Raw genomic sequence first — 108,718 nt, forward strand, 5'->3', positions numbered from 1 at the left:
AATACAAGAGATCTCATGGAATAAATAATCATAGAATCATAGAATGGGCTAGACTGGAAGGGACATTAGAGATCATTTAATCCAACCCCCCTGTCAGGGGCAGGGATGTCTCTCAACTAGATCAGCCAACACATGGGGACCGAAGGGGGATTGAACTTGCAACCTTGATGTTGTCAGCACCATGCTCAACCGACTGAGCTAACCAGCCCCCCTATCCTGCTCCATCCCTGGGAGGTAGTAGCAACACACATCTCCTGTCTCAAGTTGGAGTATGGGTTGGAAACGGCTGCAGGGTTACAGGTGACAGCACTGAGGGCAATGCATATACACGTGGATGCTAGCTACATGTAGCTCTCAAGCTGAGGAGAGGTGCTTCAACAGAACCTTGACTGGGCAAAAAACTTTCTTTTTTGGGTGGCGCAGGAAGGACTAGACTGGTCTGCCAGTGACCACTGACTTTGGAGAAGGTACTACCACCCCTCTGTCTGTTCTCCACACACACCCTCAGACATTGTGAATGTGACACATACACAAACATATATATACACAAGTGAAGAATTAGGACTTTTTAAGCCTAAAAGAACAAAAAAACCCCATCCAAACACCCAGAAAATGTACTTTCACAGGAAAACACATGTGGTTATCCTGTCTGCCTAACTTGAATCTGTATTTCAAGCACCAAATGAAGCTGTCCTTCTAAAGCAAGGCTCTACAGAACCCACCTAGTCAGTGGAGAGGAGAAGACCCTTTGACAATCTCTGGGGACATATCTTCCCACACAGCTGATGTACCTGAGTTTAGGCAAGGTTTGTAGTAAAGAGATTGGTTTAGTGAGTTAGATTAAACAGGCTTCCAAGCGTACAATCCCTTTTTCATGTCTTAAACTTGGGCAGACAAATTTTCCCTCTAGAGGGCTACAGGGGCAAACACCTTCCTCTGCTGACCAGACAGAGGAGTAGGATACCTGTCTTGTGAGGACTGCTTCATCAGCGACCTGAAATTGAGAGGCAAGTTAGGCATCTGTGTTAGACTGGACAGCAGCCAAACTTATCTGTGTAAGAAAAGCAATTCACTTTGTTGGGAACAGGTATAAACTTTGAGTATCAAAAATATATACACTGTAGTTCAGAAGCAGTGCCTTGAAGATAAAGGAGCCTACTTCCTGAATAGTTAGGGTCTGTACACAAGGGCAATTTATGCAAAGTACCTTTGCTGCAGGTGACACTGACCAAGAACTTCCTTCACTAATCAAACCATAGCCAAATATATCTGGCAAATGCCAGTATCCAACCTAGTTTCTTCTTTGAAGCATCTAAGCTGAGCCTGACATTATTCTCCTTGAACACTGGACAGAGATAATGGTTTAAAGTCCTGGCGATGGGATTCAGGATGCAGATATCTTCACCTGAGCAAATCACATTAGATTGGGGTTACTGGAGACAAACAAGGCTTGTGGGTCCCAAATCACTTGTCCTAAAGAGACCATCTCAGATGAGACTGTGAACCATAACCAAAAGCAGCCAGTATCTCTTTTGTGGTTATAATGAAGACCTTGAATAACTAGCTGTGAAGAAGATGTCTATAACATCAGGGGAAACAAATCCCAGTCAAAGCCTTGGTTAGAACAAACGTAACTTTAGTCACATCCTTGTAACCTGTACTGTTAATACAGTAGTCCCTATGCTACAAACACTTCCGTCACAAGAACGCTTTTACCAGCACCTTCTGATCAGAATATAAGGATCAGCTCTGCATTGTGGGAGATATCAATTTCTCATGTTGAAGCAGAAGCAAGATTTACTCCCCCTAGAAATCTTTGGCTTGAACCCATCCCCTCCAGATACAAACACTCAACAGTCCATTTACTCCAAACACTGCAAAGTCCGTGGAGGTGAAGAGGAATGATGATTATGTTTAGCTAAAATATGAATGAGAGTTGAAATTGTCTCTTCTACTCTCCAAAGACCAGAAAGGAAATCTAAGATCACTCAGTAAGTCATTTAGGCCAAGTGAGCAACCCATGGAAATCTTCTCTGTGGTTGCTTTCTTTCACTGTTTCTGCATGAGTAACTGCATGTATGGTTACCGTAGAAGAGACATCTAATGGCAATCTGTTCACACCCACCATTCCTACTTTTTAAGTATGTGGCTATGCTAAAGAGGAATGATGTCCCTTGCAACTGATTCTAAATTTTCAGCTCTTCATCTGTATTTCTTTTGTTCCATGCAAGGCTGAGTCATTGCTGAGACCTGACAGGCATAAACGTGGGGCTCTGGAGAAAGATTAGGGACAGATCAACCAGAAGACCAAGAAGAGGATGTTGAGTGAACTTTGATCTCTTTGACACTACCAGCCTGGCAAGTAGTTATGGCCTGAATCCAGGTCTGTGCACAGGAGGAAAGATTCTGCCCCGTTTCTTGCTGGTGCTAATGACAAACTGCCCTGGCTTCAATGGGATGAAACATCACTATTCTTGGTGATGTGACAAAGCCAAGGTCTTAGATGGAGCAAGATTTGTGTCTCTCTTTTCAACAAATTTTTGAAAGCAAAAGAAGGACAAGTCTTACCCAAAGACTTCATGACCTAAGAAAGTGCAGATGATCCTCTAAAAATGCACAGCTCCTGCGTTCTACGACATTCACCATATAGTCTAGGGACTGCTAGGCTTGTGCAGCGTCATGCACACACCTCTTAGGTCGTCTATGTACTCTCAGGCTGTGAATCTGTCTGCTAATCTTGTAAAAGTAACCACCTAGAGGTGGAAGATTGCTCTGTGTCTTTATGGGACCCCAGAATTGGCCCAACACTCCCTCCAACATGGTGGGCTACCAGATTGAAGTTCTTCTTCCACTGCATAAATCTACTGCCTCTTATTCTTCGTTATTTCTATTGTATGTTTCCTCCTACTCCTCCCTAACCAAGTCTTCGTTGATCATGTCTAAGAGAAGATCAGACTTGTGAGGACCTGAGGAACCTGAACATACATAAGTCTGTGGGATCTGATGAGATACATCCCAGAGTCCTTAGGGAATTGCTTGATGTAGTTGTCAAGCCATTCTCCACAATATTTCAAAAAGCATATCAGTCAGGTGATGTCCCTGGTGACTGGGAAAAGAAAAATATTACACCCATTTTTAAAAAAAGTAGAAAGAAGGACCCTGGGAACAGCCTATTTATCAGCCTCACCTCTGTTCCTGTAAAGATCATGGAACAGATCCTCCTAGAAGCTATGCTGAGATATATGGAGGACAAAGAGGTGATTTGAGACAGCATGGCTTTACAATGGCAAGTCCTGCTTGACCAACCTAGTGGCTTTCTATGACAGAGTGACTACATCAGTGGACAAGAGAAGAACAGTATAAGAGAGATATCAAGGTGTTGGAGCGAGTGCGGAGGAGGGCAACAAAGCTGGTGAAGGGCCTGGAGAACAGACCTTATGAGGAGTGATTGAGGGAGCTGGGTCTGTTCAGTTTGACGAAGAGGAGGCTGAGGGGAGACCCCATCATGCTTTACAGTTACTTGAAAGGACATTATAGAGAGGTTGGTGCTGGTCTCGTCTCACAGGTAATTAGGGACAGAACCAGGGGTAATGGTTTCAAGTTGCAACAAGGCAAGTTTAGGCTGGACATTAGGAAGAAATTCTTCACAGAAAGGGTGATCAGACACTGGAATAGACTGCCTAGGGAGGTGGTTGAGTCGCCATCCCTGGATGTGTTTAAGTGTCGTTTAGATGTGGTGTTGGGTGATACGGTTTAGGGGTGAACTTACAGTGTAGGGTTAATGGTTGGACTCGATGATCCAAAGGGTCTTTTCCAACCTGAATTGTTCTATGATTCTAGGAACTACAGATGTGTCTGTCTGGATTTCTGTAAGGCCTTTGACACAGTCCTCCACAACATCATTCACTCTAAATTAGCCCGATTGGTGGGTGAGGAATTGGTTGGATGTTCACATACAGAGGATAGTGGTCAATGACTCAAAGTCCAGGTGGAGATGGGTGACAAGTGGTGTCCCTCAGGGGTTGGTACTGGAACCAGTGCTGTTTAATATCTTTATCAATGACAGACAGTGACATTGAGTGCACCCTCAGCAAGTTTACAGATGACACCAAGCTGAGTGGGGCAGTTGACATGCCTGAGGGACAGGATACCATCCAAATGGACCTGGACAAGCTTGAGATGTGTGACTATGTGAACCTCATGAGGTTCAACAAGGCCAAGTGAAAGGTCCTGTACCTGGGTGAGGGCAACCGCAAGCACAGATAAAGGTTGGGCAATGAGTGGATTGTGAGCACCCCTGCAGAGAAAGACGTGGGGATACTGGTGGATGAAGAAACATAAGCTGGCAATGTCTGCTTGCAGCCCAGAAGGCCGATCATGTCCAGATTTGCATCAAGAGAGGGATCTGGGGCTGTTCAGTCTAGAGAAGAGGAGATGAAGGGGAGACTTCATCACTGTCTACAACTACCTGAAGGGAGGTTGTAGAGAGACAGGAGTTGGTCTGTTCTCCCTAGTGGAGAGTGATAGGATGAGGGGAAATGGATTTCAATTGCACAAGGGGAGGTTCAGGTTGGAATTAGGAAGAATTTCTTTACTGAAAGGGTCACCGTCCCTCGAGGTGTTTGGGAGACGGGTGGATGTTGCGTTGGGGGTAATTATTTAGTAGATTGATAGGGCTGGGACAAAGGTTGGACTCGATGATCTTCTAGGTCACTTACAGCTGATATGATTCTATGATTCTATGATTCTATGTCGAGTTAGTCAAGGGAGGCGATTTTCCTCCTTTAATCTGCTCTTGTGAGAACCCACCTGCAGTGCTTTGTTCAACTCTGGGGCCCCCAACATAAAAAGGATGAGGATCTATTGTTTCAGAGGAGTGCAGAGTCCAGAGGAGGCCACAAAGATGATCAAGGGGCTGGAGTACCTCTTATATGAGAAAAGACTGAGAGAATTGGGGCTGTTCAGTTTGGAGAAGAGAAAGCTCCAGGGAGACCATATTGCAGCCTTTCAATACTTGAAGGGGCCCTATAAGAAAGATGGGGACAATCTTTTTGTCATTGCCTGTTGCATTAGGACCAGGGACAATGTTTTAAGCTAAAAGTGGGTAGACAGAGTAGACATAAGGAAGACACTTTTTACCATGTGTCTGGTGGAACACTTGAACAGGTTGCCCAGAGAGTTGGTAGAAGCCCCATTCCTGGAAACATTCAAAGTCAGATTGGACAAGTCTCTGGGCAACCTGATCTAGTTAAAGATGTCCCTGCTTATGGAGGGGGGTTGTACCAGATCATCTCTAAATGTTCCTTCAACTCAAAACATTCTATGATTCTGTGACATTCTATGACCTTCTCTATCCCTTTTTCTTTGCTGCCTTGGAGGCAAGAAACATTTCCCTGAAGAGACTCAAAGGCCATCACTTCTTCCAGCACCTAAGCGGAAAACTTCTGTGGCCACACCTAAGCCTCAGATCACTGCTGAGCATTGCTCTTGGGCCCACCACATACATAGATTTCTTTACCTTTATGCAATACATGTTAATCTCTGTTTATGCACACATACGTGTTTGTTTGAGATTCCATCCAGAACTGCAGTCAGGATCCTGCCCTTTCATCTGCCAGAGCCTGGGACCAAGCACACCTACCATAAGGCAGTGGAAATATTCTTCCCAAGGGTGACAGATCTTTACAGCTGTTGCCTCTGAGGCTGATCAATATTATTAAATTTCCAACCTGTGTTTTTCACCCTTGCCTTTCCTCTTGTTCCTATAGCAATTTCTCTCTGTTTTATGCCTCTGCACTGACTTTCTTCCAATGCCCCAAGCCCTCCTCTTCACCACACTCTGCTCTCAACCCACACAGATCTCCTCCCTGGCTTCTGATCAGACTGCCCAGTGGAGGTGGATGAAGGAAGCAAGGCTCTCCAAAATGAGGTCCATCAGTGTGACAACTGCTGCTAAGGCTATCACGGGGAGTTCAAGATGAGGAACCCAAATGTCTTACAGTGGGAAGGGCATTGTAGTTAAGGGGACCTTGCATCCATGCTAGGATTAAATAAAGCCTGATAATTTATACTAGAAATCAATGCATTTACCTGGACTCTTGGGGTGTTAATTTTAGAAAGAAAAAAAAAAAAAGGGGAAAAAAAAGAATGTTTTTGTCAGATGCTTCAGTTCTAACATCTGAAGGTTAAAATGGAGACAGTATATATGAATCTTTATATATATGGATATGCACACATACATATCATACATATGTATACGTACAGAGGTACCATATATACATACATATCAACAGAGACAATTACACATATACAGACAAAGAAGCTAATGTGATCTAACAGGGAGATGGGAGTCCAACATTTCGAATGCTAACATTTTCTATGTTGGGTTTGTTGGTTTTTTTTTAAGATGCTTGATGACCCTGCCTCATTTCTCCCATTTATAAATTAAAGGTGACAATAAAAATTAGCTCTTAAATTGTAATGCCCTTCTTTCAAATAATCGTATGACTCACTTGCTGTGCAGGGTTGTTCCTGGGATTGTTCTCATTTAACTATGCTACATTAGAGCTGGTTGAAAAATGACAATTATTTTCCAGGGGAAAATTGTCATTATTTTGGCTTTCTTTCCAGTGAATATTTTAGTTGAAAAACAAAACAAATCTGGGATGGGGGAGGTGGCCAGAAGAATAGATTATTTTTGTCTTTTTTTAATCAATCTGAAACCCAATCCATTATTAACAGGAATTTAGTGTTTTGAAGGCCAACATTTTTAATCAAGACAATTTTGGTTTTTTGTGCTGTTGGCATTTCTTTTCTAATCTACTAGAATGAAAATTTGCTGTGGAAACATCTAGTTTGGTCAAAATGTCACTTTTTTGGTCAGCCCCCTCCTCCCCCAGCTGGTTTGATGAAAAATGTCAAGCAGCAATAGCTGTGTCACGTCTGATTTATCTATTTTTCTAGAGCCATTAGTCTCAAGCAGCGGATGAAAAAGCACTACAACGGAGCAGCTGCTCTTGGAGAAGACAGCTCGAATGGTCAGAAAATGTCACTGGTTCCCCTGTGCAGTGTTGCCTTTTTCGCACACCGTCCTCAGGCAGTGACAGCAAAGGTGGTCACAGCATGGTGGGGATTAGAGAGTGCTGGAGACACCCCCGAGAAGATGTGGAGGTGTGTGGTAGGGGAAAGAACTGTCCTGGGGTGAGGCAGAGCAGGGATGAAGAGTGGGCTGGTGCAGGAGGGAGCTCTGGTCTACCCAACACTTGGGTTGTGATGGGTGAGGGCTAGGTGATCACAGCCCTGGTCAGCTCCCTCAACAACATCCAGAATTTACTTGCTCATGCAAACATAGCCATGGCTCCCTAGTCCTCTCTCAGCTGTGTTTTACCAACCAAGAGCTTTGCAGGTATGAATCAGTGCAACTGGGAAGCATAGTAGTAGTGATGGTAAAGGCCAAATGTATATTATGTGGTTACTTGATCTCTAAGGTCCCTTCCAGCCGATGCTATTCTATGATTCTATGATACTTTTCCAGCAAAGCCTGTAGCCTATTCTAGTGCTGATGGCCGGCTCAGCGGGTCCTGTAACCCAAGAAGCATTTAACATGCCTTATATAGAGTGTTTGTTTCTTCTTTTGCTGCTGGTGAACATTAGGTGGGAGAAGAAATTAAGCTGTGTGGTAGCTACCTTTCCGCATATAATGAAAGATTCTTTATTGCAAGGGGGCCTCAAGGAGTTTTCTATCTCCTGAGCATTGTACTAACAGTTTAATTAAAAAAATGTACATGGTTGAAAACCAAGTCTAATTGGGAAGATGTGAGTGAGCCTCTGTGCCCAGTCTCTGCTGGTTCTGCTTTTTTCCTTTTGTAGATTGACTAGAGCTTATCAAAATGCTCATGAACCCAATGCTTCACTCTCCTGTTACTACTGCTCAGGGTTATACACAGATGTTATACCCACTCCCCCTTTCCTTCTCCCCACCAGATAATGGCACCTCTTAAGATGATCTCAAGATCCCTAATCAAGCCCATGGATTTCAGAGGACAAGGTTATGCTGCCAGTGACTTCCAGCTAGGTTGCCTGATGCACCCTTCCTAGAACTCAAGTGCTTGCCGTGAGACATGATAGCCCACAACTATCTGCGAGGCTGGGGATGAGCAATTTGGTCTCTAAATGGGGACAGGAAGGACTTGCTGAGGTGGTGCCTGTATGGGGTTTCATCCAGGAGTGGAGGATACCTCAGCTCTCCTCTAAGCCGAAATCACTGGCAGGAGTGCCCAGTGACTCCTCCAAGCCTGGTCCTGTGTCAGTGGCAGGAGACAGGGCTGGACTTGGGATCTACCCGTCCTGCCCATGATTGGAGAGACAGGGGGGCCCTGTGCCTTACAATTACGCAACAATTCCCAGGTACATCAAACATTCATCTATGCACATGACTGCCCTGCATGTCAGGACTTGTATCTTGCAGCATCTCCCACATGAACCCTCACACCTGTGGGTCTGCTTTCCTGTGATATACAACAGGACCATTCCCCAAAGGTGAGACTTCACCCGTATTTTGCCAAGTCTGTTCCGTACGTTGCTTAGATTCTGAACTCCTCTAAATCAGAATGCAGGCATGAACACATACTCCCAGCTTGCAACACTCAATTACGCCTTCTGATATTTTATTTTTTTCGCCTGCAGCTTCAAATTACCTTCAAGGTGCACAGTGCAATTAGCTAAAAATGTTTCCTGCTTCGTTTTAATTGCACTAAAACTCTAATGTACCTCCAGCGAGGAGCAGTAAGGTGGAAATTGGTGCCCCAAATATTTCAAATTGATTAAAGCCCAGGATGACTCAATAAGCTTACATAGTTCTATTAATTATTAAATGTTATTAATTTTTTGTTAAAAAAAGCCACAACACCCTTCCTTCAGCCACTTTCTCTATGACGTTTCTGAAGCAAGACACTTTTGCTAAGGAGATGATAATGCTGAGTTTGAGAAAGATAAGACATGAATTCCTCTAGACAGTTGGAGCGGTTTCCATCTGAAGAATTCACAGCTTTTGGCAAATTTTAGTATCACAGAATTTGATTCTGAAAGCACTTGTGTATATGACTTATATATGTGACTCATTTCACTGCTATAGCTGAGGTATTTATATGGCTCTAATTTAGAGATGGATTACATCTTTGCTCAAAGCCTTTCCTGGTGGAAAATGCAGGTGATCAGTCAAACATTATGATTACTTAAAAAATAATCAAAATTTTTGTCTGAGAATTTAAAAATAAATCCAAAAAAACCGATTTTTTTAAAAGCACTGAAAACCAATGTGCTGATTTCTTCATTCTCATGATGGCTGGTGAATAAGATTACTTCAATATTCTTGGAAAAAAGCATTGAAAATAACCCCCAAATTCCATTTACATAGTGTGAAGAGTATTTTCAGTCTCAATACTCTGGGTTTCTGGTTCATTGTTACCTCAGGCAGCCTGTGCTTATGAAGACTGTCCCCTTGCCCCTGCAGCTGTGCTGGCTGGGAGTGCTATCTTTGCCTGATGACACAGAGCTAAACGCCAACTCTGGAGTCCTAAGGTGCTGAGCTTTGCTTTGTAACCCATTTTACTCTAGATCAACCTGTTCACCTTAAATGACCAAAAGAGCAGGTCAGTACTGGTCTAGCTGGCTTTTATTGTGTCAGGAAGTTATCACACAAGGTGTTCAGCTGGCAGAAGTGAAGTGGAATGGAGACAATGAGAATCTGGAAATGGAAACCCTGTCAGTTAACCTTGCTACAGCCAGAAGTTAAAGTGTGCCCATGAACACAAGCTGTAGAGGGTTGTCTGATGTTCCAGACTCCTATCCTAGACTGGTAGTTTCATTCCTTAATATTAATAGTGCCATTGGTTTGAGATTTAAAAAAATAGTGCAGTCATGTTAGGTCCTGAAAGTTTGTCAAAGGACTTCAAAAGAACTGCAGAAAAGATTAATACCTGTACTCATTATTTCTAAGACTATAATCTACAGATCTATATATCTATACCTGATGCATTTGCCAGCCTGGGCAGCAATCAGGGCTTGCATGTTATAGAGATATGTATAGGAGGAAGCAAGGTGTCACCCAAGAGCTTGTTTCACATGAGACATCAGTGACATGAAGGATGAGGTTTTCTGTGCTGCAATGAGTGCAGCAAGCTTTTCACCAATTTCTTGGAAATGGCAAGCTCGTGTTAACCTAAGCCTTTGTGGTCTTCCCTGTGCTTAAGGGCTAGGGATTTACCTGCGTGAGGAATGGTAGTGGGGTAGAGGTGGAATGGATTTGGTATCTCACCCAAGTCCATGGTTGTTAACAAAGCCTGCCAGTGATGGTGGAGTCCATGGCAAATATCAGAAAGATACTGCCCATCTCTTCAATCGTCTCCCTTTCCTGCAGCCTCTAGGGCAAAAATAACCTCTGACCATCTCTAGAGCAGCTCATCTGCAACTGATTCTTAGGCAATTTTGAAGGAAATTGAAGGTGCTCAGCCTCTTGCCAAAGGGCACACTGATGAGTCTCTGAAAAAAACCCCTCACACAAACCAGCTCCTTGCTGCTGGTGTGCAAGTCCTTTCACTTGCTTCCTCCGAATCTGAACTCCAGGAAGGCAGGTACTGGCGCCTCCTTCCCCATGGGAACACAGGAGGCAGATTAAAGAGAATGGGAAAAAAAAAAATCATTTCACTGCTAGTCTGCCCTGAACAAGAAAAGGCTCCCGACACCAACAAACTAATCAACGCTGAAAGCTTATGAGGTCAAGGTTTCCCTTCTCCTCCATTATTCTTTTGATTTTTTCTGACTGGCTGGAACTTGAGTGCTGCCCTGGCAAGTCTATAAATATAAAAGTCTTTCTTGCCTTCCTCTGGAGCACACCAAAGACTATTTGAATACCTGTGGGGAGAAGTTAAAACTAAACAAAATGAAAGTAACTCACAAAAAACAGCTTGTCCAGTCAGTCTTCGACTGCTGACCGTAAATTGCTCTATGTCAGGCCCAGGAAGCTTGTCTCTACTCAGTGGGAAATGGAAAAGGCAGCTCTCCCTCCTAAGAGCAAAGCCTCTTGGATTCAGTGTTTCATGTGAAGATTTGTGGCCAGGAATGCTAATGCCAAGCAGGAGGCAGCTTGGAAGAGTCAGAGTTGAGCTCTAAAGCTGTTGGCTGTCTGGAGCATCTCAGTGCCTCAGTCTCCTCCCTCATGCCTCACAAAACACCACTGATCTGTCTTAAGTGGCCACCAATGCACAGATGCTAGGAGTTTCTCTGACCCCCACCCTTGTAGAGTGCCCTGATACCTCTAGAGTGTAAAACTCTCCCGAAGCCCAACGAGGAGTATTTATTAACCGCTTTGGTATGGAGGGAAGATGGTAGAGGATCTGGGAGTATCTATGACTGGTGTTGCATTGAAAATATCAAATGTCCCTGTCCTAAAGCACTGTCCACGCTCCATACTGCAGCACAGGGAACTTTACTCAGCAGTCTTTTCATGGCAAAGGTGAGGCTGCTCCCTCCATTTTTCCTGTCGTTGGGCTCTCTCTTGGCCTCTGTGCTCCTTCAGTGCTCTGCTTGATAGAAAAGGGGAGAAGAAAAATGCCCCATTCCCCACCAAGGTCTGACAAACAGGAATCATAGCTGCAGCATAAGCTTCTCTGATAGATTCTGCCTCAGCAAAATGAAATTAAGATTTCTGCAAACAAGCCCCAATTCTGTGGTACTAGAACAAATGACATCTGATAATTGCTAACTCCTTTTGCTTATTCTTTGGTCTGTTCACCCCATCAGTCTCTCTAGATTATATTTTCAGCTGAGTTTAATGAACGCCATTTATTAAACTAACACCAGGGTTCTGCTCTGGCCTCAAACAGATGTGCCTGCTAATATGAATCATTTCATTCAATTGGATTATTCTGATGGAGAGTGGATCCCCGCCACTCTGAGGAGCACAAACAAATGGGGAACAGCTCACCTCCAGTTGTGACCAGCCGCTTGCCTTCATTAGAAGGCAGCTCCAGGCTCTGCAGGCAGCTTGGCCGGGTGGTGTCCCTACCGCTCCCATCAGCCAGCACTTTTTCTCCCTTCCACTTCCCCATCATGTACAGAGGGAGCCCAGATCTCAGTGTGGCCCTGAGGCTGGCTTGTCAGTGGGACGTGAGCATCACTGATACCTTTCCTGTGTTTACCACCTGCATAGGCAACAGGATTCGCCTTCTCCTTTTTGTTTTATGACAAACCTTACATGAGTGCAAAATAGACACCCACTAACTGTGTATTCTTCCTCTCCCAGTGTGCCATGCCTGATCTCCTTTACATTGACACCTGAGAAAATGTAGACTACTTATTTCTTATTGATCCTTCTTTACTCTGATCTTCTCCAATTATTTGGGCAAGGGGATGGGAATGATATGCTTTTAAAGGCTTGTATTAATCAGAGAAAAGAGATAAAATCCATCTGATATCTCCCAGACAGAGATCCCTTCAGTCTATCATTTGGGATTTTAGTGTTGAAAATGTTGGGTCAATCTCTGTAATATGTTGAGTTCAGGCAGCAGACATCCATCTATCTGTCTGTCTCAATACAAATCCTACCTTCTGTGAACCATAAAACTCCTAGCAGAGTGACATTACCACTTCTCACATCGACAGAACACACCGAGCACACATAACTTGGTGAAAAATTACAGAAGCAATTTGAAAGATCAGAAGAGAAAAAGCAGAAGATTTCTGCTCCTTGAGTGTAAGTGGCCAAATCCCATAAGTCTTTAGCTGGTACAAATCATTATTGCTCCATTAAAGCCTATTTTTTCCCAGGTGAAAGGCAGCCTCATCACTTCACCAGCTACCTTGATCCTCAGGACAAGTCATTCTACAGCATTTCTGGAGGAAAAAATTATTTTCATTTTAATCCTAATGATGAAGTTACTTTCAGGAGTCACTGGTGAATATCAGAAGGCAAGCTGTCACAAAGTGGAGCTATGCTGAAAAAGACTCCAAGGCCATCCATGGTGTCTGTCTATTTGCCTTTGCTAACAGCCCTTTATTGTTTTCCTCAAGAAAGCCACCTACTGAGAAGTCAATTCTTATATTCAAGTTTAAGTTTAGGAATACTTCTCCAGGAGTGACGTATTCCTTTCCTCCTGATGAGGATCTGTACACCTTTCTCTAAATTCCGTTATACTGGTCTTCAGGGGGAACAGGAGAAAGACCTACAGAATTTCTTGATGTGATTTTTTCCGACAAGGTCTATATGGTCTACACCAAATAATGCCCTTGTAAGCTAAGAGCAGAAGTCAGAAAACCCTCAAATACATGCCCTTCTGAAAGCACCAAATTTCTTAAGAATTGACATCTAACAGCCAAGTTTCCTAAAATGGTTGTTGGTCTGCCTGCCTGGCTCGCTTTCCCAGCATCCAGTCAACCATAGTGGAGCAATGTCTGCCATGCAAGGAGAATGCATAGAGGAAAATAAAGAACATGGAAAGCATTCAGTTGTCGTGTCACAGGAGACGGGATGCAGCCTCTACTGATGAGTGGAGATGCTTCAAGAGAGGAGAAAAAAAGAGAATCTTATCCAACAAAGATAAGTTTGGAACTGACTGCATAGCCTGTGGGTTTCATGGCTCAATCTTTTCCAAAACCTTAGAAATCAAGGTAATGAAAATTTGTTTTCTTTTGGAACAACCTGCTTTTTAAGACAGACATTGTATTACAGCACTTTACCATGACAACCACGGCCCTGCTTGACAGCACACCCCACTGAACCAAAAGATGTCTGTTGGCTTAAGGGATTGGGCCTCACATAGCCAGAAATCCCAAAGGTTGACATTTTATTGTTGTGAGGATTTTAAAGTGTTACTCTGCTCTGCATGGAATGGGTGCTTCAGAGAGACCCACTCCTAGACTTGTCCTACACAGGGAAAAGGGGTCATCTGAAGATCCGGAGAGGCAGAATTTGTTTCCCAATAATGGAAGAAATCTGCCTTCTAAGGAGGATAATGAGTGTGAAACTGCAACTTTCCAGGGATGCAAAATAATTCTTCCCTTTGGTAAGTCATTGTCATATAAAGGGGTTTTAAATATAAACCATAGGGATGTGTTTGGAGACAGACATGTTAATTCCCTAGTGTGTCTGCTCTAAAACGACCAGAGTGACCAGAATGGCGACATTGCGTCTTCCCCTAGAATTGCAAATATCTGAAACATCTCTGCTAGGAGAACATTTAGAGTTAAATAAGTAACAGTGGCCCTGAATCCTTGGCTGCCATAAATCAGTGTCACTTCATCGACTTCAGAGAAGCTGGTGACTGACGCTGCCTGAGAACTTTGCCTGATCATGGTTGTGGTTAGTACCTTTCCAGACAGAGCATTGAGTTTTCATTTACTGCACTTCTTGGTTGGGAAAAGACTTGACTGCTGTTCTCCTTTCACCTCCAGCTCAGCCTTCTATCCAATATTTCAAAAAGGTTGGATGAAGCTCAGCTAAGTGGAAAAATGAACCATTTGAAATAAAAGCTGTCTTTTCTTTAACTGCTGTCACAGGGGAGGACGACAGACACCTGAGAAACAGGGTTTGTGCTGTAAACCTTCAATTATCTGCCACAGCTGAATTAAACACTTCAGACACCAAAGTTTTGATATTCACTTGTATCTGGCCAAAGTTACCGTACCCATGAATTATTCAAATATGCAATTATTGCATTTGATATATCACTGGATATAACTCTGAGAATGAGAAACAGTGTTCTAGTGCAGCTGATTGTATATGCCTTCCAAACCATAAGGACATCAATTTAAGGTGCTCACATTGATGGAGCACTCTGCAACCCCTTATTAAGATTCTTGCCAACTGCAGTAGCAGTCTTCCCCTGCAGAGTAAATTTCACGGAGTTTTTTAGTCTCCCTTTTCTTTATACCTACAGTGTAAGTGTGAAACGCTACCCCATACAGCTTCAATTCATGGTTCTGCAGTAGCTCTAAAAGGTCAGTGGCAAAAAGATCAGATTATTTTCAGCTTACTGATCAATGCTACACAAGTGACTCAAGTCTTGTGAACCATGTATTGGAGCTGACTTGTGACTTTGACTTTATTGGGAGTTTCCAGTTTCCTGCATTAACCTTCTCTGCTAATTTACTCTTCCTTAAGGCCAGAGGGTTGTGTGCTGCCTTTGGCCTATACTTTCCATATCACCCCTATGAGGTTAGCTGAATCGCTGGAACTGGTTGCCCGGAGAGGTAGTGGAGGCTCCATCCCTGAAGACATTCAAGGTCAGGCTTGATGGGCCTCTGAGCAACCTGATCTGGTTAAAGATGTCCCTGCTCACTCCAGGGAAGTTGGACTGGATGACCTTTAAAGGTCCCTTCCAGCCCAACACGTTCTATGATTCTGTAAAAAAGCACGTTGATGATGTTTATTCTCTCTTTTGACTAAACACACCAAAGACAGACTAATCACCCCTTCAGCATATGAAGCACAGGGCTATCTAAGAACATCTCTTGCTTGAAGTCCTAGATCTTTATGCTCTCATACACTGAGCTTCAAAGAACTTATCCTTTGCTCTCTCACCAAAGCACTTGCATTTACAAATTGATAACTTTCCTTTCCTATCTACTGTCCCCAGTGCTCCGGTATCAAAATATTTTGCTTATTTATTACATATTTGAAAGTCTTGTAGGAAAATTATCACACTTGTTTTTAAGCCTCATCCTGGGTTTTCACAAGCCTCTTTCACTGTGGGTCTTTCTCTCATTCTCTTTGTACCTATTTTATTTAGCAGAGGATTTAGCATTCTGTCAGTGTTTGCTACTGCTGGAACAAACACTGTGACTATGGGTGTCTCCTGTGTTTTTCCATCTCTTTGGTTCTCATTTCCAATCGTGGCTGCTTGAAATATCTACTCTTTCCTTTTCTTGCATTTCCCATTTTTTCTCCAAGCTGCAGTCCCTTGTGCACTCACCCAGCAAATCTCTGTTCTGGATGAACTTAATAAAAACATTCTTTTAAAGGGTACTTTTTTCAGGTTACTGCAGCTGCCCATTAACTGATGCAATCAAAGCTCACACCGTTTAGCTCAGAAAGGCTCTAAATCTGACCTACTTAGGTAATTTGCATGACATGGTCCGTATGAGATCCCATAGTAATCCTGCTGGTCAAGAGGCTGATTATAACACCACCATCCCCCAGTCAACCCTAGGGCTTTGGGGGTTTTGCTCTTGGAAGACTTTGAAGGTGACGCAACCATACTAAGCTCCAGGTCTTTTCAGAGTAGACACAAATCAGCAGGCTCTTTGCTAAGCCAGTCACTGGACAAAAGTTCTCACAAGCCTCCAGAAATTTACTTTAGAGCACCACAACCAACAGCATCAAGATGGGATGAGAGAGGACTGCTTTCATGCTATTATCTCATTCTGAAATAATTGTATTGTCTAGAATCATAGAATCATAGAATCATGGAACGGAATAGGCTGGAAGGGACCTTAGAGATCATCGAGTCCAACCTCCCTGTCATGGGCAGGGACACCACCTCTTGACTAGACCAGGCAACACATGGGGACCGAGGGGGAATCTAGCACTAGAAAAAAGGTGTGTGTGTGGGAGTACACATGTTTTAATGAAGAATTCATGCCTGAAACTGAAGTAAAATGTTATGGTATTACATAGTGCTGCTCTATCACTCCCATGACAAATAGTGAGGAAGTGTTAGTGACCTACATGGACTCATTTAGATGCAAACACAGCAATACTCCTGAAGAGCTGCCTTGCTTTGAGGAAGAGCAAGTTCCAAATATTGCTGAATGGAATTCAGTCTCAGAGCAGTAATTACTGATTGTAATTTTGGAGTAAATGCAGTAATTAATTATTGTCGTTTTCCATCAGTGCATTATATTGTGTGCCAATCTTAGAATAACTACAATAATTAGCAAATGGGATTTTGCACGCTCTGGTGTGGAAACTGTGGTTTATAGAACAGACATGAGAATTTTACTATAATAAAGATACTACTAATATAAATGGGCAGATAGGTTAAAATTGATCAAACAGAAAAGGAAAGGGTTTCTTTGTCAGTTTTGCAAACACCTTCAGTAGTTCTGTTTCAGCCTCTCTCAGTTACATTAACTTCCATTCTCTCATGTACGAGCACAAGAGCACAAAGTTTGGGTTACAGAGTAAAGGACGTTTAATTTAATCACAGTTGTCAGTGGAAATTAAAAGCAAAAGTAATCCAAAGGGAAAAAAAATATACTGGCTGATGTTTTTCCAGTACCTAAACAGACTTTCTCAAATGAAGCTGTGTTGATCTTGTTCACACTTTGTTCACTCATATTAAATCTTGTGCTGGAGTGCTGTTTTGATGTAATTATACCAGCACAAATTTCCATAATGTAAGCAAGTCCTAAATGATCTAAGTGATGACTAAAGGAGGGAAATGACAATAATCTGTGAAGGAGGAAGAGGAATTGGTCAGCATGATCGTAGGAGGCATAACTACAAGAAATTATATTAGATGCTGGTAAAGGATATTTAGTCTGAATCTCAAGATGAACAGCCTAATAGACAACAGTGAGATCAATGTAACTGCAGACTAGTGACTCACTGAAGGTAATACAAGAAATCTGAGAGGCATAAGGAACTGTCCTGTTAAACCTGACAGCAACAAAAAATTCAGTGAAAAATACTTTCATTAGACTTTGCATTGAAGTGATCTGAAATGACAAGAGACAGCCAGAAATCTTCCATTCACATCTTTTTGTTTATGGATGTTTAGAATTTTGCTTGTTTATTTTATTTTGGCTGATAATGTAAGCTTACTTTTAAATGAGGTGTTGTTTTGGTTTTTTTTTTCCTCTTCTCAGAGCACAGAAAAAGAAGAATGCAAATTTTCTACTTTAGTATCTTATATATTCCAAATTTAAACACCCAACAATAACAAAATTTCCTCTATGAAAAAATATCACCTTATTTCAGTCAGCTGCAAACCCAGGCATCTCTCATCTACAATAAAACATACATCAACTCATGCTCAGGAAGGAGGATCCTTCATGTGAAGGAGGATCTGATTTTTTTTTTTTTTTAATTCAAGCTTTGACCTATGTTATTTCCCCTGGCATTCTGGAGAAGCAGGTAGCCTGGACAATGCATTCTTTAATATTTTCCCACTACTCTTAGAAGAAGTAAAAAAAGTACTGTTGACTTTTTTTTTTCTCTTATGCTTCACTTTTGCCTCGCTCAGTTTGTCTCACTCAGTTTCTTGCCAGCCAGTGCTCCAGGTTAGTCCCAGCCAAACTCCTTTCCAACTTTAGCTTTAAATAAAAGTTCAACAGCAGAGTATCTATCTGAGGTGGTGAATAACACTTTGCTAATGATCAGACACTAGAATGAAGCCACAGAAGGGGAAAACAAGATTTTCACTGCTTTTCTGTGTAATGTCTTTTATTGATCTGCCAGTTGGATGCTTCTGTGCTGCTCTGTTACATCCTCAGTATTGAAAGAGCTGTGAAATACGGGGTTTTCTAGGTAATATTGTCCTACCATGGCTACTACTGACTTAGCATGGATGGGGCACTGGTGAACTGGCTTTGAGATACAGCGTGGAGGGCTGTAATCTCACCAATCCCTTCTACTCCCATGAGGAAGATCAGAGGAACTCATCCTTCTGCCTGTCCAAGCAGTCCTCAATGGTTCTGGCTATGCAGAGGGTTCTTACGCACCCCAAGCACCAGATAGTTGTACATGTAACTTTGCCATACCACAGGGTACATAGGGACTCCTAGGAATGACCACCCAACGGGGCTATGGATTTCAGGGAGCTTTTTTTAATTCATTATTTTGTGCATTTTCTATATGAAAGACAAACAAAGTGCCTCCAAACCCTTTCTTTCTATTCCTGAGGGGGTATTTGAAATAAATTTGGAAAATGCCTTAAACGATCTTGCTCTCTTCCTTCTACTTTCTCCCCACACTCTCCCCATTTTTTTATTTTTTTTTATTTTTTTTTTTCCTACAACAACCTCTTTAATTATAAAGAAAAAAGAGAACAGAAGCAGGCATTTTGGAAACATTTTGCCATCCAAATTCTTAAGGGCTCTGCTTGCTGCAGCTGGTGGACTTATCTACCACATCACAGACCCCCCTTCAGTGTTTGACAGCAACTTTACAGCACTTGCAAAAAAACCAAAGGACTTCAAATCACTGTGGCTTAGACTGCTTGTGTCCCAAAAGGGAGATTTATAAGTTTAAAAAAAACGCATCCAGAATTAAATTTGAGTGAAGATCTTTCTTCCTTGGCTAGGAAAAAACACTCTGGGGGATTACATCAAACTGGGTGCTGCCTGTGTTTTCTGTTTGGCAGCTTCTTAGTTTTGGAAAGCAGTTCAATAAAACAAAGCTCTCGCTTAGAAAAATCCCAATTAAAAAGTTTGTTGAGCATCCCCTTGAAGCATATGAGTAATTGCCCTGATGTCAATGTGGTTATGCACATGCTTCAAACTGGAGTTAAGGACCCTGAAGAGCTGTGTCCAAAGTAAAACTAGATAAAAACCACACAGGAGTTATTTTGTTATACCAGTTAGGGGAGCTGCCTGCTCTCAAGATTTGCAATAGTGGTGTGTGCCACAGCCACAGGTCTAGCTGGTTTATGTCCTAGTGTTTTCAGGAAACTTCTTGTTGTAGTAATGGCACTGTCTATTGTGTGGGCAAGTCAGAGGCTTCTAGCGGTATTTTGGAGGCTGACTGGAAGCTGCACATCAAACCAGCCATGGGAGTATCACAACACCGTGCTGAGCCGAAAGCTGCTGACCCACCCTCAAGTGAGGCTTGTTCCTGAGGGCGTAGCCCTGTGCTGATTGCTATTGCACAGGCCTAGTGGGAGGCTGACTTGTGACCATCACGACTGAAAAAACCTCTGGCTGCTTCTAGGACACTGGTGTGGATGTTTCTAAGTGCTGGTAAGTAGATAAGTTGAAGAAAGAGCTGATTTTAAGACCATCTGAGCCGGATAATCTTACTGTCACCACCTCTACTCTCCAATCTAACCTGATGACACTCTCTGTGCCAAATTAGGTCCCTGAGATATGCTCCTTATGTGTTCTCCTGGAGCCACATGAACTTGGGCAATTCTTTTTGTTAGGTACAAAATAATATGCACTCTTTTTTTTTCTTTATTTTTTTTTTTCCCCTGGAGAAATCTCTCCTGCTAGAAGACAGGTACATCTCCAGCTCCTGCTATGGGCTTACCACAGTGGCACCCTACAAGAGAATAACGACCTCTGAGTTGCGTTTACTCCATTTTAGCATGCACTGTCTGTATGTCTAACAGAAGCTCCTATAGAAGCAGAGGATGGAAATGATCTGATGGTAACAACTGAACTGGACAGCAAAGCATTAAAATAAAAGTAAAAGCTAGGAAGGCTAAATTATTTTCTATTTAGAGGCAGCAATTCAAAACTCTTCTGCTTTTCAGAAGCAAAGGAAAGAAAAAATGCTCTAAGAAAGACATGGTGACATTCCTTGCATCAGGACACACAAGAACACCAGCATGTTCTGTGGTCCTTGCTGAGTTGTTACAGAATTCTAGATATTGATCGTATAATCTTGATATTGTATTGCTATTTATCTGTCTGATTCTTTTCTATATAATTTATTGGGGGAAAACAAAACTAAACAACGAACCTTTGTCCTATTACTGGGCAATCTTTTTATAGGAAACAGTCTGAGACCTCAACATCAGCCTGATCATGAAAAGGTAGAGGCAGAGCACTTCATAACGATCCATGATAATGAAAACACCATCAATTTATGTCAGTGATTCTTTAACAACGTAGGTGTCTACAGCCCTGCATTTTCTAACACAACCACAAAAACCAAGCACATCCTAAACCATCACAGCTATGCTACGACATAAAGCTATTGCTTGGTGCCAAACTAGGGAGGCACTTGTGTACCTTAATCTCTTTGCAGGTGTTATTGAAAATCTCCCTGACAAAGACAGTCCCTGCTTTAAGAAAATTGCATGCATGTATCTCCTGCTCTTCCCCAGCAAAACCTGCAGTAGAAAGCCGGTGTGATGAAGCAAAAAAGCATTTGGATATGTAAACGTATTTTGGTTTCAAGCTTTCAGGGAGCCTTGTCATAAACAAGGAAAGAAAAGAGGTATTTGAAGAGGGAGAATGCATTGACAGTTATCTTCATATAGTCACATACAAAGGAGATTCTGAACTATGGATGCTGTATCGTGCACATGCACCTAATATGTTTATTGAAATGTTTCTTATTTCTTTTCATGTTGTTTTCAGTGCAGAACCAGTTTCAAAGATATTTTGATCTCAGTCCTTAATTTTGAGTGGAAAGGATACTGCTCTGAAGACCAGAACAATATATTTTTCAAAGATATTAGAGACAACTGTGAAAAAGTTAGAACACTTCATAGTTCTTTGGGGAGTTTGAAGATAGGGGTTTCCTGCCTGAACCTTAGATGCGTTAAAATAGGCCTGAATCAAAATCACTGAATCTTAGACATCTGATTCTGAAAGGTCACCTAACCCATCTCTCAGTCATTAAACTGAGTACAAACTGCTTGTAGCAGCTTAGGACCACCCTGCATGCTGGGAAATCTTTGGTGTGCAAAAGTTTTAAAAACAGGGAGATTTTCTGTGTCTGTAACAAACACGTACAGTTTTGTATCTGTTTCTCTTTCTCAAAGAATTATCTAATGGAAAAGCCAGCCAGTGGTGGGAAATATTTCCATTTATAGAAATATCTCCATTTTTGTTATTCATGACAGGCTGGGATTCTAAAAAAACAAGCTCCTGCTTCTGGTATTTTTGACACATATATTAGAAGTTCCTTTGAAACATCAATCCGACTCCTTTCCAAGAACACAAAGTACATGATTCTAACAATGAGGCCCTTGTTCAGGCTTGTCTAGGTCCTCACACAGGAAAAGATTCCTTGGCTTTGGTTGAGTTTATCTATACACAGAAGTTAAGAGAAACTGGGGAAGTGATCATGTATCCTATTAATTTCTTGGGAAGAAAGAGATTACAGGTTTTTTAGTTGTCAAGGAGACGTATTTTCATAAAGTTATTATGCTGGGATGAAATTGGATACAGACTATACCGCATGAAGAATGAAGAATGCTTTGAAACATTTGCAAGACAGAGCTTTTGAGACAGACACTGTCCCAGACAGGTAACCTGGGATTAAACAGCAGCCCAGTCCCATCTCTTAACTGCAGGTTTTCTTCAGCCACCAGAAATGGTCTCTTTGGCTGAGAAAGGGGAATCAGGACAGCTGCTGGCTCTCTTCTAGTGACCAGAAAGACTTTCTGGAGATGCAGGATGCTCTTGGGGTGGGGAACTTGTCTCGTCCCTTGTTGAGCATCCTTCCACCTCTTTTTCTAAATTGACACACACACAAACAATTCCTGGTTTACGTGTGAGTATTTGTGCAGTGTGGCTCTAGTCAGAGGCCTAAGTGACAAAAGAAGAAGCCAGAGAGTCACAGAGCTGAGTCTTTTTGAGGGTCTACAACACAAAGAGAGACTACAACCACAGCTGACACCTTGTTCCCCATGCAGTTACCTGTGCTAGTGCTTTGTATCCAGTGATTCCCATAACTCCTCAGTAAGGACGATTAGCATCCTTTGGCCTCTTCAGCTGCACCTTCAGCCTTTTCATGCCAATCTGGAAGCCATTCATAGCCTGGATAGCAGCTTGGGCACTGGCAGGATTGTCAAAACTCACAAAACCTGTCAAAACATGAGGTAAGGCAGGGGGCTTAATGAACAGAAGTGAGCCAAGGCACGTACATGCAACGACCACTGAGAATGAACATGGGGAAGGAGGTGAGGGTGGTGGGAGGGAGGGAGGGAAGGAGTGAGTAGGTGGGAGGGTGGGCAGGAGAGTGAGGAGAGGATGGTTGCCAATGAGGGACAAAGGGTAGGAGGGGGTATTACAGCTGAGCGTCCCAGGACACAGTGCCTGGTCTGAGTGTCAGTCTGAGCAAAAGGTTATGTGAAGCTTGGGGGTCCAAATGTTGGTGCCACAGTAGCAGCACACACAAGGTTTGGGTCACCTTTGAGCTGAGTGTCTGCAGATGTGCTGCATAGTCTCATTTTGTCTTGCTCTTTTTCACTCTGTCGTGACTGAGGCCAATCTCTAGACCCTCCTGCACTCACCAGCGTAACCTTTCCTTTGCCTTCCAGTATTCACTAACAAAACCTGATATACCTACTGCTACTTCCTTATTATGTCAATATAAGTAAAATGTGAATTTAATAAGTTCTCCATTATGGTATTCATTGGCATGAATAGTTTGATTCTTGGCCACTTAAACAATATGAGGAGCTTTATTAATTGGCAATTTCCGCAGACTTTATGTTGACTCTGCAGTTGAGAAAGATGAACACTAGTGCTTTCCTAACATGGTTTCCGTAAGTAGTTTCATACCTTGCCAGCAAATCATCTATTCAGTCATGGAGCACATCCAGAAGTAGAAACACCTACTGTGACTGAATATTGTATCTACAGGACACCTAAAATTACATTCTTTGTCTCAGTGGAAGACTCGTTCTCTGAGGATCGCAAGAGCCAAGATAGGTCAGAACCGTGCAGGATGCAATGTCTCTAACTTATGCAGCTTCTTTGAAGAGGGTTTTTGGTGTTGTGGTTTTTTTCTTTTTTCCTTTCTTAAATGATAATCCAGGAAAAGGATTCATTTTCCCAGACCGTATATGATTTTAGCTGGAGTGACCATGGGCCCAAGATATCAGTGAGGCAGGGGACCATCACGTTGCATGAGAATTGCCTTTGCTACCATTGCCAGGATGTCTGTGTGTTCCAACAACATTTCTGAGCACAAACCTTAGGTAAGACTAGCCTGGACCAGCCTACACTCCAGACAAAGCCATCTGTTTTCCCACCCCTGCAAAGCTCTGGCAGCACAAATCAACCATTGGAACCTAGTGCTTCTCAATAGACAGGCTGAAATGAACAGACAGTTTGAGAGCCCCTCAAAAAGCTAATGCTGAGCATTTGCTGCGAGATATACACCTGTTTCTGACAACAGTACCAGGCAGGGCTCACAGCCTTGGGCTGTACTGTGAATGCATTCAGTAGCACCTCCTCTCTGGCCTAGTTCTTCCCAGAAAGCAACTCTCATAGATGACATGGGGTGGCTTGCACTTGAAAAAGACATGCATACACATGCTTCTTACTCTTGCATTAAAGCTGTACTCCCTGCCTTTGGATAATAACTTTTTTTTAGAGGTTGTAAAAACTATGGTCTTAGCCTCAAAGTGAGACAACCAGTTTTCTTAGTATGGCAGATATGTTTTTAAGAGGGATGCCCATAGAATAAATAGGCATCCTTCTTTGTCCTTCCCCCTTGAAGCCAAGGCTCCAAGTAACTGGTTGTCTAAGCAGTTTTTCTGCCAAAAGCCTGGATGAAGAGGCTCTGAAGATGTGAGCAGAAATGCTGCTCAAGCTTCACAGCAATCTCCAAACACAAAATTGGAGTGTTATCGTGAGTGGTGAGCTAGGGTATTAGTCAATGGCTATGGATCTGCTTTAGCACTTATTAGCTACTAAGCAGCTGGTAATGTTCCAAGATTACATTTGACTAGTTGAGTAATCTATCAGTTGACAAGGTCCTATGATTTGATCTCAGCAAAGGAACAAACTAGACACTTCCTAACTTCACCTGAGTACATTGAGTCTTTAAATACTTCTGGAAGCACCATTCGATGCTTTACTTAGCTTCACCTCCAAATTTGCTGTCTAGCTACCTCACATCTTTGAATATAGGATGTAGTGAAAGCTAATTCTTTTTAAAAATCACCTCTGGGTTGCTAATATCCCTGCCCAAGACCCATCAGCTACTTCTGTATTAAGAAAACTAAAACTGTGCCAGTGAAGTTCAGAGAAACTGGAACCCAATCATCTGTACTGCTGAATTTTTAGAAAGGTCTTTGACATAATTTTGGCTTGTGCCTAACTCCAAACTATTCCTGGACAAAATCTGAGTATTATCACAGAACAGAGGTTGTTTTCAGTAGCTAGCTTGGATGTGACCATAATATTCTGGAAAATTAGATAATGTAATTGTTTAGGTGTGGGCCATTCTGTGCCAGCTGGCCTCAGTGCTAGGGGAAAGTGCCAGATATATTTACTTCACTAATACATACACGGTTACCAAATATCAAAGCTGAGTTGGCTGCAGGTGGATAATTGCTTATATCATGTCTTTAGAGAACCTAGCTTGCCTGGGAACTTTGATTTCTACTCTTGTAACTGATCCTGTTGCAATGTGTCTCTCAGTGACTAAACATGTACATCTAGAATCTACATATGCATCCATTTGTGAGCAAACCACCTTAGGAACTTAAAATAATCGGTGGGAGTCTAGCCAATACAGTCAGTGGAGTGTAGGACATAGTTTCTGTCTTTTATTCAGGACACTTCTAGCCATGCTCAAATTAATCAAGTCCCACTGGCTGTGCATCAAGGATCAGTGCTGAAGGCAGGCACCTAGCTTCAGTCAGGGTACCTCTATTTTGAGATTTACCTGGTTCCATAGCTGGGACTGCCCTCTCAAGTTTAGATGTTGTTAACTGGCTAGTGCATGGATGAGTCACTCCCTAAAGTGATGTTAATTGCCTAATCAAACTGCTAACACATGCAAAACCCACCAGAAATGCTTCCAAGTATGATGGAACTCTAATATTTGTCTACTTTTGCCAAGACTAGCCCTTTAGCTGGGCGACGAGCCCTGTTACTGGGACGCTGATACAGTGGTGCTTCTGCAAGAACCTTGCCTTTAGATAAGCTCACAAAGCTATACTAGTTTTAATCATGACTTTGCTTTTGAGATGTAATTCTAAGGCCATTTCCTCACTCTCTGCAAAGCTGTAAATAATATAGCATTTTAACAGATGGGACTAATAAGAGAGATCAGAAGTGCATTTGCTCACTATATTTCATTTAGACCAGATAATGAAGATGGGAGTTGTACTCTGATACTATTGGTATTAGTTACCTACAGATTCGGACCAGATTTGGATTGTTCATATTTTTTCTCTTCCTTAGATGTCCTGATAGCCACTGCTGCAATATAAAAACTTCCCCTGCCTAACTGCTGAGGGTGTTGGGGCTGGGTTGGGAGGGCTAGAGAGATAAAAGGAGGAAGACGAACACATTTGTGCATTTTTCTTCTAAGTACATCCTAGGGACAGAGCAGCTAATTCTTTTAGCTCCATTTTACTGTTTTGGTTTCAGGGGGCTTGATATGCTCAGAAGTTATTGGGGCATTTGGCTTTCCCCTTTTCTGTTATTGATGCGGAATTGTAGTTCATATTGTTGAAGATATTTGGATAGACTCCAAAAAGAAGAAAAGCTATGGTTTGTCCTCAGAGTTGAGATGTCACAGTGGTAAGGAATGTGGAGATAGGCAATTTGTGCTAACAATATTATCTTCCTTTCTCTTCTTTGGTCAAATACTTACAGGTAGATTATATGATTTTTTGTTGTGTTCCTACTTACACTATGCTCTCTAAGCCTAATGAGTTTTCCAAGAAGCTGTTTGTGTTTTGGATGTGGGTACCATGGAACAATTCCTGCATTGTCATCTACACTCTTGAAGGACAAAAAAGAAAGGGAGAAGTAAAAAAGTTTGAAGCTGTTTCTGTGCATCAGTTAATTAATAATCTGAGAAATGTATGTTCTGGTTTGAAGATGTTTGGTAGGAGGACAGGATTTTGTGATAAATCTATTTTATGGGAGGATGTCATTATCTTTTTCTTTTTCCTAGGGATTATGTAAAAAGACTGTTCTAATAAATCAAAGCAGTAAAGAATGAAGAAGTCTTCTAGGACTTCTAGGACCCTGGTGAGGCTGCATCTGGAGTATTGTACCCAATTCTGGGCCCTTAAGTTCAAGAAGATCACGGAACTGCTTGAGAGAGTCCAGCACAGAGCCACAAAGGTGATGAAGGGAGTGGAACATCTCCCTGATGAGGAAAGGCTGAAGGAGCTGGGTCTCTTTAGCTTGGAGAAGAGGAGGCTGAGGGGTGACCTCATAAATGTTTATAAATATGTCAAGGGGGAGTGTCAGGAGGACAGAGCCAGGCTCTTCTCAGTGATGTCCAATGACAGGACAAAGGGCAATGGATGCAAACTGGAACATAGGAGGTTCCACAAAAACATCAGGAAAAGCTTTTTTACTGTGAGGGTAATGGAGCACTGGAAGAGGTTGCCCAGAGAGACAGTGGAGTCTCCTTCTCTGGAGACATTCAAAACCCGCCTGGACACGTTCCTGTGTGACCTACTGTAGGTGATCCTGCTCTGGCAGGGAGTTGGACTAGATGAGCTTTTGAGGTCCCTTCCAACCCCTAATGTTCTGTGATTCTGTGCCTCTGTGATCTTAGGGCATCTAATCTTCCGGAATCTGCACAGTGTCTTCCAGGAATGTATGTTGGAACCTCTGACTTCTCCTGGCCTGATCTTTTCCTGCATGACTTTGTAAATGATTGGTGGGCAAAAACTGGGACAGCATATTAGAGGATGCTTTGGTTTCTCCCTAGGTCTTGCAGAGGAAGTTTTGGTAATGGGACATGCTGAGGTAGTTTCATGCCCTTCTTATGACACCAGCATGATCACCAATGGCTTCATATAACTGATATTACTTAAGGGCTGTCTTCTGTTTTAATTAGCTGAGATGATAAGGAAGGGAATTAGAATTTTATCTCAGACTGCATTTGAATACTGTTTTGCAACTGTAAACTTTCCATTCACAGTGAATATGTATTAAGTCTTGAATGAGTCTCATGGATCCTTAACCGATCTTTCTGAGTTTTCTGTTTCTTTTTGTGCATTGTAAGGAGAAATAGGAGCTAGTTCTGCTAACTCCGAATGGAGCCCAATGCTTGGTAACTATGCTGAGGATCCCCTAAATCAGAAATCAAGACCATGGTGAACAACAGGTCCGGATGGAAGATTTCAATCCAGACTCCTGAGCTGGGGGCAGATGATCCTACAGTAGGTCCATTCATACAACTAGGCTGGTCTCAGGCAATAGAAAGAAGAGAAACCTCAAAGAAGCAAATATTTAACTTGTCTTAAAACTAAGAAAAGTTATTTGATCTATGTTCCAGATAATTTCTGTGCAAAATTGAGATTTCAGAGATGCACTTCTCTAGAGACAGCAGCAGAAACAGATAGTGTGTCTGTTTGACTGCCATAAGTGGAAGTCACTAGTTATGAAGAGGATCTAATTCTTCTGAACTTTTCCCTCTAGTTATTCAGCCCATGTTCATCTCACTAGAGAAGAATGAGAATAACAGATGTGGAACGGCTTCCTTGTTTTTGTGGCTAACCAGTGAAAGGTGAGATCTAGGAATGTCAGGGAGACATTCTCTGCTGAGAAGGCAACAATAAAGCGTACAAATCACATGAGTCTTCTCTGTGGGAAGGGTGCTAGGAAGGAACTCCCACATTTCTTCCCTCTTCTGGGACCTGACCACCTACCCTGCTGTCCTTGTCCATTTCAGTCTTAAGACTGCTCAGTTTTTCTTCATGTTTATTAGTCTTATCAGAGAATGGAGGTTTTCCTTTAATTGCCTTGCAAAGTCTTTACCTTGCTATGTTCTTTACACGACATCGCAATTTTTTAGTGCTGTAAAGAATTTCAGGAAACAATCTGTATGTAAGTAGCTCCATAATATATGTGTGCATTGGAAGGTATTGTATTGTAAGGTGATTTATGGGTACTGGAATACTCAATAAAGGAGTACGTCTGCAGATCAAGGGCATAGCACTTCAGCTGTTTCCCAGTGTCTAATAGGGTTGGATGACTTTCTGGAATATTTAACCTTCCACTGATGTTTAATCATGTCCAAGTGAGATCTGTCTATTCATTTATCCCTCCCATCCATCTATCTATCCATCCACACATTTTTTTAATATATGAACGGTCAGTAACTCACAACTATGTTAAACAACTACTTTAAATATATCACATTTGCAGGATGACGTAATTGGAACCTCAGAATATTCAAAGAATTGGCTGGGGAATTTGCTGAACCATTAATGTTCGTTTTAGAAATTTATAGAATATTAGAAAACTTCCAAAGTGTTCCAGAAAAAAGTAAATATAATCTTTTTACTAATTTTTAAGGATGTAAACTAGATGATCTTGTAAACTTAGTTAATCTTTCATAAGCCTAGATAAAATTATGAAAATTTTTATATGAGATGATATGTCAAGGAATTAAAAGATCTACAATTAATACCAATCAGCACAGTTTTATGAAAAATAGCATCTATCAAATGAACTTGATTGTATGAAATTGCAAGTTTGGTTAATAAAGTAAGTTTTCATAGCAGATACTTAAACTTTTCTAGAGCATTTGAGAGAGCTCTTCTTTTTAGAAAATGAAAGCAGTCCATACCAAACATTTTAAAAATGTTGACTAGACTGTCAAGAAAATTGGAAATTGTGTCTTACACCTTCAGGAGGGTGGTGAAAGCTTTATACTAATCATTTCTCTAGTATTAACTGAGATGTATCTGAAGTAATTACTGGCAAAATTTGCCAGCCATAAAAAAACAGTGAACTAGTAAACAATGATAGAAGTAAGGCATGGTGACCTGGATCACTGAGTACGCTGCACTCCATTAGAGAGTGTTCAACCAAATGCAAAATGAAGTGTCCACAGCAAAAACCAGGTAAGTCTGTCATTAAAAAGGGGAAATCTTTGCTAAAAAACTGTGCTCTTAAGACATGGTTGGCATGATAACAGCCAAACACATCAGGGTCAGGATTAGGTTGAAATACTAAAAGTCCTAAGAATCAGCACAGTCTTGGGATGAAGCCAGCCTCTGAGGAATATCCTCTAAAGTAGCAAGACTGTGTTACCTCTGATCATTACTCAGGAAGGACTGTTACTAGAATTCTGCATTTAGTTTTGGTAATTCATCTGCAAAGAAAAAAAAATTTAAGAATTATTCAGAACTACAGGAATAATTCTAGATCTGAAAAATAATGAGAGTTGCCATAGTTTATCCAAGAGAAGGATAAACAGTGTTCTGACCATAGTCTAGAAATAATTTCTATTGGAACATGCTTTTTTAACACAGAAAAAAAAAAAACAAAAAAAAAGGAGCTTGATGATTTCTTCTGGATGGAAGCAGACGTTAGACAAATTTAAAATGATAATAAGACACTGAGTCTGCATATTTTAAATAGTAGAGGTAATTAACTATTTTGGAACATCTTGTTTAGCAATAGGGGTGGAGTACCTATCAGATGAAATCTTGATTAAAAGATTTTATAAAAGGGATGCTATGACTCAAGCACAAGGCTTTAATCCATCACATGAGCTGAGTTATCTGGCATTTAGTATTTCAGAGTTCAGTCCAAAGGATCAGAACTGTCCCCTTTCATACTTGATGTCTGTCTGTCTGTCTTGTCTGTCATTCATTTCACATTTCAGATATTTAGAAAACCAGTTCTTGTCTACTAATCTGGCATGGACTGTGGTAACAGTCATGATAGAGGTGACAATTGATGTTTATGCCTTATAATAAATGGCTCCAAAGTGTGGGCTGCAGACCACTGAGACAGCTGACTGGTACTCGTTCTTCATCTTGCTTCCAGCGGGGAGAAACTGAACAGATGGGAAGGGGAGATTAAATGAAGAGTGAAACTAGATGGCATGATTAACTTTCTCTAAAGGTCAGAACACCTAGTGCAGAAGGTAGCTTGAAATACAGAGGCATCTTCCTTATGTCACCTTCCCATCTTCCTATGCATGAAACTATGTCTGTATACTGAGGCAACGTGAACTGGAATGTGCAGAGAAGTTGTCCCTATTATTGTGCATTGTCAATTGGATTCTCTCCAGATGCCTCAAAGAAGAAGTATGTTCTCTGAAGAAGGCTGAGGGCTGTAGATGCAGACCCTGAATATGAAGGTTCAAATCGAGAAGTACTTCTCTTCCTATGAGTCTACTCTTTCACGATCTGCTTGGATTTTTTGGTGATTTTTTTTTTTTTCACACAGAAATTACTGTCATGACTCGCATTGAAACAAGATTAAGACTCAATATTAGATTGGACACAGATCTGTTGAGCGAGTCCAGAGGAGGCCCCAAAGATGATCCAGGGGCTGGAGCACCTCTGCTGTGAGAACAAACTGAGGGTGCTGGGATTGTTCAGCCCTGAAAAGAGGAGACTCCACAGGGACTTTATAACTGCCTTCCAGTACCTGAAGGGAACCTACAGGAAGGCTGGGGAGGGACTTTTTACAAGAGCGTCCACTGACAGGACAAGGGAAAATGGATTTAAATTGAAGGAGAATAGGTTTAGATTGGAACTTAAGAAGAAACTCTTTAGTACAAGGGTGGGAAGATTCCGGACTAAATTGCCCAGAGAGGTTGTGGATGCCCCCTCCCTGGAGATTAAGTCCAGATTGGATGAGACCTTGAGCAACGTGGTCTAGCTAAGGTTACCCCTGCCCATGGCAGGAAGGTTGGGTTATATGAACTCTAAGGTGCCTTCCAACCTAAGACATTCTGTGATTCTCTGATTTAAATATAGTCTAAGATTTTATGATTCTATGATTTAAATTACTGCATGGTCAGATCTTGGGTTTTGACTCATAAGTGTATCTGGAACAAGAACACTTGATGAAGACCAACTTGTTCTAAAAAGAGAGAAAGAGGTAAAAATCTGATACAGGAAACCACAGTAGATTTCTCAACCTAAGAATGGACCTTAACCCTCCTTTTTTTTTTTTTTTTCTCCTGTAAAAATAGCTTGCCTATTGGATAAACAACTATTTGTATGTTGCTGTGGACTCTGATTCTACCCATTCTGCTAAGTAAGAGTTCAGGTGATCCAATGAATGGATGGAAAAAGTGAAGGATTCCGGCTTCAGCCACCCTTCGAAGACACCAGGAATCATATACTGGATCAATATACACACATGTCCATTGTGGATAAGAAGCATAGTGGTTCTTCTAAAAGAAGCATTGTCCTGGTTTGAACTAAACAGAACCAATTCTGCTCAGTGATTTTTGTTTTTCAGCTTAGTCTCTTCTAAGTGGCTGTGCTTTCTGAAGTTAGCAGCATGTTTTTGCTGACACTGTCTGCTACTAGAAGTGATAATGCCTGATGTTTATAGGAATTACTGAGGATTGGTATGCAGAAAGGCTCTTGCTTTTACTTGCCTCTACAGTGACCAAGGTCACTGCTAGATCTTGTGTAATACATTGGGGGTGCTGGGAAGTAAAAGGGGTCACAAGGAAGCAGAAATTGCACCTCCAAGGAGGAATGGACAGTACAGGTGACCAATAAGCATATTCCATTCCATATATGTTATATCTAGTATAAAATTGAGAGATCATGAAGGCTAACTCCTCTTCTTCAATGGCTGGCATCCAAGGAGAACTCTGTCACATCTTTTGCTTTTGATCCCTATCTTGAGTTCCTGAATTCAGCTCCTATATCAATTCCCCTCTGCTGCTAAGCCTGGGACTTCCCTGGTGACACCTGTTCTGTAGCATCAGTGGGGATTGCTAGTGGCGGGGAGAAGTTGGGCTCAATATCAGTTTTGTGTATATTTCATATTTTTATTATTTTTTTCTTAAAGCTCTTTAGTTTTCTTTTCCAATCTGTAAGTCAATCTGCCTTCTTCTCTTTCCCATCCTGTTGAGGAGGGAGAGGACTTAGAGAGCATCTGCTTGTTTAGTGACTGGCCCAGCCCTAAACCTAAACAGCAAAACGGTCCAACCCAGATGATTATGATGATCTTCCTCACAAGGAACAAACTAGCCAGTGAGGAATGACCCACGGATAAGAACTGAAGCAATTTCCTAACTGTTTTCTGAAATGGAAAAAACTCTTCTTGGCTTTCTTTCTGAGCCTTCCTTGTAGATGTTCCAATATAAGGTTTATGGGGAATGTACATGATCGGAAAAAACAGAAGAACTTTTGAGAAGGGAAGTTCTTGTGCCAGTGTAAAACCTGAAGTAAAAAATGAGCTTAGTGTAGGTTTTACAGAAGTTATGAGTGATATCTAAGGAAGTGCTCAGTTAAGGATGCATGGAGAGTGTTGCTGAATCAAGGTTATTTTTGCATTTGGTTTGTTGTAGTTATACAAAATAAACAAGATGAAAACAACTACTGAAGCTCCCATCAGCCATGTTACAATCCATTTCTTATCTTAATTTCTTTGCTCCCAAGTTCTCTCTTGTATCCCACTCAATTTGTGGATTTTGGATAAAGAAGCCATGTATGAACACTGCAGCCACTGAAATCGCCACTAATCCTTCTTGGTCTATAAGAGACAAGCATCATAAAGGGTGACCTTCTCATTGGTAATATTTCATATTGGGGAAGTAAATTCCTTCCTGGGCTAATAAAACCCCCCTAAAACCACAAAACCTCAGGAAAATCAATCAGGAATGTGCACTGCAAATTTTACTAGTGGCTAGTGACTATTTTTTATAAGCACTTTCTTGTCCCAGGAAGTCTCTGAAATACTTCCCTCCTTGATATAGCCATTCACAGAATTTTCCCACCTTGCTCCTGCTGATCATTATTTAGAAGAACAACTAACCATTTCTCTCCTTTATGTCATTGCACGCTTGATACCTCATTATCGATACATTGGGGAAACCCAACAGATATAGAAAGACTTGAAGCTTCTCTTCCAGAATTTTCTGTTCAGAAGTCAGAAGTAGTGATGAATAGTTTTTTTGGTCATGTTTTACTTTCTGTGGAGGCTACAAAATTAAAAGTGACATAAACAAGGAAAAAAATCTTCATACACAGTGAGTCATTGGGGAAAAAAAAAAAAAAAAAAGAGAAAATCTCTAATACCTAGACCAGGAGCTTGTGAACTGGGACTGAACTATGCTGGCTACCAAGAGGAGAAAGGAAAGAGTTATACAAGTACATTTTAAGCTGGAAGACAACATACTGTTCCAGATCCAACCAGCTATTACATCTTCAGTTCTCTCAGTGTCAATATTAAGATCTCTGTGTTTTCTACCACCTACAATGGACAGGGAAATGAGTGTCTGGCTTATTCTGTCATCAACATCAGTTAAAATGAAATACGTTCATATTGTAGGGTAGATGCTGATAAAGTCCTGTGCCTCCCAAAAAGTATCCTGATTCCTGGAGATCTCTGTGAAAGAGGCTTCTGCAGTTCCTCAGAAGAGTTACATTCAGTCTGTGGGACTTGAATCATATAATAGACTAAAACCTGATCTATTGTGGCTTCTGGGGCCCCTGCCGAACAACGTATCTGAACTCCTGAACCACCTTTGATTGGGAGATGGGAAAATAAGCTTGTGCTTTAATTAATGAAGCAAGAGGAGTAGAAATATTGCCAGAAAACACATTTATGAAAATGTCTTTGATTAGAAAAACTGAAGATCTGAGAAAGACAGGATGGTTATTGATAATTTGGACAGAGATCTTAATTTGAAGGGTAAAAACATGAGTCGCTCTTAAAAAAAAGTGGTTTTTGCATTGACTCCTAAAATCAGGTACCAAAACTATTCTCTCATCAGCATTTTTAAAAGCTTAATAATGTAATAATCCTTCTAGAGCCTGTTCAGCCATGTCAGGAATGCACAATGACCAGGGTAAATGCTTTACAACTTCCGGAAACCCTTCTAGAGAAGGATTTTAAGGGGCATTAAAGACCTGTCTGTAAAACAGTTATATAATTTCACCTTAAATGGTCAGAACACATTCAGATTTGTAAGTCTTACTTCCAAAAATGAAGAAAATCTGTTGCTTGTGAAGTAGCCAAAGACAGCGATTGCCCTTAGATATTAGAGGCATCTCCTTCCTTCTATGACAGTAAACATGCCTGGCTAAATATCAAGGGAAGCACTGAAGCTCAGCTGATGAAATGGGCATAATCCCCCTGTCTCTAGGTTTTCCATGGGTTACATCACTGAGGATTTCGTTAGAGATGTGCCCTGGTCTGCAGGAAGACCATCAGCATCCTGAGCTCTGTTAACAAGAGCACAGACAGTCAATTAGAGAAGCAATTATTCTTCTCTACTCAACACTCATTAGATCACATCTTGACATCTAGTTTTGGGTGCCTCTTCCCCTGAATATAGGAAAGACAGTGGCAGTCAATTCATCATATGGTTATCAGGACAGACAAGGCTAGAGCACTTGCCTCGTGAGAGCAGGAAGACAGAGACAGTCTCTTTGTTCCAGAGCGAGTTCAGACTGGACGTTAGGAAAAGATTCTTCACTGAGAAGGCAGTTGATCCGTAGAACAAACTTCCCAGGGGAGTGGTCATGGCACCAAACCAGTCAGAGTTCAAGGAGCATCTGAACCATGCTCTTAGTCATAAGGATTAGTTTTAGGTAGTCCTGCAAGGAGCACTGAGTTGGACTTAATGATGCTTATGGGTCCTTTCCAACTTGAGATATTCTATGACTCTATAATTCACAGTGGTGGGTGGTGGGAGAATGGGAGACAAGAGATATGAATCGAAATAAGAGAGTTCCAGACTGGATATAAGGAAAAGCTTTTTTAGCTTTAAGAGCAGGAAGCATTGGAGGAAGTTGCCCAAATTCAAACCACTTATTCAGTGGTTTTCATTGGCTTTAATAACTTGCTAACATATCTGCTACTGCAGAAATATATATATTACATATATAATGCACATATCCATAGTACGTATATAATGTACATACCTATACATACATAATATATTTCAGATTAAGACTGGAGAGAGTGGAGACGGTGTTGAATTTTGTTGGGAATTTGAGATATACGAAACCAGAAATGGTTAATAAAGATATACCTAATTTTAAGGGGATCTGCAAACTGTTACAGTCTTTGGAGATGTTAATATATACTATCTGAAGATGCTAATCTCATCTGTAGATTTTTTTTATTTTGGTTTGTTTACCTGAAAAAGGAAGCTATCATATGCAGCAATACCTTAAAACAATGATAAAGTTGCAAAATGAAGCACTTGAGTTAGAAATTCAAGAAATTATGTTACCTATAAAATTTTAATTCTGCATTGTTTTGTATATGCATTAAGGCATTGCTTCTAACTACACATTTCTGTATTTTTCTTTTTCATGGCATCCTTGTTTTAATTATTGTAGAGAATGAATAACATAGCAGGGTGAAGAAAATGGCAATGAATCAGACTCATTATTGCAAGTGTTGGAATGTAGACAGTAAATAAGGCAGGGAAAGGATGGTTTTGTAGTTGTACGACCAAATGCTGCCTTGGAGAACTGGAATTGATCCCTATTTCTGTCATGACATCCCAGTTACACTGATTATATCATATATCACAAAATTCCTTTAATAAGATCTTCTAGGCCACTTTTTTTACTAGTAAATAAAATAGGGCAGGCTCTGAGTGAAAATGGTACATCATGGCTTGTATCTACAATACTACACTCTCTTATCTCTCAGAAGAGGGTGTCCTTATCTATACTGTTGTTTAGGGACAGTCCCTGGCCCTTGTCACTGTTGAGCTGTGCCTAAGCAACATCCAGCCAGGAGTTAAAGGTCTTGGTCCAATTAGAGACAACAGCACACAAGCATTAAAAAGATGTGGAAAATTATGGCATGGTGTTTGATCATGTAGCCTCTTCAGTTTGACAGTGAAGATGAAACTCTAGTGTGTGTTCCTCTTCACTTGGTATTCCGTGCCTGACACAAGATTTCACTGGCAGAAGTGAACATAAACACAGCATGCCCTGCATTGTGTTAAATATTTTGAGAAAATAAGCAAACAGATTAATCAGGCTAGTGGCATCTCAGATTAGGAATCCAAGATTAATAAATAGTTTTGAATATCTACCTATGCATCGTCATCCCCTTGGTGAAATTAAGACACCGTGAGCACTGTGAAAATGCTGTTACTTAGCTCTGTGAGCCTCTCAGATCTCTGCTGGGAAGGGTCGTAGGAAAACTGATGAGGTAATAATAATAAATTCGTATTCATAGCGGGGTTTGAATATTGTGCGGGAAGGAAGGCCTGAGGCCAAGCACAGAGCTGTGAGGATCTGTTGAACAGCTGCTCAGTAACTAGCTAGCTAACAGACTTCAAAATGCTGAAAAGCAGTCCTGTGCAGTGAGTGAGACAGGATAGATGGATATAAAAAGGTTGAAGATAGATAGTTACATGAGGGCACAGGTAGATGGTAGGGTGGATTGACAGAGACTCATCCATTCTACAGCTCAGATTCACCTTGCATCGGAGGGATCTTGGGAAAACAAAATTAAAACCAGTTGCAATAAGTAACGAAAATGCTGTGGTGGGTCTACAGTCTAACAAGAGGATATGGACAGTTTGAGCTCTGCAGATCAATCATCTTGGGTTCAGAAATGGGCCTTCCCATTGGAGGAGCCGTTATTTCTGACTTCTGATTAGAAAATTCTGGCCTGAGTGAAAGTAGCGATAGAGATGCTCCTCTGGCATTTCTACACATGGGGGTGCCTGCATTTAAAACTGTAATATCCTTGGAGCGCGTGTAGGACCAGCAGTATACAATTCGAGTTAATCTGTCTAATATCAAAGGGCCTTTAGAGGAGATTGCAGCATAGCACCCTGTGAGGGTATACAAGAACCAGGTCAAGTTCTTTGCCTAGGTCATGATGTTGATAGACTGATTTGAATCCTAGAGCATTAAGTTTTTAATTTCTTTAAAAAATCTTTATTTTATGTTCTTTTCTGTCTTCTGGCATTAATTTTCAACATCGATCATTTCTATTAGTTGCATAAATGGATATTCCCTTCTGAAGGACATTACATGAGTAGCCACAAAGATCCTGCAATATGAGTTTCTCCATATAATTATCCCATGAGTAAAAACAGTTTAAAATTATTAGTAAGTGTGAACGTGAGTAAGTATATAGAAACATATTCATAACATAAAAATACTCTGCATGGACTCTGTCTATCACTTGCTTGGAGAAAGGAATATATCAGTGATAGAAAAATGGATGGACAGACAAATAGAACATATATTCTGCTAACATATTCATGTCTAATAAATTGTTAAGCTACAAAAGAAAGCAGAAGTCCCTATGTACAATGTATAGATTTTCTTTAATGTGAATTATTGGGAAAAGACAGGGCTGTCCCTTTAACTAGAGAGCTGCAAACAGCTGTTCCTTATGCATACATGCTTGCTTGGTCTGAAAGTTTTGGTAAGTCAGTGCATAACTGACAGTTAGATTTATCTCCCCAATAAGCAATCAACATTATAATAAAGGAAAAATGCTTTCAGTGCACCTTTGAGAGTGCATCAGAAATTAATCTAAACATCAAATTAATTATAGTTTGTAAATGAATAGTGGCTCACAGCCCTAATACTTCTCCCGCTCCTCCTCCTCCCCCTAAAGCCTCCCCCAACCAACTGCAGTGGATGAAGGTGCTGTGCAGTGAGTTTGATGAACAGCTCTTTCTCTTTCTTGCCCACATGACTCTTTCATTCTAGTTGGGGAAGAGTCTCTTCCTTACTCTGTGGACCTGAAGTCTCAGAGCCTGGCTGCTTTGGAGTATAACAGAGAGTAGCTAGCAAATGACAAACTTCTCTGCCTCTTTCCCCTTTCCTCTGTGAGCCCTAAGCACCCCTCTAATGTTGTGCTCCTCCCCTTGGCTTATTTTCCAACTAAGCTGGACATCTCAATCTCTCCTTAGCTAGCTGGCTCTGCCAGGTCCTTCAAAGCAGAGAGGATCACAACAAACTAGTGCTAATCTGAACTGAAACATCCCAATGGTCAGGTATGCTTAACGTATCTGGAAACTCATAGAATGGTTTGAGTTGGAAGGGACCTTAAAGATCATCTACTTCCAACCGCTCTGCCATGGCCAGGGACATTTTCCACTAGACCAGGTTGCTCAAAGACTCATCCAACCTGTCCTTGAACCCTTCCAGGGATAGGCCATCCACAATCTCTCTGGGGACCCTATTCCAATGTCTCACCACCCTCACAGTGAAGAATTTCTTCCTTACTTCTAATTCCATATTGTATCAATTGGGGCACTCAAATTAGTGATTTCTTCTATTACACTCTGAGCTTTGGTCTGAAGCTTGTAGCTATATGTGGATGACACTGATATTGTCCAGGGACCTGAAACAATATACTGCCACTAGATCACACAGAGTAAAGGACCTAGCCTAAATCCATGGGCAACAGGGAGAAAGGCTCAGGTAGAGATTTTTCTTAGGAAGTTTGAAATCAGATTGAAAGTAAAATCAAAGAAAACCCTAAATCTTACTATACTACTAGTGGTAGCAGCAAGAAGAGCTCCACCTCTCTCCAAAGTACTTTCTAACAATTCCTCTGTTTGGTGAGTATCTTCCTATTTGCCAAAAGAAGAATCAGAAAAGAAATTCACAAAAACTTTGAGCTGATAAATAACTCTCCTCATCCATGGATCTTAAAGCTCTGTATGAAGGAGCCAGCACCTTGCTAGAGGAAGAGGAATGCAAGACACATATCTAGGTTAACTCATCAACTGTACAGGGTGGGAACGTGCAACTGGAATGCCTTACCCTTACACCACCTTACTCCTGGACCTGTTCATTTCCCTGGATGAACTTCTGTGGAGGTGTGTTTGGTTTTTTTAATTTGCTTTTTTTTTTTTTTAATTAAATGAGGAACTGCCAGATTTGGCAGGGCACATTGGAGGCACATTGTGAGCAGGTGCTAAACAACATTTTTCTGATGTACCTCAGGGTCTGTTGTTCCGCTCCTACGGCTTATGGAGTGCTGCCAATGCACTTTCAACCTGATCTGCAGTGCCCCTTGTCTCAGGGCCCTACAGAGTTTTGCCAGTGCCCTAGTCTCTTGATGTTTCTTTTCTCTTTCTGTTTCAGCTTCCAGGTTGAAATCTGGTAGACTGTCATGACCTGCCTACTGGTCTAACCACTCCCACATTTCTACCACCACACTGCAGTCTTGAACTGCCACAGTATGTTTTTAATAATACGATACAAGCTGTACTCACGCCTCAGCCCTTCTCCTGAGCTTCACCCCCTCCTGTGTCCAGTCTTCATCACAGCTTTTCTCATTTTTAATCTCTCTCATTTGGCTCCCCTGTTTCTTTCCATAAGCTAGGAGCCAGAAAAAGTTTAGTAGCAAAGAGAAGTATTTAACAGCAAAGGTAATTAACTGCCACGACCCTCATGAAGTGATGCATTTTCTCTCTTTTGGCATCTCCAGAGAAGTCTGGATGTTTTTTCAAGTGGGATGGACTGCTAGCAACTTTCAAGTGGACTCACTCAATCTCCATCTTGTGCCAAGAGTCAAACAAGATGTTTCCTTTGGGCCATATAAATCTATGGTCCTAAGAAGCCCTTAGAGTTTGTATTCAAAGCTAGAATCCTCCTTGGTACATTTAATGCAGGACATTTCAAAAAGGAGTGGGATATCCATTCTATCAGTGTGAAAATCCACCTGGAATGCATAGAAAAAGTGAAAAGTATCCATCTGCTGTGGCTGCTCACACCTGGAGTGTCAGACCATGTCATGCTAAGTGGAAAGAAACCATGGTTTCTCTGTAAGTGTAGAACAGGTCCTTTATAGCCTCTTGCAGAGTTTGCCCCATGGTGAGAAAATGAAGCTGCCTTACCTGTGGGTGTGGGGAACAGGTACATGACAAGGTGACACATGTCGGGAAAAAGGAGGGGCTATGGAGTAGAACTGGCCTGACAGTGCTGCTGCTCAGTGGCATGCAAAGAGCCAGCAGATCCAGGTGCTCACAGCTTTCAGAAAGAGGTGACCTGAGGAATGAATTTCCAAGTGCATGAGGAAAGCAATTTCTGCAGCTTTAATTTATCTACATCTTGTTTGACACCTTGGGGTAACCATTTGGCCTCTGATGCTCCATCCACCTCCTCGTTTTTCTAATTTCTGTCATGTCTTCCTAATTAATATTGCCCAAACCTATCTTTTTCTCTCTCTTCTCTGTTAAAACATTTTCCTAGAACATGACTGTCTCTGTATTTCACTAGTTTAACATCTTCAAATGACTCCTTAAAATGTGTCTTGTGAGACAGCAGTGAATGCTTCTGAAATTAGGACTGCATCGTAGCATCACCCTATGGCAGAGATAGAGTCAGCCATGTGAGGGCACCATGAGGAACAGCTCATCTCAACTCCTTGCCTTAGCAGCCTTAATAGTGTCATTTCAATAGAGTTTTCTTTTTGTCTTGTACACAAACCAGTCACATTTATATTATTTATATAACTGGGAAGGAATTATCGCCAGAAACACTGAGACTAGAACATAGAGGTATTTCATGTCCCCTGCCATTTAGCATACCTACACGCAGAACTTACACACATGCAGTGGGATGGTGAGAGACCTCAGTGTACTCTCTGCCTTTCAGACAGACAAGATCCAGGGTCCAGCAGAAGTTGATGTTCAGACTGTGGCACTGTGTATCTCTGTGTAAGACTTCCTAGATTAGTCTACTGTGAGAATAGGGAGTCACTCTCTTCAAGGACTGCCTGACTAAGTGTAATTTTTCCCCAAGTGAGGCAGTGATTCATCATTTCACTGAGAATGGACAGCGTTGCCTAGCAGGAGAAACATGCTGTCTGTAATAGAAGATCATGGGAAGAGGTTACAGGTATCAGCTGGGCATTGGGTGAAGGAATAGTGAAAGAAGAGAGAGGAGAGGAGAGGACTGAAGAGCTGTCAAGATGAAATCAGTAAGTCTGGAGAAGAGAGCGTGGACAAGGAAGTGCCAGAGGAGACACTCAAGAAGATGCTGATATGAGCAGTGTGACGGAGGCTCGGGTCATGGGGATAGACAAGGTGTTGGTGAATAGGAAGGAAAAGTGTAGTCTGCACTGACCATGTTACAGCAGCCACAAGACAGGGGGGAAATAAAAGCCAGACATTAAAAAAATTGTAAGAGAAAATGAAGGATTTGGGTCAAGCCTGGATGTGTGGATCAGAAGGAAAGTTGAAGCCAAAGAAATATCCATTTAAAGTGACTTTTTTCACTGAGAAGTCAGGGTTGGTTCTCAGGCAGCCTTATGTACTACAGCAATTTGTCCTGCTATGGAAAACAACAGACAGAGTTTGAGAACTTTCACATTTTTTACATGAGATTGGTGTCTGCTGTAGCTTGCATTCCTCACTGCTCCACATCAGCCAAGAGACAGTGGCCTCTGCACCAGGAAAGTCAAAGACTTAATGATGACAAGATGGTTTCTTCAGCACGTGCAGGTGCTAGTAGTACTCTGTGGGGTCATGGCCTTCAGAAACCAGGAGAAAGGCTTAAAGTTGATCTTAATTTTTTCTTAACACTCTTGTGTCTGCCCCTACACCACCTTACTGCTAGTGGCCAAAGGAGATAACTTTGTGCTGGACATGCAGCGAAGAATTCAGAGCCAAACAGGAAGGAATAAAAGTCCTATTTTGAGATGATGCTCTACTGACTCACTCAATTTGGACCAGGAGCTTACAGGTATGTCAAGAGTGAGACAAGAAGAGCAAATGAAGTAAATTCTGTTCCTGTGGAAAAAACCATGGTGACATTTTTCTCCATCGAATTTTTTAAGTTTGTCTAAAGTCGGACTTCTTGACAATTTCTCGTCAACCTGGGGCTAGACTCTGTTACAGCAATTTACTTGGGATCTGCATAGCAGATACATTTTAAAAGGTCATATAATGGTGGAATATCTTTCTGGGGCCAGACAGAATTCTGCCCCCAGGCTACCAGTTGGAGAGCGCTAGCTGGGTTAAAAAAAAGTGAAACAGAATGCAAATGCTATGTTTTTACATGTTGAGTTTTGGGAAATGTTTAAGCAGAAAAGTGTTTTCTTACTTTCAAACTCAACAAAATCCCTTCCTTCCCTTTAGGATAAAGTAATTTTATTGTATTTTTAAACTCACTTCCTGAACAAAAAATTATAATCATTACCAACTTCAGTGGACTTAGCAAAACAAATGAAAAGCCTGATTTTCTCTAATACCCTCTACATTTTTACAGTGCTTTAAAGTTGAAGGTCAGCAGGGTAGGAGGTTTCAAAGAGCAGCATGACATACTTGTGATAATTAGCTATCTATACTTCTGCTATTTCTATCCTTCTGGAGGTGGTGCTCGTGGCAGCATAGGCAACATGGTTTTCTGAGACCAATAGTCACAGCAGGCACTCAGCTCTGTGGGAAAGTAAGTTCAAGCCAGAGAGAACCAGGGCTTGTCCCCTGGGATCCGAAACTGACTGGACTTGGATATTTGTGTCTCAAAAGCTAATATTAGGTGACTAAGGTCCACTGGCAAGCTGTAATTCCTGCTTTTGCTTGCCTGTGCACTTGTGTTGACACATTCAAAGGGCACCTTTCTGTTTTCAGGGTGGAATATCCCACCATTAGTTTTGGAGGTTACTTACTCTCATGGATTTGAGTCTGGTTAGGTTTTTTGGTAGTCAGGGGAATGCTGTGGGTAATGGCTCCTTGTGAAACTTTGAGAGCCTCCCCCAGCCGTGGATAAAGTGTCAGACCCTCCTCTGGCCAACACCAGGCCAGTCAGTGCCTCTGAGATCAATGTATTTAAGAGGGGAAACCTGTTGGGCAGGTCTCTCTTTTTCTCTCTTTGTCTTTTGTGTAAGGGAGTTTTCTGTTGAGAGGAAGGGCAAGTGAGAGGAGAGTGAAAAAACATGGCTGGTGAGGAAAGGAGGGGAGAAAGGCACTGGAGCAGAGCATTTCTCTGTAGTCCTGTGGTGAGTGAGGCAACAGGGAGATGATTGCCTGAGAACTGAGGGGATTGAGGATGGTGAAATGTCCAGGGTGTGGTGGCATGTGGAGGACCCCATGCCAGGGGTGAGAGAGACCGAGCAGGAGCAGAGGACGTGCCCAGAAAGATCCCCAGGCCCGAGGTCAGTCCCATGATCTGGGAAGAACTCACGTGGAGGAAGAAGGTTGTCTCCCGTGAGATGGATACCATGTGGCATCAGGGGAAGACCATGAGGAACCCTTTTTTTCCGAGAAGGAAGGACTTCCATGGACAATGAGTAATGGCCAGATGGAATGCACCCCCCACCCACTGCCCACCCTGCACCGATGCGGGGGAGAAGATAGCCAGAAAGAAGGGAGGGGTGGAGGTGGGAGTGTATTTAAGATCGAGTTATATTTATTTATGTATCTTTCACTATCCTACTCTGTTTTAGTTGATGACTTGTGGTGCTAAACTAATGTTTTCTCCCCAAGTCTGCATGGGTTTTTGCCCATAACCATAAGTGGTGAATGAACCCTCCCTGTCCTAATAGTGATCCTTGATCTTCCTTTTTAATTTTACCACTCCTCATTCCCTATGTGGGGAGGATTGAACAAGGTGCTGTGTGGTTCTTTGTTGCTGGCCCAGGCAGTCAGGTCAAACCATGACACTTCCTCAAACAAGCTGATATTTTGTTTTTCCTAGAACGGCTAAATTTTAAGAAAGGCTTCTGCTAAGATCCCTCAATTCCTGTTCAGCTATACACTGCAATTTCATAGTGCTTTGGAAATAGCAGTATACCCAGGCCCACAACTTTGCCCCAAAAGCTAGGTATGTGTTGCTATGCTTGTGAAACTTTGTAGCCAGAAAGACTTTGAACTACAAAGAGACAAGGTGAGTCCCTTACTAGACTTGAGTCTCATCTCATTTCTTCATTTACCTCCCTCTTGCCCATATGTGGAGAACTACACTCAGTAGTCCCCTAAATATTTATGAAAGGTCCATTTCTAACCCATGGATATCATTGAAGCCTTAGTTTTCAATGTCACCTAGACCTAGTCTAGGTCTCCTCATTTTGTTATGAGCTTTTATAGGGTTAAAACTCTAAAAGAAAAGGTGGGCTCTGGAGAGAATGGGGCTCATTCACAATTTCTTATTTAAATTTCCCTACTGCCTTTTAACACCAGGCTTTCTTGTCTACTTTTCCTCTAGTTTTAGAGTGCAGCAACCCAATGTCTATCGGTGAAGGGGGATCCTGTGTGCCTTCACATCAGTGGACAGAGTTCCTTCAATCAAAGGGGAAATAGCCTGTTCAGAACCTCTGTGCATGGACAGGAGGAACTATGCATAGATAAGAGGCATGAAACTCTTGGAAGTGCTGTCTGACATGCACCATAGCAAGGGATGAGGTAACAGTTTTGGAAGGTGGGCTGTGCAGAAGGGAGAAGGGAAAGGCAGCAGGGAAAGGAAGCATAGCGCAGAGGCTGAGAGTGGCTTTAAAATCAGATGAACTCCATTAAGTCTTAACTCTGGTAGTTTGCCTGAGAGACAGAATCCATATCAGCTTCAAGTCACAGGAAAAGAAAAGCAATAGTTTGTCCCATTGCACTTCTCAGTGGAAGTCTGTAAAGAGCGTGAGATGGCAGAGAACCAGAAATTATATATCCCAATGATAGGCACATGGACAGAGGAGATCCCCTGTCTACCAGTTGGGATGGGATCAAATATGGCAGGGTCCTCATGCTGCTGCACTGCCAGAAGGGTTCTATCATGGCAACAACTTTTCAAGCCATGGGATCCCGGTTAGATACCTTGCACACATCACCATGTGGCTGTTGGCTTGATGAGCCCTCCCATTGCAGGTGCAGCTCAGGGTGCCCCTACCTGGTGGCTCACAGGCAGCTGAGGCTGTGTTCTTTCCATGTTCCAGCTGGTGGGGTTGAGCTAGCAACAAGGCAGGAGCTATGTGAGCATGAGGCAGGTTTCAGACTCAGCCTCTTAGCGTGGCCTGTCAGCTGAAGAACATGATTAGCTCGCTATCTGCTGTAGTGCTGGCTTTGGTCCAGGGGGCTCAGAGCATGGCTGCCATCTCCCCAAAAGACCAGGCTTTCAGCTAACGTTCATCTCTTGTCTCTATACAGTTTGATGCATCGCAGATGCTGGAAAGCTGCCCCCATAGCTCTGTCTTCCTTTCAACCCAATGACCTGTTTTTCTTTTCCTTAGGTAAAGAAATTCCCCTCCTGCCACATGCTCCCAATGCTGACCCCATCAGCTTTTCCCCGACCCTCCCAGTCCCTTCCATTTTGCTCCAAGTGTGTTAGTCTTCTCTGTACCCTTCCCAACTCCCCTTCCAAAGGGGGGATATTTTCCATCCCACCACGAGCAGCCGCAGCACCTTGTCGCTGGTGAGATGCCAAACCTTCACTTCTAAGCAGTGCACACAACTCTGAGCATGAGACAATTAGGAGAGAGAAAGAGGGAAGGGGGAAAGTTTTGACAGGAGTAAGTTGAGAGAAATTATAAAGCTTAAGCAGAAAGAAAGCAGTTTGAAAGGTAAAGTATTTAGAGAAAGCCCTTTCCTGGATGAATCTAATTGTTTTGTTATCTTTACCCACCAAAGCATTTACTTTGGTTTGTCGCCCGATCCACAAACACTTTCGAGGAGATGACATTACCGAAAGGCAGGAACATCTGCATCAGCTCAGCATCCCCAAACTCCTGGGGCAGATGGTAGATAAACAGGTTACAGCCCTCTGGTCCTATCAAGAGAAAAAGAAGACCCATGAATGGAGAGAAATAGGATATGAGATTTACTTTGTCACCCCTTTCCTCTCACTGGTGAATGGCCGCCTCTAGGAAGCAGTCTGTAGACTATCAGAGGAAGGAATGAAGCAAAAGACCAGGAACTCAAAATGTCACCTAGAGGCTATGCTGACTTCATTAATCATCTCAGAGCAGACACCAGAAAAAAATCTAAAGACAGAGTAGTGTGGCAGCACACGTGGCCATGGAAAGACTTAATAGAGGAATAAGAACAAAAAGAATGAAAGAATGAGGTTCATAGGTTTTCTTTGCTCCTCATGGTCTCATTTAATCTGTAGGGTTGTGGGTAACCCACACCAACCCTTTCCTCTTTTCCATGTCTGCATGCAGAAGTTTCATTATCCTTCTTGTATCTGTGTGAGTACTGTGATAACAAGCAGAAACATATGCACAAACTCAGAGGCTTATTTTGTTTTGTATGATTTTACATTAAACGCCCCAGAGTGACTCAGCTTGAAGGCTCCTCCAAAGCTAGACAGTTTGGCCATGTCCTTCATTCCAGAGGGTTCCACGTACATATTACAGATGGATTCAGATTTAGATTAATAGACAAGAGGAATTTCTCTTTTTTAATTTTTTTTTTTTTGCCTCAGTACTGTAGCATATACTCTTACAGACTTCAAAGGCTACTTCGACAAATATCCAGAAAGAGAGTCTTTAGTTGGAATATGCAGTTTTATTAAAGGAGAAACCGTTAGAAAATGTTCCATTGAAATTGTATTTTGAGGCAGAAAAGGAACAATGTACCTCTGGTCAAATAGCCTAGAATGAAACTTTTCAGTATGACTTTTACTTTCAAGCATGTATTGGAGAAAAAGTCAAAGGGAAACAATGTGTCTGAGTGGGTCTGGTGAAAAAAAATAAACATTTAATCCCCTTGCAATGCTCACTAGCAGAAAACTAGTTCGACGAGGCAAGGACTGTTTCTTCATGGTCTTATTTTCAAAGGTACTTCCAGCTGCTGCCCAGCTCTTCTCAAACCTCAACAGATAACTCCATCTAAGCTTTGCTCAGAGGGGATGAGATGAAGGGGATACAGTGTGTGTTCTTTGCTGCAAGGGTGAGATGACACAGGGAAGGAGCCTTTCCTCTTTCCTCCAGCTTAGCCAACTTTCCTCCGTTGACCTCTGGGGCACAGTGTGGGGAAGGAAAGGGTTTATTTAACACTCATGTTTTCTTCATCAGAGCATAATTACAGTGTCATAACACAGAAAATTACAACTCTGCCTTTCCTGCTAGGGACAGGAGTTCTCCTAGATGCTCCCACCTTTTATTAGCCATTACTCATCCCTCCGGCTGGCAGGAGAAGTACGTTGAAGTCAGGATTCTGACAGATGCCCATTTAAAGCTCATTAAAATTCCTGGGCCTCAGCGTGATTGAAGTCACAGGCTCTCCACATTTCCTTTTGGATTAATGGAAAATGAAGCCCTAATGAATATTTGCTAAGCAAAATTTTCCCCACTAATTTGCTAAAAGGACTGTCATGAAGGAACATCTGATCCTTTGCATCTTGTGAATTTCCTAGAGGTCATGAGGATGGTAACAGGGTTTCTTCCAAATGGAGGGATAGTGGTATGGTGGGATAATTAACTAATTAAGGACCCGGTCATCTGCTTAGCTAAATTACTTTTGAACCTAGGTGGCCCACAATCAGACTCCCCTATTTCCTGCCAAGCTTTTCCATCTTCCCCCACCTCCCGTCTGCCTCTTCCTTAGTCTCTTCACTGATGAAACTATCCCTTCTCCAGTCCTTGCTGTAGTTCATTTCAGCACAATGTGGAGTTGTTGGCTCTATAAACCAGATATGAAACAGTCTGAAAGTGTTAAACAAACACTGACCCCCTTAGGTGTCTGTTAGAACTGAGAAAATTCTGCCCAGGAGAAGACCATGGTCCAGAATAGCAGGGAAAAAATTCATTCCTTCATCTCAATGTGCCCCAGAGCACTTTTGCTGTGGGATTTGAGATCCACATTATAATAGAATGGGTAAAATCTTGGCGTTGCTGCAATTAGTGGCAAAATTCCCACTGACATCACCAGAGCCAGCAGTTTGCTCTGTAAAACTGGCTAATTCTTCCAAAAATACCAGCTGCATTTCCTGGGGTCTTGGAAGTGTTGTGCATGAGTAGGGATTCTGCCTGCATGTGCTAAGAAACACCTACTAAGCATAAGGCAGACCAGGAGGCACACAACTTCATTTACACCAGGTTTAGATGTTGGGCTCAAGGAGAGAACAACCCTTGATTCACCTTGAAATCAGCTTTGCCTCACAGTGCTCAGAGACCAAGAGGAAGAGACAAGAGAGGATATGAAAAAAAAAAGACCATCCTAAATGCCTGGTCCAGCTCTGAAATGTGTCTGGGAAACCCATGCTGTGGCTTTCCATAACAACTCAGGCATTCAAGGCCAGACTCACTCTGTTCCAAACTACAGAGAATTTTTGCTAATTTCCATTGCTGAAAACTCCACTTACTATAATCACATATGAAAATTCTGCCATTAGAATTTAACAAGCAATTCCTTGTTAAATCCATCCACTTGTAACTAGTCTATCACAGTTAAGACTCCTTGGTAAAGAATTCGCAAAACAAGATCTGTTTGCCTGAGCCCTTCTGCCTTGTTGAGGATCTTCTGGGCACTCGATGGAAGACTTACGGGTTTCTGTATATGACTGCCTCTTCACATATGAAATCAAAGGCATGTGTTGCTCAGCCCAGAGTGTCATGAAGAGCTAAGTTAGTTCTCAGTGTGCATATGTAATGAGTTTTAAAGGACTTGGTCAAGATCACTGGAGCATGAGGAAGATCACAGCTGGTACGGCAAAACCTCCATGAAGACTTCAACTATCTTTGTTGGACAGAAAGGTCTTATTTTGGACTGAGTTAATGGATTATCAGAGATCAGTATACTTGGCAGTTCAGGGTTGAATCCAGTATTAAAATTACTCACCACACGCTTTGGTTTTCCAAAAGGCTGTAAGTCAGCTCATAATCTAGCCCTCATGACCCATTATGAGAAGAGAATAAAGGTTCATTTCTACCCTGAGATCTACCATGGCTCTTGGTTTTATGACTTTAAATAATAGATATTTCTGTTCATTAATACATAAGAAGCACAGACAGCCTTGATTTAGACAAAAAAGAGAAAAATTTTAAGGGAGGGACAATTTGTGAATGGTCTGTACATTATGAGGAAAACATGCTGGATAAGGGAAACACCCATGATTGAGGGCATAGAATCAAATGAGAGAACTCTGTGGCAGGTCCATATTGATTTGGCTTGGTTGGACCTGAGCTGCGAAGCCATTGCCCTGCCCACACTCCACGCCCTCCAGCTCATTGTTAGTCTTTTAGCATAGAGACAGCTACAGACACCACCTGTTCCTGGGAGACCACTGTCAATGCGAGTAAATTCCATATACCTTTGCAGACATTAGTTATCTGTCATTGCATCCCCAACACCAGGAATCAGCATCATAACGAAAGCCTATGACTAGACTGATTTTCTAATAGTAATTAAAAATGGGTTGTCCTGTAAGGTTGTATGAGGCCTGTAGCCTTTTGGTCAGCTTCCCACCTCACCTTTACAGCGAATACTCAGAGGCCTCACTGCATCTTCTACAACTGCTTTCTGTTCAGGCTCCAGCATGTCTGAGCACAGGACAGGGGACAATCACAAACCAGCACTGCTTTATTTTAATATCTAAGTGTACTTCTGAGTTTCAGAAAGTACATCAAGATGAGTAATACCATACAAATTTAAAACGACATCCAAGTTTTGCCTAGTTGACATGGCCTGAATCAAGACTTCATCTCTAGCTTTGTTTGTTTTGGATCTGTTCCCAGCTGCCAGCAGCCTCAGTGCTCATGTTGAAGTGATGACTGATCTCTACAGGAACTTTGTGGCAGCCAAGCAGCTCTGGGCTTGTTACCCAGCCGGGATCTGGGAGTGGAGAGTTAGCGTTGTTGTTAACAAGTGATCACCAATGTTATTGTTGCAGTAGGTGGTTCATTAATGAATCAATGTTTGTGCACTTCCTTGCAAACATAAAGGACTTGTCTTGACACTGAGTGTTATTGTTAGAGTTTCCTCTTACTGTGTTTTCTGTTAAAGGTTAGAGATGCTTAACCATCTTGACCCTCTCTGCTAAAAGGGAGTATTTTGCCTTAGAGATTCTCCCTCTAGCAAGCAGCAGAGAAAGTCAAAGCATCTAAACACTGCAAGAAGATGGAGGACACTGGGAACAGCAACTTGCACTGGATTGGTGGTTCTTCTCATATGTGTGGTCCCCAACCATCCTCAACACCAGCTGCTTAAAGAAGTGAGGAGTTGTGAGATGAGCTATCTGCTGGCTGACACTCACCCTTGACCCTCAGAGACATCCCATGCGTTGTGAACACAGGGGTCTTTGGGCAGTGGGTCTTTCAAGTGTCCCTTGTCTCTGATGGCTCCTGGCACAATGCTATGCTGAGCGATGATCTGCTCGCCATTTTGTCCTGTGCTTAATCTAGCCCCAGTAAGTAATAAAAAGCAAAGTCCTTCAGCATGGGGGAAACATCTCTGTAATGATACCTTAGGTCTGTGCATCTGTTCTCACAGCAGGGACATGTACTAGAGCTAATCAGAATCTGGAAGTTGTGTTCCCCAGGAAATTCAGACATCGGGAAAAAATTAATTCCAAATTAGATCGAAATCTTGACGTTTCTAATTTTCTTACAAAATGAGATTTCTCCCCCATAGTAGTTCTAGGCCATCAGAATGTTTTAGTTTGATAGTGTAATCTTGATTCGTGTCATTCTGACTGTTACACTATATTAAAATATTAAATGTCATTATATATATAAAATAATATAATAACATGTATAACATTGAATATATCTGAATTAGTGATCTAATAGAGGATAAGAGTCAAAATGTAATTATTTAAAATGAGGTTCTCAACACTAATCTGAGGCACCTGACTTAAGGGCCTCACTTAGGCAAGCACTCCCCTTTTCTTATCAAAAAAGAGCAGTGGACTCCCTGGAGGACGATTAGGATTACCTGAGCGGGTTGCCTCTGAGGATACCACTGCTCCCCACTGACTGTAAAGGGAATATTACATAGTATGGTTGCCTCCCAAAACGTTTACCTGCAACAGTAGGAGATTCACCTCTCCTTACTTTCCACGTTTCCAGTGAAGTCATCCAGTCCTGTAGACTGGCTCCTCTCATAGAAAATCTAGAGAAAGGTATTTTTACTACATGATTCATCTCATCCTGATATAGTGAGTGTGCTCCAAAAGGGCTGATTTCTGTTTCCAGATTGTCAAAGGAGGCAGAAAAGACTAGATCAGCTCCTCTAAATAGCAAGTCCTACTTTTCTAAATATCAGGTGTCTGAAGTAACATTACTGTCTTCTAAAGAAGGGCCACCAGTTCTTTGATTCCTATTAAATTTCTTATTCCAATGCAATTGCATTGCTATCCATGTTCTTGTTGCCAGTCTTGAACACAGAGCACCAGTAGATGTTATTGCCTATGGTGCTAGTAGGTCTTTCCAAGGCTCATACACATCAGCATGCTCCTTTCTCTGGAGACTGATGAGACCTCAGCAATGTCCCATGACGACCTTCCTGAATGCTACTGTTAGTGCCAATGATGCCACAACGCATATGGAAATGGAGAAAAACCTCAGAGGACCAGGGATTCAGAGCAACTGAACATTCTATGGGTACTCTGTAGGTGTATGAGGAGGGGTACAAATGTGGTGGTAATGACATGGTGGGGCGACAAATGACAGCTCATTTACTCACCTTCTCTCTGTTGCTGTGGGATCATGGGAGGTGGCTGTGGGAACGCTTGGCTAATCTGGCCATAAGCAGCAGGATAAGCAGCTATAGGGCAGAGAAAGAGAGAGAAGAAAGAGGACAGATTTCAGTGCTAGGAAGCACAGAGCCTTCACTCCAAATCATCATACCAAGCTAGAGGTGGGCTTTTCCCCTGCATTTTGGCTTTGCATCAGGCCATCTTATGCAGTGACATGTGTGGCAGAAGCACCATCTTCATGTTCCGGGAGGTGCCACATGGCTCTGAGCACCCACCTTCCCTTCAGTTCCATCAGCAGTACACTGAGGACAGCAACACTGGTGATCTGTCCCAGCAGAGATGCATAACCATCCCAGATGGTACTGCAAACGCATTCACTCACAAGCTCAGCATGTTGATGCCCATGCTGACAGCCATGCGCAAAACACACGCATGTTTCCCTGTGTGATCTCTCTTGCACCTTGATTAATTCATATGCTCATAAAAACAGTTCACACGTGTTTTCTCACTTACTCCAACCTTAGTATGACTGCTCACTGCATAGGCACAGTTGCACATGCATTCTTGGATATACATTTTCTTTTGTGTCCATAGACTTCCCTTTCTCACACAAACAACAGTAGGAGCAATGTGCAGCAATAAAACAATTTTCCCCACCTCAGCTCCCCCACCAAGCAGACAAGGAGAGCCATTCACTACCACAGATGGTAGATGATGTGCCTTGCTGCTAAAAATACAGAGTATGGGTCATCTGCGAGACCAGAGAGAGGGGGATAGGGGCCACGTGTGTGCAGAGGGGTTAATTAACAGCTCAAAGGGTTGAGCTGCTTCCCATCTATCAAATCTCACAAGAAATAAATGACAATAACTAAAACACCGGCAAATGAAGCCCTACATGGAGAATTAAATTAAGTTTCCAGATACAGTGCTGACATGAGATAATAGCCGCTCCTCAGTGGGAGCCCATGATTGCTCCAGTTACCACAGGAAATAATGACTTTGGGGTGGCAGCTTCCTTGCAACGTTGGCCGTGGACACCTCATGAGGGGAGGCTGAACACGGCAGGGTCGTGGTCTGCATCAGGTCACTTTGGCTGGTGTCAGTCCATCAACTTCAGAGGAGCTGCTCAGCATGCAGTGTGATGTGAGTGGAGGCTGACCCTTTGGGAGCCATGGAGAAAGCTGCTGGGAAGCCAGGTATATGTCTGTGCAGCTCCTAAGCAAATGAACTAGCTGGGGTATGGGCAATGTAGACATACCCTACAATATAGTTATGTGAAGCTATATGTACTCTGCCATGCACAGGAGTAGTGGCTCTGCACGATCTGGCTGTCCATCTCCACTCGTTGTGGAAGCACTCAGGAGACCTCTTGTAGACAGTGGCCTCCAAATCTCTAGCCTGGTTTTGCACTTGTGCACTGTGCTAAGCAGAGCTGACCTGCTCCTGACAGTGAAGTTGTGCTGACGTATGGGTCAGAGGAAGCCTTTCCCAGGGGAAATGGAGGAGGTTTCCTCCTTAGGGAGAGAACACCTTGGACTTTCTCTTTGTTTCCACAAGAAGTGTAAATTTTAATTGAGAGTCTGTGGGTCCTAGGTTGCCCCTGTATCACCAAATGCCTCTTTTATGCCAGCTCCCTCAGGTGTGTTCAGAGATTAAAGCCTTTAGAAAAGAGAAAGGTTTATTGGGAGAAAGTGTTAATACTAACGACCTGCGTACTGCTGCACTCCAGCGTAGGCTTGCTGCAAGGGGTCTGCTGCAGTGGGGCTCTGTGCTGTGGAGACACAAGAAAGAGAAGGAAATAAGGGGTTAAAACATGACAGGCACTCTCCCTTTCTCTTTCCACATCAATACAAGGTGTGAGATAGGCAGATTCAGGGGCTGAAGGTCTCAGATGAGGAGCATCTTGCTCACTCTCAGGACAGAATCACATAAAGCCCCTCACGATGGCCAGGAGGGCTCTGTTCACCCGCTGTCACCCTGTGAGACCTTGGAGCAGAGGGCAAACAAATCTCTCCCCTCCTTTCCAAAGCTTAAAGTATGGACCCCATCTCTGATCACGTGAATTTTTGGCACTGCAGTAATCAACCTCAAAGAGCCTTCATCTTAAGCCAGGACTGACACTGTGCTAGGTGCTGTGCAAACTCAGATCTCAGTGACAGCTACAGACACATGAAACTTTCAATCAGAGCAGAAAACAGCAGGGTCATAGCAGGAGGAAGGAGAAGAGAACAAAGCAGTGGCTCCTGCCATCCCTTCGAAGGACTGAGCTGCTGCCAGGTAGCCTCCTGTGAGAGAGGAGATGCTGCTTGGAGGGGAAGGGAGCACCGTTTGTCTGCTCCAGGGAGGATGCTGTGAATCTCTGCGTAAGGCACGCAGTCACTTGCTGACTTCAAAGTGCATTTTCTCTCTTTACAAGTGTGCATTCCTCCTCCCTAAAACTGTTTATTTTTGTGAAACTTTGAAGTCTATCTCAAATACAACTAAAGCTAGTTAAGTTTTTTTTTTCTCTTTTCCCCTTTGGTTGATAGAGAGAGAAAAAAAAAAAGAGAAACGTGTTGGATAAGCTCTTTCTTTATCTGCAGCAATAAAATATTTAAAGCAAAGCCTGGCTGAACCTCCAGTCCAAGTGTCACCTTGGCTCTAATATTTTGTTTCTTGTTATGAGTTTAATTTGTATTTATTGGTGCCGATGTTTCTACATCTACACAGTCCCTCTGGCTTATTACTTGTAAGACAATCCCTTAGAGAGCCACTTTCCCCCTTTCATACCATCTTCTTCCTACAAGCACAGAGGTGTTGCGGAGGCAAGGCCTTGGAGGGTGCAAATGTGTGGGGCTCTTGGAAGGAAATCTGGTGTCACTGACCTATCCAAGGAGAGATGCTGACTGTACGCCAAAGTGTGTGGGAGGTTGGCAAACGTGAATGTTATGGGCCCAAGGAACATGGGTGAAGTGGACAAAGATCATCATGGATCATGATGGAATCTTGCCAGGTCTCTTTTCTTCCAAAATACAAGAAGGAATGGTGAGAAGACCAAATTTTGAGAGCACAAACCTAAGGCTTGGAGACTCCTGTTCATTATGGACCTTACTGAATGACAAGGGCTTTGAGAATGGAGTAGTCACAGAAAGAAATAAGTGTGATTGCTCATTTAGGTTGATTTTTGTTTAGTTGACTTCCTAGCTGACTTCTGGCAGGTCACTTGATATGTGTGTACATGAAATGGGAATGCACTGCCCTACTATAAGAATTTTCATCTCTTGAAAAGGGGTGTGAGGAGAATACATTAAAACCTGTGGGAAATCAGTGGAAGGCATAGGAGGAAGGCAAAGCTATATGTTTAAAGAGTCAAGGGGGAAATGCCTGGAAAATACAAAAACTGTTTCCACTTATTCCTGTCTTCCTGAAGAAGGAAGGAACTAAATGTCCTGTATCAAAAATAGTGTGTCCAGCAGGAGTAGGGAAGTGACTGTGCCCCAGTACTCAGCAGTGGTGAGGCCACGGCTAGAGTACTGTGTTCAGTTTTGGGTGCCACAGTATAGGGAAGACATTGATGTGCTGGAGTGGGTCCAGACAAGAGCAATGAAGCTTGTAAGAATTTTAGAGAATTTAGAGAATGTTTAGAGAAAGTGTCTTACGAAGAGGATCTGAGAGAGCTGAGATTGTTTACTCTAGAGCAGAGGAGGCTGAGGGGAGACCATGTTACTCTCTGTAGCTATCTGAAAGGAGGTTATAGTGAGGTAGGTATTGGTCTCTTCTCCCAAGTTACTGATGAGAAATTTGCCTAAAGTTGCACCAGGAGAGGTTTAGGTTAGATATTAGGAAAAACTTCTTTACTGAAGGAGTGGTGAAGCATTGGAACAGGCTGCCCAGAGAAGTAGTGGAGTTGCCATCCCTGAAAGTATTCAAAAAACATGTAGATGTAGCACTTTTGAACACAGCTTAGTGGTAATGGTAGTGTTGGGTAGACAATTGGTCTAGATAATGTTAGAGGTCTTTTCCAGCCTTGAAGGTTCTAAGATTCTCTTCTATGATTCCATAGATTTTAACCTCTGTGCAAAACTGAATGTTGAGCATACTGCTCCAGAAGAAAGCTATGAAAAGTTGAGTGATACAGCAGTTCCTGCACACTTTTTGGAGAATGTATCTGAATAAATGCTCTTTTTTAAAAGTTTAGGACAATAGGACTTCAAATGCAGTCTTTTTCCTTCCTACACACTGTTTTCAGAGTTCATTATTTTCCTGAGTTTTAATGACATGTCTAATCATGTGTTTCTGAGAAGGCTGCCTCATGTCCCAGATCATATAGAGAATTCCTCCTGGCCCACAGCACATGCAGTCTAGTCTTTCCTGGTTTCAGTCAGCTTTGCTCCAATCTGGGAATCATTTACTTATAGATAAAGAAGACGTAAGGTGACTGGTCTAACCCACAGGACCCTGACACTGACCCAGCCATTCCTGGACACTTGAAAAGGGCGACCTGGAAGCATCCCTGGACTGTAGGACTTGACATCATGATGAGGCAGCAACCTCTGGCTTGGGATTCTGTGTTTTACTTCTAGTATCGTGCCCTACCTTGTCTGTGTGGGAAAAGCAGTTGTGGTGAATCACCACCTGCAGGAATTTACAGCTCTTAAAATCAAAAGTGATGACCTTTGCTCACTGAAGATCTGATCTTCCTTACCTCAAAGACTATGTTTACTCAGCAAATGAAGATGTGACTTCAGTACAGTGAATGTGTCTATGCTGGTCAACATGACTTATGAAGATGCAGAGACATAGACTCCAGGGTATGCTGGGTATGCCAGCACAAAGCCAAGGTAGCTTGGGCAGCCATGAGCATATCTTCATGCTGCTGCTTACTCTGCCAGGTGAATTAAACCTAGCGAACGGTATAACTGCCTGTGTTCCCAGCTGTGGAGTGGAGGAAGCCAATGGCTGATATCAATCCAGAAATCTCAAGATGCATTTGAGGAAGCTGTGTCCATACTGTACTCAGTAAAGTGACAGTCCTCTTATGTGCTAATGAGCCAGGAGAAGCTCAGCAAGGGCTAATATGTACAAGGGGCCCATGATCCAGAGACAACCCACCCCAGAAGTTACGTGTGGCTGTAGGCTGAAGCCCATCACATACTAAAATTCAACAAGATAGGGAAACATGAATAATTTCTGTGTCTCAGCATGAGAAGATCATGAGGGAAGGTTGCTTTATTCCTCCAAAAGATAGACAAAACATAGTAGATTGTGCGTCCCTGTGGCCTTCACACAGATCATGCTCTACTAAGGTAGGAGAGTCACGCTTTTGGCCACTCTTTCTCCCCATCTAGCTGGTCAGTCTTCTCTGTTACTGCAAATACTAGTTGAACACGGGTATGCCCCCTAGTTGGGAACAGATGTCACCTCCTTTGTGTGCTGTCTGTGCCAAGGTGTAAGCCCTCTGTGGCCCAGAAGGTAAATAGCGGAGTAAGAGCTGATATGAGCTACAGAGATATAGGAGACACTAGATAAGGGACATAACTACATAAAGCACCTTAAAGTGGCTTTTGGACCAGAACTAGCTCCTCTCAAAGTTATAACATCATCAAAAGACCTTGGGTGTGCTGATGACTCTCTGTGTGAATGTGCCCATAGATAACATTTGAAATTGCTTTATTTGTGGTCAGATTCATGGAGATCTTACTCCCAACATATAGACATTTAAGAGATTAAACATGATGCAGTGGACACAGAGGATCAGCTGGTGAAGCGACAGAAGCAGAGAGGCTCCCAAGAGGCCAGAGAACAACTATCAATCACCTCTGCCCCACTGAAATCCATGTAGTCTTGCTGCTTTGCAGAAGCTGAGGATCTGGCCTTGCCAGGGAAAACTAAAGGTGTACTGTGAAAACAAATGCTAATAGTAACTTCATTTAGTGGCTCAGGGCAAGAGCCTTATCTCTGGAAATTGCCTCTATATTAATTTGATCATTTCCATATCTCCACGGGAAAGATCCTGCTCAGGTACAATTCTCTCTTTGCAAGATGATCCTGGCCAAGATGCCACAAGGTGACCATGGCAGATAACCTTCCATAAACCTGGAGACATAAAACAAGCCAATGACCTACTATATGGCCATAAATATAAATTTAACAAAGGCAGCACTTATTCATTAGACAGAAGTCAAGAAATGACTCCCAAGTCCTTCAAAGAAAGTGGATCTGTTAATGTCACTTTCCAAATCCTCTGCCTGATGCCAAAAAATAAGGATGGTTTCCCAAGTCAGCATGAAATATCAGTGTTTTAGAATTAACATCAGGAAGCTTTCTTACTACTGAGATATCTCTAGATTGAAATTCAGATTTTTAAAGGGGCATTTAGCTACTGTTAGTCCCTACATTTAGCTTTTGTCAAAGAATGAGAGTATGGAGGTGTCAGGATGAAGCAGGTTGTTAAAAATAAATAAAATCAATTTAAATGATGTTCTATAAAGAATCCCTCCTGAGATGCCAGTAATCTAACTACAGTATCTGGCTGAGATGAGCTTTTGTATGGGTGCCCCAGGTGAAAATGCTTGTAGGGGACAAAGGTCTGGTGTCTGCTGTAACTGTCAGGGGTGCAAATCAGGAGAAGCTGCACTGAAGTGGGTGGGTGTGTTGAGGAAGAAGGATGATGGTCACTACCTGAGGCATCAAAAGGGGGCCCTCCATCCCCCTCAGTAGGTATGGGACAATGTCCTGGTCCCAGTCTGGTGTAAGACAAAGCCAAGGAAATCTACTCTTTGAAATAAAACCCAGTGCTTCTGAGAGGCAAAAGCAGATTCTGGCATATTTTGGACCCCTAAGGCACCCTCAGATTTCACTTTGGTGGGAGAAGTCAGTGAACCTTACACTTATACAATATCCTCTTAACACCCTGCTTCTGGCTGCCTGTACATTTCCTGACAGACATATTTTATTTCCTCTATTTCATTCAATTTTGCAGTGATATTTCCTTCACAGGAACAATATCTTATCATCCAGATCCACAGATTTGTTCTCCATTCCACCTATTCATTCCTCTCACTGCATTGAGGATATTTTACCCCTCTCCCAGGAGCTCTAGCTTGGCCACCATCACTTCTAGGAGGGTGGATGGGGGATGAGAATCATCAAAGAGAGATAACACTGAAGGGAAATAAAATTATAATAGTCAGAAAAAAAGCTATGTGTAGGCCAGAATCAAACCAAATAAATAAATAACTGAGTGGGAGGGCTCTATTCACCTTCTTCTTAAATCCAATTTAAATCATTCTTTACAGCCCTAATCTATATCCATAATTATATAATTTCGTACAACAAGCTTGTGAGAGGTCTTAAGAAATTTATGTAGATTAAAATTCATGGATGCCATAGTACAGATTCTATATTATTAAGATTGATTAGGACAGCTGATGCTGTGATTAAAGAAGCCAGCGTTTACTGTTGTAATTAATTAGGTATTCAGACACAACAATAACTGCAATAACAGAAAGAATGTGCTGATCTAGCAGAAAACAGAGACTGATCCTGTGTTTTATTGTCTCATTTCACAATTTAGGGGCTAAATCCCACTCAGTCAAAGATGTATTGTCCCAGTTTCTCTTCACCTACATGTCAAATGAGACAAAAAGTCCAGAACATTTGCACCCTCTACTCCATCATGTTAGTTGGAGAAGCCATTTTGGTAACATTCCCAGGTGTTGTAGATGGTTGTATGGGACAACATATTGGCCTACTATAAAAGTTATGTAGTCCATCCCTGGAAATCAGCTTTATCTTTATTGTTTTCTTAACAGTCCCACTCACAAACCCCCTCCCTAATCAAGCCTCTACTGAGATGGGTGCTGTGCAAAAACATGATAGGAGTCATGACTGGCAATGAAGAGCTTCCAATAGGCAAAGCAAGAAAGACACAGAGGCTCGGAATTGCAGAGAGGTGGAGGTGTTGGCTAAGGGGACAAACTAATTCAACAACAGAGTCAGGACTGGATTTCCTTCTCATTGCTAAGGCTATAAACACATAAGTCATGGTCTGGTTTTAAAATCTATTATGGCACTCTAACTCTATATTTTTGGGGAGCTTAGTTTAAGTCACCTTTAAAAATAAAGCTCAAAGTCTTAACTCACTTAGGTACCTCTAAAACATCAGCACAGAGCCTGACATGTATTCACACCTTCTTTGACACCAGTGGAGAAAATACTTTGGCTCTGGAAAGGCTCCTACAACTGCCTTGAAAAACCTCATTCATTATGACTGCAGCATGATCCTTGGAAGTACATGACATCATTAAAGTAGCTTAGACTACAGTTGGAGATGGAAACTAGCTATTATATCTTTAATGAGTGCATTCCTTCATTTATTTATTTTACCAGTAAAGCGTGGTTTATGGCAAGTGGCATATTGTTACAAATGGGTCAAATAAACACTTCCTACTCATAATGATCTTGCAGGTACTCGCTGTTGCAGTTTTGAAACTGCTGATTCAAAATACAAATGGGAAAGCTCTCCCTCAGAGATTTGGGGTGGACAAGCACAATGCAGCCAAAGTTTTCCCCTAGTAAGTCACTTGGCCTCAGGGCCATGGAGCTCGGTGCATTTCTAGGGCATGGTGTGTGACCAAATGCCGTGGGACGTGCTTTTCATCCCAGACCTTCTACAGCTGCAGGGAGCTCACTCTTTTTCTGTTCTTCTGATTCACCTCCTTTCTCAACTCTTCTTGTCTGGCATATTTCAGGACAGGGTGGGCACTGGGGTGGAAGAAGTCCATCCCTTTCTCAGCTTGCGCAAGTGAAGCCCTGATCTTACCCAATGCCAAGGGATGGTGTCTGTCGTGGTCAGGAGGACTGATCCTGGACTGACTGGGCCAGAGCAGCAGCCTGCCCACCAGCACTGCTAATTGACAAGCTATAGATAAGGCTGTCATATTAGCATGCCAGCAACTCCTCCCGTACAAAATTAGCTTGGGTAATGATAATAATTATAGATGGATTTTGAATCCTGTCTCTGCTGGCAGTGGATGAAATTGGTTACTGCCTGATAGCTCTTTGTTGAACCAAGGATAATGAATTGATGATCTCAGTTCAGTTCCTAAGAGAGGAGTTTCTACAGCACAGGAATTCACCTGTGAGGGACACCTTTAGTGTCAGTCTCAGTGACGGCTTGGAAACATGCGGACATAAAGGCTTGGCTACCCATTCGTACTGGCAGCTAGTCCTCATTGGAGAGGGCTTGACCCCAAATAGGGTATCAAGGGGAGCTTGCTGTCTTACTAGCCAGGGCATACCCACCGTGTAAGCAAAGCGAAGTGGGCAGACCTCTACTGTGTCTGCACAGAGGAGAGAGCTAGTTCTGTCAGAAGTGGGCAGTCAGAAACAGAACTCTTGTGTGCCTGAGAACAGTAAATGAGATGACATATTTTTAATGTGTTATGAGCAACTGAAGGAACTTTGCTTTTGTTTTCCTCAGGAATCTAAGGTCAGATCAAATGCCCTGAAGAGCTCAGCATGCTGGAAAGCGCTCCCAATCTGGGGCTCCACAAAGATGCCATACCACTGGATTCATCCCTGGTTCTGGTCAAGGTGGATATCTGTTGGTCCAGGAGAAATAAGTTTGTTTGGGAGATGCTGGAAGCTACAGAGTGTATTTCTGCTTCTTCCTGGGCACATCAGTAAGCAGAAGACCACAGAACGGTCCTTACTCCTTTCTGGTGGCTCTGCTCTGTGACTCTTTCCAATTCCCCTATTCCACTGACCCTTTGACAGCCAGTCCTTTCTCTCTCATCTGCTGTGCTTTGCTTTTCTCATTTTCCTATCTCTCCCTTCCCTTCCCAGGGAGTCTTCATTTTTGGAGTAAGCTTTTAGTCCAGTCCCTCACAATGCAATCCAGTAGAGCAGGACCTGTTACTGGACAGCAGAGTCCTGCTCGTGTGACACAGAGCAGAAACCAGTGCAGATGGTCAAGACATCACACACTGTTACAAAAGAGGCACTGGGCTCTGGGTAGTTAAGTAGCTTTGGCAGAAGAGCACAATCCCTGTTCCTATGGCTAATGTGGAAATGGCAAATTCTCCTGCATTACTGCGAAGTGACTCCCAAGATCATGGTGCAACAGATCAGGCTCCTTGTCCCCACTATATATTGTGACACATTGCCATGTTCAATAGCTCTGCGAGCTGAAAGACTAAAGGGCAGTCATTAATACACAAAAAGGTCAAATCTCCAAAGGGATTCAGACTAGCAGAAGGCGGAATATTTACTCCCTTTTATTCTGTCGATGCCAAGAGTGCCCTATGAGGCACTGTGTATTGGCTGAGCTTGGAGAAGGTGAAAGCACAACTTGCAAAGAGTATGCCTGCAAGAAATGGTTTTCTAGTGTTACTGCATGGATCCATAGCCTGGCCAGAGTCACAGAAAAAGTTAATTCCTGCAGGGACCGACGCGGTGATCAGAGACCAGGTGAGTAGAAATGGTCAACCTACTCTTGCCTTTGCCCCAAAGCCAAGGATGGTTCTGCAGTCTAACTCAAATGATATCATGTGTGTCCCTGCTCTAGCAAAGGTAATCTTAAAAAAAGAGCACAGAAGAAGACAGGAAAAAGAAAATAAAACAGTGAAGCTACAGAGTAAATACAGTTATATGACAAGGACCTGTTTTTATAGTGTAAAGATTATGGGGTTGTGGAGTCCTTTTGATGTGGCATCGAAAATATTATAGCCAGGCACAAAGGTGGACGTGTAGAAAAACTGCAAAATTAATAGGATTTATTTGGGTCTAAATGATGTGGATGTCATGCCTCTACAGATTTTGATTGTCCTGTTTTTCTATTTTCAGGCAACGGAGAACATTCTGCTACAGGATATAATGGCGTGAACCTACATTTGAGGGTTTTGTGAAGTATGAAAGAGCATGTGAGAGGAAAATTCAGGCTTTAAACAATATATGGCAAGACATAATCATATCAAGACTATGGTTATGTACATAATACTACAGCACTCCTAATCTCTTTCAGAATGAGAGATATGCCATAAAATAAAGTTGTCTGGAAGATGCTGACTTTGGATGGGGACCTACATATTATTTTCTTCTCTATAATGTTAGTTCAGTTCCATGCTCAGCTTTAATATTTGATTTCCACTGTTGCATTTAGAAACATAGATATGCAAAACCACAGGGCAGTGTCAGTAACAAACGCTACAGAGGAAAATGCAAAAAATTCCATAATGAACTATGATGGCATAAGGCGCCCAGTAATGAATATTTCTTTCAAACCCAGAGCAATTAATGCCTGTCTTATACTATGAAGCATGAAGATTTGTATCCTTTCTAAATTTTTTTCCAGTCTAATATGGCTGTGAATGTTCTCATTACCCGTATAAATGCCTAATCCTTTTTTTTCCCTTTTTTAATGCTGTTAAGCTCCATTTCTCAATAAAGCCTGTGGCAAGGAGTAAAGTTTTGAAGAGTGTGTAAACGTTCATGAGAAGGAATAGAGTAAGATGAAGCAAACACATGATTTGTCCTACAGCCAAACTGCTACAAAGGATCTTTCTTTCAGGATATTATTGCTAGTGGGGACAGGCAAAAGTAAAACAAGAGGTGAGGGTCTGGCCTGCTACTGTTCTCTTCACACCTCTGCCATAACTTAAAATGTCACTAAGTTATGGGGAAGCTGAGCACTGAGAAAGACTAATATACTGCTGAAGACACATTGAGATAAATCCAGACTTTACACAAAGCAGACTATTTGGATGTCAGCTTTACCATTAGAAAGGAGCCTGTCTGCCTGGAGCAAAGTGGAGAAAGTCACAATCCAGTGTGTTTGGCTGTTGGTGTTTGTGCAGAGACTTGCTGTGTATTACTGGTTGAGCAAGTGTCTCCAAAGCTCAGAGAGAATCATATTTAGGCCACTGACTTTTTTATAATCATGGATGAAATACCTAACTGAAAGCTTTATTTAATTATGAGAGTAGCTAGAGATGGTAACAAAAGCTTAAGTCATTACGATTCATCTAGAAATATTATCTTTTCTTTCGTATCTACAGTAATGGATCATGGAAAAATAGCTAAAAGGAGCTAGATAAACCAGAAAAAAGAAGGATAGACATAGAAATGGATGAATGAACAGAAAGATGATAGACTAGGAAATAGGTAGATAGTTAGATGGATAGTTGAACAGATAGCGGTATTTATATAACATTAAAGGCAGGGTACTTTCTTGCTGCTGTGGCTGAGCTCACTGAGCCTACTAAGGACTCCCTGCAATCTTCTGCTGCCTCCAAGAGCTCTCCATGCCTCTAAGCTGCGACATACAGACATACATACACATACCTAACTTTCCACAGAGTAAGCCCCTTGATTTTAATTCTGCTTAAAGCTGAACTCATAACTAAGTGTTTACAAAGTGTTTGTGGGGAGGATGATAACTGTTTTTTAATACTCTTGGTATTTCTGGACTTTGCTGTGCTGCGTTCACAGGGTGGCTTTTTTTTCAGCAGCATTGTCTGAATTATAACTGTATTTCTAAATTATGTGATATTTTTCCGTATAGCTCGTAAAACTCCTCTGTGATGTTGAATCTTCTGAGTTTTCAAGACTGTCTGAGATTGAAAGAACTTTTCTTCTTAGGCATTTTCTGGGCTTTTTGGCTGAAGCATCTGACTCAGTGTTTGACTTCCTAGCACACTAGATCAATCTATGAGTGCTCCAGGGTAAAACAGTCCTTTGCCAGCTGGTGGCTAGGATCAATTAGTAACATTTACTTAATTTTTTATTGTCATGATTGTTACTATTAGTATGTGTACAGCAATAGTAAGGAACATCTTCCTAACAGAAGTACAGCTTGTAGGAGAGGGTTATTTCAAATCTTGAGGGGGCTGAAAAAACACAGGTGCACATTAAGGACTTTTAAACTCCTGAATTCTTGATGATTACAGCCTCAGAGTGACCATATATGTGTAAGTATATGTGTAAGTATAAAGGAAGATATGTATTGTTTAACCTCTCTCATTCATCCCTGCCTGCTTGCAAAACCACTCCTTCATTTCTGGTATCTTTTGACCTAGTCACAGTCAGAATCTCAGCAATTTTTTCTCATGCCATGCTAGAAAAGGGTGAAGCTGAGCCTGTTCTGTGGCTATATTAAAGGAGCTTCAGTCTCCAGGCCTGGTAAGGCAAGAGAATTTGGAGCATTTTGGAGACCAACACCTGCTGCTTACACACGTGGTCTGAGGCATGGAGCATTTTGAGCCAGCGGCCATGTGAACTGTCTGGACTCCTCCTTCTAAAGCCATCTACTCAAAAGGGAATCCCAGCAGGAGGTGTCAGTAGTGGGTGTTAGGAGATGCAGAGAGGCTTAGCACAGCTCCTTCAAGGCTAACCAGGAGCAAGACCCTTGGGTGTATGACTAGGAGATCACAGAATCATAGAGTCATAGAGTCATAGGTCATAGAATCATAGAATGGTTTAGGCTGGAAGGGACTTTAAAGGTCATCTAGTTCCAAACTCGCCGCCATGGGACGTCTTTCACTATTTCAAGTTGTCAGTGAAAACTGGTCAAACAAATTTTAGCTAAAGCATATATGGTGAGTGTCCTGACTGTGTTCACCCAACAAGTCATCCAGCAAATGAGCACTCAATTCCTCAGGATAAAAATTTTCCACCTCCAACATACCCTTGATGTCTATCATTCAGATTTAAATGTTTACCAGTTGTAGCTGGCTAAGACTGAACTACAGCAATGCTAGAATGAACCTTGATGAAGTGGAGTATAATCTTTCTGAAATGGCTTGTGCAAGCCAGAGCCCTTGGATCTGGACAACCTCCCTATGACTGAAGGAGCAGATTGTGGGCACGGCATTGGTCTGGCTTACCTGGGTAAGGGTGGATGCCATTAGCAAACACGGCTTCTGCAGCGGGCTGCCCATTAGCCTGCGGCGGGAGGCCAGTGAAACCATTCACCCCGATTGGAGATGGGATGCTAGGCACAGCTGGTGCAGTTATGCCAGGAGGCGTGCTTCCACCTGCAAGTGGGGAGGACACAAAGCCGGAGACAGTGAGTACAGGAAGCGAGAACTACACAGAGAAAATTGCTGACACGGCAGTTGTGACTACCACACAGAAACCATCTGACAATTCATGAAGTGAAAAATCTCCTAAGCTGTCGTACAAAGAAAGGGACTACTTGCCATTGCTTTTCTGTCTGGAAAGCACTAAAAAAGGCCTGCAAAATTTTCTTCAACAGAATGAAGCTTTTGTTTGGTGATCATGGTCTCTAGACTAGAACCGCAGCTAACATTAAGCAGTAGAATACTATAGACATATTGCCCTTCCTTCTCAACTTTCTCCCTAGATTATTTCCTGTTTAAATTGCTAAATAAGAAATTCTCAGTCCCACCTTTCTACAGCAGTTCCCTTCCATTTTTCTTTGGAGATGTCAGCTTTGTGGGTGTAGCAATTTCCAGGACTACTCTGTCTGCACTCTTCTACGAACACACATTTCATGTACAAACTCACGCCGAACTTTCTCAGTATGAGGGATCCTTAAAAGGTTTGGCAAGTTGATTTGTAGCCTGAAGGCAGACAGTGATAACTTTTTTTTTAGTGTCACTCTTTGGCCTAGACTTGACTTTGTGGAGTTTGACAGAGATCTTTCATCCAATGAGAAAAATTTGGGCTGGATTTTTTTCTTTCACAGAATCTCCTCCCGTTTTTCCCAGTCACATTCTGTGGGAGACTGTAAAGCTTCTATTTCAGAAGAATAATTTATTCCTTTTGTTTTGAGTGCGTTCCTCTCATCCACTGATAGAGAATTTTTAAATTTCTGAGGGGAGAATTAAATCCCTCTGCTATCTCATTAATCATAGAATCATAGAACAATTCAGGTTGGAAAAGACCCTTGGGATCACTGAGTCCAACCATTAACCCTACACTTCTTCACCCCTAAACCATATCACCCAACACCACATCTAAGCGACACTTGAACACATCCAAGGATGGCGACTCAACCACCTCCCTAGACGGTCTATTCCAGTGTCTGACCACTCTTTCCGTGAAGAATTTCTTCCTAAGGTCCATCCTAAACTTGCACTCTTTCCGTGAAGAATTTCTTCCTAATGTCCATCCTAAACTTGCCCTGTTGCAACTTGAAGCCATTCCCCCTGGTTCTGTCCCTAATTACCTGTGAGAAGAGACTGGCACCAACCTCTCTACAATGTCCTTTCAAGTAATTGCAGAGCATGATGAGATCTCCCCTCAGTCTCCTCTTCATCAAACTGAACAGACCCAGCTCCCTCAATCACTCTTCGTAAGATCTGCTCTCCAGGTCCTGCACCAGCTTTGTTGCCCTCCTCTGTACTCGCTCCAACACCTTGATATCTCTCCTATACTGAGGTGCCCAAAACTGAACACAATACTCAAGGTGCGGCCTCACCAGTGCTGAGTACAGAGGGACAATCACCTCCCTACTTCTGCTGGTCACAAAATTTCTAATACAAGCCAGGATGCCTTTGGCCTTCTTGGCCACCTGGGCACACTGCTGGGCCATATTCAGCCGCTGTCAATTAGAACGCCCAGGTCCTTTTCCGCCAGACAACCTTCCAGCCACCCTTCCCCAAGCCTGTAGCATTGTGTGGGAGTGCTGTAACAAAAATGCAGGACCCTACTCTAGGCTCTATTGAAATGCATTGTCTGCTCCTATGTATGTTTGAAATGACTGGGTAGTCTGTGCTTTTTGCAACATATTCAGCATGTTTTTGGAGACCAAAAACGAGTTTTCAATGAGTATGAAATGGTATTTTTCTCTAGTTATCTGTAAGTGGGAAGTTAAACTGTCTTATCTTCAGCACTATCTTTCTGTGTGAGGGTATACTACTTATTGAAAGGACCATTTCTTCAGTAAGCTCTTTTTTAAACCAATTGCAGGGATTTTCTTCACCATAGCAGCGTTCCATGATGGGTTAGTCCAATAACACCATTTAACGACTGCTTAAATCTGTGTTAGAGCTTTAAGAAAGTCAATACAAATGCATGAGATGTTTTAATATGCTCTGATGTGAGTAGCCCAAACAGCAGACAGTATTTCAGCTCTTCTTATACCCTGAGCAGACAAGCTGCTACTTCCCCTTTGCTTATTTAAATGGTGTTGGCCTTTAAAAAAGTCCTCTGTGTAGGTACAGGGAGCCAGCAGTGGCAACGGAAGTCCAAAGGCAATGCTCTTAACATATGCCATCAGCTTGCAAATCACAAAGGCTAGTTAAAATTTCAGTTGCTTTTCTGGATCTTTCCTTTATTTGCATAGACAATGTAAGTAATTTTTTTCTAAAATTGCAGCAAGGGATTTGGGCTTGCTATTTAGTGCACGTCTAACGAAGTTGAGGCATATTCATTGCAATTCTTTAATTTCCTTCTAACAAAGAACTCCCCTGGAGAGGTCAGAACGGTAGCTGGGGTAAAACTGGCATAATGCCACTGCACAGAAAAAATGGTGGTGGTGCATGTCAGTTGTGGATTTCATCCCCGGTTTGAGATCTCTTGTTGCAGCTACACCAGGTGCAGATTTACAACACGGAAGGAGAGAGGGAGAAGAGAAGGAAGACTAAAGGAAATTTCAGTTCTAGCCCCTCTGTGCAGTTAACAGAACGGCAGACCCACTGCAGACTCACTTTTGAACCAGATTATACCAATGATGGGAGAAATGAAAAATTTGAGTGAAACTCTCAGAGATGTCAATTTAATTGCCTTAAAATTACAGACTGTTACATGAGATTAACCTGTCTTTTGATCAGGAACCATCAAAATGCTGGGAAACAGCATATAATGTTTACAGTCTGAATTAAGCACTGGGACTGTCTGCTACACTCCATTGACTGCAGGCAAGCCAGGTGACTAGTTTTAACTAGATGTCTAACTTTTCCGACCAAATCCAGGTGAAAAGGATCCAATCTCTAGTCCTTTAGATGTGCCTGAATCCAAAATGCTGTAAGTTCCTAAGTTCCATCAGAATCCATGAGCCTGGAATACGCTCTCCTAGAAGTGGGATGCACAGAAAATTATCTGGATTAGGAGGCCTGAAGATACCAGCAGAGATGCTCAGCCAATATCTACAAAGCCTCTAGGACTTCTGGGTTACCAGTATGCTTTTTCTAGCACAATTTTTCTTTTGCTGAGGAAAGATCAAAACACTTCTTTTAACACTTTTTTTTTTTTCAGGGAACTTTGAAATGTTTCATTTTCATTCCACGTCAGAACAATGATATACTTCAATGACTGGAAATCCTGCTATGAAGCAGAATGATCATTTTCCATTTGGCTTTCTGAATGCTAACAAAAGCCAGCAGGAGAATTCACGTTAGGCTTCAGACATCTCCTGGCTACTCAGAAATCACTGCTAGTGTTGTAGGCTTGCTTGCTCAGTTGTTATGTGAAACACTTTCTGTGCATCTTATCACAAGCTTTTGTAGTAATACAAGGGAGTCATTTCAAAGTCTAAACATTTCACCCAAGGAATACTTGTCAGTGGACATTTCCACAACTCATTACAGAGGTTTTTCATGAAGGAAGCCTCCCATTCAAGGCAAATCTGCAATAATGCCAAAGAACATAGACTCCATGATTGAAAATATGTCATAAGCAGAGTGCAAAATCTGCCACCATGAAAGGGATGAAGGAATCATCTGAACCAGCATCTTATTTTCAATAATGACCAGTCATAGGTGCTCTGGGGAGCATGTAAAAAATATGAGGCTTCCTTTCCTGTATTCTGATAATAAGAGTTTAGCAGTCCCCAAAAGGCACCAGGAGGGCTAGGATATTTTTCACCTGCTGGATATTATGGTAGGCACAGAGTTTGGCTGTTGTACTGGTATTTACACACTTATGCCACAGAACGCACTCATTTTTTACTTATTTATATGCAAAAGAACTTGTGCTGTTTTCTGGTGGGGCCATCACAATCCACCACCCAAATTCAGCTTCCCAGGCATTTGAATTCCAGGCAGTCTTTGTTTGACATTCTTTCTGCTCCCACCAACACAAAACAAATCTAGCTAATGCAAATATGATAATCTTTCTGGCAGCAGGTTTAAAGGGTGCACATATAATTAAGTCACTTTTCTATTTGGATTTGCAGCAGCTCCATCGACTTGTTGTTTATACATTTATCGCTGTGTAAACATATATTTCAAAATGTATGGTATAAGGTTTTTTGAGTCAAGTGCTTTTCCTTGGGCCTCCATAAGTTCATATGGAATGAGATCTGTCTTTCTCTGCCTTTCTTTTCCCCCGTCATTTTCTAATACTACCAAAGGAAAAAATACATATCCAATCCAGTAGATGCTGACATAGAATCACAGAATCATAGAATGTCTTGGTTTGCAAGGGATTTTAGAGATCATCTAATCCAACCTCCCTGACATGAGCAGGGATGCTCTTATCTAGACCAGGTTGCTCAAGGCCTCATCCAACCTGGCCTTGAACATTTTCAGGGAGAGGGCGTCCACAACCTCTCTGGGCAATCTATACCAGAGTCTTCCCACCCTGGTATTGAAGAATTTCTTCCTAAGATACAATCTAAACCTATTCTCCTTCAATTTACATCAATTTCTCCTTTTCCTATATATTCCCTTCAGGTATTGGAAGGCAGTTATAAGGTCCTCCTGAAGTCTTGTCTTCTCCAGGCTGAATGCGCCCAGCTGCCTCAGCCTGTTCTTGTAGCAGAGGTTCTCCAGCCCCTGGCTAACTTTTGTGGCCCTGTTCTGAACTCATTCCAGATCCACATCCTTCTTATGGTGGGGACACCAGAAATGGAGCAGTATTCGAGGGGGGACTTCGACACCAAATGGTTCCCATGGTTTTCAACATGGTTCCCAGCTATGGGTTACAAAAAGATGCTAAGCTGCGTGTGAATGGGTTTTCTTTGGCAGACAGGATAGGAGGACTCAGTTCATTAGGAACCATCCCAAATCTGTTCTTCTGTGTTGCCTTATGTCCCTGCCATCCAATGTTTTTTAGCGATGAGGTATCTCACCTGACTGTTTTTTCAGATGTCCTTTTTCTGCTCCAGGGTTGGTACAGACCTGTTCATGCTCGACAGGGAAGCTGTTCCTTTCCTCTCTTATTACTCTGCTCTGAAGTTCCAAGTCCTGCTCTGCCCACAGGTGCTTAGGCATAGCTCACTCCTCCCATATCTCACCCCAAACCTCTCTCAAGCTGGTCATCTCCATGCCAGCTTGATGTTTCAAGGTTCAGCAAAGGCATTGGTATGCCACATGTTTCCAAACATGCTATTTGGAACATTCTCAGAAATAAAGAAAATTTATGTAAGGGATAAGGCTGAGAGGGAAAGGTCATGGCTGAGAGCCTTTTCCAGTGCCATTCCTGATAGAATGTTCCTCCTCCCCAACAAGCCAATTGTGTCCTGACTCTGGTGGGACTCAACCCTATTGATGTCCTCATCCACCAGTGAGTGTCACTCAGCACAGGGCACAGCTAATCCAACAGCCCACTGCTGGCGAGCCCTTTGGCTTTGCCCTTACAACCATTTCACAATACAGAAGCTGACCTCCAGCTGGCCCCAGCCCTGGAAGAAGCAGTAACAGGCTTTCTCTGTCCTTTTCCCCCCTTTCCAGACCACAGAAAGATCGCCACACTTCTGGTGGCCTCCACCAACATGATCAAAAATTTCAGCACCCACTTGGACAGAATCTCTCAGCTAACATGTCCTGCCAGGTCTCCACTAGAATGTGGCCAGATTTTCCTCCCCTTTGCCCTCTCCTTACCTGAGGTTGGAGTCATGGGGGCAGCTGCCAGGCCGTTCATGTTCAGAGCTGCCATCTGCTGCATCTGGGCTGCGGCGAAGGCTGCCATAGGGTTCAGGTAACCGCCCTGGGCCACTGATGCCATGATTGCGGCTTGCTGCTGCATCAGCTGGAACAAAGAAAACAGGGAAAAAATATCATGCGGTCACTGGCAGGGCAGCCTGTGGCACCAGCACCAGGATGGGGACCTGGTGAGAGTGTGAGGCATCCCTCAGTTTTAAGATGTCATCTCATCATGCCTGTGGTTCATCCCAGGCTTGGCCTTCCTTCTCACTATGCAAGCAGGAGGCAAAGAATATCTTTGTGTCTTGGGTTCTTTATGATCTCCATCCTTAAAAAGTGTTCCCCACAGCGTGGAGGACTCTCATGAATCGGACTCAACCCTGGTAAGTCCCTGATGAGAAAGGCAGAGAGAAGATTTTATATGACCCTGAGCAGAGAGGTTTCATTACTGTGTTGCTTGTATCAAAGCTCTGGGAAAGCACTGGTGGCTGCTGATGGAAGATCAGTGTATGTAGAGTGGCGAGGACAGGGGATTCCTTCTCTGGAACAGCAAGCGTAGCTAGTTTTCTGGGGAGAACCTGATGTGTTTCCATCTGTCAGGGACCAAGATAATTTTTTCTTACGCTGCTAGGAGGTGTCCCATGGGCACTGAGAAAAACCATGACCGAGTTTTCTAACCAGATGATAGCACCTATTCCCAACAGAACTAAGTAGACATTCCTGGAAGAGCTGTGCAAGAGAAGGGAGCTCCTGTACTCTAGCAAGATTAGTACTGTGTAGTAGTAAAATCCCTTCCCTGTAATTTTGATCTGGGGTGATATCCTTAATTATTTTTTTTCTGGAAAGGGGTCAGAATGCTGCCTCTTTTATGGCACTTACAAAAGGCAGAAATAAGGAACCCATGCCATATTTTCAGGCATTTGGGAGAAAAGCTTGGAAGCAGAAGGGTAGTGAATAATTATACATGCTGGAAATGCTTCTCACATTAAAGTCAGACATTCCTAGTTTACATGTTGTATCTAGCACGTAGTCAGTGCAGTTCATGTATCTAGTATGACCATAGCGGGCTTGTAAAATGTTCCTGGTGTGAAGGAGTAGACAGCTTGGGCTAAGCTGTCTTTGTCTCTTTACCTGAAGATATATGAATAGCCAGATGAAGTAAGTCTGAGTCCATATCCAACCCCCACCAGTGACCAGCTGCGGATGCTTAGGGAAAGTGGTGGGGAAAGAAGATGATGAGAGACTGAAACCTCACTCTGTTCATTCTCCAGCCTCTGGTAATGCATGACTCGATGTTAATAGTGGAGAAGGAAACTGTTTTCTTTAGTGATTTTAGAAGTGACTCACGTCTTTTCTGTTGCCAGAATTGGAGTACCTCTCTTTTGCTGTCCTCGGTGATTTTACTCTCTCTCCCATCAGGAAATCACCCTCTCTTGCTGTTATTTAAACACCTGGGACATCCTTCTCAGCATTAAAGACCTCAAAAGACATGACAAGGAACAGACTGTTCCCTACTGTTCACTTTAATATTGAGATATCAGTTATATTGGCTGCTCATATACATACGCACTAAAATGAATCCTTGAAATCACTCTGCTCATTTACATGCTGAAACTTGCCTTATCAGCATTGATAAAGAGACCAAGGTAAAGGATGCTTTGCTATTGACCTAGTGTATAACTGTGCACAAGTTGTGTAAACTTGTCTTGGTTTCTCCAGTGAAAAAGTGGGACACAGGCTACTTGCCTCCCCGTGTAGGAGCGCCTTTAGATCTACAGAAGAAAAGTGCTCTACTGGAGTTGGGTGCTATTACTTTTTTGAAGATTAATGCAGATTGGTGGCGAGGTGGTGGCTTTCCCTTTGATTGTTAATTACCCTTTTTTATTATAACCTGCATAAGACACTTTAATATTTTAATTAGCGATATCCTGTTCTTTGTGATTACTGATGCAATGATTAGACAATCTTTTCTACTATAGCACAATGATGATTCTCCTTTAAAGGATACATTTGTTTCTAGGCATCATTTGAGTTTATTCTCCAGAGGAGGCACTGAGCAGGTGATTTTAGTAAGTATGCCAATGAAGTGAATGAGGAAGGGAGAATCCATCCATCTAACACTGCATTTACTCCCAACACTGGGTCTGCTGACTCACAACTCATTTTACGTGGTGGGTATTTTCACCCGGAGACAGATGAGGATATAACTGGCCAGTTGGAGAAATGGTGGTCAAGTCCTGTTCCTGTAAGATCTGCCAAGTGCTGCTGATCAAAGAAGCATCTCTCTGAGATGGATGCAGTCGCAAGGGCTGGGAACTATTCTAGTCCGGCCTTTGCTGACTTTTCTCTGTGTTTTTCCTAAGTTAACCAGAGCTGCATGAAAAAACCCTCAAAACTCAGAGTGACGTATGGCTGTGGTCAATTTGGATGACAGATAACAGCCTGGTGTTTATACCAGAGACCTTCTAGGGCAGGCAGAGGACTCTGTATTTGGCATTTCTTATTGTCAGATTCAGTAAACTAAATACAGATGGGGTTTCCTGTGAGTTGGTCACCTATTATGGTTGACCTGGTAACAGTCAGAGGTTTCCAGGTCAAGATTCATCTCTCCTTTCTGCACCTGAATGCCTCAGGCAGATGAATTGTAATTTTGTGTCTCCCTATTGCCTGTATGTGGAGCCCTGGGTGGTCAGTTCAGCTGCATATACCAGCTCAGTCAGAGGAAATCATCTCCCCTTTCTGAGCCTCAGCAGATATTTTTGGACTTTGGTTCTCAAGCATTTAAAAGGAGACCATTAATAAGTTTTTTTTTCATTTGTATTTCACCTGTGCTGCAAGAGAAAGAGGACTATATCTAAAAGATACTGTGTTGCCAATGGAAGTACAAATGATTGTGCTGCTCCAAAGACAATCTCCATTTTGTACTCAGCAGTGGTAGGCAATCACTTGTGACATTATTTATCGCTTATGCAACTTCTCCTGCTTATGGATGTCTCTAAGCTGTTCAGAGTTAACTCCACAATGGCTGGTGCTCCTCCTGGCTTGCAAACTGGGAAACCTGAACGTGAGACCTCCTGCATATTCAGAGAACTTAAACTTTTCACTGGTAGATGCATATTCGTGGCATATACCTTGGCTACATGCATGCACCTTTTTGCAGTGTAATGTCATTCATACATTTCTGTCACAGACCTTCAGAAAGAAGAAGGTACTTTCTTTCTCCTTATGAGAAAAAACTAGATGATTTTTATCTTCTGATTAGTGCCAAAGGTGGAGGCTCTGCAGCCTAAAGTTGGGCGAGATTCAGTGGAATGGTCCCTTAAAACTGGCCATACACCCACAGAAACTGAATTAGGATCCTGAGGATGGGAGAATGTTAAAAAGGTAATGCGGTAAAAATGCAGTTAAAAAGGTAATGCAGTAAAAATAAGGTCATAACCTGTGGGCTGGAAAACCAGATTGAGCTGCCTCTTCTACAGCAGGTATCCTGCAGGTAGTGGCTGCTGCAATTCTGTTGTTCTGAGTGCTCTGGGGATACTCAAGATGCTCCAGAGACCTGGAAGACCCCTGGCATACTGAAATGAGCTGGAGCCCTGTACTTCAAGACCCAGAGGATCTACATCTCTGAAAGGAGTATAGCATCCCATACCTGAATACAGCCATGTACCTCAGGTAACTGGCTTTGCTTCCTTGGCTAGAGAGGGAAACCCAACCATGTTTGGACATCTCAGCCCTTGACAACACTCCTGGCACACTTCTGCAGTCGTGTTTCCTCTTCCTGCTCTTGCCTCTCCGGACAGAGGTGCTCAAGGGTAAAGATTAAGGGGGAAGCAGAGGGGGATGATTGCCAGCCCAGCAGTTGACGGTCACAGCCCCTCTGAGTGCAGCAGTGTTGCAGGAGTGGGAAGATGAGAGCTCGGTCACCTTGAAAGAAGCTGACAGCATAGACCTACCACATTCCCCGCAGGGTGGCTCCAGGGAAGTAGACAAAAGGAGGGCAAGTCCTGTAAGGGTCACCAGTCTCCCTTACAAAACCTCTGGGACATTCCCGATAAAAGCCACCCCACTCCTTTTCCAGCTCTCCTTGAAGACAAATGTCCCATCCACTCTCCTTTCTCTTTGAAAGAGGCCCAGTGTATGGTCCCAGTTAATAAAGCTGTAGAAAGTGAGGCAGTGACCCCACCAGAGGCAAATCAATAGCAGCAGATCCCCTGGGTATTGTGTACTTTAAAATATGCCATTTGAAATGCAGATTTTTCCCTGCCTGGGCTGGGGCCACAGAGCACTAATCAGAAAGGCAGCAGCCTTATTATCTTGGACTGATCCAAGGGGACAGAGAGGAGCTTTTCCCTTCCTCAGCTGAGAGGACATATTTCCTTTTGCTTCTCTTCCTTAGCATGATCTTTGCCTCAACATTTAGAGATTTTTCCCCACCCAGTTTTAATGATTCATTCCCTCTTTCCTCCAAACTGGCCTTTATTACTGCTCAAATATTTATCTTCTGAGGAGACCATGAGATCCTAACAAACTGGTTCATGCCCATGGACATTACCTGAAGAGCTAAGAGCCAGAAGCTCCCTCTCCAATACTTGAGAATTAATGGGGCAGCAGGAGGTAAGGACATCTAAAGAATGGGAAGGGGTGGTGATGGCTTGTCAACAGAGAGTGATAGGAGGTTTTATCTCCCACACCTTTTTGCAACCTCAGGGTGATCCAGTTAAACTTCAGCCAGCTCTGTAATCAGTGGATAGATAGGCACTTTCACAGGCTTATCTATCCTATCCTAAAATAGGAGATTAAGATAAAAAACAGCAAAGGGATGAAGTTTTGCAGCACACCGAAGCAAAAGCTTGGTTCTTCACAGCTCCCTCTTCACATCTTGCTGCTATCTTTGCACTAGGACAGATGTATGCGCAACACTGCTGAGCACCAGCTCAGCAACACTGAGCAGAGCATTAACCATCGGGCAAAACCACAACATTTATTTCCGATTTTACTTCCGGAAGCAGGTCCCTGTGTCGTCAGTGTCAGTCTAGTGGGGTGAGGATGTGTGGCCAGAGCCGGAGTTGGGAACAGGATGGTCACCTCCAGCATCAGGCGGCAGTTAGATGGCAGGTTCATACAACTCCACTCAAGGAAAGGAAATACTGTCCTTTCCTTACGGGCAGAACAGATGCACGGAGAGATGAAGAAACTTTCTCAAGACCAAAAAATGCTGCTAGAAATAAGATGAAGATACTACAGCCTGCCTTCCCCAGCCTCTGAGAAAAACGCTTGTGAAACTGAAGAAGGAGAAAAGGAAAGAGAAGGATTATTTCTACTGTGCTCTGTTTGAAATAGCATGATCATTGCCCTCGGAGAAGGCTTACTCTGAATGATCTGATGACCTTCTAATTCTTTTCAGAGTTATTTTCTATCCTTGATTGTGAACCACATGAAGTTTTGCTTGACTTTTCACATTATTCATTCAGTAATAGTAATAAAAGTAATAACAACACTCCAAGCTTCCCACTTCTACCAATCTGCACAAACACTTAGCTAATTAATCCTCATGGTATGCCTATGGTAGAATAAGTAAGTGAAGTGATCAATCAATCAGTGAGAAGACTCATATTTGGTAAAATCACAGAACTGACAAAATCACATTTGTTTTATCTAACTGGCCATCAGGAAATAAACCAAAAAAATCCTTCCCAAGTCTTCGAACAAGCTAAAGATGTTCTGTAAAAAAATCAGAATGGTCTTTCAGGCATTTTTTGTGTCTTTTTGGAAACATAAATTTCTACTTTGAAAATAAAATTTAAATTTCAAGATTTTAAGATTTAAGATTTAAGATTTTAAAAAACTAAACAAATGTCCAACACCTGGATTTACTTGTCTTAGCAGCTTTTCAAAGATTGAGACACAATAGCTTGGATTTCTAACTTCCTGAGAACTGCTGAAAAAACCTGAAACCTAAAAAAAATATATATACAGTTGAAATCTGAGTGACCATTATTTCTGAATTACTGGGGAGCTGACAATCAGAAATATGATATTAGGCCTGCTACAAAGTATTATGGCTTCAAAATAATTTCCTTTTCTGGAATGGATCAGAACAAGTGATTTGCATAACAGGTAGTATTTACCAAATATACTGTCCAATTTTGGTATTTTAAATATAATAACTCTTATGTGCAGAAGATAGCCTATATTCAGTAAAGTCTCACAGGTTTCATAGGGCTAGCTGAATATTTTTTGAAGTACCTTTCCAAAATAATTTCACAGTATGAATTGAATAAATATTAGAAGAAGTGAATCTTCCCTTCAGCACTACCTCAGATCATTTAGCAGAAATAGCCTTTCATCTCCACAGGAGCTGGGACAGTGAGGCAGAGGGGGGGGACCTGTGGTTTATGGTCAGCATGGTAGTCACTGCTGCCCTGACTTCTCAAGGTGACCACTTATGACGAAGGCTGAGAGCTTTGCTGTGCTGGACGTTCCCAGATTTGTTGCAGTTATTGTCTGTAGCTGAGAAGCTACAGCCGTTTGTACCTTTTTGGAGTGAGGAGAGCTGGGATTTACTGAAGGGAAAGTACTCACTCCAGGCTGGAGAGCAAATGTTACCATTGCCTGTGTTGCCTCAGTCCCCTTCTGTCTGTTTTTGGTCACTAACTCTATGCCTGTCCCCTGCTGCAGGATGCAATCACTCTCACGGCTGGAATTTGGCCAGGAGACTGTGGCTAACACTCCCACCCTGTTTTTTATGCAAACTTGATTTATGACTTTGATCTTATTTTAAATAATTTAAAAATTAAATAATTTATACAGTATCTGTCACTTTCTAAGTTCTTTCCTTCCTTTGTTCTCTCTTTGCTCTCCTGCATTTTCCCATCTTCCCAGCCTTTTTTGATCTGGGCATGTCTCCTTTCCTGCATGGTTGGGCAGCAGTGGCGTAAGACAGCCGCTCGTTACTTGCCGCTTTCTTCACAGAAAGAAGACCTGCAGCAACTTTTGCGACTTACTTTTTTGGGCCAGGACTATACTACCAACATTCATAGTCTGTTCTGATTTTCACTGATCACGATTTTGGGCTTGGACGCCCCACTTTTTACCAGGTTCTAAGAATGTGTGCTGTGCTGCTCTGAGCTGGAGTGCATGCCTGCAGGTTCATTCTCCACTGGCAGCAAATCAAAGGTAGTGTCACCTAACATCACTCTCCTCTCCAGCCTAAGTTCAGATCTATACCTCAGGCTGGCCTTAACTGAGACTACAGAAATAGCTATCAATACCCAGCTGATGTAGATCCACAGTAACCTGACAATAAAAAGGGCTGATGCCCTTTACCTCTGTGAACTAAAATAAATAATTGCCCCATAAAAGGGCAAGTTAAGTGACTATAGGAAGATATTGCTGAAAAGAAAAACATAAAATCCCCCCCAAAAAATCCTGAAACAAATTAGTATAGGGGCTCTGGGAGCTTTAGGGAGCTATGAAACCTGACTTGCCTTAAGCTGCATACAAAGAAGGTGAGGTGAGTCTGATGTGACTTTCTGTGTCACTGAAAGAGCACAGAGTTAGTGCCAAGCTTTTTTCCATCTGCTTGCAGGTGGCACATGAGGAGGTGAGGCAAAACCACACACAGAGGGGAACTCCCTTTGCTTCCTGATTTTTTTACCGATGGATCTGAGGCCATATGGCTGCTGAGCCCAAGGACTAGTTGCTTAGTTGATGTGAGGCCATCGTTGCTTTCAAGGTTAAAACTGCTTAAGCTGAGGTTGAGTGCATTGCCAGCAAGCAGCAGCAGGCCACGAACTGTGACATGGCCACTTGCTGAACTGCAAATGAGGTATCTTAAAGAGGAGATGGGGCTCAAAGCAGTCCTGGGCGGCAAGACCAATGACTATCAGTCAAACACTGATGGACCGAGACCCTTATGACCTCTCCTCAGTGGTGCTGCCAGGTTTGCAAATCCATGTTTGCCCACTAACCTCTCAAACAGCTGCACTGTGTGGTTTTCTGCTGCGCTGGCCACCTTGAGGCACAGAGACATTTTGTGGGAGCTAATCCAGTCACAGTGATGTGCACAATGCCTCTCCAGGGAAATTCAGCAAGAAACCACTGTCTAGGGGACTTGGCAACCTTGTCCATGGGGACAGGCCATTTTAAACAATTGGTTAATCAGCTCTCATGGGGTTGCTTGGGAACTCTTACACAGAGACGTGAGTACATCTCAGAGAGCCTAGTGTCTCATGCTTGTCCTGACCTTACTACTAAACACAGAGGCAGTTCTTAAACTTATGTTACGGTTGCACCTCTGAGTGAAAACCTATGGGGAGACAGTGTGAGAGAGCTGTGTCCCTGAAGGAGAAGGAAAAATAAATAAATCTGATCACTAGCTTTATTTGTACATGGGAAAATAAACCCAGGGGGTCAAATGATTCACCCAAGGTCACGGGAGCTGCTGGTGGCAGTGACATCAGCTGTCATGGCTGTCCTGCTCTTGAATTTTCATTCTTTCACCTTCTTTTCTCTTGACTTGCCTTAGCTCTTCAACTTCAGTTTGGGTTGAAGAAAACTACCCCCCCTTTGCCTCCCCTACTATCGATCCCTCCATCTCCTGCTGGCATTTGTGAGGTGCCAATCACCCTGATATCTAAGAGCCAGCAGTCCAAGGTGGATTAATCAGGACCGAGGGAACGTCACAGAGCCTCGGCGTTCCCTTCCTTCCCTTTTGTGTGAGACTGTGAGATGAAGCCGACAGGGAGAGACATAGATAGGGAGACTGACTGAGAAACAGCGTCTGAGCACGCTCATGGTGTACAGGCGCCACACAGAAACGTGATCCCATCATTTAGACAGCTCTGAAATCCCCAGGGTAATTGGTGTCAACAGCTTGTCAGAGCCAATGGGTCAAGATCTAAAACTTATTCTTTCCCTCTTATTAGCATATTTACTAGAAAAAAAAAAGAGAATGGGTCTAATTCTGCTTTCACAGAAATCAATAGGAAAATTATTCATTGGTTTCTAGTGGAGTGGGAGCAGACCCAGGAACTGTTTCACTCTTCCTTCAGTGATAAATCCTCGCTTAAGCACCTATCCCCATAATGTCTTTCACTATCTGGTGAGAAATTCATGGAGGGAACTTTTGTGGTGTAAAAGTGCAGATTGCATCTTTTTTTTATGTCGGGATAAACCTAGGCTGGCAATTAGAAGAATTACTCCAAATTAATAATGATGTGAGAAGAGTTTTCAGACCAGAGCATCAGGACAGTGGTGTCTTTGCCACCTCTCCAACTGCCTGAGCAATGACTGTACCGTAACACTGGAGCCACATCTCCTGCCTGAACCTCTGCAGATATTTGTCTCCAGTTGCCCATATGCTGTCTCTTGTTAATTCCTCTGGTACATGGGGGCTCAGATGCTGTGTCCCCTGCAAGGCTGGCGGCCACTGACCTGGGCTCAGCTGTGGTTTACTATCTCTTTTTCTCTTCCTGAAGTTTTCCCTGGCTAGGAGGACAGTTAAACACAGCCAGGCTGAGGAGGAAACAGCTCTTCTATCATGTGAGGAGGGGAGCAGGGGACACAGGAAGAGACAAAGATTGTCTTTGACTGGAAATAAAAATGGAGAGGGTAAAATGGAAGGAAAATTAGAATTTGTCTTGTTGGGACAGAATAAAAAAGTCCAGAATAGCACCAGGAGGCACAGCTGGGAGGGGAAAGTGAACTTCTGTGGAGCTCTATAGCACATCCCCATGACTCTACATGGCTCGTGCAAGGAGCAGGACGGGTTGCACAGAATGTTCAGTGAGGTGCACGACACTCAGTCGAGAACAGAAGTTTCAAGGCCCTCACATTACAAAAAAAACCAGTTGTGTGGATGTCATGGGAAATCCATTGTGTCAATGCATGAAAAGAAATAGGCAAGGAAGAAAGCAGAGCGTTGCAATTGGTGTGTTGAAGGAAGTTTGGGTACGCTGGAGTGTGGTTCCTGAGTTGTCCCTAAGGCAAGGGTTTTGGTCTCTCTCAGTCAGGATGATGTCACCCTGGAAATTGGGTTTAAAGGCACTTCCCTTCTGTACATAAATCTAGCACAGAGTACAAGAGGGCCACATTTTACCACCACATGGATAAAGCATCTAGATGCACTGTCACTACCTGCAAATCTTCTCCAGAGAAGGCAGCCAAAGTCACCTGGCAGAATTGTGTCTGCTTGCTGCAGGGATCTCCTCTACCTTCCTCTGAAATATCTGCCAGGGAGACTGAGTTACCTGAACCTGATCTTGTCTTCCAGGTCCTTGTTAACTGTAGCTTCAGGAAAGGTAGTTTTGCCAGAGGCATCAAGTTCAGAACTTCATCAAGAGTCCATCTCCCTGTACTGTCCCATTTTCTCAGAGGCCCTGAGCCCAGGCTTGGTGTATAAGCAGGATACCTGAAGTTAGTGCAACGCTGATTTACAGAGCTGATGCATTTTCCCAGTGTGCCTAAATCATACTGTTTTGTGGAGCCAGAACTGGCTATGTCTGTGCATATGTCTCCTTGTACCTTTTACTACTTTCTGACATGCTTGCACAAATCTAAATGCACTTTTTTCAACGGCTGCCATTTGATCCTGTTGTTGCTCCAAAAGTACCCACAATGATGCATGGTGCATCAGGGGTCTGGCCAAATGGAGAAGAGACATCTCCCTCACTCAGCTGCCTGTGTGGCCTAGTAGCAGAGGGGGGCCAGAAAGGTATTTGTGACCTCACAAACCTTCTCTGGCAAGAGATCGTGCACATGGGACAGAGAACTAGGGTAAGCTGAATTCAGGCCTTTTTAACCCAAATCGTCAAAAGCTAGCTGTGTTTGGATTTAACAGCAAAGTGTCTTGCATAGGTGCACACATGATCACAGTGTGGCTACTGCTAGAACTGGCTGTTACACCTGCAAGACTTGCCTGGGAGATGCCCCTGTCCATCCTGCGTGGCATGGCTTAGCTTGCTCCTATCATGTAACCAGTTTAATGGAGAAATCACTGCTTCCTTCTCTGCTCAGTCAATCCTCTGCTCATGCGCGCTTTTGTGTAGTTCTAGGTGCTATTCCTGTTCCTGTCAGTGTGAATGGAGCCCGTGTCTATACTTACTGCCTGTGCATAGGCGCCGTATGCTCCAAACTGGATGGCCATGGGGTTGAACATGCCCATTTGTCCTGCCATTTGCTGCATGCGCCTCATTGTACGCTCCTTATCAGTATCCGCAAACTTCACCACCAGGCTTGAAGAGGCTCCCTAAAGGACAGGAAACAAAAGAAGGCATGCAGAGGAATTAAAATGGTACACATTGACTCATGAAATCCATAAGTCTAACACAGATTTGGTAGCATGGGATCCAGCTGATTTTTTTCCCTGCAACCTCTCAAACCATTGGAATTCAACCTTTGCAAGATGCTGAGAGCATCAAGAAGGAAGTAAAGGGCCCTGGAGGGTGGATGACTGAGGCCAGCAGCCTGGTACCTAGTTTCCTCCAAAATTCATACTTCCAGCTGCCATTAATATTCTCACTGCAACTGTTGTTGCTTTATTCTTTCAACATATATAAAACATTCTGTCCAAGCAGGTTGTCCTCATCAGAGGACACAGATCTAATGCGGCAAAATGCAGGAGCTTTTGCTGGATAAATTTGGTAGGACTTGAGCACTGATTTGTTTTGATGGAAGGTGTTAGCTCTGTGCACAATGGACGTCCTGAGCTGGATCATCCTTTCACACCGCCACGTCTTGTAACCCCCATGTCCAATGAGAAACCTGTGCCCAGCCTTGGAGACAGGATTCAGTATGCTGAGCAGTGACTGTTTCATCATGAAGCAGCATCTTTATGTCACAGGTAAACTAGGGGAGAAAAATAGTACCAGATGGACCTGAGTTTCCTCTCCATGAATGGTAGGAAATAGAGGCTATCACAAATGAGGCCCCATTTACTGTTACACTTTTCCAGGAAAGGTTTACAGTATTTGTTTTAAGTTTTCAGTAAACACTGGTGCAGAACTGCAGATGATCATCAGAGCTGGCTGCAGAAGCCTGTGAAAAAATGTAGAGCTTTTGGGAATGAAAGAAATCCCTCTTCTCCCCAAAATGAGATGAAAGGTCAGTAACTGCACATCTTGAACTTCTGATAGGGACGGGAAGAAACAGATCTGCTTAGGAAGGAAGGCAGTGGTATTTTTTTGGCTGGCTCCAAGAATGTCCTGACTTCATGGGTTGGTTGGTTCCCCACAGGAATCCCACAGGTTGATTCCCTGGGGGAAGAGGATTGAAGGAGAGGGAGGATCCAGCAGCAGCCCCGATAGCAGGCAGACAGTTGCCTCGGGAAATGGTCTGCCACTGAGCCTGGGGAGATGGGCAGGTGAGCTGTCAGGAGGCTGACAAAATGCAGCTGAAATCATCATGCTCCCATGGTACACTTCCCTTTTGACACTGGAGTTCACTGATGGAAATACAGTCAGCGGGGAAATTGCCAGCTCAGCCCCTGGCCGAGGGAGTAGAGGAAGACCAACTCTGTGATGGAGGAGCTGGGCTGTTGTGGGGCCCTTTTTTTCTAGCAGAGGTGGGATTGTCTAAGATTTCACAAAGGGAGTGTGGTTAACTGGATTACACATACCCCTACATACCCATAACCAGAAAAAAAAGTCTCAGCAAAAGCAGAGTTGTTCTGCTATGAATTGGGAATAGCGTTGTAAACAACAGCTACGGATGCACATATATCTAAGTCCAAGCTATGCATATTCAATACCATCTCCAGATCCTCAGCTATAAATAAAAACTTGAGCAACTGATTTGCTAAAAAACCCCCACAACGTAACAACATAAGGGCACACAATGAGCCATGTTCCCCTGGGTTAGCAGTGTGTTCTGGGAAGAAGTGATTTTCATTCATAAAGAATCTTTCCTTTTGACTTGTTAGTCTCTCTCTAATAAATCTATAACCCACTCAAACAATGTGGTGAAAACCAAAGGATTGAAAGAAGTGCTTCAGGAAAACAAAGGGATGAAGAGATGAATGCACTATTCAAGGGTGGAGAACAGTCTCCAGAAGTTATTATGAGAGCAAAAGAGAAAGCAGGAGTGGGGAGAAAGAATAAAAAAATCTAGCTCAAATTCTCCCGGATTTCTGCTTAAGGCTGGGTGACTTTTCTTTTCTTTTTCTTTTCTTTTTTTTTTTTTTAAAACACATGATGTAGTTATTGATCCTTCCCCAAATCACACTCTTAATTGCAGCTCATCGACAAATGAATATTTTAATGCATACATTTCCTGCTAATTATCACCTGGACCAGTTCTTAATTAGATTTCAACACTCATTTGATTAACCCTGATCCAAGAGACTGTTTGGTAACCTGAATCTAATGATTTAAACATATTTGCAGCTGTATTGGAGGGGGGAGGCACTGGTCCACAGCAGATTGGGCTATTCAGAGCTGCTGTTGTGATTTGCAGAGCAGAAGCTGCAGCACGGTAGGCACAATGCAACATGAGGGATTTTGAAACTGAGTAAGGTGAGTGAGTATTCATCTCTGTAAATGGGTTTTGAAGATGCCACCTGCTCTAGTTAGCAGGACTGAGAAGTGTAAATAAGTTAGTGTCTTCTTCATTCCCCTTTTCTTTCTATCTCTTGCCTTAGGGCCACAGAACTGCCTCAGGAAATTTCTGATGTCTCACACTGCTGAAAACCAAGATATTATTTTAGATAGCATCATGAAAACATGAGTAACCTCCACATGGAGTTCTTGCCCCTGGAGTGTTCTTCCCTCCTGATGTGAGTCGTAGTGACTGCACAACAGCCATTTGACCCAATGGGCTCTAAGACTGCCTCATATGAGATGTTTTTCTGGGTTGCCTGTCGCAGCAGGTCTTCAGGCCTCTTTGAACATGACTATCATATACACAGGGCAGAAAGGCCATTGGCAAATAGAAGCAAGTTAGAGTACGCACTGCAGAGAAAGAGGAGAAAAGGAGGGTTTTTTGAGGGCTCTGCAATGAGATGTGCATGTAAGCAGTTCAAGATACATAGCAAGTGGAGATGCTGCGTTGCTCTCGATTATGAGAGTTGGCCTTGAGATTGATGCTTTCTGTATATGGCTCCTCCTGTACAGCCCTTTCAAGTGGCCCAAAAGAAATCAGGCAGTAAACTCTGTCACATCACCCAGTGCAGGATTTTAGCAGAGGAGCCAAACAGTGTTCTTCATCTACAACAGAACAAGATTACTTTCTATCCAAGTGACTCCCACTAATCCACTGGATAACATTAGGAATGCTCTGGAATGGATCAGATTTTCCACGGGGTAAAAACTACAGAGTCCTTCATCTGGATTATTTATTGCTTCCACAAGCAGTTAAACCATGGTGCAAATCAGTCATTGTCTGCTGACAAAGGCAATAGGACCTGTCTGCTCAGTCATTTATTAGCAATACATAATCCCTTGCTCTCTCTGGTTGTTGGACTGGACCTTACATTTTGCCAGACCCTAAGAGAGTTAGAGAGAGTAAGTCACTTATGTTTGAAATGTACTTTGAGATCAGCGTGCTAATTTTGTGTTTTACCAAGGGAAGGTAAAACCTGTTTATTCCTCTACACTGCAGATCCACAGTCAAAAGAGACTCATGAAAGTGAGCATTCAAAAAAAACAATAGGCCGCTCAGAACAGGCATTTATCTCTTTTCCCGTCAAACCAACCTTCTTTTTCAAGTGCTTTGATATTTACTGATGAAAAGAATAATATAAGGGCAAAGCATTATTATGCTTTCCCTATTCTCTCTTGGGCCAGTAAGTCTACTTAATATGACTATCTTGTTTCCCATACCCCTCCCATGTGTGGTAATGGATTGGTCCCCTTAGTCAGCAGAGTCAGATCCTCTCTAGTTTGGCGTGGAGAGGGAAAAGATGGAGGAAAAATCACTCTGTGCTACACTCACTTTGTATTCGCTAATCAGAGTCCTCTGTGGGAAAAACTAATTTCCCAGCCTGTCTTGACATGTGAAATAAAGCCATTCTTGAAAACGGGAGTTTGACAGGAGCTTGTGAAATTTCAAATTCAACTAAAAATAAAATATCCATCCATTGATATTTCATTTAAAGGCAAAGGAAAGCAAATCTTTTGCCTGGTTGTTGGAACTGTTTTCCATTAGTTATGGCCATCTAAATAGAGTGTCTTACACAAATTAAGCAAAAGCTTTTCAGGAGACCATGCTGAACTTCATCCGGGAAAGCTGCTTCTCTGGAGAACAATATTCGTAGGAAAAGTTTTGTGAAGATGGTTCCTTGTAGAACACATGACTGAATTTTCTTATCCATTCCATAAGTGTCGTCTGACTCAGTAGGTTACTCATTTCTACAAATGGCTAAACTTTTTTTTTCCCTTGCAAAACTGTTGAATTTGGGCCTAGTTCACCAAAGCCATTAATTCATGTTTCACTTAAGTTTAGTGAATGTCTTATTTGAGATAAGCATACACTTATATACTTTACTGCAAGGGTGTCTCTCTCATAGAGGTGGACTTGTGTGTCTTGGTTAGCTCACACGGAGCCAGTTATAAGTTCTGGACCAAAAATATTTTACATTTTGTAAAATATTAAATTTTTACATACTTGCAAAATATTTGCAGTATTTCCGTTTTACGTATTGTTGCATTAAAATTCCAAAGACTAAAGCTCTTGGACACAACAGGTCTGTGTATGTACCTCCCAAAATGTCAGTTGCACCTACCAGCCAACATCCTTAAATGAATATGTGCTGCTGGATACTTCTTATCTGGGCAACCGAACTACTTTCCTAAGTGTCACCACGTGAATGAGGTTATTTGTGTTGGAAATTTTGCCTTAACACTCCCTTTGTGACTGAAAAGCTGAGCTGGGAGGATGCCAAATTTCAGTAAGCCATTCAGGGTAGTAGTTCCACACAAGGATCCTTGACATTAGGACCTGAAAGTTGGAGGAGGATTTCTTTACTTTGGGCTTTGTCAGAGCAGGCCATTTAGTATGATGCCTCCTAACCTTGAAAACAAACCCAGATTTATTTATTTTTTTAAATGCTTGAGTAACTCAGGGCTGCTGAATTAGGCAGTGGGGGTTTGACCCCAGTTTGGGATTTTAGATGAGCAAGAAATATACTACCGTCCTATTAAAACTGTAGAGAAGAGGGAAATTTAGCTAGGTCATGCTGGAAGATGGCCAGAAGACCAGGGCTAACACCCCTCCCCTCTCAGGAAATATACTGTTTTTCTGTACTGAGGGCTTCAATTTCATGTTTCATCTGAAAGATGAGTAGGATGGCAGTCACTGCACAGTCCTGAGAGCTGGTTTAGACACACTTGAGACTGGAGTGACAGAGATGGAATGGGGAAACGAGGCATTCATCTGGGGCTGGAGTGACAGATCTTTTGATAAAGCTGCTCCCTCGGTGGAGAGGATTCTTCATGCAATGTCTAAGGAGAGAGAGCTGCTGCAGGTACTTCCCTTCACAGGTCTCTGGAGCGGTAATTTATGTGGAGTGGAAGCTTGATTTAAGTTTTCCTTGCTCATACAGTACTTAGGTGGTGTCTCTCTGGGCTGAAGTTATTGCTATCCACAGGGCAACAGGATCATTGACTCCTGGTGGCACTGTACCCAATTCTAATTAGAAAGAACTCAATATAGAACCTGGGTATTAGTATGCCCCTCAGATCAGACTCAGATACCCAAACAACCTAAATTTCAAAGCAGAATTCTTCAAGCAGCTCTGTGTTTTTCAGCTCCGTCTGCGGATGATAAAAGTCCTCACTGAATCATTCACCTTGCTTAATGCATTATGAAGTGGAAAGTGTTGTTATACCAACAGACTGGAAATTCTCAACTGCTATTTAAGAATATGAACGCAATAAATAATTCTTTTTTTGTCTATTTGAAGAAAATCTTAGAATCCAGAATTCAAAAGAAAATGTTACAGACTTCCCTCTCCCAATAAGAGTAACGTGGTTTGGAAGATAAGGTATGCCTAGTTCTGTGTTTACTGAAAAATATGCTTTCCCTGAAAATATTTTTACAGCAACAAATGATGACTTGACTTTTTTTTTAAATAAACTACTATTACTATTAAGAAAATCTTTCGTAACTGCAGCATAGAACCTCATGAAAGTTAGCATTTGAATGATTTCTCACCCTAGCTGAATAGGCAAGGTTGAAAATAAGAGAAGTAGAATAACTCCAGAGCCATAAAGTGAATCATCTATTGTCACAGCAAGGCAGCATCACAACCAGGTTTGGAGCCCCTGATGATTCAGGACTCTGCTCACATGAGCTCCACTCTTCCTTGGCAGTTCAGTATGAGGACTTGAACAGCCTAAGATAGCTTGGAAAGAAACAGATGTTGAGGAAGCTCTGGCAAGCTAGGCAGACACATTTTAGCTACGTATGTGACATAAAAGAATATTTCCGCAGCACTGAGTTGTAAACATGCTGCACATGACTGGGCATCCCAGATCATTGTCATGCTGTATGACTCTAGGCTATCATGGTTGTAATGCATGTTGTTTGACTAGGATAGTAGGAGGTATTTGCATTTTTGCTGCATATTTAAATTTAAGATCTCCAAGCACCCTGCAAACACAGGGTCATTAATTGATAAATGGTTCTACCTACAAGGAGATATCACTCATATTTTAGTATGGTGAAACAGGTGGTCTATTGAATCTATGAGATGGTATAAACTCAGTGAAGCTCTTCTGGTTTTGGTGCAATCAGAAGATGGTTTATGCGGAAGGATGTGCCCTTCTTGCATACCAGACTCAAACACGTCTCCTTTCAACTGGGTGAGACTTCACAACACAACTCCTGTGAGTACCAGGCGGAGCATTAGGAAGTCAAGCATATTCCCCTACCTGATTTCGCTTGCCAGGCAACATCTCAGGAAAAGACATTGACTTCTGATAGGTTGCTTCACATTTGTGAACTTGTGTGGATTTCAATCGAGGCTCATATCTGAAAGTTACTGTTCTAAACATATCTTTGTCCTTTAAAAAATTATTTTGAACTTTGCAAAACCCATGTGAGTAATAGCTATCGAATCACTTCATGCTGGCTGTGTTTTGGGTAGAGATGGAAATCTACCAATCACTAGAGTTTTTCTATTTTCCGCACTGGAAACAGCACTACTGGGAAGGAGTGGATTAAAGTAAAATGAGCAGAAGCATCCAAAGAGGTTTAATGTTGATCCAGAGCTGACTTAGCTTGAAGGGAGGATCCCACTGACCCACTTTTAGTTTTGGAGCAAAAGAAAGAGAAAGGGAAGAGGGAGGATGAAAGAAACCTCTCCAAAGCAAACTGAGAGGTGAAGACTTAACACTGATATCTTTGTTTCTCTCCGTGGTGGGAAGAACACATCCTTATTAGAGGAAGGTAGAGGGAGGTGATTCTGCCCCTCTATTCTGCCCTTGTGAGACCCCACCTGGAATACTGCATCCAGCTCTGGAACTCCCAACAGAAGAAAGACATAGAGCTGTTGGAGCAAGTTCAGAGGAGGGCTACCAAGATGGTCAGAGGGCTGGAGCACCTCTCCTACAAGGAGAGGCTGAGAGAGTTAGGCTTGTTCTGCTTGGAAAAGAGAAGGCTCTGGGGAGACCTTATAGTGGCTTTCCTGTACCTGAAGGGGGCTACAGGAAAGCTGGGGAGGGACTTTTTACAAGGGCCTGTAATGACAGGATGAGGGGTAGTGGGTGGAAGCTGGAAGAGCATAGGTTTAGACTAGGTGTAAGGAGGAAGCGGGGAGGCACTGGCACAAGTTGCCCAGAGCACAGGTTGCCCAGGGAAGCTGTGGATGCTCCATCCTGGAAGTGTTTAAGAACAGGCTGGATGGAGTCTTGAGCAACCTGATCTAGTGGGAGATGTTGCCGCCGTGGCAAAGGGATTGGAACCAGATGATTTTGAGGTCCCTTCCAACCCAAGTCATTCTATGATTCTATGATTCTATGATTCTATGATTCTAAGGTGGTGATGCCTGGCGGAGCTACCTTAACAAGGATGGACCAGTCAGCGAGCCTTTTACATCTCCCAGGCTGAAGGCTTATCAATGACTCTGATGTCCCAGAAAGGTCAGTACTTACGAATTATTTTAGCCCCTGTAAGACATAATCTCATCCAGACGAGACAAGTGTTGAGCACTGTGAGGCTTGCAGTGGCTGCTCCCAGCACAGAGGCTTGGACAGCACTTGAAAGTGGCATGGTCCTGTTCCTGTTTACCCTGTCCGCCTCCACATCTATTGATTTAGTTCTCAACTCCCCTTGGATCCATAAAGAGATGTAATGGTGCCAATTAAGTCCTTTTGTCTAGAGTGGGGCTGTGTGGCTCATGAGCTGTTATCCCTCTTATCCCATTTGGAGACAATGAACGCTGCAGTTTAGAGGGAGCAAGTAAGCCCTGGGAAGATGGTGAGTGAACCCTACTATGTCCCGTGGGTCCCTCTGCTCTCCTGCCAGATGCCTGTGCAGCTACAGAGATGTGACTTGAGAAGTAAAGGCCATCTTTTGTGCCAGTATGATTCATTCCCCTGTCAGGCAGACTAACCTCCTGGATTTCTGTTCTGGGACCCAGAAATATGTGATTTATTAGTTCATTTATGGAACAAGGAGAGGGGCAGGGAACACGGTGCTATGACTTCATTTTTTTATGGAAAGAATTAAGGGAAGTTACGGTAACACTAGGAAACGTCTGGCCCAAAGATTGTAGAATCAGCTGTCTTGGCGGCAGCAGTGGGGTGGGATGGCTTATGAACCTTAGCCCCGCTCCAGCCAGAACCTGCTGCCCAAAGGAAAGTGAGGCTGAGCTATGAAGATCCATTGGATTTTGGTGGAAGAAAGGACTGTAAATTAACATCTAAGTATTACACATTTATTGCTTGTTTCATCCCAAAGGACAACACATTATAAATGGTGTTTAGGTAGCATATTCAGAAAAATTATTCATTACTGAAAGGAGGGCCTGGCCTGCTGCTGTGGAGTTATGAATGGGTTTCTAATGTAGCATTAGTTTTTAACAGAAGAAATGGGTGTGCTCTGCCTTGCCCTGAGTTAAACAAGCCAGTCTGTGTGATATGCAAAAGCACTGCATGGAGTGTGTGCTCGTTAGAGAGAAGATAACATTGGAGAGAAAAAAGATGGGGCTGAGTTGGCATCTCCATTCCCTTCCATCAGCTTCTTCAACACCAGCAGTGTGAAACAAGGCCTCAGCTTTCTGCATTAATTTGAGGAGATAGACTTGCCTTGATACCCCACCCCATCCAAGACTGTGACTTTGGGCAAATTACTTTAGGGCAAATTCTGTTTCAAGCCATCAAGGGCAATTAAATGCTGATCTTTCACCATCTTTCACCTGGAATTACCTTTCAAAATCCTCTTTTAATGTGTCTATGTTCATGTAAAACTAAAGGCTAATGACTTTCCCATTTCTTATTTACCCTGAGAGCCTGAGGAGGTAAGTGACTCCTTGTCTCTCTACTGACTGTAACGAGGCAGCTTTTATTAACTGAGAACTTGAGCCTATCTTGGAATCTCAATGAAAGTAAGTTTTGTTGGTTAATTGATACTCTGAATCATGGCCTGTTTAATTGTTATCTATTTATACCGTGAGTTTGGCTCAGATCCTGTTTATGTTACCTGGATATTTGAAAAACACCCTTGGGAAGTGAGGTGATGGACTGATGGCTTCAAGTTTGACTTCCTTAATTCTGTGTTTTGCAGATTTAAGTAAATGTTAAGATTTAGATACTTGAGTATTCATTGGTTAATGCTTCTCTACTGGGACCAGAAGCAAGAACTGATGTGACTCTGGCTATAAACTGGCAAAATATACTGATTAATTGTGTATAAGACCAGTTCATAGAACCACAGAATTATGGAATGGTTTGGGATGGAAGGGACCTTAAAGATCATGTAGTTCCAACTCCCCTGTCATGGGCCAGAACATCTTCCACCAGACTAGGTTGCTTAAAACCCTGTGCAAATTGGCCTTGAACACTTCTAGGGAGGGGGCTTCCATAGCTCCTATAGGAAACCTGTGCCAGTGCTTCATCACTCTCACAGTAAAGACGTTTTTCCAAATATCTAATCTAAACCTATCCTCTTTCAGTTTGAAATTGTTACCCCTCACCTTATCACTACATTCCCTGGTAAAGAATCAGTCCCTCCCCATCTTTCCTGTAGCCCCCTTCAGGTACTGGAAGGTCACTATAAGGTCGCCCCAAAGGTTTCTCTTCTCCAGGCTGAAGAGCGCCAGTTCTCTCAGTCTGTCACAGGTGAGGTGCTCCAGTTCGCTGATCATTTCTTGTGACCTTTGTTACCTTGTGGCCTCCTCTGAACCTGCTGTAGCAAGTCCATATCCTTCTTATGCTGGAGGCCAGAGAGGTGAGCACAGGACTGCAGGTGGGGGTCTCATGAGAGCAGAGCAGAATTCGTTCCCAGGCATCATATTGTTTCTTAGGCTTATCTCTTGTGTCTTGTCCCTTGGAATGACATTTGGATGACCTAATTACAGCCATTTTGAGTATCTATTCTAACCCATCAATTACTTAACACAGACAGATGTCTATCTGAGAGGGCAGCCTCTTTCCATGAACTGTAAGAGAAGTGTAGATGGTAAGACTACAGATGACCCTGAAGTTTTATTCTTCACTCAACACTTTGATGGAATTCAGCCAGGTCAATCCTGGCCTTTATTTAGTAAGCTGCTGTGTGTAGGAACTTTGCTGTAAGAGGCTTATATGGTGCTTATCACACAGCAATTCCATGCAAGAACAGCAGTAACTACATTTACAACAGTAATAGTCTGAGAAGAGGTCTACTAGAGTTTCTAATGGGGTGAAGAATATGTTCCTGTTGAGGTGAGACCTGCAAATGTGAAGCTGTGTCTCCATACAACCAGCTCACAGATTTGGTTGACTTCCTAAAGATGTGTCTTGTGAGAAGTGGAATATGCCACAAGTTTTGAACTGCAGTCGAACTCCCCCAACTTCGTGGAAATGACAAACCCTCCTTCCGAGCTGTAAACGCTGCCATGAGCCTGGAGGGAGAAAGGGAGTGTGCAGCTGGATGTGTGCACATATTTGTGAAGGAAGGAGGAGAGATGAGGAAAGTTTCTGCTATGAAAGAAATGATCCAATTTGAAGCAAGTCCCTCATGGGAAGAGCTGTGACAGAGGCTGTTCTGTTCCTGTTAATTTTCACAGTGCAGCTGTCAGCGGGTCTGTAAATAGTACTCCGCGAAGCCAACACTTCCTATCCACACATCAACCATTCAATTAACAGAAGAACAGAAGAAGGAAATAAAGTGCACCACAGCCTTCTATCACGGCTTTGATGTTTCCCAGCAATTTATGAAAGTGTACACAAATCTAATTACAAGCCCCACTGCTTCCCATTTACATGGAGCTCCTCAAGTTCAGAGCTGTTTATTTCAAAATAATTGTTAAAAATACCTCAGCTGATCTACGGCATTGTGGCCCCCCACTCACCGGAGCCGCCACGCTGCTCCTCCCAGGGAGTTTCTGCCGACTCAGCGCTTTGGTGCCAGCATGCTCACATAATAACAGCCGCTTTCCCGCTGCTCTGCAAGCGAGGCACCCAGGCTAAAACTCCATCATGCCCACAAAGCCCTATTTTTCCTTCTTTACTCCACCTGTGCAGAGCTCCTCACTGCTTTCCCTTCCATCCCTAATTCACCAAAATATTCCTCTGCTCTGTTGACAGGGTGTGAGAACAGCTGCTTGGCCACTTTCCGTAATGGGGCTGTGTCTGAAAGCAGCTTCATGGTGCTTTGCAAAGTCATAACTGCACCACAGGAATGTGCAGCCATAATAATAGCAGTCATAAATGTGAGATGGAGTTGCTTTCTTTGATGAGGTGCCTGGGTATCTAAAGCCAGAAAGGTGAGAGCCAGTGCCCCATTTGCCATAAGTATGAAAGAAGGCAGCTGCACACGATATACTGACAATTACACTTGTTTCTTAGGACGGTGGTTCATGATCTCATATCTAAGTCACTTTCATAGAATAAGATCGGTTAGGTTGGAAAAGACCTTTAAGATCATCAAGTTCAATCATCAGCCTCGCAATGCCAGGTCCACCACTAAACACCCCATCTTCATGTCTTTTTAAATACCTTCAGGGATGGTGACTCAACCTCTTCCCTGGGAAGCCTGTTCCAGTGCTTGACAACAATTGGTAAATTGAATGGGTGAGAATTTGTTCATGCTTAATTAATGGCAAAAATCTTTTATGGTATGAGAGGCAAGACAGTACATTGTAAAAGGCAAGAAGAGAATCCCTTCATCTGACTATTAATCATGTTTGGCTAGAAATTTCAGCGCTATGGGTGGACTTGCATAGAACATGGTGGATGAAGGTGGAATGTTAACCTTGTTAAGCACGGTGTCATTCATATTTTCTTTATTAATAAAAAAATACAACAACTAGAAATCTAATTGGTCTATTGCTGAACAACACTGAGCAATAATTGCATAATTTGATACAGGTTGTTTCTGAAGAGAGATTTAAAGTCTGTTTTTGTCTTTTGTATTGCTAAAAGCTGTACAGAAAATTGTTGAAATGGAAGCCCCCAAGTTAACAAAGTTTTGGGTTGCAATACTTTTTTTTTTTTTAAGTTCTACTAAATTGAATCTTTATCTGAAAGGCAGACATCTGTTCAGTGCTTGTATCCAAATCTCACATTTTCTTTTCACAAAACCAAGGATTACATCCAAAAAAGTAATTTTCATGGAAGATGTTCAGCCAGGCGTAGATAGACCTGGGATGCTATTGCCTGGCTGCAGAAGAAATGCGGTGTTTGACCAAGCTGCTGCAGACTTCTATAGTAAAACAAAAGGGGACTTAGCCTTGTGTGGTAGGGGAAGCCACCTTACAGTGTTCTGGAACTCCCAGTGGCCTTAAATTTCATTGACTGAAGAAAGATATAGAATTAATGTAGTGCTGACCATTAGTGTTAGGCAAGCTAGCAGTACACCTAACGGATCAGAGGAATCAGAGGACTCAGATGCAGAATGCCTGGTTCCTGAATCCCAGATTAATTTAGTCAGGCAGCAAACACCCAGCACAGGACTCAGCACTCCTCATATTGGGCAAGAAATCCAGTCAGGCTATCTTACAATACATATCTGAGCTATGTGGGAAGCAAGAGACCAAGTGAGCATCTTTAATACCTGACTTCTAGGTGGCAATTGTAGATTCGGAGACATCTGCAAGAAACAGGTGTTTTTAGCTTTTGTTTTTTAGCAGTATGGGTCCTTCTGCATCCTAAATTGCACTTCAGGAGAAGAACCAATGTTTTGGAAATGGCAGGCCATAGGAATCCAACACCTAAAAATACCTAATAAGCATACCTCCGCTTGGATCTTGGTTTGCTAGGGTTCAAAATCCACTTCTGTAAAACAAAATTCCTCCAGAGGTATCCATTTCTCTCTATTGATTATACTAGAAGCTTAGATGACAAATACATAGATGACAATGTCAGACATGGTCCCTTAGCTTCTAGATGTCACAAATTAGGTGAGATGAGTGCCACGTCAGGTATTCAGACTAATGTTGTTTTGGTCTCCATTACAGTTAATGAAAGGGATAGGCATTCCCAGAAGGTAATTTAGCCCATTCTAGCACAGATAGATAAAGGGAAGAATGCACAAATATCAAGAAATCTTTCCCTTTCCTTTCTGTAGGAAACCTCAAAGATGTTTAGAACAGATTACAAACTTTCAGACGGTTAAAGTCAAATAAAAGGAATCACACTCTTGATTTCTTCTCACCTCTATGCAGAAAATGTAAATAACAGTACTGTTCTATCCCTTACAGGGATTAATTCACGACAAAATAAATTCTGAAGTAACACAGTGGGTGAGATGGTGAAAAAGGTGCAACAGTAGCATAGTTTTTAACCCTGTGCATTTTCTGGGTAGGATAAAGGGTGCTGTGTTTTAGGTATGTGTGATGAAGCATGGAGGAGAGTTTATGATGTGTGGGTGGATGGACAAGACCATATCTTATATGTGTTAGATGTGTTAGATGTGTTGTGCAGAACGACTTCACATTTAGCTGTCGCCTGGATATGAAGACATGGAGAGAAGGAGAAAACCAAGCTGAAGATGATGCCTAGGTAGGAGCATGACTGACAGGTAGGATGATAATGTTGTCCACAGTAACTGAGAGTGGAGGTGGAGGAGAGAGTAGACAGGGTTTGGGAGGAAAAGTTCAGGAGCTCTGTTTCATATATATTGAGCTTGATCTGACAGCTAGATGTCTACTAGGAGATGCTGGAAAGACAGACCAAGATTTTAGTTTGGACAGGAGTGAGTCCTGCAGCAGAGAAGTCAGATCTGCAAGCTGTCACAATAGAAATAGCTGAATTTGTGTTGGTGGATGTGGCTGCTAGGGAAAAGGCTTAGATGAGGAAGGGAAGAGAATTACAAAGAAGAGATTTGTTTGTGCCCCCATATGTATGGGGAAGAAAGACAGGAGGGGACAGAGTAACCAAAGTACAGGCCATATAATTGTTGTAAATACATGCAGAAAGTACATGAAAATTATGATGTCTCGTAAAGAAGGACATGGAGGTCAAGGAAAACACTATTGTAAAGCTGATGAGTTGATGAGCAATATGATTTAAAAGGTCCCCCTAAAACTGTCTTGGCAGTCAGATAAAGAACGAAATTTGGCCGTGCTCAAAAGTAAGGTATTTTGGGAAAAGTATGTCTAAAAGCAATTGATTCTGTGAAAGTTGGAAAGCTGTAGACCTGTTTGGTGGGCACTTAAGAGAAAAAAGTGCCTTGCATAGGGACCGATGGTGGTCAGGCACCTGTCCAAGGAAAGGTTAATAAAAAAATAAATAAAATCCCTAAAAAAAACTTTCATAAAAGAAAGTTGCCTTTTGAAACTATTAGGCAACATATGTTGTGTGAACAGGAAGTCACAGCAGAGCAATAATCCTGACAGCTGTGGAGAAACAGGAGTCTGCCGCAGGAATGAACGGCTCGAGACCTGACAAGAATGATGATGGATGCCCCGTTGGTAGTACACGAGGACAAGGCAAGAGACGTTTAAATTGGCTGAACCACAGGAACAACTTTGAGTTGGCATCACAGCCGGACAAATGAGGCCAGTTCTAATGGTGCATCGCTCCTTTCCAAGGACGTGGACTACATCTCCATCTCACCACGAGGTGGCTGCATTTCTCTGTGAACATCCAAGCCCTGAAAGAAGCTGTGCTCCCTGAAGCACCAAGAAAATGAGAATGGGAACAGAGCTCACTTGCATGCAGGATTTGGCCCATCTCATTCAAAGTGGCTTAGAAATTTTGAGACACTGTGGGAAAGCCACTGTATGCTCCATGTCTTGATCAAGTGGTGGTCACTCAACAGGTCCTAACTTGTCTGCTGAGCCACAATAGCTGCCTGTGTGCCTACCTGTACCTCATGGGAGATACGAGACAATGCCACACAACTTAGCTTATAACGAAGAGGACGAAATTAATAATTTTCTCCTTGGTTTTCCTGTGAACTAAGCATAGATAAGTGGGCTACTGCTGTGGTTCAGCCAAATCACAGGAACTTGTCAAGCCATAGAAACCTGATTGTGATGCATGCACATCTAGTATGGGTTAAATTGTGATGATTTTTCAGATGCCTTGATTTGATTCTTCAAGAATTTTTCTATAATAGGTATTTGAGTCAACTAAGTCAAAAAGAAAAATGGTCCTGTTAAAAATGGACCCATGAAATGGTCACATTCTTCATTGTTTTGCATATCCTAAGAGTAGCTGATGTAAGCAGGATGGAACAGAAATTTGCTCCCAAGTGGTCCAGATATGATTTTTTTTTTTTTTCTCATCTAAAGTATGCTAAAAGTAGGAAGGATAAGGGCTGGGGAAGGAAAAGGATATACAGGTATACTAGATCTAGGTAAAACAACTCTCTATGGGTTTTATCTTTTTTCTCCTGTCTTCCTCTCACCTCTGTCACATGAGTTTGCCAGATTTTTGGGACAGAGAATGACCTTTAATTACACCTTTTGTGGTACCACACACTATGAAAATGCAACTGCTGATGTCAGTTTATGGATGTTAGCATTTTAGGTCAAAGTTTGAAAGGAAGTAATTAAAAGTACCTATCTGACCTTTCTCAGGGAAGATGCCCATAATATTTCAATATGGAGTGTCAGCATCAAGCCCACCATCTTACCTTGCTAGAAGGAATAATTTAGGAAAAGGCTCCTAAAAGTATTGCAATGCTTCAAAAAATTGAGATCCCCATTTTTTAAGGAGATTTTTTTTTCCATAGTATCACTTATAAACATGTATCATTTTTAAACTTATTTGCCTAAGATGGGGTTCCAAAAAATGAGATCTTGATGATTTGCTACTTTTAGAAACCTTTACCACTGTAAAGAATTTTCCATTTTTGTCCCTGCAAAGATCTAGAGACAATCTGCCAGGCCTACTTTAAACTTATTTGGATAAATTCATGAATTTACATTAGAGTATCTTACTGAAAAGGAGAATTTACGCTCTTAAATATTTTTTATTGAGCTTTCTTGTATCTTTTCCAAGTTGTTGGCATGCTTCTTAGCCTTTCATGATTTACACTGTGCATAACTAGTAATAAAAATAATATAGTATTATAATAAAACAAAACATGTTAGACTGGATTGTCTTTCCTTGCTGAGAGTGGAATGCCTTACCTTCCTCTGGGTCTGCGTGATAGTGTACAAATATAATTTTATATAGAAAACACAACTCCATTTCTACTTTCCTGAACTATCAGGCTCCAAATTCCATATTGCTGGATATTTGTCCAAGTGGAATGATCCCTCAAATGTTTCCTGGAAGATCCAGTAGTTGGTCTGACTGTCTTTCAAAGGTTGGTTGGAGGGGACCACATTTATGTCTAGGTAGGCACTTTTGTAATAGCAATGAGAGGTGCCTATCACTACATGATTTCTGTCTACCTTCTAGTGCCACCACGTGAACATGTTACTCTCTGCTGAATGCTGGCAAAAAGTTCTCTATCCTTCACCTAGAGGCAGAAATTCTTTGGGAAGGGAAAACCAAGAAGCCCTTAGACACAAGTTTCTACTTGATTCATCCCTCTGAAACTTGAAAGGTTGCACTTGTTTGACCTGATGTTTCTGGCATCTGTGTAGAATATGTCTTTCTTTTCCAGATCATCACAACAGCTGATGACAGAACACAGCACCCCTTGGGGCTCTGCACCTGTGTGAAATGACAGTGTCATCCTCGCTCCTTTCCACTGATGAGTTAAGCCCACTCAAAGTCCTGCATGCCTGAGCTGTTGTCTATCCTTCCTGTAAGATGAGTTGTAGAGCACAGGTAAGTTATCTCTCCTCTTCAACCAGTCCACAGGGCAGCAAGGACTGAACCAATCCTCACTTGTCCATGTTACAGAGCTACTCACCGGCATTGTCTGGCTGCCATGCAAGGCATTGATGGCTGCTTGGGCCTCTGCGTGCGAAGAGTATTTCACAAATGCACACCCTGGAAAAGGAAAAAGAAGAGTGTAAGAAAGGTTGCATGGGTACCATGAAAGTCCATTTAGCTGAGTATCCTGTCCTCAGAACTGGCTAATAAAGATGGCTGTGGAGAGGGTATAATAAGCAAATGTGCTCCTGGTTATTCCTTTCCAATGTCCAGTCATCAGCATCTTGAGGACCTCTTAAGGCAAAGCTGCATCTAGAATTCCCACACTGCTTTTAATAGAATTATAGAATTATAGAATTATAGAATCATTAATGTTGGAAAAGACCCCTAAGATCTTCAGGTCAAACAATCAACGCAACACTACCACGACTACTAAATCCTGTCCCAAAGTGTCACATCTCTACTTTTTTTAACACTTCCAGGGATGGCAACTCCACCACTTCCCTCGACAGCCTGTTCCAATGCCTCACGACTCTTTCAGTGAAGACATTTTCCTAATATCCAATTTAAACTTCCCTGGGGCAGCTTGAGTCCATTTCCTCTCTAGTAACTTGAGAGAAGAGACCAACACCCATGTCACTACAGCCTCCTTTGAGGTAGTAGTTTGCTCTCTAGAGCAAAGAGGTCTCCCCTCAACCTCCTTTAAATAATCCCAGTTCCTTCAGATGCTCCTCATAAGACATGTTCTCCAGACCCTTCACTAGCTTCATTGCTCTTGTCTGGACCCACTCCAGCACCTTGGCATCCTCTTGTAGTGAGGGGCCCGAAAATGAACACAGGATTTGAGATGCGGCCTCACCAGTGCTGAGCACAATCACTGCCCTAGTCCTGCTGGCCACACCATTCCTGATCAAGGCCAGGATGCCGTTGGCCTCCTTGGCCACCTGGGCACACTGCTGGCTCACTTTCAGTCGACTCTGTCCCAGAACCCACATATCCTTTTCTGCTGGGCATCTTTCCAGTCACCCTTTCCCAAGCCTGATGAGCACTGATGAACAGAAACTTAGCAAATACATTTTGAATCTACTTGTGCTTTGACCTTCACAGCTTCCCACAGCAGAGTGTTTCATAATTTTATGATTTATTGGGTGAAAATTAATTTTCTTTTATTTGTATTGGATTTAGTGCTGAATGCTCCTCTCTCTGGGGTTATAAGAAACAGTAAGCAAGTGTATAAAAGTTATCAGAAAGCTACGTATATTTGTTATAAGCTACCACAGGCCAAAGGCACAGAAGGCATTCAGGTTACTCTAAACCTACAAGGTACGTTAATGTATCACTGTCTGGTAGAGCTCCGTGACAGATTGCTCAGAGCTTGTCTTGTCTCCAAGCAGCTTGGGTCTGACAAAGTATGAGACACCTTTTGATGAAGAAGTGGGTATGTGAGAGATCTGCATGTGATGATTGCTACCTTACCACGACTAAAATTTGATTCTTCACTGTTCACAACTGCAGAGCCAGCACCTGTATAGGTATTCTCTGGACATCAGAGAAATGTAGGTAGTGCTTCTCTAGCCTGCATTGCCATGTGAGGAATCTCACACTGAACTCTTACATAAGGTTTTAGGGCAGAAAGGTGCATTTATGAATATGTGTTAGAGCGCAGAAATGATCAACACTTCAAAGGGTCACATGCACCACTATAGTGGGGGGAAGTATTGCTAACACTCCTAGCTACAAGCAAACTGACTCAGAGAGAGGAAGAGTAATTTCCATATGCTAAGGCGGTTTTTGGAACAGATTGGAAGAGATCTGAGAAGTTCTGGCTTCCATCCCTTTCTATTACTACCAAAGACTCTGAGCTTTTAATCAATTTGCAAAGCCCTAGCTGTTTTCCTGAAGGAGTGCAGATTGCTACACATGGGATGCCAGTACTGACAATGGGATGGCTCTCCTCTACTCCACAGAATCTTTAGAATGTCCACACACTCTTATGGATTCCTGCAGTGCAGGAAGAAAACTGAAGCACTAGGACACTACACTTGGCAGGCTGGAAGAATGAACCCCAAAGGTCCCAAAAAGCATCAGGGCAGGGTGATGGCAATGAGATTGAAGAAAGCAGTGATAGCCCCTTCTAAAAATAATATGTGTACATCAAATTAGCTTACAGTTAGAAGCCCTTCACTTTGCATTACCCTCTCAGCACTGTGCTCAGACTGTAATTCAGGAAAAGCACAACGATTGTTGCTAATAGTTGGATCTAATTTATAAGGAGCTGAGAGGAGACAATCATGAGAAAATGAGATAGATAAACTTCAGCTAGAAACAATAGGGATCAATTATGACATAATTGCAGCCCAGCATTCCCGGGCTCCTGAGATACTGTGCCTTCCTCTTCATTAATCAGAGATAATCCAGAATTAGGGTGTTTAATTATTTGCAGAGATTCTTTTGTACTTTCTGCCTCTAAAAAGGAGGTGCTGATTAGCAAATATACAAAAGCTTTCCAGCGCCAGTCACCCATTGCATTGAGAACAGGATTCTTGGCGGCAGTGTTGCTGTCATGCTGAAGGCTTCACTCTTGTCAGGTGAAATTCACCCATGTGCTAAGGAACCTGATGGATCAGGGGAGCTGGATAAAGGTGGGAATGAAGGGAGTAGCAGGCATTTATCTTGTTTAAGTCCCAAGATGCTCATGGGATTCCTCCCACTGCTTCCCCTTGGCACTTCCAGTAGGTTTTGAGGTGAAAACTCAGCTTTTACTAGAGTATCTCAGCAAGACAATAGCAGAGATGCAACATTTTAGCCCTTTGTTTGTGTGTGTTCATTGGGACAGCCTCTGCGCACCACACCAAATGTGCACGTAAAGTCCTTCTCCATCGTCACCAGAACTCACTCCAGGACCTCATGAGCCCAGGTTGTGAGTCATGCCACTCTCCGCAAAACAATGACAGGAGCAGATCTGGAGGCTGAAGGGGTTTTGACACACAGAGAGATAATAATCTGTGCTGAGCAGGGAGGTACATGTGCTTAAGTGTGGGGTTTTTTTTCCTTTCTTACTTCCAGATTATAGAGCTGGAAGTGCTGCTCTTACTGTCTTGTCAGCTTGGAGGAGATTGCAGAGTTAGAGCCTAAGGTTATAATTGCAGAGGGTGTTAAGACTCCTCTTGTGGAACTTCTGGTGCCATGGGAAATCTTTACTTTCTGAGTTACTGAAGTAGACAACTGCCAAATGGGGGAAAAAAAGGAAAAAAAAAAAAAGAGAAAATATAAAAATAAAAAAAGGCTGTCCAGAGAGCAGCAGTGCAGACACTGTGGGTCCTGTGGCTCGCTGAACTGGATCCACTTCAAGTTCCTCTCCTGAGGACTCCTGCACTCCTGGCTGCACGCTGAAGAGCTTTACCCAGAGGGGTGCAGGAACACTCCTTCCTCTTACTCCTCTCCCAGGAGAGACAGATTCTGCATCCCCAGCTCTTCTGCCACTCATTACATGATCCAGCCACTGTGCCTACCCATGAGCAACTCATGCAGAAGGTATTTCTGCAGGCCCCTCAAGGGCATGCCTCGTAACTCAGGACATTCACGCAAGGTTCAGGCAGTTTTCTGGCTGTGATTGGACTGTAATGGCATTAAAGTGAGAATCCGAGCCCTACCTTCTGAGAGCATTGCTTGCATCAAGGCACCTAGAGAACTTACAACCCCACCACAGGGATGCCTAGTGAGGCTTCATGTAATGGGTTGGGTAGGATTGAAGTCTTATTGGATCTGCTTGCTATCTGACACCTCAAAAATCTGCTTGAATCTCAGTGTAGGTAGAATTCAAGCCTTATGGCTTTTACCCAAAATAAGTAGCTCACAAGCAATGTGTGTCACATATTAGTTCCTAGCAGATGGAAAACATTACAGACTGGGAACAACTTTGTGGGAGTTGTGGTTTGCCTGACTGTCTCCTAAAATAAGGGCACTAGCCTTAAGTTTTCTGTTGGATTGACTGCTCTGTGTGTGCGTGTGTGTATATGTAACCGTGTGTGTAAATTAGGAGCTTCACATTCTCAGTAAATAGCACCAGAAAATGGAAGCTGGTAATATTAACTCTGTCAAGGCTCAGTATTGATCCTGAGCAGCTCAGTGAAATGCAAGCCTGAGACTGCAGCCCGCTAGCACTAATAATTAAACTGGTTAGCAATATGGAGCTGCCACTCAGATTCAGACTTATAATGAAATTGTTTAAGAGAAGGAAAAAAAAAGACAGAACAAGTATGAATACAAATCCGTGGGTTGAATCTGCTTTGGAATCTATTTCTTACAGATCTCAGGTATTATTGCCCTTATTATTACTCTCTTTAACTCCTTTGTCATTAGATTTTTTTTCATACAATTCCAGGTGGAGACAGACAGTCGTATTGTTTTGCTTTTCCCCAATTTACTGATTTGTTCAGTGAATGGAGTGCCTAACTGGTGACTGTTGTGATGACTGGAGCTCTTCTAGGCCCACCTAGCCTGCAGCTTTCCAGTGGGGCAGCCCTTGTCTTTAGATGTCATGAAACTAAAGTAGCCATAAAGTTGATGAAAGATGCTCACAGTTTATATCAGGAAGGCTGAGCTTTGCTGATGTATATCAAGAAACTGCCCTACAATGCTGGCATAGAGTCTTTTTGGCCAACAGTAATTTTAAGGAATAGCAATGTCTTTTTTCAGTGTATCGCTGTGATTTGGATTTTTTGCCTCCCTGTTACAAAAATATGCTCGCTGACGTTGTCAGATGTCAAAATATCCAGTGAGATATGAACTGTCAGCAGGACTGGTCTCTTCTTCAGTGCTGCACATTCCAGCACAGTTTATGATATATTATATGTAGATCAATATTTAATGGACACATTATACTGTCAAAAGAAGAGGGCTTCCTTTTTAAATTGAAGTTACTTTGTCTAGAGACTGACGGGGTAAAAAATTACTGCTATTCAAGATAGAAGCCTCATTCACGCACCTGTGCTGTAGGAGAGGATCCTTTGTGCTCTCCAGGTAACAAGTGATGCCAAAAAGGGGCAGAAGGAGGTAAGGCACCTAATTTTGCAATGACGCATTTGTTTGTTTCAAGTAGTAAATGTCTATAAAGTGCAATATTTAAATCAGCACCTGTACCCTTGCACCTGTGATCACTGGCTGGTGTGTGTCTATACAAAGACCAGGCTTAAAACGGGAAGACCTGAGGCTAGTGGATGAGAAATAAGCAGAGACAATTGTGGAGCCAGTGATGTAAAGTAGCACTCTTGGCTTTGCTTGAAGAATGGACTGGCCAGCTCAATGGGGAGGGGAGAGGACATCTTGGATGGATGTAAAGGCCCTGTGTTTGGAGGGGAGCATGCACTAACAGACATCGGGTTGCACGTGATGGGACGTAGCTTGTTGGCGGCATGTGTTTTTAAGTGCAATTATCTTTTTCCTCTCAGGTACAAGCAGACATTGATCAGCAAAGTGATGGCCTCCCTTGGCAAGTGTGACCTCTTGTTACTGTAAGAGGTGTTGTCCTGGTGGCCATATAGTGACTTTGTCACATCAGAAAGTCATATATACACTGAGACTGGGTCTAGCTTGACGCAAGACATCACCTTACCTTTGCTGTTGCCATCAGGTCCCCGAAGGATCGTGCACTCCTCGATGTTGCCAAATGCCTCGAATAGCCTGCGCACATCATCTTCTGACTGCTGCTTATTGAGCATGCCCACAAAGAGTTTTCTATCTTCTGGAACAAAATAAAGAGATGCTTACCATATTTTAAGAGGGATGTGAAAGCCAAGACGGCTCAGTATCACATGCAAAACAAACAGTGATTTCAACGAGGTGACATGTTTCAGAAGCTGCTAGTCTTTTCAGGTATCTGGCTCAAAAAACCTTAATAGCGTCTGACTTCCAACGAGCACTTGAAAATAATTTGGCAATTTAAAGAAACCCACAGAAACAAACCAAAGAGGTTTTGTTATTTATAGAATCTTTAACTGCTTCTCAAAATCTAGGCACAGAAGTCTTTCAAATCAACTTTTTCTAATCAATTTCTGCAGTCAGCTTGCACTATCTGAAATGACAACATTGCTCAGACTGCAACCCAAGAGGAGTTTGGCTAAAGATAGCATACAGAAATAAAGTCCAAATAAAAAATAACACAAGTTAGTAGCCCTCGCAATACTAAATAAGTTGCAGAAAAAAGTGTTTAACATAGGCTGTCTTAAATAAGGATATAATGGAAGTTACAGACTGTAAATGGAGATTTGTCATTCATATCCACTCACAAACACATGGCTACAAGTTTGGATGAGTTTTTTAATACATTTTTAGAGCTCATTTGAAATAAGCTCAAAGTTTTTGCAACATATTGTTTTTTGAAACATAAAGTCAATTTATATGATTACTAATATCTGAGATGATATCTCAGGCAGATGGTATTTCATGTCAAAACAGGATGTGGTCTGCTGGTAGATAATGGTATTTTGAGCAGAGGAAGTATTTTTGTACTTCAAATTACATCAAGCATGGGGATTTTCAGTCCAGAATGAAACACCTTCAGAAAACATTGGTGAAAGCAGACCAAACTAATGATTATTGAATTGTTAGAAAGATCTCAGAGGGCACTGCATGGTGCCTCTAGATTGGGTTTATGTTCAGAGACTACTACCGTCACACTGAGAAAAAAAAAAATTACATAGTTTACATCTTGTATGTAAACAGGCCATTTGCACATGATTCATAAATGTCTTATTTATCACTCATTAAACACTATGTAAATGTGTGAACTAAGAGGTTTTTTTCAGAGCATTTACGGAGCAGATGTAAGCAATTTGAATATATCTATGTAAATAAAAAAAAAAATATTTTGATTTTTTAATTTAGTTATTTTTAATGTACATGTTAACCTAAAGTTGAACAAAATGTTGGTTTGCAATAACTCATTCCTGCCTGACTAATTGGATGATTTATGTCACTTTTGTTCGATGAGAAATCATTGGCGTAGGGAATCTGTTCTGCTTCAACCAGTGTTTGGTCAAAATTCCCCTCTCCAAGACACACCTTCAAATTGGCAAATTAGTTTATAGCCTTGGATGAAGATAATTTTTCAAGTAGTGGATATCGAGTGAGGGTATTAGGAGCTTTCAATCCTGCAGTCGAGTTATCCACGTGAATAATAAGTGTAAGGCCCACAGAAAAAAAGGAGTTATGTTGCCTTCAGTTAGGCTGATGAAATGGTAAGAAAAAATAGGTTGAGGAGGGTACATGTGCATCTCTGGTAGTGGAGAAAAGCAGGAACAGTCTTCTGATAGACTTGTTAAAACAAGAAATATGCCTGCTTTATGTTGGAATTGATTAAGCAAAGGGACTTTTGAGATCTTTGCTGGCAACACAAAGTTCAGGCTTTAAGGAGGCACAAAGCCCTAACTTACACTGTGTAGGTTGTCCCCACCCCAAGACAAAGTATTTTGGGCATCTGAAAGTTTGTTTTGTTGTTTTTTTTTTTTAAATTGATGGCCAAACTGACCTACAAAAGAGACTCTCAGATGTGAGGTATAAGCCTTAGAGAGGCAGCTACTGAAGCTGCATGTGTGCTCTGTGAAAGCATCTTTCAGTGCAGGGCTAGAGAAACCCTTGGAGAAAGACTCCAGATCAAAGTTCAATAATTGTCCAGATATTGAAGGAAAACCCATCTTGTGAATGAGACCAGCTGTCCTGGAAAATGGGAGAGGAGGAAAATGATGTGGCACCATGACCAGTAAAATGCTTTGCCTAAAAAGTTTGTGTCTTTTAAATATTTAGAGCACAGAGAAAGCGTCTGTAATATTGTACTTTATACAGTTTACCCTGTTTCAAATAAGCTGCATCAGCAAAAGCACTCCTATAGCTGTTTAACTGTATTTTCAGTAGGCTTTTTGTTAATATAAATGTATCATTAAAAAAAAAATCACATCCTTCCTCTGTCAGCAAAACTTGCTAGTGTGGAACTGGCCTGAAACTGCCTTGTCTGGTTTAGTTTGTGCAAAGCTAAACCCAGATGTTTAAGGAACCACTTAATTTTGTATTTCATATTTTATATTTTGTATTTTATTTTATTTTATTTTATTTT

At 42.5% G+C, this 108,718-nt stretch overlaps 1 protein-coding gene across 1 annotated transcript; it reads right to left on the bottom strand.

Moving 5' to 3' along the window:
• Positions 1 to 22,629: 22,629 nt before the first annotated feature.
• On the bottom strand, positions 22,630 to 106,346 carry CELF4 (CUGBP, Elav-like family member 4). Its single transcript, XM_009873879.1, has 10 exons — positions 106,223 to 106,346; positions 100,646 to 100,725; positions 83,298 to 83,441; positions 72,152 to 72,299; positions 66,248 to 66,397; positions 54,088 to 54,153; positions 53,820 to 53,822; positions 52,370 to 52,450; positions 46,428 to 46,511; positions 22,630 to 22,757 (listed from the first exon to the last, which is right to left on the bottom strand). Exons 1-10 carry the CDS (start codon positions 106,326 to 106,328, stop codon positions 22,630 to 22,632), a joined length of 990 nt encoding a protein of 329 aa, XP_009872181.1. The 5' UTR covers positions 106,329 to 106,346.
• Positions 106,347 to 108,718: the final 2,372 nt, after the last annotated feature.

The sequence above is a fragment of the Apaloderma vittatum genome, unplaced genomic scaffold (assembly GCF_000703405.1).
Source record: "Apaloderma vittatum isolate BGI_N311 unplaced genomic scaffold, ASM70340v1 scaffold10297, whole genome shotgun sequence".
Taxonomy (NCBI): Eukaryota; Metazoa; Chordata; class Aves; order Trogoniformes; family Trogonidae; genus Apaloderma; species Apaloderma vittatum.

What these genes read in the sequence shown, in the direction of transcription:
- CELF4 (XM_009873879.1), bottom strand. Translation starts at nt 106,328, where the DNA reads ATGCTCAATAAGCAGCAGTCAGAAGATGATGTGCGCAGGCTATTCGAG. An exon ending in ATGGCAGCCAGACAATGCCG is followed by an intron (nt 83,442 to 100,645) that starts GTGAGTAGCTCT and finishes CCTGTCCTTTAG; the next exon opens with GGAGCCTCTTCAAGCCTGGT. An exon ending in CCCACAGCAACAGAGAGAAG is followed by an intron (nt 46,512 to 52,369) that starts GTGAGTAAATGA and finishes TTCTCTTGATAG; the next exon opens with GACCAGAGGGCTGTAACCTG.